The sequence below is a fragment of the Salarias fasciatus genome, chromosome 20 (genome assembly GCF_902148845.1).
Source record: "Salarias fasciatus chromosome 20, fSalaFa1.1, whole genome shotgun sequence".
Lineage (NCBI taxonomy): Eukaryota > Metazoa > Chordata > Actinopteri > Blenniiformes > Blenniidae > Salarias > Salarias fasciatus.
Genome location: NC_043764.1, coordinates 3,377,456 through 3,495,848, shown reverse-complemented (window position 1 = coordinate 3,495,848; position 118,393 = coordinate 3,377,456). Strand labels below are relative to the sequence as shown.

At 46.1% G+C, this 118,393-nt stretch overlaps 1 protein-coding gene across 2 annotated transcripts; it reads right to left on the bottom strand.

The window, feature by feature from the left end:
* Positions 1-11,246: 11,246 nt before the first annotated feature.
* On the bottom strand, positions 11,247-104,831 carry LOC115408177 (vitamin D3 receptor A). Of its 2 annotated transcripts, XR_003933741.1 has the most exons (11): positions 104,738-104,831; positions 103,587-103,778; positions 53,549-53,696; positions 52,849-52,979; positions 38,672-38,856; positions 36,771-36,870; positions 36,160-36,337; positions 33,245-33,396; positions 32,536-32,652; positions 29,238-30,398; positions 11,247-11,276 (listed from the first exon to the last, which is right to left on the bottom strand). XR_003933741.1 is itself a non-coding variant. In XM_030118790.1 (10 exons), the coding sequence occupies exons 3-10, from the start codon at positions 53,692-53,694 to the stop codon at positions 30,145-30,147; spliced, it is 1,263 nt and encodes a 420-aa protein (XP_029974650.1). In that variant the 5' UTR covers positions 53,695-53,696; positions 103,587-103,778; positions 104,738-104,831; the 3' UTR covers positions 22,606-30,144. The 2 variants fall into 2 exon arrangements, 1 of the variants encoding a protein (XP_029974650.1); XM_030118790.1 differs by lacking the exon at positions 11,247-11,276 and having other exon boundaries at positions 22,606-30,398.
* Between the last annotated feature and the right edge of the window lie 13,562 nt (positions 104,832-118,393).

Sequence of the window (118,393 nt, the reverse complement as noted above, 5' to 3'; positions counted from 1 at the left end):
GTGTGTCTGCAGTTTGAAGCAGCAACATTTTAGAAAAGGAATAGTAGTTTGTTGTCTGTTGTTTTTATAATGGTTTCTTCATTTCTACCTTGATTCTAGCAGGCATGAAATAATTCTGGTTCTAATTGTAGCTTATTGAGCAATTCTCTTGAATAGTTGGAAATAATGGAACTTCTTGAAAAATCTGCACACGCGTTAAAAACATATTCAGTCTTTTGAAAGATGACTAATTATAATATGTATGCTGATATTGTAGCAACAATAAATGTTCACAGCCTTCAACAGAGACACTACAGTCTTTTCTGCAGCTGGCTCACCTCAGCTTTTCTACACAGATTTTATTTTGTATACACACAGAGTCTAAAATGCTCATTTGAAAGCTCATGTATGTGTGTCATGATGTTTTTTTCAACCCACAGAACACATGCAAAATGAAAGTGCAGTCAACTTGCTAATGTGATTTAGCTCTCTGTATGCAGGATCTCAGTAAATCAGGCCTAGCGTATCTTAAACAGCACAACTGAAATGACCCACATCATCTGAAAAAACAAATTGTATCCATAAGGATGTAGAAAGCAGTGAAGATGAGAGCTGTGAGTAAACCTGAGTTATCTGAACAATCGGATTTAATAAGAAACCGGAGGGGCGTAGTCCTGTCATACTTCTGTGTGTTTGAACAGCTTGTTGTTAGGGCCGAACCTGAATAAATAAACCCGGGCGTTATCCAAACACGAGTGTGTACACCATGCTGCCAGCCCTGTATACAAGCTTCACGGAGGCAGAGTAAACACTTCATCCTCTCAGCTCGTTTCAGCTGTTTACAGCAGGCGAGGCGGGGCGAGGAGGAAATCACTGCATTAAAAATGATTCTGTTCAGCCGAGACGCGAACGGGGGGGAGAGGACAAACAGAAAACCCGCTCCGACGGTGACTATCAGCATCGGATCTGCAGCACCGCAATCAGGACGCGAACCAGCTGAGGGGTCGAAACCACAACGTCAGCCAAACACACGGTGTGTGTGCGAGCGCGTGTTTGTGTGTGTGTTGTGTGTGTGTGTGTGAATTCCACCTGGATGTGACGTGCACGCTCAGTACGGACGTTCACACCCTGTGGTTAAAGAGCAGCTCTGTGGCTGCAGCCTCTGCACCTGTTGGGCGAGCTCAACACAAACAGTTACGTTTCACTCGGCACAAAGCCAGGGTGGCAACATCTGACGACCACAGCGGCTTGATTTCCAGAAATGTTTCTCAGTGATTTGATTAACGACGATTCGGAACGCGATGCTGAGGCCCTGACATGTTTCCTACACCTAATTGAATTTTTAATATATTTTCGTTAGCAATAACATTCCTCGTCATGACCCGTTCTACTCAGCCTCTGATTGGCTCTTTGGCCATGACCGTGGTGCTCGTGCACAGGAGCAGCATCTCAAAAAAGTTGTTTTCTCCTCTGTTTCCAGAGCATTTCCAAAAAGTTGCACCTTGGAAGCTGTGGCACCGTTGTCATGCAAACAGAACTCCCACAATGCAACAGAAGTTTTCTGGCTTTACACGAAAAGGTTGCCTCAATATCATGCACCGTTTCCTCCAAGTTCTGGCAACTTGTAGGAAATCTGCCCGACTTTACTGACTGCTGTTTGTCTCTGAGAAGGAAACTGCAGCCTTGCTCTCCGGTTCCGCCTGCTCCTCCCAGAGCACATCTCCATGGCGGCAGAAGCCTTTGAGACTCTTTAACATACGTTTGGCGTGATCAGATCAGGAGGGGCCACGTCAGACCACACCCGAAGTGGCCTGACCACACGGGCTTCGCCGTGCGAACGTCTGGAAGGCGTTCCAGGACCGAGGAAAACATGTCACACGTAATACGTAAACGTCATCGGCTTTGATTTAAGGCATGCTCCGGCCTCAGTAACACGCCGTCCAACTTTCCAAAGAAACTGTGGAAAAGAACACGGGCGCCTGCGCCTGGGGGTCTGCAGAGACCCGGTGCCTCGCCGCGGCCCGGGCAGAGGACGGCGTCCAGAGCCAGCCGCTGACGCACGTCGCCACCGGCGCCGCTCAGCAGACGTGACGTCGAGGCAGAAATACAACCCAAACCCAACGCTTGATATGGATCAGTGTAAACACGTGTGATGTGATCACCTGCAGCGCATGGTAATGCTAAATCCACTGGACTGTCACAGGAGGGAACGCTGACCGTCAGCCGTTAGCTTCAGTGACAAATAGAAATACACTTGGTTTCACTTTACTGCCGCTCCTTTCCAAAACTCAAGTCATCATCTGAGCTCGCTTCTTCTCCGAGAGTCTGTCCTCAGCAGGATCTGCACAGGTGGACAGCCAGTGTTTGGCAGGATGACATAACGTCCCAGAGTCGCCTTTTTCCAGAAAAACATGTGGGAGTTTCAAAACGCAGCTCTAATTTCAGGCGCATAATTATAAACCCATCAGCGTTGGGATGAGACGACTGGAGGAGCTAAAAGCAGACCGGTTCCAGGTGTTGGACATGTGGCACATCGTGGTCACACAGCTGAAGTCAGTTCGTTCATTTAACTCTGAGTTTAAAGACTGACAAGGACTCAGGGATGATAAGAACCTGCACACTCCGATTTTCACCCTTTTGTTTCAAGATTTGTGAAACAGGAAGTTCAGCATTGAGCTGAAGACTTGTTGTTGTTGTTAAATCATGTTCAAAATAAATGCTTTAAGTTTCAGCAGCTCGCTTCATTAGAGGCGCTGGGAAAAGAGGAGGTGGAGTGAGCAGCAAAAATAAAAAAGTCCAGCAATCCAAACACAAAGCAAAGCCTGGAGCCAAAGGAATCATAGGAAGACAACCGTGGCTGGAAAACAGCCAGCAGGTGAGGACCGTCACACACTAAGGGTCATCAGGACTGGGATTACTATCAGTCATATCAATGGACGGTTTCCTTATGATGTTGGAAATTCACAAGAATTTCATGTCTGATGAAAAAAAAAAAACATCTGGTACAATAACACAGATCAGTGTTTTTGTTAATGTGTGTGGTGGAATTCCGCTGCGGTCTTTAAGAAGAAGTGCGAAATTCTTCTTCTGAGAACAGAATTCATGATCGAGGGAAAATGTGGAGAGAAAATTAAAGTCGCATGTGTAAATGAGACAAATTAAAATAACAGACTGCACTTACCAGACAGAATCTAATTAGCAATAAAAGAGTTTCTTTTATTGTGCATGCGGTCTGACGGCCATTAACATAATATCGTATAATGTGAAAAACATCATTTATTCTGGCGTTTAACCAGACTTTCCCACTTGGTGTGAGACAAAGCATGTGAGCCGTGCACAGAACTTTGAAGTAGGCCATTCTTTGAGGAGCCAAAACACATTTTGGAATGGATTTACTGAGATCCAGATGCTTCAGATAGGCATGAAGTCTAAACTGCACGTTCCCGAAACTGGATTTCAATTTCAGGTTCTGTGTGTTGATGGCGATCTGCTAAGAATAACATTTCGATACACATGCTAATAGGAGCATTTGATGATGGTTTTACATCCTTTCTACCCTGGCTGCATGAGGACCTTCAGGTGAAAGCTGCATTGTGTCCATATTGCTTCCAGCCACCATGGAGTGCAGTAAACGAAGCAGTCTACGAGATCTATTAAAACACTTTGAGACACGTCACATAAAATATCCTACGATAAAGCCTGCAAACAGCAGTTGTGTTGAAATACCTCTCAGAGGTACTGAATCACGGAGTGTTGCAGCATGATCCCCTCCCAGTAACTCAGGACATTCAGAGTTCAGTCAGTAGATGAGCTTCCACATGAATCTACTCCTGTTTTTATGGGCGCATCCCTTCAGTAGACACTAAATGTGTCCAGAGCACTACATTTCAGAGCTTCCTGCTACCTGCTACTGCAAACTGAGGACATGCTAACCCCCATTTACTGTAAACTATAACCCATAAACCAGGAGTTTCAAACATAAGGCCCCCGGGCCACAACCGGCCCACAAGATGCTCCAATCCGGTCCAGGAAGCCACCAAGTAAACTGTAAAAATTTCAAGGAAAACTGGTTTTGTGAATAAATTTGCGAAGAGCAGCGGACACAGCAGAACACTGAGACCCTGCTGAGATATCAGAGATGCTGTTATGACGCTACCTGCCTCGTTAGGGTTAGGGTTAGGGTTAGGGTTAGGAAAGTCATGCTGTAAGGCTGAGTTCTGAAAAACATTCAGAACGTAACAGCTAGGGATGTCCCGATCTCACATGATTACGGACTGCTCGGGATCGGAAGTTTCCTCCCGATTTGGACTCGGTTGGATACACATGTTTATTTTTTCTTTAATTTCCTTTTTGAAGCCGGACGCATTTATGGTCGTGGCGTTGTTGCGCAATTCTATCATTAAACCCGGAAGCGCTGTTGCACAGTTCTACCATTGATGTCGGGACTTTTCTTCTTCTTTGCGCTAATCAGCTGTTTCTTGGGCAATGAAATGCATCAAACTCGCGCACATGCATAACTGATCCTGTTTCCGGGTCCAGATGGTGTTGCTGCACTGTCTCCTAACTTTGTATTGAACGTTTCTGGCCGCTGCTGCACACTGAAGCATGCTTCAGCGGTAATGTGTGCCCGGCTTTAATGGGTTAAATGAGATGTATTTAGGTTTTCCGTGCTACAGAAAGATGTAATTACAGAGAAAATTGATTTATTTTCTTATTGTTATTTTAGTCACAGAAGCACTGTTCTAAGTGTTGTTTTGAATTGACGTTAAGAAAATAAAAAAGGAGAACTTTGCACAAGTTTTTAGTTTTTTTTTTTATAGATAATGAACATATTTTACTATATTAGAAAAGAATCGGATCGGACTCGGAATCGGCAGACACTCAAAATGACAGGACTCAGACTCAGACTCAGTGGCAAAAAAAACCTGATCGGGACATCCCTAGTAACAGCTATAGGAGGAGGGTTTTTTTTGGACATTAAACTTTTTTTGCACCAGAAAGTATCATTAAAATTAACTTTATGTTGAGATTGTATTCATTTGTGTTTGATTTGTATGAAAACAAAAAAAATTCATCATGTATTCTCTGCACAATCACAAAGAAAACCTTTAAGTTTTAGTTTGAATTTAAAGAAAACAGGATGAAATTGTATGACCTCTGAATTGAAATGACAGCCCTGCTATAAATATTGTTTCATTTACTGATTGCAGTCTGAGTGTTTTTGTCCTACGTGTCGTTCGAGGAGCACAGATCGCTCTGACGGCACCACCAGGGATTATTTTTACACAGATCTTGCCAAGCTACTGCAAAACCACTAAAGATAATGTGCAACTGTTTGCACAGACTGCATAGTTGTGCACAGACGCGACTTCAGACTGACAGGAACGATCAGCTGAGTTTTCCTTCAAAGAGCACAGTCGTGCAGAACGTGCACTGCAGCTCCTCATCTGCAGACAGTCTTTGTAAAAGTACAAAGTGGCCCAAACTGTGAATAAACTTCTTTTACCCTAATTTCTGAGTCAAGACTACTCTAGTGCAGCAACAACAACCTCCACTGCAACTTTGGTTCAGAAACAAATATGTTTTATCAGGTTGTTCAGTGGGAACAGGACTGACGTGGCCTCGGTCCAAACCGCAGCCGCCGCTCGGAGATGTAATACGCTGTTATATATTTAGCTATTATTCACACACTGCCAACTCTCCACTTGACATTCACGATGGAGCCAGATGTGGCTGATAGATTTGTGATATCCGAAAAGTAGAACCCCCGAGGATGTGGAGATGGATGGACGGAGGAAGGAGGTGAAGAGGGAACACAATGGGTCTGGAGAAAGGGAAGACGAGGGCTCTCTCAGGGGGAACTGGAGGGGAAAATTCCCCTCCGCCTCTCCAGCTCCCATCCTCTCATTCACAGCTCCCTCGCTCTCCCTGGCCCTCCTCCTTCACTCTGAATGTAGCTTTTCCAAACTCAACACACACACAAACACACACACACACACGGACACACATAGATGAGGTTTTGTCTGAGTAACAGCAACAGCTGCAGGGATTAGAGACAAGGGAGGGAAGGAAGAGAGAGAGAGAGAGAGAGATGTTTGTGTTAGTGAAAATATTGTAAATACTGCATACTACAAACAACAAAAAGATAAATTGCAGATGAAAATGAAGGCATGAATGATCAGATGCTCCTGTGTACTTCTGCTTCCCCCGTTTTTTTTTTTTTTTTTTTTGCTCTCACATACGATAAGGAGCTCAGTCGTTTTAACATTCCAACGCTCTCATTTCTCAGAAGGATATTCAGTGCTGGTTCGATCACCTCCCAGCCTTTCAACACCGCAAAGCTTCTACACGAACCGCAGTCAGTCTTCATTTGACTGTCTGAATCATTAGTGATGAGATACAAAATTCCAATTTCCACTTTCATCAAACTAAAAATGATAACCAGTTGAAAAGATAAAATGAAACAAAAAGGAGGCGGTTATAAAAGAGGACCTTGCCTGTGTCCCAGGGATGATTGTTCCAATGGCAAAGAACATTTTAAACTATGGGATAAAAGTTTAATATGAGCATAATTAGATGATATCAATCATTCTTTCAGTTAAAAAATCTAAAAAGACATTAAATTCGTTCAATCTTTTTTTTTTTGGGAATGAAAAAAAACCGTGGTTCAGAACAGTAGGCATTTACACAGACCACCACAGAAAGCCATTTCAGCCAGCAGGCCAGATGATGAGCTGGAGCTTTTAGATCAGACACAGAAACAATCCAGCACATACATTAATGGACAAGTCTGGACAAGTCTGGACAAGGGGTGGAAATAAGAAGAAGACTGATATTGGTGAACAGCAACAGGTGTTCCAGTCAGTACTGTGGCCGTGGTGCGGCAGCCCTGTTTTCAGCTACCGGGAGACGACGGGCGGTAAAAATTCTGAAAGTTCCTCTTTAGGAGCCATTTTCAAAAGGTTGCATTTACAGAGGTCCAAACACAGAAACAGACCCCAACGGAAGTTTTTCCACTTTCACTTGAAAACATTGTCGTATAAAAGAGGACCGAAGGTCGGTGCCAGTGTTTCTGAGATCTGAACCAATGGGAAGCCTTTTGCAACTGTCTTCCTGTGGAGATAATCCTGGCAGAATCTGTACCTTCGATCAAAAAACTCACTTTTGCAGTATTGCTTTGAGAGGATGGCATCTTTTAGAGACTGAAACCGCCCTTACAAACCCTGTTAATCCCTTCATAAATGTAATTTCTTCTTTTTAATGAATACCCATTTAAATCAGCTGCTCCATTAATGGGTTAGCTCCTCAAACATGTGCATCCCAGCTGTAAACATAAGGATTTGAGTCACTGAACTTCGCATTTCTTCTGAATGAGTCACTGGTCCAGCAGGGACGCTGTCGACACATTCAGCTGTTTTGCCTGATACAGTCGGCAGTATTTTTCTTTTCTGTTGACACAAGGGACCCACTTAGGTGCCCGGCGGAAATCTGACCAGTGGCCCGAGGTGGTGGTCTCAAGCTGTGGCTTCCAAAAAAAAAAAAAAGAAAACCCACAGGTTCTAAAAAAAAATCCCGGAGAAAGCGGCGTGAATATTTTCAGAACATCTGCTGGGAGGGACGGTCCTGGGATACACGACAACTGGAGCAGTGCTTTCAGCAGAGCCAAGCAGAGCGGAGAGATGCAAACACAAAGAGGATCTTATCGGCCAGCAGACCGCTGCAGAAGAAAACCCGAGCAGCGGACGACGATGACTGCTCGTCCACAGTTTATCCCCATACAAACACACAGGCTTCCCGTGTGCCGGGCCTTCATTATGTGGCACTGCGGGACTGTTTAGGCAGGAGAACAGCTCGGCGAGGGAGTCGTCAAAACAGGAAGTGTTTTATGAAGCTGAAACATTCCATTTTTAACTCTCACACTGGCCCGCTAAAAACAAATAACACACTCAGCACTTCGGCCTCCGAGGTGACGGGCCAGACGGTGTGTATTTAAAGCACCTCTACACGTGTTGCTGCACTGTGCCATTGTGCATTTGTGTGGAAAGCCTGTTGTGCATGCACGCTTGCGTGGGTTTGCAGGTGTGTGTGTGGTGTGTGTGTGTGTGTGTGTGTGTGTGTGTGTTGTCTGCCTGTGTGCATACCAGCCCCTCCCCAGGCGCTTCTAAAGCCGTGGAGTCTCTTGAAGTCATTTCCTCTTTGACGGGGGACCTTGACTCTCTGGCTGCAGCCCTGTAAGACCAGAGTGCATTGTGGGATCTGGGTACTTCCACTCATAAACAGACCAGACAGAGCTCAATGTGGAGTCTGCGCCTGCTCAGTGCTGCCACCTCTGAAATCAGTATCGACACATGATCGGCACTTTACTGGACGGCAGTAAGACCTGTACGACGTACCCTAGACTTCAGTCTGAGGCGAGGTGGTGTAACGTTGAAGAACTCACCTGAGCAAACATCCAGAATGTACAGGAAGGCGGTTCAGTTGGATGGTTCACATATCAATGCATCTCTTCACAGAGAGCATCTGGAGCAGAAACCAAGCCGGTCTGTTGTCTGGGAACAATGAAACATGGGTGACGGTGAAGGCAAACCTTTCTGGGGCCTGCCAGGATTATGGTTCTGACTGTCCTCTGACTGGGAGAAACCTCTGGACCCCCTGAATGTCTGGACTGGTCTGAGACTCTTAGGGGCTGATCTCCTCTGACTCGCTGTGTGTTTTGGACCATTGGCTCTGGTTCTGGTCTTGCTATGGCCGTGGGAGGGACTTCCCACTGGACTGGGGACCGAACCACCCCTCTGTTTGTGGCTGTTGCTCTGTCAGAGTCTGTCCTGTGTTTTCTCAACCTTTCCTGAAGGCTGAATGTGAGCATCGACACACTGACAGGTTGCAGGAAATAGAAAACTTTGATGTGAAAGACAGTGAGCGTGCATTCAGAAATCACATCGAGAATGAAAAGGCAAACAGAAGAAACATAACAATACATGACTCAGGTATCACTTACAAGCTCATAATTCACTCGTCTTCATTGATACACAGGATCCATGTGATTATCAGACACTGTTGGCATGAAAATCAGCGTTTGGCCTGATTTATTTTAAAAATATAATCTTATAAATGAAAACTTACAAACATGACTACATAATGCAATTTCTTCAGAGTAGTGGAGAACCTACATCTTTATTTTAGGTGTTTCACATCGTCAAAACGAAATACCAGTAATTCTTTGCTGAACTTTCCCCAGGGTCACAGATCGGTCACGTTCCAGGAGCCAGAAGGTTCAGAACAACAGAAACATTAGCTATAAAAGAAAAACATTCATTCAAAGGGATTTATGGCGCTGAGTGAGTTTTGAAGTCTGTCACTTCCTCTCATGAAGTCTGGGGTGAAAATGCTCTGGCCCCGTGAGGTCCCCGGTCCTCCTGCCAGCCCGGAGAGCAGGGTTCAGTCATCAGGTAGATTCACCCTGTCAGCCAGACTCCCTCCTGTTGAACACAACTTTGTTTGGCTCGGTTATATTTAGCCGTGGCTCTTATTTCCACTCTGGTATAAATAAACCTGTCAAACACAAACCGGTGATTTAAAACTCTCATTGTTCACTTTCTGAGCTGACTGGAAAAACATCACAGTTTAGAAGTGATCAGGAAACATTTTGATGACTTCCTCACTGGTCAATATTCTACAGTAAAAAAAAATAAAGTAAAATAAATAAAACTTCACACTGGCTAGCTTTTTCATCCTGTCTAGGTCTTTTGGTTCTATGTTCTCCGTGTTTCTGGTTATAATCAGAGCTGCAGCCCTCAAACAAACCCGTCTGAATATCAGACTGGATCCAAACTGCGTTCCCAAAACGAGTTTCTGCTGCAGAGCCTCGTGAGGATCCACTCAGAGACGCTCTGAGCTCGCCAGGCCGGGGTCCGGGTCCCCGGCCATACAGCTGTTTGCGTTTGTGTTCGTTCAGATGCTTCTGGTTAGTCTCGGTGACAGCGGGGCGGAGTCCTCGCCATCACCCAGAGTGACCCCGCTGTGTGACGAGAAACGTGGGACTGAGAAATGCCTCAGCTGCAACATTCGGGAGCTTTAAAAGTCCCGTTTCACCTGCAGTTATGAAAGTCAGCACACATAATACCACCAACACACAGAGCATTCAGCAGCAAAGAAACCTCAAAGGAAGTCAGCTATATTCAAAAAAATGACAGATTTTGGACAATTTTATCCCAAATCTTCACATTTTCTCGCCTAAACCTGCAGATCAAGTTGATCAAAAAGAGATTGGTGAGCAAAGTGTATTGAGATCACCACAAAAGTCCTGAGGGCGCGGCTACGCCACAACGTTTCGCCATGAACGGTGAGAGCAGAGTACAAGCCTGAACATGGTCCGATCAGTCCATTCCTGCTGACAACCTCATGAGGAGGTCGACACTCGTCCAGAGCGCCACCTGCTGGAAACAGGAAGTGGCGTCTATCTAACCTGTCCATTCAACCGATCGGCCTTAAATTTCACACATTAAACCAGACTCTGGCCCCGATGACCTCCATATGATGACCGACAGTCAGAGTCTCAGCGGCTCAGAGCGCGGCTGCTTGCAGCTTTAATTGTATGTTTCCTAAGAAAGCTTCTTTTCGAGTAGCGTTTCCCTGTTCGGAAAAGTGGGAGTGTCTGCAAGCGTTCGGCTTCTCTGCGATGTTTTGACGCTTCTCGGACTGTAAAGAGGGAAATGCATGACAGGAAAAAAAACGTGGAAATCTAAATTTAAAGTGTTTTTCACAATAAAGCTGCGGTGTTTTCCATCGTCACACAACGTTCAATCTGTCATGCATGCTGATGAAAATGGATCATCAACAACTCAAATATGTGAACCCGGCCGTGGTGCTCACGCAGCAGCGCTTCAGGAAAGCTGTGTGTTCCCCAGAAACAGAGTTCTATGTTCTCCGTGTCTCTGGTTCCAATCAGAGCTGCGGCCCTCACACATCAGCCTGGATCCAAACTGTGTTCCCAATATGAGTTTTTCAGTGGGTCTGAGAGCCGTTGTCACGTAAATGGACACCCAGACGTTTTCCTTTTGCTTGAAAAAGTTGTCAGGGCCGAAGTGTGTCATGTTTAGTATGTGCACACTTGCTCTGCGGCCACAGGAACTTTTCTTATATTCATAAATAAATATTAATTGTGTTATGCATGCTCAAACTGATTACACGTGCACACACACACAAATCCGTGAATTTGTACGTGACTCTCTCTAACGAGTCTCACAAATACGTTACACACCACACACACACACACACACACACACACACACACACAGCTCTCCACAGGCACGCTCAAGCCATTTTGCTACTATAATAAAAAGCTTGAGAAAAGCCTCATGAGTCATGTGTGTGCTATGAGCTGCCTGACTGTGTGAGGCCAGCGTTTCGCGGTGTTTGCAGCGCTGACACACTTCCAGCTGAACAGTTAAAAGAAGGAGCAGGAGCACGTGAAAGGATGCTTTCAGGGTTCAACACTTTCAAATATTCAATATTCAGCTGCTGGATTTTCATCAACACAGGATGTTTAACCTCCCCAGTGAGAGACTCGCAGTAGTAAAAATCCCTCTCGGCGTGCTGACAGCTTCATGGCGAGGCCGGCGCTCGGTCCGCGCTGGCTGGAAAACTCACATCGCAGCGTTTAGGTGAAGAATGAATTATCAAAGGTCAGAGGGTTTCCCGGGGAGGAGCCTCCGCCGTATCGACGACAGACGCTGACGGACGCCAACCAAAGCAGCACCAAAGGCTTCCGAGACGATTCGCATCGCCCACCACCGTCTCCCCGGGTCGGCCGGCCTCAGATGGATGAATCCAGCAGCAGCAGTTGTAGTAGTCGATGGGCAGAGCAGACGGCACGTTAAACACAGGTCAAGCCCAGGAGCTGGAGCGGAGGAGGGCTTTTTTTTTTCTTTTCCGAGGCCAGAATTCCTTCAACCCACACACACATCCTCCAGTGACGGCCGTGGAGTTCAGCGGAGAGAGAGAGACGGAGCGCTTCTGAACGTGAGGACAGAGATTAATGGTCTTAATGGAAAGCAGTGCTCGGATGTTTTCCTGCTAATTGCAAAGAAATAAAGAAATTCCAGTGATATTAGAGATGGAGCCTTTTCTATTGTGTCTGAGGAGCAGACTGAAAGTGTTGAAAGAGAGAAAATAGAGAAGGAAACAAAGAAATAAATGATGTCTGCCGTGTTTCAGAGTGTGTGTGTGTGTGTGTGGTGTGTGTGTGTGTGTGTGGGGGGGGGGGGGGGGGTTAGCGGGAGACCCTGGGGAGGCGCTCAATCCTTAATTCCATCTCCATGCATGAAGCAAAAAAGGACTCTCCTATTTTTACCGGGCCTGGATGATGCTCCCAGGAGGGGAAGGCAGCCGCTCCGGGCCGTTTGCTTTTCCCGCAGATATGTCGTCCCTCAAGAGAACCCAAAATAAACACGAGGAAAACCACCAGGATAAATTTGGCTGCTTGTGCGGAAAAGCTTGGAGTCTCCGTGATTGCGCTCTCACATGCTTCTAAAAAAGAAAAAAAAAAAAAAAAAAAGAGAGAGAAGATGAAGAGGAGGAAAAGATAGTCTGGAGGCAGAAATGAGCGAACAGAGGAGAGCAGGATGCTGGGAGACGATGGAGCCGGGCGGAAAAAGGAAAAAGAGGACGGGTTGAAGGAGTTCATGTCAAAAGTTTGTCACACTCCTGAAAAATACACACTTTTCAGAGTAACGTGAAGATACATCACGGCGTAAACACTGAAGAATGAGAGCTGAGCAGATCCCAGACGACAGGACGACCCAGAAAGTCCGTCTGCGATGTTGAAAAACACGCCGGCCGTGCCAGAGGTTACCTCGGGTCACCGGGAAATTTCCATCACTTATTTCTGGACAACAGAAAAGAACTGGAAGTCATCATATTTACACAAAAATAGCTGCAGTGTATTTTAAAGTCCTTGTTTATATGACCTCTGATCTGCGGCGTATCTGCCTTTGACAGGAAGTAAACCATGTGGTGCAATGCGAGGATACAAATAACATCTGCTGAGGCACCGCAGAAACTCTGGACGGCGTTCAGGAATCAGACGGTCGGGAGAGTGTTGTGCAAGTTACTGAAAATTAAATTCATGAAGGAAAAAAAAAAGAAAGGAAAAACAGGCCGGTTCAATAAAGTTCACGATGCCGTTGGTTTGTTTAGGAGTGTTTTTGAGCCACGCCTCTGACAGGTTTCCATGTTTTCTGTCACGTCACGTTTCGACGACGTCCTTCGGTCAAAACAGATCAAAAGAAAGAAGAAAGTCAAATCCTCAACTGCTCTATTAATTCAGCTCAGCCGCCTTCCCGGCTCAGCCAAGGAAAAAGTGAAGGAATAAATAAGAAAATGTGAGCAACAACATACCGTGGCCGTGAGTGTGGCAGGGCCTGGGCACAATCAGACCCCCGGAATCCAGAGCAGAGCGAAGGACGCTTCCTCCTCCGACCCCCACCGAGCAGCCGGACGTCTGAGGGAGCAGCAGGCTCAACTGGACCTCGGTTAACTTCATTAAAAACACTTTCAATTCAAGTCTTTTACACCAAACTTTGAAGGAGTTTTCCTTCCTCAACATGACGTTTGGTTCTCTTCAGGATCAAACCCGAAAACCATCAATCGCCTCAAGCTGGGTTCAGTTTTTCAAAAATATACAGCAAATTTCTCTGATTTTATAATGTTTTCAGCATTTCTGCCATTTCTGTACAAAGAGACGCCGTTTTTGAAACATCACCATGTAAACGCAAAACTTTTCTAAAACAAAAACGCAAAATGACAAGTTTTCAATGTTGCTGTGAAAACGGGGCTTAAAATCTGGAAGTTTTTCTCACACCAGACCACAGAGTCGGATAAATCTCTTCCTCTGACAGACTGAATCTTAAAAGACAGAAAACAGAAATATGTGGTGGATCATCAAAGAAAAACAATAATGTGAGCGAATAAAGTGGCATCCAGCAGGAATGTTTGTCGTTTATTGCTGAAGAGCCGCAGTGGCGGACGGAGGGGCTCCGCTCCGGCGAGGGGAAAAAATAATAATGAGTTCTGCATTTGGTAAGTCGAAAAAAATGTTTACTGTATGTTAGGAATCTTTCCATCTGTTCTGCTCCACCCAGGAGTTGAACTCAGATTTCTTACGATCGCAGAATAACAGAGCGCCGTGCCAGAACCGTGGAACTGGAGGGGGATAAAGCGAGAGAGCGAAGCAGCAGATGAGAAGAGCGGCTCTTCAAACAATGAGGGGGAGAAAAAAAACTACATTGTTGTGGCAGTTTTTCCATTCAGTTTTGTAAAACTACATTTGTGGAATATTCACATAAACAACTGGAGTCATTTTTTTTATATTCACAAGAAATCAGTAACGTTAATGTCATGAAACCACATTCTTTAACGTGATTGAATTATGAATAAGTTTCAGGGAACATGCACAGTCGGACAGGTTTTACCTGACATGTGAGGACCTAGAACCCAACTGACTGATGAAGGTTTGATGCTACTGCATCCTGTCAGCTGCCAAATCATCCCAGGAAGCTGATCCTCCACTGATGGGTGGACGGGCCTGAAGCAGCTCTGATCCTGTGAGAAGACGAGCCCGTCTCTCCCGTCCCGCCCTTGAAACTCACACCGTGGACCCGGGTCCCAGCCGGGAGGATCGGCCGGCGCTCCTATCAGTGTGAACGCCGCTCCGGCTCCCCCCTGTCCTCCCACTGTCTGTTTTCACGTCTGCTCTCTCCATCCAGCCGACTCCCACCGTGATTCACAGGAGCGCAGCTCGGAGCGCCTCCCATGATGCAATGCAGATGAATCAAACCTTCATCAGCAAAGTCAGACAAATGGGATGTTAGCTGCGCTGCCGGCGGGAGCGATTCACCGGGAAGGAACTTCATCAATGAGAAGACTTCCTGATGAGCTTCACATGAGCACGAACGTGAAAATGACAAAACCGAAACAGAATAACGGAAATAAAATGTGAAAAATGAAAGTTAGACATGAAACAAGTGAAGTGAAACATTAAGTGACCAAAACGAAAGAAAACAAACAGACAAGACACATTTAATGAAACACAACCAAACCGAAATGGAACGTAAAATGATCCGCTGAAGGTTTGAACATAAATAAAACAGATGATCTTCTCCTCTCTGGAAGCAGGAAACATGGGAACCAGTTAATGCACAGGGTGATTTCAAACTGCTTAATGCTATTTGTGCAAATTATTTTAAATCGGATTTCTCATATTTTAACAAGGGATGGAGAGTGTTGTGTTGCTGAATGAATGTGGTGTGTTGTTGGCTGGGTTCGACCCAACGGGGGACAGAGGGTGGAAATTAGCCTTGGCTACAATCCTGTGTTTTGTAAAATCTGTGCACAACATTGTACACTTGCTTTAATTATAAAATGCATTGTCCCCTTTCAAATAAATAAAATACAAATACAAATACAAACACCTGAGAATATTGTGTTGCTCCTGAGTGTGTATGTGTGTGAGAGTGTGTGTGAGTTTCCACTGTGTCTGAATCTCAGCTGGAAGCTTCTTCTCACGTGTTTTCTGTGTTGTGCTTCTTTTCCAGATTCAGACTCGTTTGCTGTGAGGTTTTCCATTTATTCGATACCTTCTTCCACCAACATGTCAAACTCCCCCTGATGACCACGAAGCAAAGCATCATGGGAGTGGCGGTGTTTTCATCAGTGTAAACAGGACCTTGAAGCGTCCAGTGCAGCGCCGTGAGGACGGACGCTGATCCTCCGCCGCTGCCGCTCGGGTTCCAGGCGGAGGTTCACCCTCTCACCCCGGCCTCGCTTCGTCTGACTTCTGAGACCTTCCGCCGCTCGGCTGTTCGGCTGTTTGGCCTCGTCCTCAAGTGTCGGATTTATTTAAACCGAGCCGCTTTTGGTTTCATTGTTATTTAAGGAGGGGGAGGAGGGGGAGGAAGAGGAGGGAAAGAGGGGCGAGGAAGAGCTGGAGGAGGAGTGTCTGGGGTTTGGTCCTGGTCCCTTGTGGTAATATTTAATAACAAACATTAAAAATACCACAGAAATCCTTCACCACATTCCCACGCTCTCACTGGCCAGAGCACGCACACACACACACACACACTCACACACGCGCGCGCGCGCGCACGTTATCAGAGAGCATCCGTGAAGCCCGGTGTGTGTGTGTGTGTGTGTGTGTGTGTGTGTGTGTGTGTGTGTGTGTGTGTGTGTGTGTGTGTGTGTGGATGATGTGAAGCAGCACAATAGTAGAGAAACTGTCAAACAGCGCCGCTCTAACAGAAAGCATGAATCACACTGGAGAATGTCTGAATGAATGTACACAGAAACACACACATGCACGCACGCACACATGCACGCACGCTCACACGCACGCACGCTCACACACACACACGCACACACACACACACACACACACACACACACACACACACACACACACACACACACAAGCAGGGCTGTTCCAGTGGGAAAAGAAGGGGGGAATGATTTCTTTGCAGAGGCAAAATGTGTGTGTGTGTGTGTGTGTGTGTGTGTGTGTGTGTGTGTGTGTGTGTGTGTGTGTGTGTGTGTGTGTGTGTGTGTGTGTGGTGTGTGAGTGAGAGAGAGAGAGAGAGAGAGAGAGAGAGAGAGAGAGAGAGAGAGAGAGAGAGAGATTTGGGTTCATCTCTCTGCTTCATTACACTCCATTGATGATTATCAGCCATTAAACTGCTATTAGAACTGTCTGTGTGTGTGTGTGTGTGTGTGTGTGTGTGTGTGTGTGTTCATCATGTCGCCAGTGGCTTTCTGACCTCGTCTCGAGGTTTGGTGATCCCAGCCAGAGATTCCTTTCCATCCCTCCCTCTCTCCTCTGCATGTTTCACATTTGCGTCAGCAATGTTACCGCAACGCCCCCCCCCCCCCACACACACACACACACACACACACTGCAAACCCCGTGATCCTTCTTGTTTTACACGCCCCACCCTCCTGTTTTCTCCTGACATCTCTGTGATTCCTGCACTCTTCCTCGCCTCTCGGTTTCTCCTTTTCACTATTAGTTCTCTCCATCAAACCGAATCAGCTGGTTCCAAACCCGCCGTGCAGTGAAGCCCCGAGACCTTCAGGCTCACATCCAGAACGTTTAGACCTGAGATCAGGGCTGGTGAGACGCAGTAGAGTCACCTTCAGCCATTCGTCTTGTCAAAGAGCCGATCAGGCAGCAGGGAGAATCCATCGCTGGAGCAGTTTCCCTTCAGAAAAGCTTCATTCTTGCAAAGCACAACTCAAGTTTTCTGTTTTCACTTGAATATATTGTAAAAGGAGCCTGAGTTACTGATTTACATGTTAAACAGTGAAAAAAGCCGCCAAACATCTGATGACAGCTGTTTCAGAGTGTTACCGGAGAGCCGAAGCTTGTTATTGATCCTCTGATTCGCTGAACCTGTTTGAAACCTCCGGAATGCCTGAAACACATGAAAACGGCATAATTAAACCACATGCTGCTCTCCAATCCTCCTCTAATCGGGTTTATAAACAGGCCGTGATGGCAGTGAATCACTTCCTCAGGTCGGGGCTCATGTGATTCTCTAAATATGACGGACACGTCCGATCGGCCACAAAACTCTAACTGGGTTGAAGGAAATATTTTTCTGGATTGGATCAAGACAGACAACTGAAAAAGCCACAAGTAAAGAGCAGTGAGGGTCACACACAGACGAAGAAAGGCTGACAAATTGAAAACACTCAGTAAATGCCAGTTCTGAGCAGCGGTTGCATCAGACATGCAGGCGAATAGATGTGTGGTTGAGACAATATTCAGTGATGCATGAAGAAGGAGTGGGAGTCGCTCGCTGAGAGGAGCTGTGCGTGAGTGGATTTGGGCGGTTTCTCCGTGTTGCACTATTTTACATTTATTGTGCAAAGATGACAGGCTGTGTGAGTTCAGGCCTGATTAACTGTGAGAAACTGGAAGCATAAATATAAAAGTAATACCGAGAGACTCAAGCTCTTCCACATTTGTCTGCTGCAACAGCTGCGGATGTCGGACACTTGGCCGGAGACACAAGAATTCAATTCGGTGCGGCGCTCGCTCCGGAGGGGGAAGCTGCACAGCGCCGTGCGAAAATGAGCCGAGTCAGAAACACCGGAGGAGACTCCCTTCTGGGGCCGGACTCAGAAACCAGGCCCAGCTCGTCCTCAGGTTTGGTTTTGCTGGTTGGTCCAGTTTGTGTCTAAAGGTCAAAACCTGCATCACTGTTGATTCGATTCATGCTGGACAGCTGTTCTGTGATGGAGACAGTTTGAAGCTCTATACTGGGTGAAAACTACCAACAATTAGCAGCAATTTGCAAAAAGATCACATGAGATTTGACTGAATGCATGTCGCACAAGTCGAGGCTGAAACGTCGTCTTGAGAGTCCTGCGCCTCCTGAACGCAGCGTCCGCCAGGCCAACATGACGTCAGTCGCTCTGGAGCTGCTGGATGAGGAGTCCCACCAGGCACATGCTGAAAGCTCATTTCTTACACTCTTTACTTGGTGGAGCTCAGAAGCGAGTGGATGTGTGAAGAGCGTTGAAAACCATGAGGAAGACGTCAGACGGGCCAGAACTCTTTACCAGAACGTCAGCGCTGCTTTGGCCCTGTCCCGCCCGCCAAACACTCAACCTCCAGGAAGCTGCTCCACCACTGACAGAACTGCTCAGAACTGTGTGTGAGATGAGCTGCAGCCTTTCTGGAAGACTGTCTTATATCTTTAAATGAGTCAGAAACTCATGAGCAGAAAGGAATACACACTGTGGTAAAGCACGGCGGAGGCACCATCATGCTTCAGGACTGTGTTTTTAGATCCTCCCACTTTGAAGAGTTGAACATATAAAATAATTGCCAGATGCTACAGAGCTCTGATCAAACACACAGAAACAGACACTTGAACTCTAGACTGTTTTAAAGAGGCCAGTAATTCATCTCAAAGTAAAACAAACTGAAAAGACAAAAACAGACAGTTTTGAAATTATGTCCAAAAGAATCATAACTGAGGAAGAAAATTCCAGGAAAGCTGAACATATTAAGAAATGTTCTATTAAACTGCCAAGAAGATCTGATCTGTTAAACCTGGAATCAGGAAATGACAGCAGAGGGCATTTCCAGGTTTTACGTGAAGGTCCCTGTTTACGTGAAGATTCATGAAAGTTTTTCTCCGTTTTTATTAGTTTGCACGAGGATGACACTGCTAGTCTGTAAAAACATCATTCTGAGAGATGATCTGCTCTCTGTTTCCATGGAAAGAGGATTTTCACGCTTCAGCAGCGTGTTTTAATTCACCATCACCTGCATACCAGCCTGCAGCAGTAATGAACATCTGAACCCTTCACCGTGAGCAGGATGTGACTCCGAACCCCACAGCAACAGTACCAGTGTGTGTGTGTGTGTGTGTGTGTGTGTGTGTGTGTGTGTGTGTTCAGGCCTTTTGTGTGTCACACAGCAGCTTCCCAGACACGGGCTGTAATTACGCTGGGAGAAACACCGTTCTTCACGTCATGTTGGCGCTTTTTTCCTGCGATCGACTGTCTTCTCTTCATCTCGATAACTGTTCCTCTTCTTTTCCTAAAAGTTTAACGCACACTGAAGTCTGTCCCTGCTGCACATTTTAAAATGTTTCCGTTTTCAGTGGTAACAGGGGTTTTTCCTTTGGTGCTGCAGCATCATTCTGCTGCCGCACAGCGACATCTAGTGGTCAAGGATGGGATAAACAGCTCTAACCAGAACAACTACCATGAAAAAATCTGATGTATGAAATGGAAAATACTGCATGTGAAGGGTTCATAATCTCTCTAAATGTGAGGCGATCTTAACAGTATTTTTAGATTTATTCGGTTATATTAGGAATTCAAGAATCACTTCTTAATCTGAGAGAAAAAGCTTTTGTTGTTCACTGAGGATCCAGGTAAAATAAATGATGATAATCTACATTATTAAAGCATAACTTTAATTTTCAGGGTCACATAAACCCAGAATTTCTCAAATTTGGCCTCTAAACTCAGGTTAAAGTCACAGCAGTCGAGGTTTCCTTGCCGTTAACGTCACGCCGGTCCGACCGGGTGGAGCTGAGTGAAACACTGACTGGTTTGAACGATTCCTGCTCCTCCAACTCTTCAGCTTCATTCCGTTTCTGCTTCACTCCTTTAATCAGACGGACGAGCTGAAGAAATCCACTGCCACAGAGGTCAAAGGTCAGTGAGAGGAGCAGCTCAGCTGTGTGTGTTCAGACAAAACGTCCGAATCCTCGACCAGAGAAAACACCAGGCTTCATGAGGGAGACAGAGATCAGAGGAGCTCCGTCAACTTTGACCTTTTTCTTCTCTTTAGACGTTTGACTGAAAACTTACTGAAGATGAAGACACAGTTTCATTTAGCTGACTTGAGATGTGGTTGAAGTTTGATGTCTGCTCAGGAAACACACACACACACACACACACACACACACACACACACCCTAAACTCTGCTTCACATGCTACAGCAGTTTGATGGCGCCACCTAGTGACGGCAGGTGAGAGCTTCTTTCCCCGAGAGGAAAACAGTCTGAAGTGACTCTTCTCTAGAGGAATGAAAACAGACATTACATCAGAAAAAACTAACAACTTGTCATTGCTTGAATAACTGTGTGATTTTCTTCGACATTTATTCACATTAGTTCCCATTAATTTAATTTAATATGTTCAAACTCAGCGGAGTCTGTTTTTAATGGCACTTTTTTGTAGAAAGAGGATTTACCCTCTCAAAGCATGTTGGGACCTGATATTATGAAGATCCATCATTTTTCAGGTAAAAAGTCTCCAAATGACGCATTTTACATGCTTGGTTCAAATTTAAATCAAAAATCAACCATCTGTTTATACATCTCAATAATTTTCTTGTTGTGTCCTTTTCTGTCAATCCTGTCTTTGATTCAAATTTCTCAGATATTTCTTTAACAAACAAAACTGACGGAAATTTGAAACATTAGAACAGAAAGTGTTTGGGGTAACTTTAAAATATAATCGGCTGGAAATCAATGCAAAAACCAGTTTTTGATTGTGAAAAAGAAAAGTTTGAGCTGAAGTGTTCTTGGAGCATCCCGGGTCTGAGTCTGAGGTGTGTGAGGAGGAGGGCGTACCTGGAACCCTGCACAGGGAGAACATGCAGACCTGACATAACGACAGTGCTGAACATGACCGACTGGCTCAGCTTCTGCAGAACCTGCACAATAACAGAAATAAATGGATTTTTTTTAGGTTGAATGTAAATTCTATCAACTGGAGGTCCAACAAGGTTTAATAAAACTATTTCTTTTATACTTACAGATTTTAGTTTAAAATCTGAAACATAACAAAAATGTGTTATTATTATTAGTCTTCTCAAAATATTACTTTGCCAAATACAGAGACGTGATCAGACTTGCGTGTATAAATTATATCTTTTAAAGTTTTGATCACAATTACTTTTATTTTTATGAAAATAATAAAAACTGCATCACAGTAGCTTTAGATGAGTTCAGGCTGTGAAAAAGTGACAGGCTGTCGCAGGTTCGGCTGCAGGTACGACGCCAGCTTTGCCACAGTTTCCATTCTTCTATTCTAAATCCAAAACACAAAATAAAACAGCCTGCTGCCTGGAGAGCCTCGACATCAGAAACCAAAACCCCGGACCGCCCGACAGTAAAAAACTCTGCAGACTGAGGCGCCTCATGAGCCTCTCTCTGGGTTCTCCTCTGGTTCTCCTCTGGTTCTCCCTCCTGGGAGAGGCAGGCGGGGGATTAACTACTCACACCTGAGATCAATCTTCCCCCCATCCTGCTCCTGCTCCTCCTCTCTCTGCCACGCCCCACAACCACAAACACATATTTACAGCCATAACCGATTGATTATTTACGCTCATGTGAGAAAGAAGCCGTCTGTCTAAAATCGCATTTTAACATCTATTAATTCACTCTGTGCAGCCAGAACAGAATCACTAACATCATGTAGGAATGTTTCATCTTCTTCACGTATTCATGTCACTGTTATTTTAGTTTTTAGTATGTCTTACTGATCACATCCCCTCATCTTGTTGTTTATGTATTGTTCCAATATCGGCTCCAGTTTTTAACATTTTTAACATATTTTTTGAAACGCTATGTTGATAAAATAACCAGCAAATTGTAAAATAAGTTCTGTAAAATCATGAAAATGCTGCTCCAGTCGATTACCGGCGTCACTGGAAGTGAAACAGGTGAAAGTGTCAACAGAAGCACGGCGGGACTCCAGCGGTGTTTTGCATCATTATGTACAGCTGTTTTATTTGTGATTTCCCCAAAAACATTATCAGTATTTTTTTTAACTACATACAATGCATGTAATCAAAGTACAATGGATCAACTTCAAAAAAGAAAAGAACGGAAAGAAAAGAAAATAAAACACAAAGAAAAGAAAAACGAAGAGGCGAAGAGAGACGTTGTGTTTGTTTAAACTAGTTTCCTTTTCAGTTGGTTTTGTGGGAGTTTCTGCTCTGAGGTCTGGTGAGTTTACTGCATGGCGGTGTGCGCGTGACGGAGGAAACACTACTTATCTTGGGACTCGGTTGATAATCAACTCTTCATTTTCTTTTTTTAAAAACAATCTTTAGGTTTTGATGATGATGAGGAGGAGGAAGAGGAGGGGAAGCTGCGGGAGTCACGGTCTGCTGGACATTCTCAAATCTTAAATTAAATTAAATTAAATTAAAAACAATTTCATTGGATTTTGCTAGATTATAATAGAAGGACTTAAAACGGGGGAGAATAAATAAAAGTAAATTAAGCACAACCAGCAGAAACGCTCCCACAAGCGAGCTACAGTTAGCTTCAGATCAACAAAGAGGACACGACCACGAAAATCAAAATTATAAAATCAAGAGAACAGCTACTGAAACTCCAAGGAACTGTGGTATACAGATCGTCCTGTATTCTGGTTTAAAACCCCTGATATTGTCCCAAAATAAGGCTGTGGGTTCTAGGCACACCAAGGTACAACTGAGCTGAGCAATATGTGCATTTATGTTATTTTAGCTTTTTTTTTTTTCTCCTTTCTTTACAAGACATGAAACTTTTTTCTAAATGTAACTGGATGAATTAAAAATCTGTTTGTTTCTAGATGACCTGGCTAATCCAGGTCTGGCTATCGAGATTAGAGGGTGGGAAAAAAAAGAAAGAAAGAAAGAAAGAAAGAAAAAGACAAACGAGAAAGAAAAAGAAGAAAACAGAAAGATGACAGATCGTTTTTGACGTCACACATTTTGCAGAGCATTGAGACACAAAAACACAAGTGCATCATTGGCAAAAAACTGCTGGTGAGGGAGAGAGAAGTGCACACAAGGGTGCCTGTTTGTCTGGCTGAGAGTGTGTGTGTGTTTGTGTGTGTGTGTGGTTCTAAGTGCGCGTGTGTGTGTGTATGAGCAAGCATGTCTTTAAAGAGGTAGCAGAGAAATGCGATCAGAGCGACGGACCGACTTCCTGTCCTGTGGCGTGTGAGCGGATTACATGAAGCGGCGTTAGAAGCTGAATGGCCGAGCTGCTGCGATCGGCGCGACGCTCACAGCTTTTATTTTGAAAAGGCTTATTTGAAGCTACAGAAGCCCGGAAGGGTCACCACGGCGTCAAAGCCACAACAGAAGCGTGTAGGTGTCAGGTCTGGAGGTGACGTTGGCGCGATCGGTCCAGAGCCGAACGGCAGTCCTGCTCCACCGAGTCCATTCAGTCTGCAGGGCCGCCGGCTGCTCGCTGTCGTGTCTTCTAGCATTTGTGTCGTCTCTTTGTGTTATTAGTGTGTCTTTTGGATTTGTGTTGTGTCTCTTTGTGTTGCTGTTGTGTCTCCTCCACAGTGGAGACCCTTGTCCGTCGAAAGCTGAGCGAGAGATTTAGCAGAAGGAGGCGGCGGAGCGCTGAGCCTCGACTCGCCGCTCGGACGAACAGAAAGAGAGTGAAGAAGAAACAGGAGACACCATCGGTACGGCGAAATCTAAACGGGGATCCCAATGTTCTGAGACGTCTCCGGAAAGGTGAAATGTTGCATTTTTGGATGTTAGAAGAGTCGACCTTCATCCCAGATCGGTGAAAGCTGCACTGAGAGGTTTGTTTTTCAAACTGTGGCACCGAGTCGGCAGTAGAACGGTTACAGAAAACAACACGATTAAAGAGAAACGTCTGCTGCTTCGCTCCGCCGAGACAAACACACGTCCGTTTAGTAGCATCTGAGTAGTTTAAAAGCAGCGTCCCCGACCGGGACCCGGTCTCCAGGCTGACCCCCGGTCTCCAGGCTGACCCCCGGTCTCCAGGCTGACCCCCGGTCTCCAGGCTGACCTCCGGTCGCTGCGGTTCAACGCCGCCGTCACACGGCGGGAAGACTCTCGGCTGTATTGTCAAGAAGTGCGGCGGCGCCGAACAGCTCGTGTTTCTGCTCTGAATCAGATTCAAATTGTCATCGTTCAACACGGCCGCACTCCTTCACAATAAAAGCCCCCCGATCAAATAAAAAGCTCACACTGAAAAGTCTGAATAAAATAAAGGAAGAAAATAAAAGGAGGAAGAAAACAAAGAATGGAATAATCAGGAGAAAATTAAAATAAAAGAGAAAAAGGTAAGATAAAGAAAAAAATTAAAATAAAAAATGAGATTGGGGAAAGAGCTTGAATAAAACGATCTTGTCTAACTCTTCCTTCAAATTCTGAACCACACTGAAATTCTCCTTTAACTGCTTTTAATCTGCCGGTGTGACTTTCGCCGCCGTGTGACCGCAGCCTTGAATCCACAGTGTTTAGAATTCCCACGGCTCGGTGAGCGAGCGGGACCGGAGAGGCCCGGACTGAACCGCCTTAAGATCTGTAGGCTTACACGAGAGATCTGAGGTAAAAAAGAAAAGAAGAAATCATCCAGCATCTGAAAAGAGATAAAAAGGAATATACTGTACATATCGACAAAAACCCTTCTGAATTAGTGTTAAAATAAAAATGGATGCTTTATATTAAAACACAATCAGGCTGCAACAAAAAAATAGATTTATATATGTGCAGAAGGGAGAGGTAGTATGTTTGGTTGAACGCGGCGCGTCGTCTGGGAAACCAGGCGGGAGATGAGGTGAGTGAAGCGGCGAAACGGAGGTTAATATTTGGGAAACATTGGGATCCGCTGGGATACTGACCGGTCGGCACGGCAACGGCGACGGCGATGGAGCTAACGGCGCCTCGACTCCACCGCCGTCCGCTTAATATGACTGTATACTGAACGTGAACTGAAACACTGCAGAGGTTGCTGAGGAGAGTTGTAGTGTGTGTGTGTGTGTGTGTGTGTGTGTGTGTGTGTGTGTGTGTGTGTGTGTGTGTGTGTGTGTGTGTGTCTGCGTCCCTTAAAGGCTGTTGTGAAGTCGTCCTGTGAGTGACTGAGGTATCTGTGGAAATGTCTTCCAGCTGAGCGAGGTTCTGTAAGTAAGGCTACTGAGGTGGAGCTGCTGCCGATGAGTGGGTGGGGGTGGGCGGGGCTTCAGGGAGGGGAGGGGCTCCGTCGTTACGCCTTCTGCTGCCCCCCCCCCGCCCCTCCGCCCCCCTCCACCCCCGCATCCCTTCTGAAGCAGAGGATGTCAGACGATGACGTTACAAAAGAAAGAGTCCTGTAACAGATGAGCGTTATCCGGAAACGAGAAGAGCGGCGGCGGCGGCGGGACGACAGGAGAGCGGTGAGAATCGCACAAATGTCTCGCTTTGGGTTTCAGAGGCGTCGCTGCCTTCCCCCGAGGTCCCCGTCCCGCTTCGGCGCTTTCACATTGAAGTGACGTGTCCCTTAGCACGAGAGACCCCCCCCCTCCCCCCACCCCCCCTCTCAGACTCCCATCAGCCCTTGGTGCGCCAGTCTGTCCGTTTGTTTGTTTCTGTGTTTTTTAGTCCGAAGCAGAGCTGGAGCGGCTGCTGAGTTAAAGCTATGAAGAGTAAAGATCCTGCCGCAGACTGACTGACGGTTCGATGGCGGCGGCGGCGACGGACGAAGAGCCACGCCCACCGCGCTGCTGCGACAGCTCGCCACTGGCTAAAAATCCTCTGTCAGTCACTTGAGGCAGTGTAAAAGTTTCTGATCACTTGAGTGTGTTTGACATCCTGCGTCTGGGAAAGAAAGAAAAAAAGAAAGAAAAAGGAGAAGAGTCTTTTCCGCCCCGCCGCGTTTCGTCCAAGCGAGGCCACAGTGTTCGTCAGAAAGGCCCTTTGGGGGGTTTCTGCTTGAAAGTCCGAAGAGCGGCGGCGAGCAAGCGTGTTTACATGCTCGGGAAAAACAAAAATACAGAAAGAAAAAGAAAGAAATAAAACACGACGCTCCAGCGCAGCAAAGCCAAGCGCCGGCGAGACAGCAAACTGACACGCTATTGGAAAAAAAAAATAAACTAAAGAAAACAGGACAGGAGAGAGAGAGAGAGAGAGAGAGAGAGAGAGAGAGAGAGAGAGAGAGAGAGAGAGAGAGAGAGAGAGAGGGGGGGGAAACAAATCTTATGTTCACCAAAAAATGAAAATATTATGGATATACTGTATAATTGTCAAAAGCTTATCGATTGACTTCAGAGAGAGAAAAGACATACATCCATAAGCCTGGAGGGGACGGACGGGACGCCGGGGTCGAGGCCGAGCCGCACAAAGGTCAAACTGACGGCGGCGCTCCGGGAACGTTCAGTCTTCACGTCCCGACGCGTCTCTGGAGGGAATCTGTTCTACTCACTCCTGCAGTTTGGAGTTTGATCGAAACAGCGTTCCGCTTCTCTTCATTTCATTCACGTCAGTTTTTACGACCTCGGCCGTAAAAACTGACGTGAATGAAAAGAAGACAAGCGAAAAAATGTTGAAAGTGCTTTTTTTTTTGTCAAAAATTTGTACCTTGCTCAAGTTTTTTTTCTTTTAAATATCTATAAATGTAAAGCTAATCTGTTTTAAATAAGCATTTTTAAGTATAAAATATTTGTAAAGGGGAGGAGGGGGGAATATTCCTGAGCAGTTCTAATAGATTCACAGTTACATTCATTCTCGACCCGTAAATCTTCACTTCTTCAGCGTCTTAAATATCAATAATATCAACATTTTCCCGTAAGGCTGGGAGGATTCAAACGGGAGAAACAACATCCGCCTGCCGAACGCTCGCAGGGCCGTAAAGTGCCTGAAAGACCAGTTTTTGCTGCTCATGATCGAATTGGTTTGATCCTCTGTTTCTGATCGGCTCGTCGGTTTAACTTTTTATTTCTTTGACATTTTTATGAGCTGTTCTCACTTTGAGTTTGAGAGAACATGAAGAGGCAGACGCTTGAAATAACTGTGCTTATCATTAAAATCTCTTTTTGTTGTGTGTTCGCTTTAAAGAACGTATTGATTTGCACAAAATAAGGGGAGCATTTGGATTTGTTGCCATTTGAACGTCATTATCCAATCATTTTTATTTTGAAATGGGCTTCATAATTCCCTTTTTTTTCTTTAACTCTGCCAGATTTGTAAGCAACGTGGCATTTGGGGGATGAGCGTAGTGAGACGCTGTAACCCAGAGGCTTCTCTCCACTGCTCATCCCACAAATGCACCGTCACAGCCACAGTGAGGCAGGTGTCAAATCACATGCAGCATCAGCGCCGTGCTTTAAAATGTTCAGTTTAAAACCGAACTTTGTCTTTAGTGCTTTCATTAAAACACACGTCCCTCCAAAAAACAAAAAAATAAATCAGGTTAATGTTGGGTTTTTCTAGTTTTTTTTAAATAAACAAAGCAGCCACTGACTGCAGACGTCTTATATATTCTAAGATAAGAGGTGTCTTAAACTCGTCCACAGATCCGTCGAACACGACCTTCTCCATACTGCATTAACGTCCGTCTGAACTCTGAATGCTTCTCTTGCTAATTTAGCCTCAGATTACTGTTCCTAAAAATGTCGGGGCGAAGTACCAATATGAGTGAAAATGGCCAAAGTCGGTGGGTTTCTGACCGAAACGCTACGACCCCCTCAGTCGGCTCGGTGCCTCCGCCAGCGGCGCCCCCTCTGTCCACTCCGGTTAACTACAACATAAGAGTTCGTCTCCTAATTGCATATAGCATCGTATTTCCAGAGCATGTTGCCGTCAACAGTTGAATCTTCTTAGTATTTTTACCTACATTAATCTCTAACTATGTACAGACTTAGCAAGTGGTATTTACAAAGTTTGTCCACAAGGGGGTGATCCAGGCCTGCGTGAGAGGGGGAGGGGGTGAGCATGCACCATGTCAACAGAAACGGTGAGAAGATATATGATATGTAGTGATGTCGGAAATGAACATCCTAAACCTCGCTTATGTGGCTGGTGTTGAAATGATATCGATGTGAGGAGAAGAAGGTGTGAGGCTTGTGTTTTCTCGATATTAAAAAAAAAAAGGTTCTTTCTCATGCTTGGTATGGCTGCCCTGCTTTTAGAGCGTCTGGAGGATTTCATTCCATCACCGCCACAGCCTCGCTGTTTTTCTTCTTTCTCTCTATATATATATTCATATTGCTACCGTCTGTAGAATACACACTTTGACCTGAAAAACTCCAAACTTAAGGCTGATGAGGATCAATGTTTGAGCACAGAAGAAGAGGCGTCCGGCTTTAACACCGGCCTCCTGCCGGATGGTACAATCACGCACGTTTTCAATTGATCAGATTAGGAATGAAGATCTTGTAGTAATTTCTAAAAAGTTTCTAGTTTAGCTTCCTTATGCTGTCATTTAGTAATGATTAGAAATCACAGTGATGCCTAGAGCGTCAAAAAACAATCTCTGTCTCATGATTGTAAGCTTACGCAACGCACACCCAAAACACAGAGTACACAATATTGTCAGACAAACTTTTCCCTGAGGCGACCGCCGGCGGCCGGCCGGCTTCCGTCCGGCCTCCGGCGCGAACTGTCTTAGCAGCAATCTAACCAGCCAGACGTTTTTTTTTTCTTTTCTTTTTCTTTTTTGGGGATAATTACTATCCACAGAACATGAAGTTGTGTGTGGGTGTGTGTGTGTGTGTGTGTGTGTCACTCGATAAACTTCACAGGTCCAAAAAACATGAAGCCGACAGAGAAGAGACCCCCGGTCAGAGCCTGAACACACACCCCCTTGTGGTCCATCCATACTCTCAACACACTGTACACATGTCGCAAAAAATACAAGGCCTCCTCGCACGCTTCTCTGTGTGTCTTTTATAACGGGACACACACACACACACAAACACACACTCGCACACATACAACTGAGGAGGGGCCTTCAGATCCTCTACATTATACAACACTCAGCTATTTGCTTCCATGGAAGCAACCATGTCTTGCTCTCTTAAATATATATATCTATATATATATATATACTGTGTGTGTATATATATCCATATATCTATCAGCTTATACGTATTATTTATATTTATATAGCATTATACATACATTCTTGTTTTTGTGAAAATCCCTTTTGTCGAGCGAACTGTGGGAATTCCAGCTGTAGCACCTCCTCCACATCCCAACGTTCCCAAAACGCCACTCCGTCACTATCCGACACCTAACACAGATAAACCGGGATCGGCAGGACACACACACACACACTCACACACACACACACAAATTCACGCACACACGCACGCACACACTCCTGCTCCACTCTCGTGTCCCGTCAAACCGCTGCAAAGCTGGGATGTGTGATCTGTTGACTGTAAACCGGTGCTGGAGAGACTCCAGAGGCTGTAGAAGATGTAAACCTGTGTGTCTGCTCCTGTTTTTCATGGCGATGTGGAGAAACACGGAGCGATGAGCGAGAAGGGATCCACCGAGGGGGGGGGGGGGGACAATGGCAGGAGTTCTCATACTTTCCAGGGAGAAAAATGGCGATGAGAGAAGATGTTTGGAGGCTTCCTGGGGGAGAATCTGGAGGATGGTGGTGAGTCTGTTTTGTTTTTTCTGCACCATGTGATGACAGGTAATGCCGATCCAAAAATAAAAATGGAACCAGAATCTGGTGATGCAGAGAAAGTGTAAATCCAGAGGTCCAGTCTTGTGTTTGAGCTCAGGAGGAGGAGGAGGAGGAGGACCTCCCGTCTTCCTCCCGGGTGGCGTCGGGGGTTCTCTGCGGGCGGGCGGGTCCTCCTGCGGCGCCCGGGCGCCTCCTCCCCCCCTGCTATGACACCTCGCTGCCGAACACCTCCAGCACCAGCGGGGTGAGCTGCATGCTGTGCTCCGGCTGGAAGGACAGCGAGCGGTACTGCTTGGAGTGCTCCTCGTTCAGGCTGCGCAGGTCGGCCAGCTTCTGGATCATCTTGGCGTAGAGCAGCCGCCCGCCCGGGTGGTTGACCCGGATGTAGGCCTGCAGCGCCTCCGACAGGCGGTCCTGGAGCTGCTCGATGCGGGCGTGGTCCTGGACGCCCGGGCGGTCTGCCGGGGAGGGGGAGGGGGGAGAGGGTGAGTGAGAACGCTCCGTTCTGTCAGAACATCGCAGCCAGCAGAGCCTCCTGCTTTTCTGCACATTAACACATTCACTGGCTTCACATGAATTATTCACTGGATCGCAAAGCTCTTTTTTTTTTTTTTTATTAATAAATCAGCTTTTCAGGTTGGAACATGAAGTTTCTGAGCTGAAATCAAAGATATTTTGAAGTTTTACTGCTTTTCTCACAGGCAGAGGTGGAAACAGCAGAACTCCAGCAGGAGTTTCAACTTTCGCTTCGACTCAAAGGAAGATTGGAAGACAAAACCTCAGTGTTCTCCTCACCGCATTCTTCACACCGTCTCACATGAACCTCTGAGGACGGTTCAGGTGAGGAGTTTGAAGAGTGGTTCAAGGATCAATAACATTCAAATGCTAATAGTTCCTGCTTCAGAAAGTTTTAATGAATCATTTCTTCTTGGACACAATAAGGCGGGAAGTCCCAGACGGTTTTATGACAGCAGTTCACTTCAGTGACACATTTTATGCTGCAGATTAAAACCTGTAGGAACCATCAGGACCCAATAGCGGAGCAGGTGGGAGGGGGGGCGGAGGGGGCGGAGGGGGCGGCTGCCCCGGGCCCACTGCTGCGTGGGGGCCCATCATGAAGGGAGGGGAAAAAAAAAGTTTTGCTGAAGAAAATGGTAAGGAAGGAAAGCTGGACTCTATAACAGTCGCGTTTTAAGGATGAAGTTGTTTAAAAAATAAAAATGAAAAAAACGCTCTGCCCATGTTGTCTGTTGTTTAGTTTTCCCGGAGCTGCAGCCTGTAATCCTCTCGTTTCACGTGTCGCTTGCCGAGTTCACTGCGGTCAAGCCAGCCGGCGCTCTGACAAACAGTCAAGTGAGCCGACACATTATATTAGCGGTGCGCACATATTTTACACATTACGGTAAAAGCGAAACCGAGAGGATTGCAAAACAAACATTGATCACAGCCTTATTCATAATTAATAGAAGACGCATGAATAATGTTGACAAAAAACTAAACTGAACAACAAAGTAAATTAAGGAAAGCTTGTGATAATGCTGCTTTTCAGTCCAGTCAATAGGTTAAATGAACTGGGAGATACTGAGCTCAAATACTGCATTTCTCTTACAAATATTAATATATATATATATATATATATATATATATATATATATATATATATATATATATATATATATATACACATATATATACACACACACACATACAATTTTTTTTTTTTTTTGTGCAATATTTAAAGCGAAAACAAAGAGGTGTGTCTAAAAGAGACACTATAGTAATGTGATTCACAAGTGATTTGGAGTCAATAGGTCAAATAACCTGGGAGCTATTGAGAAAAAAATCAATTTTTTTATAAAAATATTAATACAAATTGTTGAAAATGTTAAAAGCTAAAAGAAAGAGGTGTGTCTGAACCAGACAGTGTAGTACATTACGTACATTGCACATTACATTATCTGCAGCATTTTTTTTTCTTTTTTTTTTAATGTTTTAATGGGGATGTTTAGGCCACAAGGGCCCATAGAGAATTGCTTCGCCCCCCCCTGGGCTGGGACCCCTGCTCCGCCCCTGTCAGGACCACTTCAGGCATCTGCACTGACGCCTAGCATCTGAGCTGTAGAGTTCCAGGACCCGGGCGGTCTCCTCATTCCTCGCCTCCTCGGCGACCTTGCTGCTATCGCTCCAGCTCACCCTGCAGACAGCACCCTCCACTCACTCCTACGAACACCATTTTTAAAACTTGATGTGACCCGTGGATTTCTGAACAACCTGCTTGAGTTTTCATTGCTGTTGTCTTTCAACAGATTCTCAGCAGAAAGCTGTGAGAGCCGAGTCCTTGACGTGACTTGAGAACGAGGGAACAAGGTCTCCCGCTTCACTCGCTGCACTTGCTGAAGAGATAACGCTCTACAAAACCCAAGGTCCAACCGGAGACGTCCGAGATGTTTTCCCTCCTGTCTTTACGTGTCCTTGCTGCTGACGACTCACTCGCTGGTTTTCGGGACTGTTTACTGTTCAGACTCACTGATCCATCGAGCTGGAAGCTCAGTCCCACCACACACACACACACACACACACACACACTCGCCGTACCTGGGGACAGCAGGCAGATGGCCATGAGCAGCACGTGTTCCTCCTCGTGCAGGTTGAGTTTCTTCAGTCCCACTTGAAACTTCACCAGCGGCTCCAGCAGCTCCAGAGTGTGACCGGCTGCGGAGACACACACACACACACACACACCAGGAGTAAGTGGCACGCTAACGCACGCACAACCCCACACCCTAACATCTGCACACACCAACACCCTCACACACCCACATCTTCATGCGCCCGGCGCTCTGTTCACTTGTGTATCTATACCTCTCGTTCCAGCCTGAATGAGTGAATAACGCAGAGAGTGTGTGTGTGTGTGTGTGTGTGGCTGCTTTACTGCATCCATGAAAATACCTGGAATCAAAACCTTGCAGTAATGTGAAAGCGCCCATAGAAAAGCAAGCTTGCGTGTGGATTATAAAAAACTGGAGAGAAAAACACAACAGCTGTGTCATCAGCTCCAACAATAAACTCTGTCCTTGTTTGTGTGCGTGTATCTGTGTGTGTGTGTGTGTGTGTGTGTGTGTGTGTGTGTAAGGTCTCCTATTCATGCAGAGCTCATGTTGGCTTTCATTAAAACATCCTGAGTGCGAGAGAAAAGACGCCAGCGTTCAAGGTGTGATCGATAAAGGAGGTGTGTGTGTGTGTGTGTGTGTGTGTGTGTGTGTGTGTGTGTGTGCGCGTGCGTGCGTGTGTGTGGTGGGCCGACCTTTGGTGACGTCGTTGATGCAGTACTTGAAGTCGGGCCCTCCGCAGCTCCAGGACATGTCCTCCAGGCTGAAGGACTGGTTGGAGCGCAGCATGATGATCTCGATGGCGCTGGACTTCAGCAGAGCGATCTGGTCCTCGGCGGTCAGGTCTCTGCAGGACACACACACACACACACACACACATTGCCGTCAGACGAGAGACAGCGCTGTCTGTCAAACAAAAGCTGGGTGTGGTCTCAGCCGCAGCGTTCCCTCGAACAATCCTGAACAGACTGTTAGATGAACCGCCGCTTTAAAGATACCTGAAGGTTTTAACCTCAAAATAATACAGATTACATAAAGGAAACACTTCATTAACTGGAAATTTTATTTAAAACGAGGACACACACACAGTGCTTCAACAAGAAGACTTAACTTGAGACTTTTTGTTGTAAATTTCAGGTGTGTAATTTTGGACTACAAGATAAAAAAAAAAAAATCGATCAAAAGTACAGCGTAATCAGTGTTTTCTTTCATAATTCACAGTCTGGAAAGAAATCCAAAATAATGTCAGTACAAATTTCACCTTCATCATGTGTTTTACGTAAAGAAAAACTCTTGACATGTGAATGTTTGACTTTAACGTCACCTGAGGCTCGTTTACATGACGGCCTGCGAACGGTCAGTCTCAAAACCTTTCCGTGTAAATGCAAAACTTTTCTGAAATCAAAACGGTGAGTTTTCACTTGTAAGGAGGTCTGAACCTGCTGCAGACCTCCAGGCATTCAAACTACAGCTGCTTTGAGCTTATATGAGCTTCTAAAGGCTGATGACTGGAATAAAGAATCAGCTGTCCTCAGATATGACAGAGGAGGTCGCCGCCGCCATCAGCGCTTCAGACAGGCTGAAAGGTTCGTATCTGGGAAAAGGAAAAGACTGAAAAAGACTTGAAAAAAATCTACTGACGACATTAAACAGCAACTAGAAGATAGAAGATGCAAACTCATCCTGATTGGAGTTTACTGACGAACAATGTAAAAAGAATCTGGAGCAAAATCCACAAAACTTCTAAGATGCTCGCAGCAGATGCCTGAGCGAGAGAGAGAACTCCACTCATACTGACGTTACTGTAGCAACAGAACACACACGTGTCTTTCTACAGCACACAAAGTGAACACGCGGCATTTCAAAGAAGACACGGCCTTCGTGCTTCTGGGGAAAAAAGAAAAAAATTCTATAATTACAGTCGATAAGCTGAGCGACACGGTGGTGTAGCGGTTAGCACTTCCACCTCACGAGGGGCATGACAGAGGGAATCAGACCGCAGCAGGGGTCTGGTCCAAAGACGACGCAGTAAGACTGGCTGTGTTCCCACAGATTATGGATATTAGATTAGGAACCTAAAAACCTGAGGGCCTTTTGAATAAAAACTGAAAAGCAGGCTCTGTGAGTGTGTGTGTGTGTGTGTGTGTGTGTGTGTGTGTGTGTGTGTGTGTGTGTGTGTGTGTGTGTGTGTGTGTGTGTGTGTGTGTGTGTGTGTGTTTAGTGCTGATGCCAGTGGGATGAGCCTCCCTGCTTGTTTCTCGATGGTTTATTGGACTGAGTGAGCTGGGAGAGGCTGCTGGAGAACAGACAGGCCGGACATGTTAGTATCTTTATGACTGATGGGACTTTTTAAAAAATATATAAACAGCATTTATATAATTAAAGTGGAAATTGTAATTACACAGGTGGAGATGTATTAAAAAAAGGGGCACAGCTGAAGAGGAGGACTGGAGCTTTGGTTTAGGAGAGACTAGAAGACAGGGACCGGGAGGAAACCACCAGAGAGACACTGAAGAGACGGAACGACGCTCCGTCTCACTGAGAGGCTGGAAATCACCCAGAACAGAACGAGGAAGCAGTCCGTCTGAAGATTCAGCCACTGCTTCAGTGGAGGGATTACACTTACTGTCTCTGTTTAGAAATCAAACACAGGTGCAGATTGTTTTTACTCTTTTCTTGATAGTTTACTTTCTTTGCCATTTGTTCCAGAGATGTCTAGCAGTCCTGCATTTTCTCCACCACTTCTTCTGCATTCCGGAGAAGAAGCGTCATTTCTTCTGCTCTGGTTTAACAGATGTGGTTTTGTGCTACAGATGTGGTTTTGTGCTACACTGCCCCCTGCAGTCTGGGAGCACTGTATAAAAAACCACTCCGTTCTCTCGTTCTCATTTCAGCTTATCTCTTTCCTGTGAAAACCAAAATCCAGCCTGGAGGCCACGTTTACACGACATTTCAAGATAAAAAGCAATGTTTAGCTGAAATATTTAATGGCATTTAAATGCTTTTATGAGCTAAATTCATATAATTTGCAGAAAATAGCACCATTATATCTCAGTGGGGAGTTTATTTTATGTTTCATTATGATAATAAAAGATAAAGATCAGCAACAATGGATGGAATCTGTTCCTGGTATAATAAAAGTAATTTTCCCTTGAAGTGAACACAGAGTGAAATAATGGGGATTATTATTTTGAACCAGTGAACCTAAACTCCTCACTGCACACAGCTGAGGCACTGGAGCAGCCCTGACCGAGTGGAGGTGACGGCAAGGCCCATGTACACAAACTGCCTTCGCTGCATGCGGGCGCACGTACGTGCATCACGACTCCGGGCGCACGGCAGCCGCGGCGCCGCCGCTCTTTGATTACGCGGCGTCTGTATGTGCATACATTTAGAGAGTCGAGTCTCGGCCCAGCGTGCATTCATGAAAAAAACAAAGAACCTGCAGCTTGTTCTGTGTTTTCTTGGAAAAGCTGGTTTGCTTTTCTGGTTCGATGCGGAGACGTTTTACTGCTTCCTGAATCATTACGGTGCAGATTTCTGCTCCATGACTGAAGGATTATTTCCTTTTTGGAACATGTACTCGTCTGGCCGAGCGCAGGGTGTGTACCTGAAGCCGGGGATCATCTTGGCGAAGCCGATGACCTTCTGGATGCTGTAGGACACCAGGTCGGCCAGGTGGGGCAGCATGGAGAGCTTGGTGTCCTCCTCGCTGGAGTCCGGGCTGCTGGCGCCGTCCTGGTACATCATCAGCAGGTTGCTGAAGTTCATCTTGGTGTCGACCGACTCTGCTCCACACACAAGACGAGGGAGACGAGGAACTCCAATTAAAAGATGAAAGAAGAAAGAAACCTTTTCTCTTCGCGTTTATTAAACATCCACTCAAAGCAACTGTTGAGTTTCAGAAGTTCTAATGGGCAAAAACAGCAAAATGCAGCTTCTACTTCACGAGAAAAAAACTTTGTTCGGGAGAAAATATTCATAACTTGGAGGAACACACAGACCGCAGACGTTTCCAGGCCTTAAAAAGAAAACACATGGACTTGTAAATGTGTGCCAATCACCCGTATCCATGCCGGCCTCTTTACTGAAGATAAACACACAAACGTCCTGGAGCTGAACTCCAGATCCTCAGTTTATCAGGCGCATGTGCGAGTGTTTAGTTGTGTTTTGTTGTGTGTTGCGGTGCTGCCGGTGGATCCGGGGCAGAGCGGGACTCACCCGGTGAGTGGTTGAAGGAGTCGGAGGAGGCGTCGGACAGGGAGTGGAGGGAGGCGGCTCTGCTGGCGCTGCGGGTTACCGGGCCCTCGCGCACCGGGGGCTGCCAGACACGCCGGAGAAACACAAATATTAAGACCATCGCAGCGCCGAGAGCAAACAAACACCAGTCCGACACCAGCAGGCAGATTCACAGAGCAGCCAGTTACGGGAAAACACTCTGTTGTTTGGGGTTTTACTTGGAATTTAAAAGTAGAGAAGTGACCGAGCACGTAACCACGGAAACGTCCAGGCGGGCCGGGAGCGACAATCCAGCGTGTGTGCGTGTGTGCGTGTGTGTGTGTGTGTGTGTGTGTGTGTGTGTGTGTGGTTCACTGTCAGGACTACCTGACCACCCCATCTGCTGCGGTTCACGCGCAGGTCAGTGCGACGCCCACGGCTCCGTATCTGGAGAGTTCAGGTATTTGGAGCGAGAGTCACACTTTGCGATCACACCCTGCAGCCGCTCTGCGTTCTCCACCTCCTCAGCGACACGGAGACGGAGAACACGACACCGCCTGGGGGCCGAGCGACGCCTCGCCGCCGACTTGTGTGGAGGAAAGTAAAAACACACGTGTGTGACGGGAGCTGAAGGGCGTGTGAGGCGAAACGCTCCGCAGAAACTCTGAAGACAACGTCGCTTTCATGTGCGGCCACTAGCTGGTGCTGTTGATTGTTTTTGAAAGAAACCCACAAACAAACAGGCGTCCAAAGGACTCCACAATATAGAGTGCAACAATGGCGACTGAGCAGAGAGACTTGAGTAAACACTTTTCTGTTTTCTGAGCCTCAGATTTTTTTTTTCTGACTGCTGCTGCTGTTGTATTTCACCTGTTCTACTGAAGCACTGAATGATAATAGCAGTGCGAGAACTGCTCGTAATCATGCGCCAGAGAAGTGTTTCTAAAGACGCAGATTGTTGCTTCAGCGTCTCGATGAAAACCTGAACCCATCATGTCTGCATCGGCATCCAAGACTGACACAAACTTTGCGTTCTAACACAAACACCTCAGTCTGACTCCCGTCTGTCTCTGTGCTGCGTGTTGTTGTGCTGCGTAAATAAATCTGACATCAAATCATTTTGTTTTTCGCTTTTTAAGCCACGATCTTCAGCAAACCCAACGCAAAAATGCAGCAAAGTTTAATTTTGTCCGATGGTTTCTGACCAGAGGAAACCAGAATGTAGATGCGGTCGCTCCCCTCTGAAGATGTTACACAACACACTGGCATCCTTTCACCTCACACACACACACACACACACACACACACACACACACACACACGCACCCCACTGGTTTTATCCCTCTGTAGCACTGTGAGTGCAGAGGAAGGCGATTTCTGTGAACAGTCGGATAATGAAGCGAGGCGAACTCTTTTTATACCTGCTGTTTCAAACCAAACGTGCGGCTGAAAGAGAGAGGCGGGAATTCTGCAGCATCACGATGAAGATGAATTAAACGGACGACACAGCTATTGTTTGGTTTACAGTCTATTCTAATTCAGACTAAACTTTGCAGGAACCACTGACGGAAAAAAAAAAAGTTCTCACAGGGACAAAACCCTGAGCTCCAGGTATTTTCTTTAACCAGCCGCAATAAAAAGATTAAATCTATTCTGTGGTTCGATTCAGAGCAGATCTGCATCTTATCTTGTCTGAAGGGAAGTTCACAAACATGTTCAGCACTAGATCAGGGGTGTCAAACAAACTGTCGGGCAAGAGGCTCCAATCTGGTCCACAAACCAGCGAGCAAACTGTAAAAATTTCAGAGAAAAACCACCAAGGACCTCATGAACTCTGATCTCCGTCATGAATGGCCGACGGTAAAGTGGCGATGGAGGGAGAGCCGGGTTCAGAGCAGACTGACCCTGAAGCGGGAGAAGTCCGAGTAGGAGGCATCGTAGGTCTTGTGATGGGCTTCCACCAGGCAGGAGATCATGCGGGCCTGCTCCTCGTTCAGCCGGGGCCTCATCGCCTCCCGGGCCGCCTCTTCCTCCTTCCTCTTCAGGATCATCTCCTTCTTCCTCTGAACCTCCTCGTCCGTCAGGATAACTGCGAGAAAAGGACACGACAGGAGCACACATTAAAAAAAAACAAAACTCTGCAATGAAAGGATTCCAAGGAAAACGAAGAGGGAGATGTACTGTAGAATCCAGAATCTCCATCCCGTCTCCACAGGTTCTCACGCAGGATGCTCCCCTCACTTCCGGGTGTCGGATGTTTAAGTGCCTCCTGCTTTATTCATGCTGCAGGGGCGGCGCGGCGCCGCAGAGTGGGTTCGACCGACTGCTTATAGTCTCCGCTTCAGGTTTTTGACGAGATGAGAGGGTCCGCGGGGAGCGCCGGGGGGCTGGCACGCCACTTCCACACGTCTCGGGGCATTACGTTGCTTTAAAGTCTTATATTCTCCGCAGTAATTATTCATCGCAGTTCGCATCGGATTTACATCTTTCTGTGAGAACTCAGACACAACGAGACGCGAGGGGCGGACGCTGGGAGAGTTATCTGTGGGAGCGTTTTCAGGCGATGCCAGAGTCGTTTCATCAAAGCTTTAGAAACGATTGTTTCCATCTATACAGCCTGTTGACTCCCTCAGTCAAACTTCCATCTCGTTAATCTCTTCACTCCCCTTCATGCTCTCCTGAATCTCATTTCCCTGTTTCTTTGTAAAAACGAAGCATCATTCACCTGTAATTTGACACTGGCATCGTTTTGGTAGCTGCTTGTGTAGAAGTTTGAACATACAGTTAAAGTAGTATGAGAAATACTCACACTACTTACTAATGACTCTACTTTTAAGCTTTTCATTACAGTGACAGCTCGGGCTGGTTCCTGGACCGGTTTCTAATGAGGCTGCTTTATGTTCACGACACAGCCTTTCAAATGAAATAATTATTGGGTTTTTGTTTCAGAAAAACTTTGTGTTTACTTGGCAACATTTTGAAAATGGTGTAGTTTTCATGAACACATCCGTCTGGACCAGAGGACCAAGCTGGACTCACATCACTGGAGCGTGTAAAACTTCCCTCCTCTCTAAAGACGGCCAGGTTTTAACAGTCACAGAGAACTGGAGCTGCCGATTCACCGAAAAGACGGAGCTGAGGATTCTAACCTCATTCAATCAGACGCCAAAGGGGTCATTTCCCATCTTGAACTGAATTTATTGCAATATTAAAAAATAACTTATATTTGAAACGTGTTTAAAGAGTATTTCATTTCTTTTGCTCCCTTCTCCCTAAGATTGCCATTTTAGAAAGTGTGGAAGCAGCAGCAGGAAGGACAAAGCACCATTTTTTGTTTCTGCCCTCACCGACGGTCTTTGTGTTATTCTGTAAAAATGCAGACGTGCACAAGTTGGAATATAGAAATACACAAACAGTTCAAATCAATGTTAAGTTTAGGATCTGCATCAATGAGTTTATTCCTTTAACAGAGAAAATTCCTCCTTCCATTTCATTTATAGCTGAAGCAACTAATACTTGGAGCATTTTCAGTTTTTTTTTTTCAAATAGACTTTAACAACAGCAATGCTCAGTTTTCTTGTCATGTTGATTAATAGTATCATAAAAATATATGAGAACATTTTGTTACCAATCAAGTTTAACTGTTATTGACAGTTTTTGAGGCATGAAACTCCCACAGCAGTAAAACGTGGACTGAAATCAGTTTTTATGTGACGTTATTAAACCTGAGTGTTGCAACATGGAGACCGTTACGTAAAACAGGAAGATCGATCCTGTTAGAACGTGAAGACGTTCCACATCGTGTCAAGAAAGGTTTTCACAATTCAACAAGAAACGAGCTCTGATATTTATGTGTGGATTGAGAAACCGTATAAACATGCCCGGAAGATTAAATTGTTCTCACTGTAATCCCTGAGAGGGATCAAAAATGTCAGGATCTGTCAAAGTGCGAGTTGAAACGTACAATTTTAGTCTTTGGCAGAAAAGAAAAAGAAACAAAAAATCCCCTCACGGTAAGAAACTGGAAAACTCACAATACAAACTGAAGAGCCTGAAGAAGCTTTAAAATATGAAAAACTCGTGAGAGAAAGTTTTAAAATCCTCCAGCGATTCTTGTCTTCTTACAACATTTCTTCACATTAGCAGGTGAAGTTAGAACGCCGAGTCAAAACAAAGTATCTGCAGAGGAAGGACTCCAGCAACTGGAGTGAAAATATCCAATTCCGGAAGAAATTATTAAATACATCATGAAAACACGAACATTTTTAAGTGTCAAGGAGGAAAATTAAATTGAAAAATAAGCTGTAAATCCACTCCACGCGACATTACACCAGACTGTGTGACAGTAAACCTGGAATGAGTAAATTCACTGGGCTGGTGTCGTCAGAGTTAAGTAAAGTTGGGATGTAGGGATGACTACAAATTGATTTTTTTTAATGATAATTAATCACAGAATTAGGCTTTGGGCTTCTTTCAGTTTGAAAACTGTATTTTTAACATAGACATTGTATTAAGTTGGTCTAGATGGAACTTTATTTTGAAAAGAAACCCAACAAGGTCAAAAAGGAAATTCTTTCTCTGGGTTCGATTCTCCATCGAGATGCTCCGGTAAGAAATCAGTGGCTGCAGGAAGAAACTTCAACCGTGACTTCAAATTCAACTTGTGAGCTGATCATTTGGACTGATGAACGCGTTACGCTGAAAACTGCCTTCAAATGCAGTCGTATCATTTTCCGGAGCTTTCAGAGTTTGTGAAGCAGTGTTTGTCCTCTGCCGGGTCACCGCTGGAGCAGATCCCGACCCCTGAGCGCCTCGGTCCAGATCGCCCCGTCGACTCTGTGCAGCCAGACGGACAGACGTGCCTGCCAAAGAGGAGACAGGCTGCGACGGCTCGGCACCAGACCAGACACAACAGCCGCAAACACGGTGACAAGTTGGACTCACTGCCAGCAAATTAAAAAAAGAAGAAGAAGAGACGCTCTCACTATTTATTCCTCCAGAAATCATCAAACACAGTTTGTCTGGGTTTGCAGGGACGACAGGAGGCACGGCAGGCCTCGTCTAATGCAGGATGAAGCTCCTCTCACAGCTGACAGAGTCACAAATGATCATATTCATGTATTCATATCAGCACGTCTTCTCGGCTGCGTTCCACATTTCCAGGTTCATTATTTATACGGATTCATTATTAACATTATTTCAACGTGAGCTTTTAGCAGCATCTGTGTGACTGCTGCTGTAATCTACATCTGTTCATGTGTTTATCATGTCAGCCGGCAAACACACAAAGTTTACACACTTTGTCATTTGAATGAAACGTAGATTGATCTGGTGACGGATACTTTTTAAGCAAGTTCTAACTCACCTGCTCCTAAAATGAAGATATGATGACCTGCCGTGAGCCCGAGGTTATAAATACACCAGATAAAGATGTAATTTGCAGCAACTGCTAATTTGAGAAACCAGTGACATGACGTGGAGGGCGGCGAATGAAACGCTGCCCGGACGGACGGCTTCTAACTGGGCACTGCCTGTTCTCCCGGAGCCTGTAAACAACTATATTTGAAGTGGATTTTCAGTGATTGCGGCCGCAGAGGGACGTTACATAACCACGTAATGTGGCGGTAAAGACAACACCAGCATTAACAGCTACTACGACAAGCTTCAAAAAAAAAAAAGAAAAAGAAGAAGGAGAAGGAGAAGAAGGAGAAGCCAAGCGACTGAATGCCGCTGCTGACCAGGATTTACTTGGCCTTCATCTCTTTGAACCCGCTGTCATTAATTAGGCTTGGGCGGCGCTCCAGTGTCCGTCCGGTCCCGGGCCAGAGCCGCCTGCCCAGCACCACTCCTTGCGGTGAGCACATCCAAGCGCGCCGGCCATAACTCAGTCATGAATAGGCGCAGTTTGGTCAAAGTTTTTTGGCGCGAGCCGTCAAAGCAGCTATTCTGGGGGCCGGCGCATGATTGAAGCCGCCCGGCGGCTCCCCGGGCCAAGCCGGAGCTCTGAATGGCATCGTTAAAGCCGGAGTCCACAAACAACAACAAGAGACGGTCAAAGGGAGCATGGCGACCACCCCGCAGCGCTGGCCAGCGCCGCCGCCGGTGCTCAGGCAGCCACTGACTTTCTGTGGGGATGTGGTGCCTGGCGTGGCGAGGAGGGCGGCGGGGGGGGCGGCGGGTCCAGAGACGCTGGCAGACCGGGGCGGGCGGAGAGCCCCCTGCGGCGGAGGCCAGAGGTTCGCAGCGGGTCGACTCGTTAGCCGGTCCCACAATCCTCCCCGCCGTCCGCCGGGGCCGGCGATGCCCAGGAGGTGAAACCAGGTCAGGCAGGCGTCGGGGCGGCTTATCAGTCATGGAGGCGGAGACGCCGGCAGGAAGGTGTGGGGTGTAAACATGGCGCTCGGCGTCGACTCAGCACACTCAGCACCGGGCCTTTAACTCATGTGGGCTGTACGTTTCTTCATAACCACGTCTGCACCTGTTTCTTATCTGGAGCGGCTCATCGGCGCCCCGGAGCCTTTAAAAGCTGCTGCTGCGTTCCTGCTAATGCAAGGCGTGCTGCACTGTACCGCTTTAATGGAAAACGCTGACAGTTTATTTATAGGTGTGAATTTTTTTTTTGTTTCCCGAACATGAAAACACTCAGCAGGCAAGATCTGTTTGACGATGCTGAAATGGAAAGAGATAAAATAACCTGAATTATGAGCCCAATGCGACGCAGCAGGTTCGCTTGGTGGCTGGAAAGCTACACTGTTTTGGGTGCTTCTGACATTTCTGTGTAAATCGACATCGCCTTCAAAACTCTGCCATGTTTTCTCTGATATGACGACGCAAAAATGACAAGTTTTCACTTGAAAATTTGCAATGTAAAGGGGGACGAATTTAGCAATTGTTACAACATAAGATGTCTGAAAAGACTATCCTAGTTTAGTTCTCTGCTTTATTCATTTGTTTATTAGTGTTTTGGTCGCCACTTCTTCCTCCCTCAGGTACTCACTCTTCTTTTTCTAAGTGAGCAAAAGCTTTCAGATTTTGTACAAAAACAATATTTCACCTGCCGTTAAAGAACTGCTTACCAAACTAACCTTTCCTGTGTGACAGTTAACCTGACTAAAATCTGTTACTTATTCAAGCACTTTTGTTTTAGTCGATATTTATTATTTTCGCTTATATTTCATGAAAAGGCCGTATTTACCAGGATCAAATCCTAAACACTGCTTAAAACTTTGATTTGATTATATGATGTTACAGTGAATGATAATCTTTATTTATTTTTATTTTTTTTTTGAACAACGCACCAGAGCAGTCAGTGGTCACAGTACAGCGTCTGGAGACACCAGTGACTCCAGTGGTGAAAGAAAAGGCTCCAAAACTTCAGCTGTTTGTAATGTACATCTATTCTCGACACTGCCCCCTGTGGTCACCGCTGGGACTGCTGGAACCGCCTGTATGAACACACAGCCAGCTGCCATCAGTGTGTTTGTGTACATTAACGTGAACTTCATCAGATCAAAGGAGTCGGAATATTCTGGGAAACAAACCTTTGAACTGGAGGACAAGCCGAGCGCCTCCACCTGAAGTGAAGGAATGGTTTTACTCAGTCAAACAGACGGAGAGAAAAAAAAAAAACCCTGCATCTGCTTCACGTTTACGCTGCGAACACGGAGCATTCCTGAGAGCACCTGAGCTCATTCTGTCTGCTCACTTCTTGGCGAACTCCTCACAGCCCTGCAGCAGACGGCGCGCCCGTGAGTCTCTTCACACAACAACAGCACCGCGTGGAGATCAGGCCGGCAGCAGCGGGTCGACCAGCGTAACGCAGCGCGACGTGCTTCGCTCTGGAACTCAAGACTTCTTCTTCGATAAGGTGAGCATTTACTGCGGCATCACCTGGATCCCAGGAGGAGACACATTTTATCAACAATAGAAAACCTACTGAGACGACCGAGAGAGAGAGACAGTTTAAAAGAGTCTGAAGTTTATACAGCAAACTGTTCTCTGTCTCCAAACAGGTTTTATTAGCGAGAAACGGCGCCCACTGCTGGTCCCTCTTCAAAACTTCACCATTTTCAGTGTTTCTGCCACAGACGTGATTTTCAAAATGTTTCCATCTAAACGCAAATCATAAAAACGGTGCTTTCTATGACTTGAAAGGCCGTGTAAATGGGGATTTAGCCGAATACTAACAGAATAAAGACTGTCAAAATGAGATTAACTGATTACAAAACCCCCAATCATTGAACTGTTTCTTTTAAACTGTGTGAGACGTCTGGCAAGTGTGGTCAGCAAAGTGTAAAGGTGATCAGAGGGACACAACACAAAGCGGCGGCGGGGAGAAAGAGGAATCCGAGTGAAGGAGGGCGGCTTGGCTCCGGGCAGGACACCGAGGGCGGGAATTCAATCATCTGGAGGCCGAAACGTTTCAGGAGCTCTCCCGCCATTCTAATCCTGTTACAAATAAACACCCGCTCAAGCATAGCCACACACACCAACTGTGGCCGCATGAACACACACACGGGGAGGTCTCTTCCTGGCAGCGCTCTCACCTCTGTCAAATGAGGACAGCGCAGCGCAGGGGTGTTTACTACGGAGCGGGCTGGCGCCGCCCGCACAGGGCACACAAACAAACGCACACAGTTCCGAAGTGAATGGCGGTCAGTATAAAGAGAGGGCACAGCCACAGAAACCCACAGCAACAGATAGCTGCCGCATTGTGGCACTGAGAAAGACTTGTCCGTAAACATCTCGAGTTTTACAAAAAAAAATGGAGAGTCGGAGCGGATAAACAGCAGCTCCCTGAAACCGGAGCCCAGAACTCCAGAGTCAACAGATCCACGACGAACGGCCCGTTATTCCTGGTAGGAGCAACACGGAGGGGTCTCTCCAGATCCACGCCAGGGCGGAAGAAAAGAAACATAGCTTGGATATGAACATGAGAACCACACACACACACACACACACACACACACGCCAGCAGTCATGTGAGCGACAGGTCACAGGACAAACTAGTACAAACGTTCCCTCTCCTTTACGGGCTCCACATGCTGGGACTCAAACACACACCCATCGGCCATAACATTAGGACCGCCTGACCGGAATCGAGCAGGTTCCTGCTTCAGAACCGGCTCTGCTGGATCGCGCCACATGGAGGAGACTCTACTCCACACACACATCAAGGTTTATCATTAAAGCCCCCCGGAAGGGACACTCTGGTCCCACTGTCTAACGATCACAACTGAGTCAATACTCCATGTTTCAGTTTTCAAAAGTCTGAGGACAAAATGTTGGCTATGCTGCTTGATGTCGGCGTCACGATGAACTCGGTTATAATGTGATGACTGGTCAGTGCACACGCTGAACTATGTGTCTTTGTCGTGACCTTTTTATTTTTAGGGCAGTGGGGCTGAGTGGCTACAGTGCAAAGCCATCAATCAAAACAAGAGGACATAAATAACAGGCACAGAGACGCACGCCTGGAAACAGAAAAAGACGTACGACGGCGCCTCGAACTCACACAGTGACCTCCTCTTTCTCCAGTTCTCACTTCACTGCAGGCAGCGTACGTATGCAATCCCAGCACGGCCATGCCGGTATGTGTCTGTGAAGGATGCTCTTGCTTTTACTTCTGCTGCCTTTCCGAGCCGAGCTCAATGCCCACGTTTAGCTGATTAGTCACATGTGCAAAAGAGCAAAGAAGAATGTGTGGTTATTTTGAAGCCGCATGCTGGAGCTTGTGCAAGATTTAATCAAAGTAACCTGCAGATCTGTGGTGCAAAATCAACATCTGACTGTGTGTGTGTGTGTGTGTGTGTGTGTGTGTGAAACTGTAGTCTGTGCTGCACGTATGTTTCCTGAAGGTAGACGAGGCGCTGCTACCTGCTTTATCTTTCTCTCCTCTGATCAGGCAAATCTTTAAATGAGGCTTCAAGTGGCGTAATTCAATTTGTCTGAGTTGAACATAAACAATAAATCCTGTTCCAACGCTGGAAAACGTGCGGCAGGACAAGACATCCCCATAAACTGTGAAATCACTGAAACAGGAAGCAATAGTCTGCTCTGAATAATCTGCACAAGATCAAGACCAAATGAAATGAAGAATTCCTCCTCTCTGCATTCGTCACAGATTAGCTTAGCATTAGCTTGTTCTCGGGTCACGCACGTCTCTGGAGCGCCCACAGAGCAGTGCACGGCGACTTTAGTTCTGTTTACATCATGAAGAAAAACAGACATGATGCCTTCAAAAGAAAATGAAAAGAGAGAAAAAGAGAAGTCTGATTGTGGCTCGAGCTAAATTGAGATCGTCCGAAAGCCCAGCATGAGTCAGGGAACACGCCGTTCCCGCTGCTCATAACATCGGGGGTGATTTTCTGATTGAATTTCATCCGTGACACGACGAGGCGCCCTCTGTGATCACAAAGTGAGCTCAACCCCAGACTTCCCAAAAAAAACCGAGAGGAGCTGAGCGGGGGAGCGGGGCATCATGTCCAAACACAAATCATTAAAAAAAATACAGCCAGCTTCCTGAGCACACCGCCATGCCTCCTCCCAGTGGCACAATTCAAATGTCATAATTCGGTTCAGGTGTGGGAGTTTGCATGTTCTCCATGTGCAGGTTTTCTCCTCGGAGCCACTAAAAATGCTACTTTTTAAAAAAGCTCTCAAGGTGGAACTTTTGGAAAATGCTTGGACTCCGCTCTCTATGGAAATGGGGAAGACGCCAGTTTTCCGAAAGGCTGCTATTCATCTTATTCAGGAAGTGCTGCTGGGCGGCGCCATTATGTGTTGCAACTTCCGGTTTGCCGCTCTGCGCTGTGTTGACAGCGAGTTCGCCTGCTATGTTGCTCACGTTTATTAAGTCTAAAAGTGACCAGCCTCATCTGCTCCGCCCATGGACGCCACAACAACTTTAAGAAGATGAAGCTTTCGCTTTCTCAAAACTGTTTAGAGCACGGGAAGCCTGCGGGCCAGCGTTCAGCCGAGGCGAGTGCTTCAGAGACACACAGGCAAGTGGTTTTTGTACTATCTACTACTAGACGTTGGACAACATCATTCATAATCACAGTGAAATAAGCAATAATCAATTGATCGTATCGTGTTTTTATATATTCTTGTTGTACGAATTAATAAAATCAGCAACCTAACAGGCTTCAGACATGTTCTGTACACTGCGTGGTGCAGGGCAGTGCTGCTGCAGCTACTCTGGCAATTCCTGCTTCCTCAACAAATCTAACTATGTCTTCTGGGAGGTAAAACAAACATATATGTCTCTGTTGTGTTTAAAACTCAGGGTTTTAGGTTAACAGAAGCTCGCAGCCACCACAGGCTAACATGCTAAGCTATCGAACAGCTGCAGTGCACGGCAGAGGACTTCATTCATAAATAAAAACCTTACCTCGTTCTGAATTTTGCAAATTAGTCATTTTCAGAAAATACAGCAGTTACAGGCTCAACTTGTAGCTTTAGCATAGCTCCCATAGTGATTTAGCTGTTCTAAAAATAATGTCAATCACAAATATTTTTTTCATAACCGTTAGACAAACTGTCATTATCACTTTACAAACAACCATGCACTACATTACAAAATTCTTACACACATTTTTATACACCATTCACACATATCCCACCATATGCACATTCCACCACCAGACAAGACAGATAATGTAAATTGTTAACTGGTGGCCTGAATGATTTAGTTTTCTCAAAGTATAAAATGTAAAATGACTTATGACACATTGTTTGTCCTCAGATGCATCAACCAGTGATGTGGCCGGAAGTCCTGCTCCGCCTCTCGATGTGGACCTACCAGCTGAACCTCCTGCCTCCGTCTGCCTCAGTCTGATCACGACTCTGCTGAAAGCCCCGTCCTGGATCAGCCCCTCCAGGGTCATAAAGCCACACAGAGTTCAGGGCCATCAGTGCTGCTCCTACGCTCCGGCCGTCTCAGCCTCCTGTACACTGGTCTCCCGCTGGAGTCTTTTAATTTTTGGCTGATCAGCTTGATGTCTGAGATCAGGTCCTGACGACCCTCATGAAGCTCCGGCTGAACCTGCTGCAGGAAGCCCTGCTGAGAGGTTCAGTGTGTCCCAGTCTGGAGTCAGCAGGACCGTCACTACATGGCTGGACATCATGGAGGAGATCAGGTCTCACGTCCCGTGGCTGCCCAGAGAGGCCATTCTTGCTACGATGCCTCAGTGTTTTAAAGAGCGTCACCCGGCGACAACCTGTGTGACTGACTGATCTGACACCCCCTACAGAAACCACACAACCTGGACTCTAGGAGGGACTCCTACAGTCATTGTTATGGTCAAAATAACCAGATGTAACCAGAAATCACCAGATGAATGTTTTTTGAAGTATTGCATTTTAAAATTGACAGGTACATTAGATAATTTATAGGACCAAAATATTTCACTTTAGTTTCTCAGCATGAGTTTGATTTCAACATACAGCGTCTGGTGGAGCTCAAGAACGACTCCAATTGTTTGTTTACAGCTCCTATAACTTCTGAGTCTAGTACTTTTATCAATTCTATGCCTGGTGGAACTTCAAGGGAACTTCAAGGGTTTTTAAGTGCTACTTTTTATAAAAAGTTCTGGAATCACTGCCTTTAATACTGCAATCAAAATGCTGTCTAATGTGTTGTAAATTACCTTTTATATCTGAAATGTGCCACCTAGTGGACTTCAAAGGAGTAAAACATTTTCTGACAGAGCATTTTGTGATGTTTTGTCTGACTGTCTCACTAATCTCGTTACCACAGTACCAGGTCAGGATAGCAGAGGAAAATGTCAGTAAAAAAAAAATCAACAGGACACATATCTGAATCATTTGTTTCATTAAATTCCAGAAGAAAGGAACAACATCGACAAAAAGATCACGTGAAGCATTCACATTTCATTAGCAGATTACACATCCAAGTGCTTCATATCTGTAATGAGGGCGGACAACAATAAAAGTACAGAAGTAAAACTAAAGTTAACTGATTCAGTTACTTATAAAGCAAAAGTATCCACTTTTAAAAGTAGTTTATGAGTAAGAGGTAAATGTTATTTTACAAAGTCTGAAATGACAGGACTAAATCCAGGACTAAATGAAGATTAGACTTGGTCTAAATTGGGACTTAACTAAATCCATGTAACTTGGATGGGTCACTCAACCATCACATGACAATTCTGGCTAGAGGTGGTCATAACAAAGTAACTTTACTTTTACCGTACTTTTTTTTAGCGTGATTTTACTCCAGTAGATTTTCAAGACCGTCCCAACCCCGCGATACAAGAGCATCATGGTCTCTCTGTCACTGTCAGCTGTCACCAGCATCCGTGCTAAATGTGAAGAGGTCCTGGCCTGACTTGGGCGAACACTGGCTTCAAAAAACAAATAGCCCTTTGCTGATTAAAAAAATAAAACAGCAGACTTTCCCACTGTGAAGATATTTGGAAGCTTCTGTGCTCTTGCAGTTCCTCATGGCTGAACCGTCCACACACCCAGCGATAGCACAAAATGTTCTCGTTTGTTTACACCGCAGTTGTCGCTAACCGGAAGTGCAAACACAAAGCGGAAGTCCCGCCCCCAGAGAAATGGGCGGGCCTGATAAGGTGAATTGCGCACACACACTACGGCGGTGTTACGATGCACGATGAGATGGACAATAACGACGGGGGCTTCTGCAGCGAATTCTCCTGGACTTGGTAGCTTTAGAAATGCGAGTCACCTGTAATGTCTCACCTTCGTCACCTGTCCATACGAATGTCCACGTTCTCGCTGTTGTTCACGTTTAGAGTGTAACCCTAACCCTCCGAGCACGTGTGTCCTCCAACTATGTTTTCAGCGTTTCTGACGTTCCCATGTAAACACAAAACTTTTCTGAAACTTGAGCACATCAACGAAGCATTTTCACCTGAAATGTTGTGGAAACGACTCCAGGAGGTGAGATACAGCACAGCGGGCAAACATTTCACCATTTTCAGGAAATAAATGAAACTGAATCTGCGTTTCTGAACGTTCCAGACTGTCAACGTCGAGTTTAGAGATTGACTGTAAACGCAGCGAGGGCGGCTGTCATCACAGAGTCAAGCTTCCAGGCCGTGCGGCGTGAAGCCGGGCTGCAGCGGCGGGCGGCGGGAACACGGGGCGGCTCGCTCATGAATCTGACCAACAAAGAGGGCATTTTACCCGATAAGAGTCTCTCTCTGGCGCTGCCTCTCTGTTTCCCCCTGCTCCTTCCTCCTTCAGACAGACACTTCAGTGTAATGTGGCTATTTGTGGTGGAAGCTCTGGCTTTCGGCCCTCTGAACCCTGCCCCGCATCGTCCGCTTCACACAAACTAACAAACACGCTCAGTCCGGAGGTGAGCGAAGCGCCGCCTCCGCGATTGTGCGTCTCTTTGAAGGAAAAGGAGCCATTGTGAAGCCAGATCTTATCCCACGGCCCCTTCATGTCTTCCCCTGCTTGTTTCCTTCCTCGATTCCTTCCTTTGCTTTCACTCTCGTCCTCCTGCTGTCACCCGCTGCTTGTCATGGTTATGCTGATGCTCTGCAGACGCAGAAAGCAAAAACTGTCGGGCTTTCATATTCAAATGAGCGGTCCGCGGGACCAACACTGGATAATGTGATGGTGATTGTAAACACGCGGGACTCCGCGGTATATAATAGTCATCGTGGGACGGCGGCGACAAGGTGTCGCACCGCGTTAACAACGGTTGAGAAGGCGTCTTTTTTCACGGCGACTTCTACTTGTATAACACCCGACCTGCCACTGTATGCATAACCAGGAGGGCGAGGAGGCCGTCGCCGCCAAACGCCTCGAAAACACGCAACGCGGCGTCCCTTGGCGGAAGTTAAAATTAGCCACTACGCTCTCGTTTACTCCAGAGAAATTTCCCCCATGCTTGGTTCAACGTGTTGAACAAAAAGAAGGATTAAAATCACAATTATCCGCCGCCGCGGTGTGATCCCGGCTAAAGTTTGCCATATGCCACCCCGTCCTCATGCATATCCACCGCTGCCTCCCTCGCTGCAAATCAGGTCACTTTACAACAAACCATCGACTCCGTTGGCCGCGGCTCCCTCTGAATGTCCTTAAATATTAGATTACATCCTATTTACTGCGGCCACAAGCCAGCCTATTCAGCCAAAGCACTCCAACAGGAGTTGCAAAGGATTTCTTTTATGTGGTTTTTATTGAGATGATTTCATTTCACCGGCTTATATTGCAGCTGAAATGAAGGACTCGTCGTCCACCTGATCTTCAGGACACACTCTCCACACACTCTCTGTCAGTCCCAGGAAGCATCTGCTGTGCAGCAGTGGCTGTAGTTAAAAAAAAAAAAAAATCAATTGATATGGCATCGGAGGCTGGTCTGCAGCGTCTGAATGAAGATGACATCAAAGGAACACCAGGCAGAGTGAAAGAAGATGTTCCATCTTGAAATAATATCAATCTGAGCACTTCTGGTCTGTGCAGGAAGGCTCGCCTCTGCACTTCAGACACTCAGAACCGATCAACAAAGGAGAGCTGAGGGCCCCAGTGCAATAAGTACGGTGGCTCGGTGGGGTCACCTCAGCGGAGGCAGCAGCGCGGGCTTTGAGGCCGTGGCTCTCGTGTTTGTGGAGCAGATTGTGTGTTTGTTCTGTGGCTTCTTGTGTCTGTATCGCAGGCTCTTCTATTTATTCTGTGGCTCTCGTATTTACGGAGCTAGATTCTCCTTTTGTTTTGGAAGTTTCTTTGCTTCTATTTTGGGTTTTTTTTTTCCCCAACCTGCGACTCTGTAGCTACGCCGTGGTTTTCTGATCTGCTTTCATGAAACAGTAAAGAAAATCTTGGAATCTGGATTGCAGCTTCTCTTGTTTGCTTCTGTATTTAAACATTATGGAGTCCAAGGGAAGGAAGGAAGGGAAGGAGGAAGGAAGGAAGGAAGAGAGGGAGGAAGGAAGGAAGGAAGGAAGGGAGGAAGTTTGCTCTTGGGTTGAACCATTCTGGAGTTGCAGCTGAAGGCAGAAAACTAACAAATAAAAGTCTTGAGACTGTTGATATTTCCACCTCAGTGCAGCTGAAATGAGGGCAGAAAAAGTCGACTCACACTCCTTCATCATGCCGATGTCGATGCAGCGTTTGAGGCGGCAGGCCTGGCAGTGGCGCCGGTTGTCCTTGGTGATGGTGCAGCTCCCGTTGAACGGACACGTGAAGGAGGCTTTACGTTTCATGCTGCGCCTGCAGGAGACGAAGGGAATCAGAACTTTCCGTGGAGGATGCTCACCAACAACAGAGATGATCAAAAACAGCTCAGCTTCAAGACACCGCAAAGAAAGGTGATGTTCAAAATGAAAGAGCTGCTGGATGATGGGATAGATACAAGAAGGATGGAAATAAGGCAGGGAAGCAGGCAGAGAGGCAGAAAGGAAGGAGGGGAAGAAAGAATAGAGTGATGGGGTCGTCCACTGAATAATGGATATTGTCCCGAAAGCGAGGTTCTGCAGGCGGACAGAAAAAGACACGCTGTACTGGAGGTCAACAGAGCACAGTCGACAAACAGGAGGCCGCTGCTCTTTGAACACGCAGGCAGTGGAAGCATGGACAGCGGTCAGAAACACACACACACACACACACACACACACACACAGCTTTGTTTTGTGGATGTTCAACAAACTAGTTTTAAGAATTACTGAAGTAAAACTGAGAAAAATTTGAAAAATTAGAAAGACCAGGCTAAAACGTCTGGTCTCTGAGTGATTTTATCAGAACGGATTAATTAGCCAACACTGACCCCCCCCCCCCCGTACCTGAAGAAGCCCTTGCAGCCCTCGCAGGTCATGGCGTTGAAGTGGAAGCCGGTGGCTTTGTCGCCGCACACGCCGCAGATCCGCGGTGCATTGCGGTCAAACTCGTCCGGTCCGACCACTGACGTCGTCACCGTCATGGGCTCCATCACTGAGGAAGAGGAAGAGGAGGAGGAGGAAACGGTGAGCATCCACTCCACACCAGGAGCCGCAGACCTCTGGAATCAGCTGCCTTCCCGAGCGGCGGCGAGCGGCAGTTATACCGACGGGTGTTGGGTTATTAGCATATTAAGTAAAAGGCACTGACAGGCGCACTCTGCGCGCCGCGGCGATTGGCTGAACCGGGCAGCAGACACCACGCAGGTAAGAACACATCCAGAGCCGCTTTTTTTCACACAAATGCACCATCATCTGCAAACAAACTCAACCACACCCATGCAGTTCACATGTTTTCTACTGATTTCTTAGAAAGCAATGCCTAACAGTCTGCTTTTTAAAGTTGGATGCGTGGTTTTTTTTTTTTGTTCCGTGTGCAACAGGAAGTCGATCAATAGCTTTCTTTCTCCTGAGTGACACTGTGAAATGTGAAAAGTCTGAAATGCACTAATGTACCAACAATGACGGCGGAGCGTCATTTCAAGAATGCCAACCGTCTGAAAAGGCCTTGGACGTTTTAAAATTCTTTCTATTACTGAAGAAGTATTTTTCTTCCTTGGATTGTTTTGGAGCCGTTCAACAGTATTTGATCGAAAAGAAAAGCAGCATAGGTTAAAAATAAAATGAAAAATCATTTCAATATTCAACCCGATTTTTGAAATTAAAATTCATGCTTTTTTCATTTAAAGAAAAAAATATCAGTTTGATTGTTGGATATTTATTTCAAATGTGTAGTTAACAGAATTTTAAAAATACAACCAGGTAAAGTTGTTGAATTAAATGAATATATGTGTTTATTACTGTGATGCTTCATGAAGGATCTATGTGCTGCATTGAAACTTCGCTGGAAGCTTTTCACTGCAGGTCTGAGTGGGACTTAAAATCACACATCAACTATCCAGACAAAGAAAAAGTTGTCACATTCTCGAAAAAAAAGCAAAAACTTCTGACATCGGGTTTGTTTCTCATAATGCTCAGCGACAACATTAAATCCAGAGAAACAAAAAGACAGAAGAGAAACACATGGAGGTGGGACGGCCATGTGGCCGGCGGTTTCTGGGTGCAGCTTTGATTTTGTCAGGGTGAGAGTCTGTTGTTAGAGGAAGAGAGAGAGAGAGAGAGGGAGGGGGGGGGAGAGAGGAAGGTCATTTGAGGCGAAGACGACTAAATGAGGACAAAAAGAGGAGGGGGGCTCGTGCAATGAACTTGTGCACAGCGGGAGTCACGTGGCTGCAGAATATAGCCTGTGGGGAGAAGGAGGACCAGGAACACGTCAAACAAGGACAAAGAGATGGGAGGAAGTGGAATCGGGGCGTAATGGACGGAGGAGGAGGAGGAGGAGGAGGAGGAGGGGCAGAAGGAGGGGGAGGAGGAGGAGGAGGGGCAGAAGGAAGGGGAGGAGGAGGAGGAGGGCGCAGGTGAGAGGGATGGAGGTAAAGACTCAGGCTTCATCGGGCCTCATTACATCCTGCCCGGTCGGAGGAGGGTTACACTGTGGGAGGGTGGTGCATGTGCACAACAACAACAACAACAACAACAACAACAAAAAAGGGGGCGTGCTGCGTTAGTCACCGTGTCTGGAAAACAGTTCTGTTTACCGACGCGGCAGCAGGTGAATAATGGAGTAATTGGAGACGGAGCGTCAGACACGCCGACCTGCAGCCTCATTAGCGCTGCTGACTGATCACAGCGGCGTCGACAACACCGCTGCTGCCGCCGCTTCCCCTTTACTCTCTGCTCCGTGTCGCTCGTTTGTAACACCGTCTTATAATTAGTGGTTTTATTTATTCATGGAGGCTGTGATGTAGTGGTGGGGAGAAGAAAGCAGACTGGCTGATTTCAACTTTCTGTCTCTTCATTCATTCTTTCAATTTTTCACCATGTTTAAGTTTAATTAAGAAGAGAAAATGGCTTTGACAACATCATAATGAGGCTTTTTAGCTTTTCTTTTACAGGAAACAACAAATGAAGAGTAAATGAACTGCAGACAAATGACAAATCGAGCTAAATTTGTCATTTAAATGATTGTAACTGGCTTCCAGACTGTTTTTACTCAGTCAATACAGCAGCTGATTTGGCATCACCAGTCCCGGATCATGACTTTCCCCTCGTGTCTGAGTCATTTTCCTCTTTGTCCAGATGTTTACCAGGAACAAATTAATGCGACATTTATGGCCCAAAAAAGAAAAAGGGCCAAACTGCACTGGATCGGGTGAGACAAGTGGGACGGAGCAGACGTCAGCTGCAGCCAATGGATTCTTCATGGACTCATTTTTATAAAATCTACAGACTGCTTCACACTGGAGGATGGATTTATTAAGGAGTTACGCACAAATATGGCCGAAGCACCTCTGTGCTGGTGGAAGGCCACAGACACTGCAAGGACAGATTTATAAACAGGCACTTTTGCTGCAACTTCACCTCCTTTTAATAATCCTCTGAATGTCACCACGCAGCTGCTTGCGCCTCCGGTTTTCTAACTACTGTCTTGTTAAAACACAAGTAAAGTTTTATGAGTAAAAACAGAAAACATTTATTGACTGTGGTGTACAAAATCATTACGACCTGATGCAGCCAGAATGACACAGCAATCTTAGAATATCAGATCCCGGCCACTTTTAAATGGTTTATATTCAGCATTTTGGGTCCACTGTGGAAATAATGAACCGAGTGACAGGAAATTCACGGACAACATGTAGGAACTGTAAGAAAATAGTACTGAACACCGCGGCGAACAGGAGCTCTATGAACTCTGTACTGACGGAGCAGGACTCTGGTTAAGGATTTACAATTATTGTTTGCACTTAAAAGAAATAGTGATTTCTATTTGTGGAAATAGAAATCTGTGGAAATCTCGTCTCATCTCAAGTGATCAAACCCAATATCGTGCCTCGTCTCGTGAGCTGACTGTCTCGTCACACCCTTACCAGGGCTGAAACATTACTAAAATAGATGTTAACTAATTTAGTAATCGATTACTTGGTTCATGGCATTTTTTAGCTGAAGTGGCCAGTTTTTCCTTTTTATTTCAAAGCTTCAATTCATGTGTCCTAACAGCAGCCACCGTGTGGCAGTAATGAGCCGCCTGTGGCTGTCCTCTACCAGCACAGCAGGAGAAGAAGCCAGCAGCCAGTACCTGGCTTTCTGTCACTGCACTGTCCGCAGTGAAAGGTCCAAAAGAACAGGAGGAAATCGAAACATCATGAGAGGAAAGCCATCCACAGAAAACTTCACACTAAATCCACAAAAAGGAGACGTGAGCAGCGGAAAGGAGAAACGAGGAAAACATCGACATGTCCAACAGTCACTCATTAAACTCACTGTGTTCCTTTTGAGATGTGATTTATAGAAATTTATTAAATGAAATGCTATAAAATGCACTATTCTCTTGTGTTTTTTTTTTCTTCAAAAAGTTATTAATATTTTACAAAAAAATTAAAACAACCTTATTAATCAAATAATAGTAAAAAATAACCAACAGATCCAAGAACCAATAATCATTAGTTGCAGTCCGAAAGCCGTCTTTTTTTCCCCATATCTTTTATTTCACTGGTCTTTCTTGTAACCGGATGAAAAATGGCAGAGAAACATTTTGAGCCTTTTTCGTTTTCTGATTAGAGACGAAGGGAAAACAGAATAAATCTGAGGATCTGAATTATTCAAAGACTAACTGGGCGTTGTCATATCTTCCTTTTAAATAATCACATAATCTGGTATTTATTACTGTGGATGTGCAGTTTTGTGTGTGTGTGTGTGTGTGTGTCGTCTTGGGCATTAAAAACATCTTTGCAGAAAGGCATCAGCCTGCAGCTCCCCATTAATCAGCAGAAGAGTGAAGTATTGATCTGATATCTCGGCAGCTGGAGGCCTCGTCTGTCCGGCGGAGGCTGAGTTTAGTTGAAACGACAGCTGGCAGATTCCTCGCTGGTGAAATAAAACCATGACAGTGTGTTGTGGCGTTACAGGCTCAGTCGGAGGAGATCCTGCAGGTTGAGGAGTCAGTTTGCTGATGGAACACGGCTGAGCAGAGCCGTGTTGTTCACACTGCGGAGGTCACGCCCTGCTGACCTTGTATCTTCTGCTCCAGCCTTGTGACTCCGATCACTCGCTGTTCCCAAAGTCGCTGCTGGACGTGACACAATAACAGAATTCAATGCTACGCCAATAATGTTGCACAACGGTGAAGGCTGACAGGCGCGGGGGGGGGGGCCGATGTGCCTGACCACAGGAGTTTGGATCAGACCAACGTGGTCGAATGACTACAAAAACAACCGTGACATCTCCGTCCGTTTCCACGGCGTCGGCGCTCGGAGCCAGTGAAAACACACCTTTTTAAAAACAAGTTAGTCAGTTATCACAAAGCAAGCGGCCCTGCATGAACACCGCATGGTTTTCTGGGATTCTGCCACTGCCGTGGAAATGTTAAACTTTTCTGAAAAGAAAATGCAAAATCGATGCATTTCTACTGGAAACGCTGAAGCATGTCAAAACGGTGTCTTCATGCAGCTTTACTCTTCCTCCAGTGAGCAGGAGTTTACAAACAGCAGCGCTACAAATGAACTGCAACCAATTCTGTCCTGAGCAGCACTGAGTCAGTAACATGTTCAGTAAATATATCGAGAAGAGAAACAACATACAAATACGCATGTCCTTGGATTTCATTTCCAGGTAATATCAGCAGCAAAACTAACCAAAAGATGTATTTTTTTTAGAACAGAAAAGGAGAAAATTCTGCATTTCAGTTAGTAGACTAACCAGATGTATCAACCTGCCCAAATAGTTGCGATCCTGGAGGCAACATCAGTTGCATCTCTCTCTCTCTCTCTCTCTCTCTCTCGCTCGCTCTCTCTGCCGTGTTTTTTCACTCCTCTTCCTCAGCTGTAAACACATCTGTCCAGGAGTCCGACATCCACAGTCAACAGATGAAACATTTAGTGCGAGGGATAAGCGGGCTGGATTACATGCTGATGTGATGTTCCCTCCCCGCGCCGTCTCCTCATGTTAAAATGCATAAACACCCCCCCCCCCCCCACCACCACCACCACCACCTCCTCTATAGGACGCGAAAACGTGCAACTGGTGTCGGCTGCTGAGACCCCCACAGAAACATCTCCAGAAGGGTGTTCGTGTCTTTTCCTTTCCCCATTTCTTCTCCTGAACTCAAAACCTCTTGTTTGTTGTTCTGCTTCCCTCCGAACACTCAGGACTGAGCGAGCGCAGCTCTCCAGCATAATGACAGCCATTAGAGCGAGCGGGCGAGCGGCGATGGCGAGCGCCGCCGTGCACCTGGAGAGGTTACGGGGCGGCGGGGGGGGGGGGGTGTTTGTGTGCGGTGAAAACATGCTTTTGCTCATTAGGTATTCATCTGTGAATGATGCAACGCGCGGCGCTGAATGTGCCACGGATGAATTCGAGCCGATCACTTTTCATGTTGAATGAAAACAGAAAGCTGCCGCTTGGCTCTGATGACCGGTATCAGTTGTTGAGGAAGCGATTGGTTTTAATAAAGGTTTTCTTTGACGTGACAGCAGATCTATGGTCTCTCTGTGAGTTCTGCTGCCCCCTCCAGGGACTCCTCAGCCCTCGCTTGGAAACCTCGGGCACATAAGCCTGGTCAACAAACACCAGGCTGCTAAATATAACCGACACGCTCGGAGAGGAGGGAAAAACACCGGCTCCATTTGAAGATTTCCCAAAAATATTCATGCTAATGTCCAGTAGAAGCGATCTGGCTGGAGGAAGGAGGAGCGGCGGCAGGGCAGGACCGGCCTCGGAGCCGTCTGCTTTTCGTGTCTCCACGCCGGCCGCGGCCCCCGCGGCGCCCCTCGGAGGCCGGTCCAGAAGGACTGCGCCGCGCTTGTCTCTGTGCCGGCCTCCCGTCGTAAATCTGAGGTTCCTGTTGGAAAAACCCCGGACAGATGCTAAAAACAGCGAGACCACACGGGGCGGGGGGGGGGGGGGGGGGGGGGGGGGTCAGCCGCATGCTGAATAACGGGCTCAGGTAGGATCGCACAGTCAGCCCGCCGCTGAGCCGGGGGCTTTGGAACCCGTCGATGTATTGATCAACCCGGCCCTCAGATATCAGCACTGATGAAGCATTTTCTCACCGCAGTCGTGACAGGAGGCTGACCGTGAACGGAGGCCGGCGGCTTTTTCCTGCTTCTGGAGACATCCGGAGCTGAGAGCCGTCCTCAATACACCGTTCAGCTCCCTGATGCTTCACATTCACTGCTATTCTCAACCTCGAGCACCAACAAGGAATTTTTACACCAGAGGAAGAATAAAACTCAGCTTCCGGTTTCTTTCTTGGTGTTTTTTTTTGTCAACTAGGTCACGTGAAGCATGTTTACCAGAGCAGCAAAAAGCCCGAGAGCTTCCCGGAGGCCCCAGCGCCATTATTGCAGTTCTGGATGTAAAAGCAGAAAATAGACTTAATGCTCAGAACTAGGCTGTGAGATATGGGTTAATTAATGGAAGAGTCTGACGGCTAAAATTAGACCGATTTTCCTCTTATTGCTCATTTTGCTAGACAGGATTGTAAAAAAAGAAAAAAGAAAAGAAAAATAAATCTAATTTTCTTTCAAAAAAAACAAATCAATATCGCTCTAAAAATATATATAATCAAGTAAGAAGAGTTAAAATACTAAAAATTAAAACTGAACACAAACAGGAACTATGGTTACTAATCCTGAAACCTCATCCTGTTGAACTGTAACATCATATTAATTTATATTTCTTAAAATTATAACAATGCTAAAGATTATAAGAGACACGAGATACTGAATTGTGAACGACCGTTATGTGAAAGAATATCACATAACTTCATAACACATGGATAAAATGTTTTAGCAAATCGCTAAATAAAAAATGTGTCGTGCCACATCAGGAAACTTTATTATTATTATTATTATCAATTCTTTCTTTGTCACAATCTGTCACAACATGACTTCATACTTTTATTGTGTAATAATTCAAATAAAAATAAAATAAATCTGGAATGTGAAAAGCTTGGCATCATTTTGAGAAATAGATGAATTAGACATCCTGAATAGTCTAAAAAACAAGGGAAAATGTTCAGAAAGCATTTTTGCATGTTCTGCTTGAAAGCACAAACTTCCAACTGATTTGTTTTAAAGCTGTCGTCTGACGGCTCTGCAGCACCGACTAGTGGCAGGAGGCTGCATTACTGATAAAATAACACAATGATCGAATGTTTTTGAACAATAAGGGGGGATATTTCCTATTTGCCCTACTAGTGATACTGCCCTAATAAACACAAAACATAGAATCTTATTGGATGGTTGGAAAAAAAATGAAAACATTTTTTTTTACCTTTTGTTTATTTTGTTTTCTTTTGTAAAATGCCAGATACTGATTTTTCATATGAGAACTTAAAGTATCAGCGATTTTGCTCCTTTCCTTGAATTCATTAATTTAATAAAATTTGACTCTTTTGTGACATTGATTGTGAACTATTTTTGTTAGCAATAAAACTAAAACAAAGACAAAAAAAAACTGCTTCAGCAAGATGATAATCATTAGAGAAATCCCCTCCGGCTGAGTTTCAGGGCCCACCCTGCTGCTCCAGTTACACGGGGTAAAGAGGTTGTTCTTACAATGAAAACTTGAGTTTAAGCAGCAAACAAGTGAAAGAGGTGAACCCGAGCAGCTGCAGGGCTGCTGCTCTGCGGATGACCCTGACCTCCGACCTCCCGGCGGAGACGGCAGGAAAAAGAAGAGCCGCCCCTCCCCACGGGGATCAATAAAGCATGGCTCCATTGTTTGAAATAGGAGCCCTTTTGTTGGTTTCCCAAAGGAGGGGAAAAAAAAAAACTTGCAAGAGCGGGACGCCGACGGTGGAAATGGCGAAGACAGAAACGGCGACAGAAGAAGCCGAGCGCGAATTCAAACGGCTGTCACGTCTTTGTTGGAGACGTGTAAATTGTGTGCTACAGTGAGGAGATCTCCGGCGGCACCCGAGCCTCCAGCTTAATGAATCAGAGAATTTTAGGACCACCCACATCTGCTCTCATGATTTGAGACAACTAATCACTGATTTACTCTTTCATAACCCCGACGTGACACCGCCGCTGCGCGCCTGAAGCGCTCGCTCTCAGGTAATTCAGCTCTCTTCTTCCCCTCTCCTTTTTCAGGTAAGCTCATCCTGACAATGTCGGGCTGAATAGCTCGCCACAATATTTTCCCTTTTCAAGTCGAGCAGCTTAAAGGAAATGCTCCTGTGCAGTTTGAAAAGGCTCTTTCTGCTCCCACATAGTTTTCTCCTCAAAGCTCAGCGGTAACTCTGCACTGCTCGGCTGTGTGTGTGAGACTCGGTATAGAAGAGTCCCGTAGAGAAAGGGCCGCCCGGCCAATGGAGGGGCTTCGCTCTATAGGCGGCTCAACAGGGAGCCTGGCCTACTTTTACCACCAGCTGCCTCGCGGTGGGCCTCACCAACAGCGAGCCGCCATAAACTCCAGTCCACGACAATACAACAAACACTGGCTGCTGGGCCAGAGGCTTAGCGTGAACACACACACACACACTCTCTCCAACTCCCACCAAATGAAGGGCTGCTCCTCAGGTTTCCTCAGCCTGATGAGTCACCCAAACTTCAGGCTCCGTCACACTGCGCGTCCACCGCTTTGTTTACCGCGCCGGACAGTGGAAAGCCACAACTGGCCTGCGTTCGACCAGGTTACGGGTTGCTTTCCTCTGTAAACTCCAGAACATCAAAAGCAGGCGAGGAAACCGCAAAGAAGCAACTCAGACACGAACCCCGACAACCTATCCTGAGCGGCACGCTCCAGAGACTCCAGGACACGGAGGGCATTTCTTCTCTGGGTTGGTGCCCAAGTCGGGATGGCAGAGCGGTTCGTATAAGGTTTGGCCAATAACATGGTAATAAGGTTTCCCACCATATCTAAAAATAGCAACAATATCCATTTCATTGCATCATCAAAAAAAATCTGCTGCACATATAAATCTACAGAGACCCAATATATTGGTAGTTATAATTTCTTTTACGTCTAATTAATGTGTTTGTCCAGCACCTGTATGGATGTGTGGCTGAGTTTTCAATTTAATTCTACTAACATTTAAAACTAAGAGCAGGCTAGGAGCACGAGCGGAACATTTTGGTTCCGACAAGGAAAACCCGGCAAAACCCGGGGCGCCGTCGGACTGCGCTGGAATGCTGGAAGTGAGGAAAGCGGTGTGGACACAGAGACTGTCATGGAAAGAGTGTAAATGTCCATCAGAAGGACGCCGCTATGCACTCAAACACACTCACTCTGAGCGGGGCCTGTGTTGCATTCACACACATAAATAAGAAATTCCAACACTTGAACAGGACACGACACACAGTCACGGTAAAACAGTGTTGCTCCAGGAAAATGTTGGGAAGGTTTAACGGTATCAAAATGTGGATATTGAACGGCTCTACTCCCAAAACATCCTGGCAACGAAGGGCGTCGGCCAGAGACAGCAGCAAATCCCGATCTGGACCCAGTGCTGAAGGGCACTGTGGAAATGATGGACAAAAGAAAAAAAAGGACACAAGAAATCGTGGGGACATGGACACGATGCGACAAAACGGTGCTTGAAGAGATTCCAGTCGTAACGGCGTGTTTTCGCCGGGACACGGTGACGTAGCGCACGATCACAAGACGGACGCCCGGACATCCAGCACATCAACACAGAGCTGTTACAGGAAGGGTGGGGGGCTGGGGGGAGGGCGGTGGCCGTGTGGTGTGTGTGTGTGTGTGTGTGTGTGTGTGTGTGTGTGTGTGCGCATGCCAAGTCTGCTTGAAAGATTCTAATGGATTGTCCCAGTTGGCTGCAGCAGTGTGTGCTGCACAGGCCGGCTGATGTGATTGGCTGGTGTGTGACGCACCCCCCGACACATACCAGTGCACACAACACACACACACACACACACACACACACACACTCTACACAACTGAGCCGCCCTGGCTTTAACTGATTTGGATGTAAATCCCAAAAATCGCAGAACTTCCAGCACCGTGACAAGACAAACACTTCCACATCCTTGTGTCACCGAAGGCTTCGGCGTCTTTACGCCGAGTGTAATCCCGAGGCGCCGCTCGCTCGTCACAGAGCGTCTGTTCTGCTGCATGCACAGTTTGTACCTCAGAGTCAGGATTTATTTGTGGACGTCGTGACTCCGGCTTGACTCAACCGGTCAAACTCAAATGTTCAGGTGAGATTAGCGACTGGCGTGCGAGGCGGGATTTTGGTTTCATTTCATGCGTTGAAACCAAGTATAGAATATGAATGAGTAATACACACCCTGGCTGTTAAGAAGCAGCCATAAACACTCGACGCATATCAATGGATTGTGTACTGGGGTGGAGGGATATATAGTTTCAGCGCCATCACCGCGATGTGCACATGTGCAGCAGTGATATCGTACAATGTCAAGTCAGGCGAAATAGCTCTGCGGCGATCGCGTCTCTATTCCTCACACGCATCCACGATGCCGCAACCGTTACTTTAACTCCTGGTAGCTCAGTTTCTGCAGTCGAGAAGAGGATGCAGGTCTCTTCTCTGGTCCGTCCCACCACTGTCTTAAAGACCAAACGTGCAAATCCAATTGAGACAGGCTCAGAGCGGAGGAGGCCCGGCACGCCTGACGCCTGGGTCGGGTTATTGATCCTCACAGTCCGGATCCCCAGAATCACATCGTGTTTCCATCATTTCTAGGATTTTCCACCTCGTCTGGACCGAATCCTTCCAGGAAACTGGGCCTTATGGTGCAGGAAGCTCCATTCTGCTTCACCTGGAAGGGCCCCAACTTTTGGGACCATTTTAACTCTTTATGTAAGTGAAACAATGGATCATCTTTATAGTTTCTCGCTGCAGTTTTTGCTCTTTTTAAGGTTTTATATGGAATAAAATAGAAAACAGACTAAAAATTAAGGTCTCACTGACATGAAAACATTTTTTCGTTGTGTTTTGGGGTCTGTTTACATGACAACGCTGCTCAGAGGCACTGAAAACAACTTTTTGAAAACGCTTGGAAGGAGAAAATGCAACTTGTCTGAAAAGCTGCTCCTGCACATGCACGACCCGGCCGGAGTCAACAGTTCCTCTGCACCTGTAGATATGCTGACTGGTGACTGGTCTACCCCGCCATCACCAAAACCAATCCATGGATGGACGGATTAGCTCCATCTAAATAAAGCTGCTACGTAACGCAGACATGTCTCAATCCATTTTCTTCTGCTCGGCTCCAGAAATAAGGAGTGATGTGATTAACTGTGGTTTATTAGTTCACAGCGAGCGTAACGTCGCTCCGTACATTAGCTTGTTTTGTCAGCGCAGTGTACAGTTCAGGCGTCTCGCAGCCAAAAAGACAGCAGGTTTCTCCTCTCGTGCCGCCGCCCACGCGGCAGCGTGAAGGGTGTTGAAGACGCCGCTAATCGCCTGTGTGATGTGGCGCCGCGCAGGAGATGGTGGGAGGCTGTTTTCCACCCGCTCGCTAATGACAGGCTGGAGGAAGCCGAGCGCGGATAAATACAGGTGGGCACTTGGCTCCATCGTACTCTCTGGAAATGGAGAGAGACCAGGATGTTACACACACACACACACACACACACACACACGGTTCCACGGTGGAACAGGCCGGCTGCACAACTGAATGATAAGCAAATCAAATTAAAATGGCGCAGGTGCAGCGAGCGCCGGCAGGATGTGGGAACACTGGAACGACCGGCCAACCCAAACAGATTCCCCTCGTTCCCCCACATTCGAAGAGGCAATCGCAGCGCGACGAGGGAAAGAGGTCATATTTATGGAAGTTCACCAGAGTCCCCTTTTCTGAAGAACCAGGCCAGAAAAACATGTCAGACAAAGAAGACACGAGACGAGCCTCACATAAATAATCAGATCCAGTTTAGTTCCCGTCTCCATGCGAAACTTATGAAAATGAACTCGAAAGAGCCAAGTTTATCAAAACACGAAGGACATCACAAACACCGTTATGCTGCCTGCTCTTCCCGTATTCCTCCCATTGTGTCAAAGTCTGGGAAAATACACACAAAACTGACCTACAAAAGCCGGGCACGGAGCTAAAGACGTTACTCAGACCGTCAGCCAAGCAAGTTAACGCAGAACTTTTGTTGACGATTTAGATAAACAGAAAACAGCTCATGTTCTCCACAGAGGAGGGAACCGGGGCTTCAAACACACGGCACGCAGCTCCGGCGGCCGATTCAGAAAACCCCAAGAGCATCTGTAGAATTTTTCGGCTCCTTTTTGCAACGTTTCAAGTGAAAACACCTCATATTTGTATTTTCATTTCAGAAAACTTTTCTTCTTATGTGGAAACAGCAGAAAAGCTGAAAATCATGTAGTTTTCATATTGGGCCACTAGTGGGCGCTGCTGTTTGTTTCTGTAATAAAACAACACAAACATGTGATTGAAAGAGAAAATACATGGCACAAACAGATGTTTTAACACTGCAGTTTGTTTAATTTGTATATTCTTCAATTGCATCTTAAAAATATTCCTGTTGGTAAACGTGACTTCAAAATATAGCAGTAATTCTCACAGGCATTAGAAATAAACAGACATATCTATTCTTCTAACAATGTGTATTTCTTGTCTTGTGTCATTTTAAATAAACTGTAGAAATTATTTTGATTAGAAATTGTGAACGTGTGAAGCTGTTATTTCTATAGACTGACTGCAACTATTCTACTTTGTGGATCATGAAAGCGTTCATTTGATTACGCTGAGGACAAATCTGAAAACTTGGCTGGTTTATTCGGGAGTGATTTTGTGTCTTAAGATGGGAAAAGACGCCGGATTTGATTAAAACGCCGTCGATATTCTCCGATCTGTGTGTGACCTCTCCGTCTGCGTTCCCTCTCCCGCCGCCGCCAATCTGCACCACCAGCTCTGAACTTTAGACCCTGTTTTCTAGGCAGAGGATAAAAACGAGCAGGCCGTCGGGCTGTTGGCAGACCGACTGGGAGACAGACTGAGAGAGAGGGAGAGGGAGAGAGAGAGAGAGAGAGAGAGAGAGAGAGAGAGAGAGGGAGACAGAGAGGGAGAGAGAGGGAGACAGAGAGGGGCTTGTAAAGAAAGGAATGAAGTAATGAAAAAAAAATTAAGGCGGGAACTCAGCAATGAAAGGAGAAAGTGAAAGAGGAGCGAGAGCGTGGGGGCAGAGGAGGAAAGGAAGGGGGCGAGCGAGAGATGTGGAGGACGGTCAGAACGCAGGGTGGAGAAATGAAAGGCACAGCCTCACATCATGAGGAGACAGGCATGTGAGGATAAAGGGAAGGAAAGCGGGATTAACTCTTTCCATTACACGCTGTGGGAGCTTTCTTGTGGTGAAGTTTCACAGAAGTTTCCCACACAACCTATAGATTTTCAAAAGCGCCAGTCAGGAAATTGCCTCCATAGTTTACAGCTGTTTCTTCCAAATGTACACTTTTTTTTTGTTTTTTGTTTTTTTCTGGGCGGCCCGGGGCTGTTTCTGAGAAGAGACACTCCGCCACCAGTCCTCGCTTTGTTTCAGCGGCGTTGCGGGAGCATATGAGGACGGCGGCGGGGCACACCCAAGAGCGCCGGGCAGAGATCCAACCGCACGCTCGCAGTGATGACACACCACACGCAGTTTGTGCTTTCGGCGTGTTTACCCGGTCTTTACCCCGGCACAGCGTCACACTTCAGTCCCCTCACCTGCAGCCCGACTCGTCTCTGCTTGAACTGGACTGAACCACCAACTGATCAATGCCGTCGATTGCTCACTTGCAGCCGTTTCAGGGCAAAGATCTCACTGAAACCGAAGCAGAGCTGGAAGCAGACGGTCCGGGCTGGCCGATAACGATGAATCAAAGCTCGAGGAACACTTACGACACACTGGAAGCTGAAATTGTTGCGACGGTTGCTCTACTCATGCATGTGCAGGTGAGCTCTCAGAAACATTCCCCTGGACCCTCTTCTGTGGTTTCAAAGTCCAAGGACTCACAGAAAGCAGACAAGAAGAGCTTTGTGCCAATATTAAAGTCATAAGTGTGACCCCAGGACTTCGGCAGTGCAGCCATGCAGCCAAATGAGATTCCCCATCTGGCCCCACGTTCGCAGCGTGAGCCTCTCAGTACTGTCCAAAAAAAAAGGCCCAACAAAACCCAGTAACATCGAAACGCTTATTTTGGCAATAAAGTGACAGAAACAATCACTCACTGCACATTTCTGACAATTCTGCAGCTATAAAAATCAAATGAATCTCGTCATAAGAGGATTAATGACTGGTGCGTTCATCCCGTCGGTGGATATTAAGTTACACTGCTCCTCTGAAACAAACATGGCAGAATGTTTTTATTTCTATTCCAAAGAGTCGGAGCAAGAACAGCTCCAGGAGGAAGACTGGTTTTTAATCAGGCACCAGCGTTCAGTCCTAATAGATATTTTATTTGATTTCAGAGCAAACAGAGTCATTTCTTTCAGCATCAACGTCTCACCTTCATGCAATTAGAAAAAGAGAGAAAACAAATCATAAGGAATTATTAAGTCAAAACTTGTCTGAGGAACATTAATCCTTTCATTCCTGCTTGACAACATAAATCTGTTACACAAATATTGTCTTCCATCCCTTCAGAGATGATTAAAGCATTGATACAGTTGTTTTTTTTTTTTTATTTTTACAATATTTTCATCTCACAGTTGAGTGCCATTCTGAGAAGAGCTTAAAGGTGAGCCGAGCAAAACACACACGGCTCATTAACGTCGACCAGATCCCTGCTGACGTGAGCTGTGATCTGGCGGTGGGCAGGCGAGGCCGAGGCGAGGCCGAGGACAAGGCCAGTGTGCGTCCAGGGTACGTCCACCGTGCGAAAACATGTTCTTATAGATTCATTCTACACATGAACACTGAATTTAACTGCTTCATCCCCACAAAACAAAAAGCCTTTTCTCTGATTCCAGAAAGAAATCTGGTGAAAGTGATCTGAAAAATCTGTAAAACAACCAAATATGTCTGAACCATCAGAAGCTGGACCGTTCCTCGCTGGGGTTTTTTTTTCCTCTTTTTTGGACAAGCCTTCATTTCCATGGTCTTTGCCCAGACTTGTTACTGAGAAACGGGAACACCCTTCTCCCGCTCTGCTGCTTCGGATATTTCGGTCGGCTCGGTGATGCTGTTGATGCGTCTCTGTGCGTCTCTCTGTGCACGTGTGAAGAACTAAATGACTGCAAGTCGTCAGATTGTGTAAGAGGAATTACCCACAATGACACAAACGCTGTTAAAATGACAATAAAAAGGTTTACTCTCCACAATCTCCACACATTAAACACACTGATGTGAAAGGAAATGGCTATTTGTCAGGAGCGCGATAAGGGCAGCTGTGATCCTGATATGAGTAAATTGTGTTGGTCTGATACTGTGACAGCTAATCAAACCAGCAGTGTGCTGTTTCTCAACATAAATCATCCAATATTCACAGCACCTGTGAGAAAAAGCAAAACGCCGGCGCTGCACGCGGTGAATTTAAATACTGTTCATGCATCTGCGGTGTTTCCTGATGCGCACGTCTCCCGGGCCGACCAGCTGAAGGAGGCATTTCTTTCTCGTGCTGTTTATTTTTGGCATCAGGAGATTGATTTATTGCTTAACGACAAAGTCCAAAGCTGAGAATGCCGCTGATGAAAGACTGCGAGTCTCACACCTGTTAGACCTGCAGAGCGAAACCGACTTCAGAGCCACGGCGACAGAAAAAGCCCACCGAGGTCCTCCTGACTGCCGCAGCCAATCGGGACGCTGCCGCCGAGTGAGGCCGAGCTTTCTGGAAGGGCTGCATCTGCAGCTTTGACACAAAGATGAAGTTACGCCTGGATCACGGCGGATCGCAGCATGTGGCTCTGATGAGTCTGCCAGAGCCGATCCAGGCCAACCCTCATGGTGCGCTCGCCGTTCCACCAGATGCGTCGCGCCGCATTTCTGCGCCGTCCCAAGAGCCACGTGTCTAAAAATACACACCTGCTCTAATTTGGACGGAAGCCGCTTCAAGGCGAGCCGGAGGCTCAAGATCTGGTGACCGGTCAGAATAAAGTATTGGCTGCAGCCCGACTTCACGAAAACAAACAACGTCCAGACTCCTCTGATGAGTCCTGCTGCAAGATGACAAAGGTCTGCTAAAGAGTTTCAATAAGCTTCAAGTATTTCTTGTTCTAGAACTAATGCATGATGTTAGCTTTACCCACAATACCCCACAGCGTACACACTGCTATATTTGTGCATGTGCACCACGGTAGGGCTGCACGATTATGGCCAAAATGATAATCACGATTATTTTTGTCAATATTGTAATCACGATTATTCATCACGATTATTCATTATGTTATGTAAAACATACCTTTTTATTGCACTTTTTTTTTTTAAACAAACAAGTGTCAAATTGAAGATGTGCGTCTTCAGCACTTCAGCGAAGTCTGGTGTGCATGCGCACATAATTGAAGATGTTTTAATTAGAATCTAAACAACTATTTAGAACCATGTCAATGTTGTGAACGATCGCTTTCCCTTAGAAACGAACATATAGACGCACCGACTGTGAGTTTTTACAAACGTTTGACCAGACCTCTGTTCTGAAAAGAGCCGGATTATGACTTTGGAACCTGAACGCCTCACAGCTGAGCGACCGTCACTTGCTGCATTCTAACCCCTGAGAGCAACACGATGATCACTGAACAACAAGATGAAGATAAAACAACAAGAGAACAGTAAACAGCCACGCTAAACCCAGAAATGAAACCTACCAGAACAATGATTCCCTCTTTCTCTCCAAGCCGCTGCTACGCCGCTGACATCCTGAACTGTCCGTCAATAACAGCTTTTCCCGTTCTGTCCGAGACGCTCAGCGTTTACATCTTCTTTCCACCGGTACAGAAGTTGAGATGCGTTCCATCGACTGATGTTTGAGCATGAAGGAATCGTTCAAAGCCAGCTAGTTCATCGGTGGCTAACAGCTAAGCTAACAGCTGACTGAGACACCGCAGTGGCGTCCATCAGCAGCTACTTTTACGGAGTGTCCCTGAAGGCAGCAGGAGCTACACGGCTCAGGTCGCCCCCTGGTGGTTGGCTGATTGTTGGATTAAAAAAGTGCTTGATTTGACGCAACAGAGCCCGTTTTTTCAATTTAAAAATCGCGACGATCATCTAAATTTAATCGCAGCAGCCAAAATCGTGATCATGATCAAAATTCGATTAATTGTGCAGCCCTACACCACGGTCGTAGTAACTAGTTCTTCTGCATATATTTAATCTTCATAGTGTATTCTATGCTAACTACACTGTTTCCAGCGTTTCTGCTATTTCAGGGTTTTTTAACATGCTGCAGTAGAAACGCCAAACGTCTCTTAAATGATGTGTTTTCACTCGAAACGTCTTGAGAACGGGGCCTTACAAGAAAGCCAGGGGACGTGGGACAGAGCAGGGAGAACATGGAAACTCCACACAGGGAACAGCCTGGAACTTCATCTTTCTATCTGGACGTGCACTGGCCTATTGTGCACTGGCCTATTGTGCACTTTATTGACTCGGTACTTGCACTATATTTTTTGTGTGTGTTTACCTATGTATATGTACATTTGTACATTCTTTGTGTGTGTGTGTGTGTTTGTGTGCGTGTGTGTGTGCGTGTGTGTGTGTGTGCGTACTGCTGACAGCACTGTGAATTTCTCCACTGTGAGATAAACGAAGGGCTATCTTATCGGCCGACAGCGACGTGCAGGAGTGAGCCCACAGAATCACGCAGCCACCCAGAACTCATGCAGCACAGCTCGCTTTCTCCCCGGCTGACATTTAATCCGAACAAAGAATGAGAGAAAACAGACAAACACAAGAGTGGGAAGTCTATGTCCAATGACTCCTAAAGGTCACACTGATCTGAAACTCACTTTACAAACACTGGACAGGTTAAATGTTTTCCATTACCGTGCATCACAGGCGTGTCCACTGTCCGGCTGTCAGTTGTGCCTCTGGTTCCTCCAGCAGTGGATCTGTGCTCTCAGCTGAGGCTGTACCAGCGTGTCGGACTGAATAACGTCCACTGGAGATAAACGCTGCTTTTCTCTGTGCTTGGTTGTTACGGTTTATTCCCATTCAGCCTCTGAAATGTCATCTGGGTTTAATATCAAACCGTCGTAAGTTTAGTGAGAAGGAATCAAAGCTCCTGTTTTACTGCTGTCGTAAGAATGTTTCAGTGGAATAAATGACTTTTAATTGTGGTGTAAAACACTGAGAGAAGACGCTCAGAGTGCAGCCGAAATGTCGCCATGTGTATTCATGTTCAACATCTTTCATTCACATCCTATAAAGCATCTCTGGCGATGAAGAGGAACGTCAGCTTACGGTGTCTCTGGCTAAACAATGTCAAATTAGCCCGAAAGCAACAGATTCAGTACATTTCAAGTCCAAATACTTGAGTAAAATTAGGCTGCATTGCTTCTGGAAAACATTGAAAAATGCCCTTTTTTTCAGCGTTTTTATTGCACTCTTGATGAAAGCATTGGCAACATGCGCCGGCCATTTTTTTCCCTTTCCAGAAAAGGACAAATCCGACTTTCAAAACATACATATTTAATCCACACGTGACTAAAATATACCTGAATCAGAGTGCTTCAGTCACTATTGACATTTGCTTACAATCCATCCAAACATACCAGCAGATTAAATCTTCTGGGAACAGAAGGTATGAATCCCACTTAATGTGTTTACTCTGCCGTCCTCATCGGCCTAATTCAGCTATTTATTCCACTATTATTACTTATTTTCGATCAAATACTACGTTGGTCTGTTTTCTCCCGGTATGTTTGACGCAGTAAAACAACTGAACTTAGCCCCTAGCCGTGTAAACGGTGTCAAATAGAGAGGGCAAAGGGCCAGCCAGGTGATTAACGCGATAACTGGAGTTGGCCTGGCGAGAGTAAACCTCAGAAAGACAAGCGGTGTGAACGGGGAAAGAGCGGAGCGAGGCAGAGGAAGAAGAAAAAGGCATAAAAGCAAATGGTGGAAATAAAAAACAAAAGCTAAGTAACCGAAGGAATTAGTGCAAGTCAAGAAGTGTGTAAGAGAAGAGAAAAACAAGGACAGGAAGGAGCAACGGGAGGAAGCAGAGAGACAACAAAAACAAGCAAAGGAAGGATTCCCTGAACTCAGCAGGGAAGAAAAAAATAAAAAATAAAAAAACCTAACCTCTGGCCAAACAGGCCAGCGCCGTAATCTCAGGGAACAGATCATACTGGGACAGGGATAAAGGGTTTGATGGATAACTTCGTTTCACAACCCAGAACAAGCTTTGTTTGAAAGCTGCAGTGCCAGTCACATAACAAACATACCAGCGGATTCAAGTTGTTTTGAAGAAGCAGAAGGTAGTCTTTACGATCAGGTAGTGCTGTGAACTATAACCTGATCTACTGTGACTGTAACGGAGCTCAGCGGGTCAAAAGTGCACCTTGTGTTTATTCGCTCAGGTCAGAACCGCCAGGGGAAAGAAAGAAGAACAAAAAGAGCACGATAACGCGAGAAGGACTTCCCATGAGTCGACCAGATGAATTAAAGCAGCGGTAATAGATTGTTTGGGTCCTGGGGCAACAGAAGTACATGCAGACACTATTACCACCTTATAAAACTTTAACGGTTGAACAGATGCCGACAACATTCACACGTTATCATTCATTCTCTCAGCTCCTGACCTGTTGAGCCGACAGGAAGTCACATCCACGCCTCATTTCACTCCGGTTGAACCATTACGTTCGACACATTTCCATATATGACTCATCTCACTCACTCATTTATGTGCAATGTTGTCCGTGGGTTTTGTAAAGGTACGCAGGACAAACATCCCGAAGACCGTCGACTTCCTTCATGAAGTAAATAAAGAATCGAGCCGTCCGATCACATTTAGGTGCAGGAAAAACCAAAGTTTGGTTTGGAAATAGAAAGAGCGTTTATGTGGTGCAGCGTTTCACCTCCTCTGGAATCTGAAAACTATTGTTTCAGTGCAGCTTTGACCATAATTCCTACTGCATAATTCCTACTGTGAGATTTATGGTTAGAAAATAATCTGGGGCCGTCTGTGGCTGCACATCGACTTTCTAACAGATTTTCAGCCACAATCAAAGATTTTGTCACGATAGTTGGTCTTCTTCCTGAGAAAGGTCAACTCAAACAGTGAAAACTCATTTTCAAGTGTGCTTGAAGCGTCTTTCCATCCCTCCCACCATGCTGACCTGCTATCAGTCTAATCCCAGCAAAGCCAGTCAACAACATGCCGTTACCTCCTCCACCAAAAAATACTGGCTTCAAGCAAAGTTTATTTGAAAATTTACTGACCACAGTGCAGAAAGTCAGCTGTTGTTTCAAGTGATTCTGAGGTTTAGATGGGATTTAATGGCTTATTTGAAAGAACGTCGAGGGCAAGACGTCTTCAGTGCTGTTTTACTGAGCCAGAGGTGAAGGCTCAGCCAACTGCGCCCGAGAGTTCGGTCTGGCTTTGAAAATCTTTTTATTTTTTTTTGAGCGAACCAAGTATCTAGCTTTGTGGAAGTCAGGAGCACAGTATACGTTTCCTTTACAGACTGAAGTGATTGGCAGGCGCTCATTACAAACAGGGATCATCACTTTCATCAGTTGGACGCATGCTATTCACGCCCTCCATTAGAAATCCATCACCGGAGTACATCGGTGACAGTATTCTAAGTAAGCAATACTTAAGCAGGTGAGCAACATTTTGTTCTGAAAAGATCGGCATATCGGGTATCGGCACACATCCAATATCATGCATCCTTAATAGATTCTATTCAGTATTTTTTGTTCTTTCTTTTTTTAATGTGCAAATCCCGTTCAATACCTTCAGACTGGGACCCACTAGTCTGGAGATCAAGGGCCTAAAGGGGAAGACAGTGAGTTTGCTGAGTTTCCTTTACATTAAGAGACTGACCCGGTCATGTGACCCAGGAGTGCCTTATGGCAGCAAAGTTCAGGGGTCGGGAATTTTCTGAGGCCCAAATATCCTGAGGAAGTGTCTGAACCATCACACCGAGGCAGGATGGGACACTTGTGGATGAGCATGACTCCAACGGGAAAATTCTACCAAAACGCTCCAGAACTATTTTTTTATATTTAATGAAAAATTATTCTACATATTCATTTTCAATTTTTTTTTTTTTGCTCATCACAACAAAGAGCACATGAGATATGCTTCCTCTGAGCACACGGCGCCCAGTTTGGACTATTTTTACACTCCTTCTGCAAAATGTTCAATGAGCAGGCAGAGAAACCAGAACTTCCCGTCTCCAAAGGCCGACTGAATAAGTGAAAGCACAGTAGAAACAGAAGGCTGGTGCTTCCTCTTTTAAAACAGTTTGATGTGCTGTACGTCACCGGTGAACGTGGCATCAGACAGAAACGGCGAGCCAGGTCTGAGGACTGACACTGCTTAAAAAATCCAAACATAACTGATGACTTCCCACCTTCACCTCGAGAGGCATGGCTGGCAGCTGCTATTCACCAGTGGATCAAATTTCCCTTGAGTTGTTACATATATATTATAGTTGTTATATTTAAACAAAGGAAAAAAAGAAGCAACCGGCTGAAACTAACAGATGAAGTCAGAGAAGAGCAAGGTGCAGACACTCGGAGGGTGCTCTCCTCTGGCTTTACCGGCACAGCAACATTCTTTTAAGCCTCCAAAACAAACCCGCTGGAAAATAGTTTCCTTTTAAAAACACCAAAAAGTTAGTGAGGGATTGTTCCGTTAGCTGCAGCCTGTGTGGCACAGCCGAGACATTTGAGGAGGGTTTTCTGCTGCCATGCGACACTCGGCGTTCAGTGAGCGAGACTGAACGGAAGTTATTTTTCATTCTGCTCAGAATGAAGCCTTTTCTTACGCTCTTGTCACCTTTAGCAGGATTTGGCACGCGGGCGTCTGATAGCTGGGTTGAATTATTCTGAGTTGTTTCCGCTTGTTCTAGATTACTCCAAGATTTTCTTTTATGGTTTTTTTCTTGTTGGGACCTCCGACTCTGTTATGTCTTGTGATAAAACTTTATTTCGTGTGCAGAGGGGTCACATGTGGAAGAATGATGAATTCAGAGCGGAGGTTAAGCTCGCTCGGTATGCAACGCCAGGTCGACGCCGCTTTGCTTTTCTCCCAAGGCGAAAAAGGTGAATTCCTGTGTGTATTATTCCCACATGGAGGCGGAGGCGGGCGGGCGCTCCGACTGAGGAGAAACTGATACCGCCACACCATGCACGTCACTGTCAGGGTTTCCCAAGACTCCTGTGAAGGTTCATACAATTTGACTTTTATTTTTTAACATGAAAAGCTCCAAACAGCCAGGCTCCAACGAGGTGTTCGTCAAATATCACGCTCCATCTTTCCAGTGGGTGCTGAAGCACCGGAGCCCCCATGGGATCGGCATCTGCGAGACTCCAAGTAAAAGAGTTTGTTTTCCTTCTTTCCAATGTCTCCACTGAGCGTAATATCGTTCAGTTCATCTTCTGTATTTTTAAGGAAGTGAAAGTATCCATGGGAGGCCGTGTTGTCACGGGAACTAAATATATAACACTGAACTGAATCATTACCAAAAAAAAAGAGAGAGAAAGGCAAAAACAGGCAGGTATGCTTGTACCAATAAAACCCTCACATCCCGAGGGTCTTGTCATCCTGGGACTTGACACAGTGAGCACGGGGAGGGCCCTGTGTAGCGCTGCCAGCCCCTTTGTTCAGCTCGTAATAATAGTTATAATGGCAGAATAAAGCCAGAGTATCAGTTTGTCTTCCACTGCGGTGCAGCGAGGGGACTCCTCCCCGCTCGTCTAGACTGCCAAGTATGCAGGTGTAAATCAATACACCCCCCCCCCCCCCCCCCCCCCCCCCCCCCACTCGCACCACGCTGCACTCAAAGGTGGCATTTAAACCGCACTCCGATCTGAAGTGTATTCACCAGCGGGCTTTACGGCCCGAGAACAAACAAGGCGGTTCCACAAGAAAATAAACAAGCGGACAGCACAAGGTCGACTCAGACCCATCAGATATGAGGCGCGCCGCTTCATAAAAGTGAGGTGACCGCGGCGGCGGGCAGGGTTCAGGGTCAGATTATAAAGCGAAGCTGGAAAGCAGGTGCTCTGATGTGGCTTGGCTCGCTGTTAAAAGAAGAGGAGCTCAGAAGGAGGAGGACCTGGCACCCGCCTCGTGCTGACAGAGGAGGACCTGACGTTTACAAGCTAATCGAGAGGGTTTTAAAAATCCACCCACTCGTCTACTAAATTCCCTCCATTTTGGCTGTTTTGTGAGTTTTTGCTCATAAGTGACAAAACTGGTGTGTAATAGGCAATAAATGCCAACTTCGATGGAAATGATGCACTTAAGCTCCAGGTCAGGATGCAAGAGGAAAAACAAAAGGAGCGCTGACCCCCCCGTTCAGGGACACTTCTCTAAGTTCTGACGCTTTAGGTTTAGAAAGGGAAGCTTCTCTGCTGAGGTGCAGAAATGAAAGACAAAGTCAAGCTTCACTTTCACATTTCCAACAACAATCCGGAAATCTTTACACCGAGGCCTCAATTTTTAATGCCTCTAATCCTGGCAAGGTATCACGGGGAAGCACATGGATACCTGATCACTAACACACACACACACACACACACACCCTCAGACACGCACATATGGGCTCTGTGGGGACGACGCATCCAGCAAGCGCTGGGAGACTGTCGATGGAATAAGAAACACAAACGTGTGAGAACACAGAGTTTTCTCTGAGAACAGCTCGTGCATCTGAATGAGCTGAATTTATGTGAAGACGTGTTTTCTTCTCTTTAATCTGGAGAGTCAGACAGGAGGAAAAATACACTGTTTCTTAAAAGTCATGTTGCAAATGTAACCAGAAATGGCTTCAGTGGAAGATAAACAGAAAAAATATATTTTCTGGCTGAATGACTTGTAAGCTGAAGGGCGAATGAGAAAAAAAATGTAAGCGACATTGTAATGAAATGACTGGTTTCTGGTTTCACCAGCTCAACCTAGAGCGGCCGCGGAATAATCCCTGAAGGACTTCTGTAGTAATCATGTACTAAACGGCGCTGTGTGTATACAGACGCTCCGTGGTGAAATCCACGATGACCTTCAGGCACAATAAGACGGAATCAAAGGGGACCTTCCCGCTCACCAGCTAATGAAATCCAGACAAACGTTCCAACATAAAGTGACAGGAACATGCAAAGTCTAATGGATAGATGTGGAGCCCTGAGTAACAGGAATAACAGTGAGAAAGAAGAGATTAATGCCGACGTGAAGATGATTGATGAAGAATCTGATTTATGCCGTCTCTCAGCAGAAATGGTGAGATACAGTATTATTTTTTTCTCCCCCCCTCGGGAGTATTATTTACCCAGCCCGGGGTTACAGCCATGGCAAAAGAGGAGCTGGCATGTAGCTTAATGGAGGTGCAAATGGTCTCTTGAAAGAGATCCTTCAAACACAAACAGAGGCATCAGCTTCCATTCAGACGCCCCTGATCCACTTTAATTCCACTTCTTTCTGATTGAGATCAACGCATTGTGAGGTGATTTAGTGCTTCAGCATTTTCCACGTGTGGTTGACAAAGCAGAAACCGTCTACTGAAGGATATGAAAGAAAGAAAAACCATCTGTGGAATCTTCTGCGATTACTGGAGAACCTCTGAAGATCTCAAGAGGCGAACCAGTCGTTCGCACCGGCGGCCGCCTACGCCGCGGCTTCCAGCGTCCTCCAGAGGCCGTGTGGGCGTCTGATTGATGTCTTCCTCACTCGCCTGCGATTGTGAAGCACCTGTTGTGCAGGACAGCTTGTTCCAGGATCACTCCTTGCATCTGGCTGCACAGCAGGAGGCCTCACACCTTCTTAATGACCGTGCGCCGCTTCAGCTGATCCACGCTGACGACACCAATCGAATCCGAACGCTGTTAAACTGTATTATCAATAGCACTGAACGTGTCAAGGCTTAACTCTCAAATTACACCCCTCCAGTTGTTTTGTGCCACACAACAGTGAAGGGAAAAGCAGAAAGAGGATTCACACGTTATTTTTAATGATCGCGTTGTCTGAAATCACATTTTCGATCAAGAAACGATAACTTGTTCAGCCCTAATAGAAACTCTAAACTGAAGGACGGACACTGAAGACACTCAGCCCCAAACCGTGCGGGATTAAAGTGAAATTGAGTGACCAGAGTGCTGTCCGTGGATATTATCTGAAAAATCGATATTGTGTAATCAATATCTCATAAAGTTACGCAGTAACGGACTCGGCGGTTTCCTGCCAGCGCTCCTTCCGGGCTTCGCTGCTGTAACAGAGCTTCTTTTGGCCTTGACGATGGGTCAGAATTCTTCATCTTTCCATTAAGCTGCTCTGCAGGTTTTCTGATTGGTCAGATGCTACAGACTCCGCCTCTTTCATGTGCATGAACACCGATCAAGACTGGAAATTCCTCGGTTGAATTACTGACGGGTTAACCTGCTGACCAGGAATGTGGATGTCCGGGTAAGTCAGCACGGTTAACAGAGAGGCATCCTGGGTATGTTCACCCAGGGCCGGTTTTAGCTATGGGCAATGTGGGCGAGCGCCCAGGGCGCAATCTATGTGAGGATTCACTGGCGCCGTGCGCACGAGAAAAAAAAAAAAAACAAACTCGCCAGTTTTCCAGACTTGCACTCATTTCCATGTCAAGTTAGTGGCATGAGCGCTGGAGCGCCCTCATTTGTCAGCTTGTGTGTCCGTTTGGGCTGTCCAAAGAGAGGGGGGGGGGGGGGTCAACGTGCGACTGCAGCGGTTGGCAAGGGAGGCGGTGAAAAACTGGGATATGTGAAAAAGAAAAATGGAAAAAAAATCTTCGCAAATTTGTTTGCATCTCGTGACTCCGGACTCCGGTTGATTTACGGTGAACCGTGACCGGAAGGTGCTGGCGAAAGGTAATGTTTTGATCATGGATCCAAGTAAAAGACCAAAGAAGCTATCAGGTGCCCATTTAGAAAAAGAAGAAGCAGAGAAACGGGCAAAAGATAAAGGTATGCACTTTTTTATGAGTGATGTGTTATTGGCCATTTATTAGCCTTTTGCTAATATGTTGCCAAGCCACAGAATTGAACTCAGACACAGAAATGACCCTTCCGGTGACAGTAGCTAAAGCAGAGAGGAGTTTTTCCAAGCTGAGGCTTATTAAAACATACTTGAGGTCCACTATGTATTGCTATATATTGTTGCTTTGGTGATGGGGTTTGGCGGTAAGTTTTTGTTGGGCGTGGGGTGGGGCTGGGGCTGGGGGGTGTGGGGTGGGGGGCGGTTTGGATGGTTCTGGCCCAGGGCGCAATTGTAGCCAGAACCGCCTCTGTGTTCACCCGCCCTCCAGTCTCTCTGGCGTTGCTGCGCTGTGACGAGACGCACGCTGGCAAGACGCAGCAAACTCCAGACTGAGCTCGACGTCGAACGGCCACAATGACTCAACTCACTAACCTGCTGCAGTGTTTGTTTTTCTTTGACTCCTCATTATAAGGAACGATTCCTCTTGTTCCAACAGCTAAAAGACGCTAAAAGACGATCTACTGAGCTTAATTTAACAGTCAGCAGATGTTGCTTTTTCTCATACGCAACAACAATGTCCTTGATTTTGCACTTCTATTACTAATATCCTTTATTCAACTGGGAATTTATTGCATTTGTGGTTGCTACAATGGCGAGTAACATGACACCTGCTGATAATGTGATAATTACAGCTTTTATCCTGTGTAATAAAACAGTGATGTTCCAATAGTGTCATAAGATATTCCAACTATTTTGCCAATAAGCCACTGAGGTTTCATTGGAAAAAGTGTGTATCTGCAGTCAACATACGGGAATACGACTGCATCATTTCTATGACATTATTTGCAAGTTATTGGCTTTATCACATTCACAGTGGCCAAAATGATCACATTATTGATTGTTGGTGTCTTAGATTATTGGCTGTCAGCGAAGAACAGCAAAGAACAAAACACAGAATCCCTTTTTCCAGCCTATCTACTTGTGATAAGACAAAAAAACCCAACCCCAGTTTTGAGCAGATCTGTGTTCCAGCAACATGCAGTAAGAAGTGATGTAATTTGACATCGGACTCACTGTCTTTCAAACCAAGTTGACGTCAACTGAGTCTCAACTGAAAACTAATTTATTGTTCTATTGGGTGTTGGGTGTAAAAACACGACTCTAACTCTGTAGAAGTAACGGAGGGAATTTTCTGACCCCTTTCATGTTGGTATAATCAACAACACCATAAGTCATGCGGGGACACACCGAGCTCACGCTGTTCTGGTTTTAAGCCTGACTACCGTTGTTGGACCCACCTTGCTGAGGTTATATTGTTTCAGTAATATAACAAAACCCGGGGCAGGTCTGAGCACGAGTCACGGAAATTATATTCATTAACTTCAAGAACACACTTAAATGAGTTCTTCCAGGGAAGTACTGGTTTGATTGTCCGTCAATAATATATGTTTATGTCTACATCCAAGGTGAAAGCAAGGCTACATCAGGACACGTCCATGCAAATGTTTTAACTTCAACCACGGTTGGCCGCATTATAAAATTACACCAAATGTGAAAACAAAAAAAAAAAAGAAGCGAGACACTTTTTCCACCCACTACCTGGCATCCATTTATGAGCGAAAATAACAGGGCTTGGTGGAAAACAACAGTGTCTGACAGAGAAAATGACTCATCTCTCGCTCCATCCCTCCATCTCTCGCTCCCTGCTTTCCTCTTTTCTAGTTACCGGCACATCCTGTACATAAAAACATAGCTCAACTTGAATGGGAACATGGACACCAATACCTCGTACAGCACGCTCTCGCCCGGTTCCCAGAACGGACAAAATTTAACGAAATAATACACCGTCCACATCACAGACGACATCCGGCACACGTAGCGGCAGAAAACAAGCACATTCACCCCATGTGAGTGCATTAATCTTCTTTAATGCCTGCATTAAAGTTGTCTACTGATTTATTCAGACATCAATAATGGATGATGAAGGGACAAGTGGAAGACTTGGACAGAGAAAAGACTCATTTTCTCCCCGCTCGTCTCCGTCCGAGCCGTGGGGCCGGACAGCGGAGAGGAAACATGCATGACTTGATTGCCACATAATGCCGACAAAGACAGGCAGAGGTTTGGACTGGAGCCAGCGCGCAAAGATGAGCTTCTGCTTTTCCCGTATTTCACTGTTGACGGGTGAAATGAGGCCTGTCCTCCTGACGCCGCCCGGATGCTTCTGGAAAAACACACAGCGGCCCTAAAGAGGCTCAGAAGTTTGGTGTGTTTCAGACTAGAAAGGGGAGAAATTCTACTGTTCTTATACTTTGTTGCAGGTTTAAAGTTAAACGGATTATCTTTATGGACTTGAGGGTCTGAAAGGGTTTTACTGTGTTTTAAGATCAAATGAAGCATGAGTGACAGAATGTAACTGAGAAACCCTGGGGTAAGGGCTGGGACTCACTCTGCAACAACATATACTGACTGAAGGAGTTTGGATGTTCTCCCTATACAAAGGTTTTCCTTCAGGCTCTGGTTTAATCCATTTGAGGCTGATTGGTGACTTTAAGTTGCTTCTAGTCGTGTGTGTGTGTGGGTGTGTGTGTGTGTGTGTGTGTGTGTGTGTGTGAGACTGTGATTGACTTGTGACTGTTGACTTGTCGTGAGTTGCTATCAGTTCCAGCACGATAGTCCAAGTTGGATAAAACCATTTAATAGATGGTGGGATGATAGACACTATGGGAGACTGCTGCTTTACCCTGTGACCTCTGACCTCAATGATGGTCATTTCAAATACTTGAAAAGAAGTATACCATAAACCAAACCAAACATTAACCACACAGCAAACTTTCCAAAACAGACCATTAGGGGGGAAAACCGCTATAAACGTGTTTGGCAGTTGGGCTTCAAACAGACTGAGGATTGTATAACCGAGCAACGAGTTTACCGAGACAAAGGTGAAGAGTTCGGTCAATACTTTGAACTCCGTCACCTCCCGGCTGACATCAGTGGAACGAGGCAAACCAGAACAACAGCGGCCACACACAATGCGGCTCCTCAGCATTACAAAGCGTTGACCAGCTCTCTCCAGGGGCGAGGGACAAGCAACGCTTCTTTCCCAAGTACACAAGTGCATGCTGGGTCCTGACCGTTCATCTGTCCCCGACTCGAGGACAAATCAGGCTGTCAATGGGTCGCGCAAACACTAAGTCTGAAAGTAAAAAAAAATCAAACAGCTGAAACAAAAAGTAACACTGGCATCGACTCAAAAACCAAAGGAATGACAGGAAGCGTGAAGAGATAACAGGATCCGCCGGGGCGAAGGAGACGGCGGCGGGTCGAGAGGTATCCGTCTGCGGGTGAGCTGCCGAGGGCTCATGTCAAGATCACTTAGGAGATGTTTGTTTCTCCTGATGCAGCACTCAGATTAGAGCCGTTCCAGATTGCAAACAGCGGGACATCACTTACTGTGTGTGTGTGTGTGTGTGTGTGTGTGTGTGTGTGTGTGTGTGTGTGTGTGTGTGTGTGTGTGTGTTTGTTTACTCACACATGTCCTGTATGTGTGACAGGGCTCCTGCAGAGAAAGCTGCTCGGCAGCACGACTCCTGCTCCTCTCGGCCTGATAACTAACTTCGACCGTGTCAAGACCCCCCCCCCCCCCCCCCCCCCCCCCCCCCCCCCCCGCCCGGTCTGCCGCCATGCTAACGTCTTGCTTTATACAGGGAGACGAACGACGGAGAGCATTACAATACTGAAGGAATAGAATCAAGAGTTAATACGTGTGTGATGCTGGCCTGAAAGCGTCAGGTTTCCTCTTCAACAGGCTGCACAACTGATGGTCTTCTAGCTTCCTTTCGCCGCTGGGCTACAGAGACTCTCACTACTCAGCAGCTAAACCACTAATAAATGCCTCCATCCATTGATGCTGCCTGTGGAAGGCCTCTGAATGAATTTTCCCTGTGAAGTGGTGAGCAATCCAATCATGTATCCACAAGATTTATCAATGAAAGGCAAGGTGGCGCCGCCGCCGCCGCCGCCAGCCTCTGAACTGAGGTTCAGCAGTGTGTGCGGGTGATTGTGAAGGAGCGCCTACACACACACACCCCACACTGGAGGCTTGACTCCAAGCCCTCGGCGGAGCAGCTGATCAGCTGAGCCGCTAGCCGCCCGGCTGAGGACGAGGAAAAACGACGGCGCGGGGATTTCAGAAGATAAACAACAGCGACAGAAGTAAAGCTGGCTGCAAATTACGCTCTGCAGGCGTCTGCCACCGGGTGATCCGAAGGAAGTCGTTCTCTTTAACAACACTATCAGAGATATGATAAGGATACTCCACGGCACGGCTGCACAGCTGAACACAAAATCAACATGAGCAATATGAAATCAGACTACAATCACAATTGGCAAGAACCCAAAAACAAGTTCCCCGATGAAGCGAGAGAGAAAAAAAAAAAGGTCGGTCAGATGTTTCCTTTGACTGTGGAAATCTGTTCTATCGTCTAAACAACCGAAAAGTGGCCCGCTCATTATGTCGGCATCTTGATGAATTAGCATTTCTCTCCCTGATGTCTCGCCCTGTGCTGCAGCAGCTTTTATGTTCATCTGACAGCATCCGATTCAGTTCAATTCAAGCAGAGCCGCGTTGAAAGCGATCCGTTAATGCTGCCGTCATGGTTTGTGTAAAAGTGACAAGAGGCTTATTCAAAGGAGAAAGCGAACACACTGACAATCTGACATCTCCCGGTAGCAAATAATCCCACACAATTGTTGGCGTGCAGCTTCTGATATGAGCTGGTATTCATTAGGAACCGGCGTTATCGATGCAGGCAGACAAAGCTAATGACGAAGACGTCGTGTCACTGATTTAATATCTTGTGCAACTTGACATGAAAACCGTATCATTGAGTATTGATAAAGAGCACTTCACAGCTCTGTATGTGTAAACCAAAATACGACTGGTTAAGTCAGGTTGTTTGGATTAAGTTCTTGGACTGTGATTGAAACTTTTTGGTGGGATCGATAAAGTTTGGCTTGTTTAGAAAAACCAAGCATGCAAACAGGAAGAATGGAAGTACAGCAAGTACCTCAGAGCTGAACGTGCACGCGTCACCTCCACTCTCCTGCTGTCCGTTTGGGCGGGGCAGAGCGTCATTAACCTGTCAATGAGTGGATCCACCTGAACCCAGTGTGCTGGAACTCGCTGTTTCACACACCTTTTGGTTGTTACTTGTTTTGCTGGAGCAAACAAAAAAAAAAAAAAAAAGACGATGCCATTTAAGTCTGTGCTGACACAACAACCATTGCTGATGTCCTTCAGGTTACTCAAGGTTTTCTTGTTAGTTTGGCTAAACAATGCATCAACAATATGACTTAGAGAACACGTATTGTTCCTTTGACCAAACACACCTGCCACTTGAAGTACTCTGGAGAAGGCAATTTTGACAAATCTCACAATGTTTACCACTTCGACACCAGTTTGTAGTTGTATTTATAGCATGGTGGTACAGGAAGCGACACAGAAACTCTACTGTATCCAGAAATGTACTTTTCACAATGGAGGAAAAGAAGAAGGATAACACTGTTGTTTTAAAACCAAAGGTTTTACAGAGAAACAAACATTCAGCTGGAAGTGGGAACAAGGTATTTCAGTGTATACACTGAGGTAATCTGGTAAAACTGCAGCCAATTTTGTACGATCATCTACTGACAATTTATACGAGAATGCTCGTTCTGCCATTTCTGTCATGAGTCTCATGAAACACTTTCGTGTATTAACGGAGAGTGTGAGAGAAGCTGCTGATGTTCCTGTGGAGAGCTCACTGAGGTTAAGACCCTGTTCACATGTTTTCAACATGATGTCCGTTCACATCGCAACGCTAGAAATCTTGAAATAAAAGCAGTGACCATGTTGGGCCACTAGTGGGTGTGTTTGGTTTTACTTCATTTCCATGGAGAGAGAGTTTTCTACATGTTCCACCTTGGGGTCGGTTTTGAAAAAGTTGGCTTTTCAGTGGCTCAGAGCTCCGTTGATGCTGTAAAAGGGGCTTTAATATGTCCGGGATTTGTTTCTCCACAGATTTTAATTCTGATAGTTATCATCTACAGACCATACCGACTGATGGAAAGATAGCTGCTGACATTAGGAGAGATTTTGAGTGTTTGATACTTCAAGTGATCAGGCATGCTTTTTAAATTCTTAAAGGGTAAAATTAAATCAGATTTTATCTGTGATTAATCCTCCTTGCACCTCTTTTTCACTCTTTCTGAAGATTCATTGAGTTCTATTTGATCTCCTTGTGGCATTTCCTTCCACTAAAAATGCCGCCCCTCTCTTTAAAAAGAAGCTCTGCTATCTGCCACTGCTTTTATGGATTATTTTCCTTGACATTTCTGCCAGACTTGAAAGCAAGGAGAGGAGTGAGGGGGGGGAGAGAGACAAGAAAAAGGAACAAAAGAGTGGAGAAAAAAAAAAGACGCCATTGTAGACAATGGCACACCCTTAAAGTCACTCAGCGACCGCAGCGCTGGTGCGCTTAACTATTAGATCACGAGCACATCATCAGGACTGCGAGCAGTTGTCATAATAGGATTTGTGAATTGAGTCTCTGGTGAAAGCATAAAGCGCGTCTGTCAAACAGCGCGGCTGCTTTCACCAAACAGGCTGTCGAAATCACCACATGTGAAAGTGCAATCTGATTGTGAGTGACAGCGCCGACTCCACGGTGACCGGCGCTCGCGTAAACAAGCGGGAAGAGGGAGGGATTAAGGCCGAGTGCAGAGAAACAGAGCGAGCGAGCGAGAGAGAGAGTCATTTTCTCCTGCTGAAAACACATGTAAATCAATCGATCTTTGTGGGCTGGTATATTCAAACATCCATGCGGTGGAGTACGTAACAAAGAGGCTGAGGACTGCGTGTCAGTCAGCCGGGCTCCTCCGCAAACCATTACAACCACGCTGAACAGCAGGACGCGGAAACCACAAGCAACCGGTGGCATATGGAGAGAGTCAGGAGAGGAGAGCAGGGGGGCGGGGGGGCCGCTGGACGACAAATCATTACCCCTGTTTAGACTCGCTGTGGCTGTTTGCTGCTTGTTTGTTTTCCCTCGCAGAGGAACCATAATGCATCAGACAGAACCGATCGCTCTCCTCCTTCAAACGGCCGTGTGCACAAGCCAGTGTGAGAAAGACTGTGTGCACGAGAGTAAAGCTGCACAATGTCAACGTAAAGAGCAAGAGACCATTAAGCCAATTTCATGAGTTAATCAAAAAGCTTATTATTTTGGCAGCTGAGTTTCAAGCATTATTTTAATCCCCAAAATTCGAGAATAAAGATCAGATCCCAAAAGATTTTTGATTCACTTATAAGCTGAAAAAATAAACCTGAGAGTGCTTCAGTTTCTATGTTACAAACCACAAATGAATGGAGGTTTCCCAAACGTCTCCATCGAGTGCCGGTGCAGATAATGTGGTTACGGCTCAGGAGGCGTCATCGTGCATGCATCTGGACAGTCAAATGTTTTGGATGGAAATATGTGAATGTCTGAGAAAATTATTCACTTTTTACAACAAACTTGACAGCAGCTGGTGTCGGATTTAAACAAAAACTACTGTTTCATCTCCCGTCAAATCACTCTTTATTCATGGATAAGTTTTGTTCCATTTTAGCAGATCTCACTGCATCTGTCAGGACACGACAGCGCCGGCGTTTCCACGCTGACTGCTGACCTCCTTCCAAAACGTTCCCTCTAATGACAGCAGATGTTAAAAACAGGTGTGAAAACATGTAATAATCCTGTTTTCTGCTGATAAATTATGGAGACGTTAACAGCTGATGTCTCCAACGGGAAAGCACAGAGTTACAGAGTCTGTTCCATTAGTCTTGTTTCAGTACGTCCAAAGCCTGCCTGTTTCATGTCTGTGTTGTTTTGGACGTAAACATGAGCCCCAGTGATTCTGAGAAATTTGAAAACATTTCCTTTTTAATTTAAAAGTAGCGTGATGATGTGCTCTGAGGTCAAGGGCTGCATGATAACAACTAAACATAAGAATTTTATTGTGCACTACGATTAACGATGTGATCTGTGATAAATACAAATACTTTTCTATGAGTTTCTGCATTTGTTCCTTTCGTTCCATTCGTTCCATTCTGCCCTTCAGCCAACAGGTATGAAGTACTTGTGCAGGTCTCTTCTCCTTTGAGCCTGGTTCTGCAGGTTTCTTCCTTTCCACAGCCTCCTCTTCTTGCTCACGTGGATCTGTTGGGTGTTTTCTGTGAAAGTGTCGAGAAATGACTGTGTTGTAATTTGCACTATGTAAATAAAGCTGAGCTGAATTAAATCATTTGCAGATAAAATACGCGGTGTGACTTTGTCCTCCTTGGAAGGCCTTGGTTTCCTTTGGCCGGCGACACCTGCGTGCCTCACCAGGCATCCGATAGCTGCGTTGGACCGGAGTGCCGGTGTTAATTACTCACACCGCCTATGGAGACTCGCAGAGCGTTCACAGCGGCCCGGAATGTGGACGGACCGATGCAAATAAGACCTGGCCGTACGGCACCGGCGTTCTCGTGCCGGGCGGCTTCATAGTTTGACCTTTCAGCTGAGAGCTTCTTATCGTATCGCAGCCCCGCAGAAAAAAAGTGTGAATATGCAAACAATGCACGGCGACAACAACCCAGAATGCCACGGGGTCAGGCTGATTGTGAGGAAGAAGGCGATGATGACTGAGGCAATCTGTAATTTGAAAACATGTAGCCGCAGACCACAATTACCTTCAATCAAAGAGGACAAATTCATTTGTAAGTTTTTTTTTTTTCCTCGCCGCAGAGCGACGCCGGCATCACCTCGATCTGATTTTAAAGACCGCTGCGCCGGAGGAACTTCGGCTAAGTTACAAGGTATTTGAGGAATGGCGGTGTTATGTAATCCAGCCGAAGCTGCCATCAGGGAGGCCATTCGGGATCGAAGTGAAGCATGAGGCTGAGCGAGGCCTGGACCCTTCACATGTTTGCTTTTAAAATGTCTGTTTATTTCATTTCTCGCCGCGGCTGAAAACTGATTTCAACCATCAGCGCCGTGCGCGGACTCACGGAGCGCACGTGCTGCAGCCTTTCCCAGCTGTGCTCGCTCTGCTCAGTGGAATAAAGGATAATACTGTTGTCTTCCTCCTTAAATAATGCTGTTAAGATGGAAAATGATGACTAACCTTCGACCTTGCTGCTTGTTTCAGCAGCCTCCGTAAAAATTCACAAAGTGTTTTAAACAGGCAACGTGAAGCCAAAGCTTTAACTGATGTTTGAAATATGAGCAGCTCGTCACACTTTAAAATGTTTCTGGTGTGGAAACACAAAAAAAAACATTAAAAACACTCATTTTTCACGTCTCTCTGCAAAACTACCGAGACGTCTGCAGAAGAGTGCGATAAGACTAAATCCTCCACGAATTTTTCATCCCCGATTCATCGGAGAGGCATGTCCAACAAGGATGAACGTATTAAAACATGCAGCTAAACTCTACAGCTTTTGTTTACACGAATAGCAAAAAACAAATAATACTCTGAGTATTCAAACTTTAGGCACAAAGGCAGCATGTCCCATCACCTCCTCAAGTCTTCAGGTTGAGCATATTACTGCAATTTTTCTTTCTTTTATTTAAGAAATTGCACAGGAGAGTTGCTCTAAGTCTGAATAATAAGTAACATCCACAGCTTGGTAACTGAAGGTGCTTGGATTTTAAACGTAAAGCTGGTGATGAATACATCTGTAATAACACAGTGGACTCGACAAGCGAACAGAAAGGCCCCAGCCTGGAAGAGAACCAAGTTCTTTTCGCTGAGAGGCAAGTGTGCTCACCACTACACCGCCATGTTGTCCCAGTCCATTTATACATCAATGTTTGTGTGTATTAGTCTGCAGTTAAATCACAAACCGGGCACACGTGCACAGCGCGGCGTCCCGGCAGAGACGAAAGCCACACAGACTGAGAGCTCTGGTCTGCCTGCATCCTCATCCAGAACCACTGTTAATGGTTTAAACGAGGCCGGAGGGGCAGAACAAACGCTGCGGTATTCATGTCGGACCGAGAGGCCAGAAGCTGACCGACCCTCGCAGATAAAGTTCTGAGTGTTTCGGGGAAAAGATGGCCCCTAAAGGCGGGTTGATAAATGATCGAAACGCTGGTTACTCCCACTTCTGTCAACATCGAGATTCCTTTTTCTAATGCCACATTTTTGTGGTGCCACTAAACTTACTTCCCTTCTGCGTCTCACTGTGGTGAAAGTAATTTCCTGTCCCGTGGAAGGTGAATGAAAACAGCTCACCTCCCTGCCGGCCCTGGCCCCCGGCCAGCGGAGGGGCCTCTCAGCGTGGACGATGGGGGCTAAAAGCCTCTTAATCAACCCAAACTGAGTGTCACTGGGTTTCCTTATGAGGATCTTTGCACAATTTATGGTGCATTATGGGGAAAAGAAACTCAAATATTGAAATCCTGTCAAAGCTCAAGCGATAATTTGCCTATTCTTACTCAAACTGTGTCTATCTCCGAGTCAATAAAGAGCCATTTGTGGAGTGAAGTGGCGATGTGGAGTGGTCTGTGTAATACATCCTCTCAGAAATGTGTTAATCCGTCCAGGTGACGCTCTGCCAGCCCACTCTGCTCCCCGCTCGCCTTCAGGACTTGCTGTTCGCTCTGGTTTCCAGCGAAGGAGGGGGGAACATGTTCAGTTGGACCGAGGTCAGGCGACCTAACTTGACCACTCGGAGCATTCCACAGTTTAGCCACAACACAACACACACACACACACACACACACACACACACACACACAGTCGGCTGTTTTCCTTTCCTTCGTACACTTCAAACTGCGCTGCGGTCATTGTTCAGACAGAGTGGAACATGAAAAGTTTCAGTTTTCAACTGGAAGCCAATTCAAGGGCCAAACCAGTGTTTACAAGATGATAAACAATCAATAACTGGAGGTGATGGAAACCGGATCTCAGGTATGCGCTTCAGAAGCTGAATCCCACCTGGAATATCGCAGGTTCGATCCTCCATCTGTCTTGTTGACCAAGACTCTGAACCCCTAAGAGGGTTAGGAAAAGGTCCTTTGAAAGGTTTTATTGTATAAATCAGTGGAAGAGAGTGTATATAAGAGAAATCAATTCACTATTTCAGTCAGGACTAGATTTCTTTAGCAGTATTCATTTTTTTCTCCTATTCACTCCTTTGTCATCTACAGAAATCAAGTGTATTTTTTTCCTTTTAGAAGACCCAATAAATCCGACTGGTGAGTATACATGCACATAGACAGTGTTTGGTGTGTTATTTTCTCCCATCATTAATGGGTGAACAATAGGCCTTCTCATTTATGTGAAGGTCTACATCTAAAGCTTCTGGAAAACCATCTGATTCTACGACATTTCCTCATATTTTAAATGGTTGAAGCCTGAAACATGAATGGCTTCTGATTTCGTGTGTAAGAAAACAGAGAAAGGCAGTGTTTACTACTCTGTATAAATACAGAAAAACAACAGTTTATTCCTCTGGTTTCCACTTTGCTGACAGAACATTTCAAAAGAAGAAAGAAAGAAAGAGATCATGCTGCAGCTTCAGACTCAACGGGACAAAAATACTGTCTCCTCGCTGAGACAAGAAAAAGACGGGACCTTTCAGAGTATTTATTTTTCCTCCGCTGCTCGTCGCTGTGACGGTCAGTCTGTTGAGTCCAGTTCGACCAGCGCACTGCGCCTACTGCAGTGAGATCAAATCAGGAATCAGAGTATTTTTACCTTCCACAGACTGGACTGTCGCGTTTTGAGTCATTCTTTAAAACAGGGGCGTCTGACTTTGAAGCAGAAGAAGGACGTCCCGTCCCGGGCTGAGCTGCCATGTGTTTCACAGGAAAACTGGACACCGAATGAGAAAGCAGCGATAAAAGAGAAAGTTAAAAACCCTCTTCCCCTCGGGCCCCTGGAGGACATACTTTGTTTTCGCCACGTTCAGCTCTCACATCTACAAGAATTTTGGATGGAAACACAATAAAAAAAAGCCCTTTTGTTCCCGTTTTTTCATCCCCAAAAACCAAAAACATTTACTGAAAACAAAACAAGCAGCCTCTGCCAACAATGACGATGATTTATAAAGCACGAGACATTTGCTTTTCTACTGCGCTCATTTGCAAAGCGCCACCCGCCGGCGCTCCATTCACCAGCTCCGTGAAGCTGCAGCGATCATCAGCGAACACCTGAAGTGGCGTCAGGGAGGCCGTTCCCCCAAAACAAGAAGAAAAACAAACCCCGAGACAAACTGAGAGCAAAATCAGACCGGAGCGCAGAAAGCACTCGCTCAGGAAGCCGCTCTGCAAAACAGAGGCGCGGGAAAATGTGAGAGGGAGCGAGAGGGAGAGAGAGGGAGAGAGAGCGGCGGCGGCGGCAGAGGCGGCGGCGGAGGGGAAGTGGCGGGAGCGGAGGAAAACCAGCCGGTGAAACTATAGCCGGTGTGGAGAAACTGTGCGGTTAACGTGGAACAGCTGTGTCAGCGGACACCTCCCGCACGCCAAATACCAGGCGCACGTGCTCCGCCGCGACGGCCCGCCGGGAAACACGCCGCGTCTCGCAGCACAAAGGCACGGGCGCCATCGACGTGCGCGACCATCTGACGACGTCCACTTTCAAGAAAAAGGCCAGACGGCACGATGTATTCTTTCTCCTGTCTAAAACACTGAGGAGGGGCAGATGGCGGCCGGGCGGACGCGACGGCGCCATCTGCGCCACTCAGGTGCAAAAACAACCAATTTGGACCTAATTTTGAATCAAACAGTCTGATTTCAACACGAGAATATCACAAATTCAGTCTGACAGACACCAAGAACAAACTCCCCCAACGGGCCAGGTGTTTGGAGTCGTCTTGGGTTTAATGCTCTAATTAAGCTGCTATACTGAATTCCTCTCTTCTTCTTTTTTCCGCCTGGACACACACCCCGAGGCGGGGATTTCAGCACAGAGCCGATTCTTCTTCATTCAGTGCACAACACTGAAACTCAGCCGGGCTGTGAGCGAATAAGAAGAAGAAGAAGAAGAAGAAAAAAATTCTGACAGCCAACGATCAATATTGACTCAAAATATCAGTAAAAATATGAACGCTGCGAACAAACAGGCTGTCAAAGCTACCGAACTCCCAACACTGGCTTCTTAGTGCTAAAATGGGAATAAAGAAGAGAAATTACTCACTATTCATGCTGCTCGGCTAATTTGGTACAACAGACACTAAAAAAAGCCAAAAACATGGGCATTGGTATGGAGAGATGTGGCACTGCTGTTAAAGCGACTGTCAACGACCAAACCGCCGAGTCCAGGAGACGGTGGACCGGGAGTCAGGACACTCTGGAGGAAAACCTTGTTCCTGTCCAGCTACATTGCAGAAAACTTGTGTTTTCTCTCACTTCTACACAAACGGAGGGTTTTTGAAAAGTTCCACCTTGGGAGCTGTTTTCAGAAAGTTTCACTTTCGGTGACTCCAAGCACCGCGGCCGTGTGAACGGACACCCAAAACGCAGCGGGAGTTTTCCACTTTCATTTGAAAACATTGTGTAAAAGTAGCCTTAATCAAACACGCGGACTTCCTCTGTTCCATCTGCCAAAACCACACAGCGAGGCCGAACGCTCTGAGAAACACACACTTTGTTAAACCGAGCACACACCTTTCCAAACCCCCCCCCCCCCCCCCCCCCCCCCCCCCCCACATCGCTGCTCTGTGGCCCCAGAGCCAAACCAGCAAAGCAGCCGTTCCCGCCAGAGATCCAAAACCGATACCGTGGGCCGGGACAGAGCGGGGCCGGTGCCTCCGCCTGAAGGGGGCGCACACGGGCACAAACACACAAACCCTGGACTCTCTGCACGTCGAGGGGTCGTTTAGTTGTTTGTGTGGCTGAAAGCAGGGTTGGGAGCCCCAGCTGCAAGTAGTAAATAATTAGGAAGGATGACGGATCATTTCCGTCCGACAGGCTTCAAGTCACAAGACTGACGCGCACACACACACACACACACACACACACACACACACCCACACACACACACACACGCAACAATAAAGAACGGGAGGATTGCAGTGAGTGCCCCAACGACCAACGAGTACAAGTTTTACTTGGTGACTCCTTTAGTCTTTGCAGTGTGTGTGTGTGTGTGTGTGTGTGTGTGTGTGTGTGTGTGTGTGTGTGTGTGTGTGTGTGTGTGTGTGTGTGTGTGTGTGTCTGAGGCCTCCGGCTTCATCTTTGTGACTTGCTCTAAATAGCTTAAGAAGAAAAACAACTATGAAATTCTCGTGTGTGTGTGTGTTAAGATTCTATCTGCATTCACTAAAAAAATACTCTCAACTTCCATTAATTTCTAAAAGCTTCCTTGTAAAGATTTTTTTTAAATTACTCTCTAAAGTAACAAAAAAATTGTAGCATAATTATTTCTTTGGAAATCTTCAAAATATGTTTGGGTTTTTTTTTTGTCAATTTGGGATGACGGTTATTAATTTTCAGGCTTTTTATTTGTGTAATTACTTTCATTGTTTGGAAGTGTCCTGGCAGCAGGCGACATATAAACAAGGTTTTCATGTTTTTAAATTATGTAAATCAGTGAACCAGAAAACAGACATTTATTAAATAAGTTCCACTTCTTTCCCCCGGTGTGTACACATGCAAATTTAATGCTATAAATAACCAGACGGCATTATACTGGAGCTCAGGGCAAATAGTTGTGTAATATTTGAAACTACCTTGATGTGTGGGCTGAAGCTAAACACACACACACACACACACACATACAGAGGAGTGTGTGAACGAGCTGCGATGCAGCATACGCAGCCGGGGCAGGGGTAAAAAGAAAAATACAGAGCGAGAGAGAGAGAGGATAAGAAGCAGTAAACGCTGGCAGCAGGAGATGGGAAGGGCGGCAAATGACAACAGAGGGAAATGAGACTGTAAGAAGCAGAAGACGGAGACACTTTCAGGGCAAATTAAGACTTTACGGCTACCAGGAATCCCATTTAAGACCCGATCCAGAAACCAAAACAAAAACAGGAACAGAAAGCTGTGTTGAATTAAAGCTATCCTTTAAAAAAACAAGTCTTTGTGGATTTCCATAAAGGCAAAGAAAATAATAGTAAGCACAATTTAAAACCAGGAGATTCTCGTTTTATTCCATTTCTGCCTGAAGAGGTTTAAAGTTCTCCAATAAGAGCCTGACAGAACGGATCAATGTTACAGGGAACTTATCAGGAAGGAAAAATCTGATTCCTCGTGTTTCCCTTCATCTGTGGAAACGTTCGAACGTCTGCTTATCACGGCTCATTAGTCTGGTATTACTGACATGTGGATGTATGGACTCACATTAGAGATTTGTGGAGATTTGTTAAGAAAACTAAATTTAAGCTGAAAACCACGCATGAGCGACTGGAAAAAAAAAAAAAAAATCCTACAATCTGGCACTACATCTACTGAATTTCCACTGCAGATCTGCTCGCTTCTGACTGAAACGCTCCCATATTTACCCAGCGTGTGGAGTCGGGCGTCAGCGGGCCAGAGGCCGGACAGTGAAGGGAGTGTTCGGGCGTCGGTAATAAAACCGTGTCACAGCGGCAGGATCGGTTACGTCCTCAAATGAAATCCATAAAAATCAGGAAACGAGACACGGAGACTAAGTGGGGCCGTCTCCCCCGGTTTAATGGACTCACAGACGATCCACCGAGCACGTCCGGGGACTCGGGGAGAACGTTTCTGTTGCTACAGGGAGCCGAATTTAAAAGGATTTATAAATCCATAAACTTGTCAAATGCAGCTTGTCAACAGTTGGGGATGAAACTATAAATGCTGTTAGCAGAGCCTTGAGTCTCAGTTTAAAGCTTCTCATTGCTTAAAAATTCAACAGTGACAATTAAAAAACAGGAATTTATGAACATATATGAAATATGAGAAATGTGAGAGAGAGAGAGAGAGAGAGAGAGAGAGAGAGTGTGTCCACGTGTCAAAAAAACAGAAAAAAAAGAAGCACTAAAGGAAAAGACAGCGAGGCATGAAACATCGGTGTCAATAGTAATAAAGGCTATTGACTTTCGCCGTGCTTCCAGCATGTGTGTGCCTGCATGCTGCTGCAGCCTGGCATTCAGGGAGGTGTCGGGTGGGAGTGGGGACGGGCGGGTGGGGGTGGGGGGGTGGGGGGGGGGGGGGGATTGTTGCGAGGACAGGACAGGGTGGGCGGAGCCTGCTGCGGGGGGCCCGTTGAGCTGCGACCAATCGCCCTCTCGGTGGGCTTGTCTCTCTCTCTCTCTCTCCCCTCTGAGAGCGAGCAGCATCGGGAAAGTGAAAATAAGGAATGGAGGGTGGAAAAAAAAAAGAAGAAGAAGAAGAAGGAGGGTTGAGAAAAGAGCCCCTTATAGTGGGCCTCCAAAGACAGACAGAGAAGGACTGAGCGAGGGGAAAGCAGACAGAAGCTCGCAGAGTTTCCTCCTCCGAAGTCAATCAACACCTCGCTGATGAGCAGCAACACCGTCCGGCGGCAGTTACGTAATCACGTTTCCTTCTTTTCTTCAGGCGGGCGAAAGTTTGGGGGAATAGAAACAACATGTGAGGTAAACCTCAGTGCCCATGGAAACAGGAGCTTGTTAAAAAGTGAAACGAAACAAACTCAGAAAAACAATAAGAAGCAAATTAGCAGCTATTAGATCAAGATGTCAGAGAGACAGAGGGAAACAACAAGACGTCCCAATGAGCTGACACACCAGGTCAAATGGAGACAATAAACTGCCTGGAAGGTGTGTGTGGATGTTTGTTTTTCTGTCTGGGCGAGCCGTTCGGATCGAGGACGTGTCCAGGGTGTCTCCTGCCGTTTACCTTAAATGAACTGAAGAAGGCTCGGAGGACAGATGATCAGAAAATCAGGACACAGACAAAAGAAAAGCTTAATGAAAGGCTCAATAATGTGTTTTAGCTGTGTTTTCATTAAGCACTATAATTAAAGCACAATAATGGCGCCTTCATCTTCTTCTTTTATCTCTGATTCGTTTCCTCCAGCAGAAACGGGACCCGGCCGTATCGTCAGCTGTTTTCTCGTCATACTGGAGGCGGTAGCTTTACGGAGTCAGGTGACCATCCTCCAGAGCGCCATCAACACACCGGGGCCGCCTGCTCACAGTCGCCCAGCGCTATGAAGAAATGTGCCGTGCCGAGTCTCCTGCTGGCCGATTTGAGCTCGCAAGCCTTATGTTTGACACTCCTCCGTTAAACCAGCAACTTCTCACAGAGACGACGGCTCTGAGGTGAGTGCAATGTGCAGCTCTTCCTACAGTCAGTCCACTTATGCATGTCCTCATGCACACACACTCACACACACACACACTCACGGGTTTAATGAGTGGCTACAGTAATGAGCCAGCCGTGCTTTTAGTGCGGCAATAAAACACGTCCAACTGAACTCTCGCATCAGTCTAATTAAAAAGCCTAAGTTTAAATCAATGGAAAGTGAGTCTAATCATCCACACAGGAGGCACTGATGGTTCCTGAAAGGCTGTGGGTTGCTTAACGAAAATAACCCCGGCGCGGAGGTTCGGGCAGCACCGTTCCTAATTAAGGCGAAATCAAAGTGGCACAGTTCAGGAAACAACAGGCTGGCTTTGAATTGCTCGGATTAAGAGTGTGTGTTGGTGTGACACGGGGAACAGGCTGGATTTCAACAGTAAAATTTCAAGGCTGTTTCCCATGACTATCCCATCCTGTCACACCGAGCAAACGGCGGGAGTAAAATGTGACTCGGCACAGAGGTGACGGGAAAGAAACATACATGTTGTACTGAAAGAACCGTCCTTTGGGGCAAAGGTAGGCAATATGAAAAGCTAATTAGCAACAGGGTGAATCCTTAGCTCGCAGGCTAGACTCCTGACAACCCTAATAACATATACATTTGTCACCAGAATGGGAATTTAAACCAGAAGCTCTGTTGCTATTAATAAACCTCTTCAGGCGCTTATAAGAAATAAACCTCAAGCAGCCAAATGTTAAAGCCACGTATGAAAAAAGCAGGTTATATGTCTGCGTCTGCACGGTATTAAAACAGGTCTTCTGGATCAGGTTCTTGGTTTCATCGTGATTAGACGCTGGCATACTTTTCCATCACCTGAACACCGATCCAGACGTTTTCCTGTGGGAAGACGTACCGATGGTGAAATCACTCTGCTGGACAGACACCTCCATCACCAGGATTAATGCAGCCTCTTCAATTTGCACAGATCAAGCTGGATTCATTGTGGAAAGTAAGAAATCTCCATATTTTAAAATTCTGCTTCGGTGTGCATAAAGCAGGATTCATAATTAGAGGCCTGATGGATTATCTTTTAATCCAGAGACCATGAATAAACCAAATAGTTTGTTTCTTAAAGAGTTAAAGCTTTTTAGTCCAAAACAATCTCAAAATAATCAACAGAAATCCATCGACGTTAGCCAGTTAGCATCAGGCTTTGTCTTGTTGTACCACTTTGTACCACAAGGTGGTGCAGTGAGTCATTCTGCGGGAAGAGAAGCAGCAGCAGCTTCTGGCTCTGACACAAACAGGAATGAGAAAATAAACAAGTTCTCAGGTTTTCAGAACAATAAACTGCTGTGAGAACCATGGGCTGCACAATATATCCAAGCAAACGTAAACACCTTCAACATCGATATTTCAAAAGTGTTAGGAGCTACGCGTCTGTGCACAGCGGCTTTATGTTCTGCAAATTCTGTGACAAAGAAAGACTAGCGTGATTAATCACAACTGACTGACCAAAACTGTAGTAAATTAGGGGAAAGAAAAGAATCTTAACGCACAGAGAATCGTTTGTCTCCTGTTGTTTGACAGAAAGGACTGAAATTTGAGGTATTGGTCTCAGACTGTTGAGCTGCAGCTGGTTAACAGCCAGGCAGAAACTACCTGCAGACCACAGAAACGCTGCGCTGCATCTTGATGGACGCCTCTTTTATCCCCGCAGCCTTTCACTTCCACTGCTGAATGCATTTTTTTTTCCCCTTGTGGGAATCGAACCTCTAACCCCGGCAGTGTTATGCTAAGCTGTCCCCGACCACAACACGGTGCTGGAACCCTGGGCTCTGCGGCCGCTCATTCAGAATTTGAGTAACGGGACGTTAGCCTGTGACCCTGGGCTGCGAGGCGAGCCGCCGTTGACGTCGATCTGGAGAACTTCAAACGGGTCCCGATCGCAGCGGCCGCAACGCCAGCGCCTCGGCCACTTCTATTTTGTAGCTCCCTAATTACCTCTCATAAGGAATCCATTAGCGCCTGTCCAGCCCGCTCACATGAGCGAGAGACAAGGACGGAAGAAGACAGCATCGACGGGAATAAAGGCGATTACAGTTAGAGAGAATTTTCTTTTTACATTTGGCCGACACAAAAACCTGGTGACTGTCAGAAGTTTCCCATGGGAACAGTTTAAAAAAACAAAAAAAACAAATGTAAGGGCAGATCATAACTGCATCTGAATGATGGGGAAATAGTTAAAGAAGTGTTCAGAGAGCAGCGCTCAACAGGCCACGAGGAATAAATGTGTCAAGCTGAGAGCCGATCTCCTCTGCGATCTCACTGCTGTGAGCATTTTGCTGTGAGTGTGTGAATGCAGAGAAAATGATTTGGTCACAGCAGCGAACAACTCAGCTCTTATTATCACGGAGGAACAGACGCAGAGCAAAGTGGCTGCTCAGTTTTTCATCAGTCAGGAGGAAAGTCGGCGGCACGCATCTGTTCGTCAATGTCTAGTAATTAAATTAGCACGGCCAAGTAAAAGTTTCCGCTGCAACCAAACCTGGTCTCTCCAGCGCCGCTGTGGAATCTGATCGAATTCATCATGTCGTAATAAACTGTGCAGGCGCACTGATTATCGTCTCGTAACGCGAGGAAATATAGAATCAATACAGCAGAAGGATCCGATGGGAAACTCCTCAGATCGAGGGTTCATTCATGAAGAAACCTGAAAGTACAATAAAACCCAAACCTGGAACAACATCTCGTCTAACGGCCATCATCTGCACACACTCACGTCATCCCCGTCACCATCTCCATTTGTTTTTCAGATTCATTAATACACTCTAAAACAAGATGATCTGCACGACTGCAGTATCATGGCTACGAGATAAAATGAACAGTTTGCAAACGTTCTGTCATCCTTGGAAAGTACAGATATCTTCTTCAATGGAAACTTTGTTGTTTTTTTGGGACAGACATTTCGGTTTTCTTCTTTTACTTTGAAAGCTGTCAAACTGGATTTCTTTCACCTTTTTTCACCTGTTTACTGAACAACACTGTCGCTCATCGGTCTATGGAAGCCTTCTCAGGTCAAGCAGAGCTCAGGACATCCTCGCTTCACTGAAGCTGAAATCTCAACTAGTTTGACATAAAGACTCCCAGAATGTAAGATTTTTCAAATTCTGAGTGAATCTCCTCGACCTTTAACTGTCTCTCTCTCACACACACACAAACAAACACACACACACACACAGAGAAAACCTCAAATAATTCATGTTCACTGGAAATAACTGGAGCAGTATGAATGAACAACATAACAGGGGTCGATCTAAGCTTATCGTTTTGACACAAACTGAATATGTTCTAAATTAAAAAAGCTGGCATTAACCTGGACGGGCATGAAATAACACATCTTGTCATTCAACTATTATTGAATCATCAACTTCTTCAGTTACCTTCAGCTGAACCACCTTCATAGAGGTTAAAACAAGAAATGATGCAGTTTGAAGAACATCAGAAGAGAAAGTGCAGGCTCTTTTGTTTAAAAATATAAGTGGTAAAACACGATCACACATTTGAAAGTAAAGGCAACCTTTAGCCTCAAAAGTCTTCTTCTTAACTCACTGAACACATGAAAAGATGGAAAGTTAGTTTAAGGAGTGTTTTGTGTGCACTGATGAGATCTCAGCACAAATCAGCTCATAAAGAAACAAGAAGCAGAACGAAGCGTACACTCTGTGAACTGCACAAAGTCACTGGAAACTCCAATACCCTGTAGGTACTTAAACAACCTGTGTGTGTGTGCGTGCGCGCGCGTGCATTCCATATTGCCGGGAATTCGCTTACATTTAAAAAGAAGAAGAAAAAAAAAGGAAAAAGCGCCGCTGCACCTTGAAAACGCCGTGCATCTGTTATCATTTTACAACCTGCCTGTAACTCAGCAGAGTACAAACCTCTCCAGCACAATGTGCTCCAGCTAAGCACCTCATTACAGAAAAGGGCCCTCTGTTTCCCACTGAGGTAACTGGAGGGGCTGAGCGAGGAGGAAGAACGGGGAGGGGGGGGGGGGGTTTACACGATAGACCCAACACTGCAAATTTGAGCAAAAATTGTCCCGTTAACGCCGGTAAGGCTCTACAGTCAGCTTTCTCCAAACGCAGAGAAACGGGAGAAAACGCAGCGCGTGATGCACAAACAGAGGGGAGAAGGAAAGGAGAGAAAAGCCCCGCTGGCAGCGGGAGCGAGTCTCACACTCACTCTTCAGGAGTGAGTATGGGTGGGATCCAACAATGTAAGGAGAGCGGCAGCCGGGTAAGATCACGATGTGCCAGAATGAGGCGAGCGCGGGGGAAACGTGCACAACGGTGCAACAAAAGCATCGTCTGACAACCCCACGCACCGCATGTTCCCCGCAGACTCCTGCCGGCTAATATTGTGGTTGCCTTGGCATCGCATGTCCCTCGCGTGTCCACGCTCGGCATTGAAACACAAAGCGGGGCGGGTTTTTTTTTTTTTTTTTTCCACAAATGACCACACAGAAACTGCAGACAAAAGGCAAACATGACATGGAAACGCCGCCGCTGTTTTCTCCGCCATCCAGTGGAAACATGACTGGGAATCCATCATGCGAGCTGTCAGAAATAAGAGGATGCAGAAATATCTCTGCATATTATTAGGCCTTCGCTGTGCATCGGGACGCGTCGGTTCTCCGGCCACACCAGGATAAATTATGTGCTGTGTCTTCTAAATAACAAACCAGGAGACAGGACTGACTGGTCCAGGATCAGAGGTGGGCAAGCAACTCTTCCCACGGGGCCACATGAAAAACTCAGACGACTACGAAGGGCTGAGCTTTCAGTTCAACTCCCACAACCCTGAACCACGTGCACTCAAAGAACTCCGGTCCAACAGAACATCCATCACAGCAGTCATTTCTGTACTGTAAAGCCAAAAGCAGTCTGAGGTGTCAGGTGATCACGCGCCTGCATTTTCATTCAATAAACAGGAAATTAGCGGCTCCAGTCCTCGTACATTATTAAACAGCCCGTTACAACCGGGCCCGTTGGGAAAGAGGATTAAATTCGTGTGTGTGAGGCCCCTCCCTGATGTAGTCATTTGATTTTTAATTTGCCATTTCCCTGTGGAGGGACAGTCCCAGACCACCTGGTGGACTCATGCAGTGTGTTACCACTGATCTCATTTCCAATCCGGCACCAAACAACCGAGCCAGAATCCCCGATAACGATACTCTGGACAGTTTGTGAGGACATACCTAAATGTACATGAAGCCGTAATAGCATCAATCACAAATGAAACAAAAGGAATTTATATCAGCAGCAATAAATATGAGATTAAAGCAAATAACTTTTGAATTTGATGAAACAGGAAGCTCTGATACTTTGGTATCAACCTACACATTATACCTTAAAAACACCATTATATTAAACAAGCAAATATAAAGAGGGAAGTCAACACCAAGGATCCAAACAAAGGCAAAACATTATTACTCTGAATAAATCCAAGGTTTATTTTCTCATATTTCAACAGAGAAAATAGAAATGCCAACAAATAATGTTCACATGAACTGATCAAGAACAAGAACCTAGAATTTATAAAACTTACAAACAACATCCCAAAACAACAAAACCAACAATAAAGGAGAAAAAACATAAGAAATGTGACATTCCTTCTCTTCAATCAGCCCTATTATTTTGTAGTTTAAAGCTTTCTTGAAAGTTGACATTTCAGTTCCTCACTGAGCTTCTCGTTGGTTCTTCAAGTTAATGTCTGACGCATCTGAATCTGCAGGAGATCCACTCACTGCTCGGAACCAGTGTGTTGTGTCTGCAGCCTGGGCCGTCACACCAGAGGGGGAGGCTGCTGCTGGAAATACTTTATAGCTGCAATTATGGGAGATGAAATGCGCTGGCCGCGCTGGGTCTGAGCAGACCAACTTTTGCTGCTCCATGCTGCTCTGTCCCTTTGTCTTCCCCTGCAGTCTCCTCCACATCACACTGACAACCTCCAGGAAGGAAGGCAGGAGGAGGGGGGGGCATGCAATGCATCTAACATCCATGCATCTGCAGCAAAACGCATGTTCACGAACAAGTCCCGCTGTGCCTGCAGTAGTCTGTAGTTGGTGAGGACGTGCAGGCGGGGTGTTTTGCGCACCGGCGGCCCTGCTGGCCGCTGCAGACCGAGCCGAGCCGAGCCGGGCCGGGGCGGACATGGACATGTGGAATGTGGAGGGAAGCAGGAGCAGCCGCCTGCAACAATAACAGCTCGCACAAAAGACACGGGGGAGGGGGCTGGAGGGGGACCGGGAACGAGAAGTTGTGGTTGAAATGCGGCATGGACCGTTCGGTCCCATGAGGTCCGTGCAAAGACGGTACGGAGGAGACAAAGAGCGGAGCAGCGCGGCGGCGCGGCGTGGCGCGGCGCGGCGCGCTCTGCAGCCGTGCGCCTCCCGGTACCGGCGGCGGCTAACATGCTAACCCGGGCTGGGCTGGAGGGGCAGAGAGAAAGGAGTGAGTGGAGTCGCCCTCTTACCTGATGTGGCATATCAACCTTCACTGGAGAGCGGAGAGGGGCCCGAATGCAGCAGAGCCAGGTCGCCCGACGAACAGCTTCCCGGCCGGGAGGAGAGCGAGGCGGCGCGCTCCTCTCACGGAATAAAACCAATCCGATGGAAAAGCAAAACAAAACAAAAAAGTTTCTCCCCCACTCTCGTGTAAAACAAAACTGTCAAGAGAAGGAGAAGGAGGAGAAGAAAGGAGGGTGAGGGTCAGTAGTCCGGTAGGAGGGAACCGTTCCAGCCCCGCCGCCGCTGACGTCCCCGTTATTCCTCCCGCGACGCACGAACCCAGCCAATAAATCTGGATATTTACTCAAAACACTGAGACACGTCTGAGTGTGGAGTGAGTTACACACTTCACCCGAGCCTAAACTTTCCAGTTTTTTCTTTCTTTCTTTTTTTAGCCCTTCGCCCACTGCGCATTTAGTAAAACGGTAACCAGAAGCGCTTGATTACGGAGCCAATTGAGCTTCAATAACACGACTTAAGTCCTGCTACAAGGCTGCACACATGTGCCAGCACGCCGCACTCAATTGCCACATGTGTTGCTTTCGTTTCTTGTTATTTTAAATCTTGTAAACGGAGTAGTTCGGCTCCTTCGGTCCACACACGGGCGCCAACGGGGGGGTCGGACACATGCTAGCCGGGGGAAAAGGCGGCGGCGGCGGCGGGGCCACAATGCCGGCACGTCCTGTACACACCACGCACACACCGAGCGCGTTGTTGTGAATAATGTGCGAAACAAAACCGCCTCTCTCACAATGACATTACGCCCGGGCTGAGTGGCCGCATTGTTGGTGCGAGCGGCGCGTCAGAACGCAGCAGCCCGCAGGGGAGCGACGACAGGCGGCGGGCCCGGGGCTCCGGGGACGGGGCAGTCTTTACTGGCCTGGAATAAAAAACGTGTGTGTGTGTGTGTGTGTGTGTGTGTGTGTGTGTGTGTGTGTGTGTGTGTGTGTGTGTGTGTGTGTGCGCGCGCGCGCGCGCACAGCTCGGCCCCGAGAGGAGCACTTCTCAGCAAAAACGAAGCGAGGAAAAAGAGCGTGAAGTACGCAGCCTGAACACAGCGGCGCCGCGACGCCTCCGGCGCCCGGAAAGCGAGAAGAAAGTGCAAAAGATAACTTACATTAGTCCAACGCGAAGAGCTACGTCGGCGCACGCACGGTTAGTCCAGTTTTTTAGATCTGTATCAACATAGATGGACAAGCGCTTCTCCATAAGTCCCGCCCCCCACGGCTCGCCAGGCAGGCATATCTATACATATATAATCTCGCCAGTGGCCAATCACAGCGCTCCACTCCGGAGCACCGCGTCCTCCCATTGGTCGAGCAGGCTGTCAGTCACGCCCCGACGTTCCAGCTGTCTCCCCACCATATAGGGGTGTGTCGTGACGTAGCAGCCCTGCTCCGAGGTAGTAAACAATTATGGAAATTACAAATAATCATTTCAAGTGATTGGTAGAGACCATCACAAATTAAACCATCGGTAAAATACATACATAGATACACAGATCACATTAGTTGATTAAACTGAGTTGCCCTTTTCTCTAATACATTAAATTCCCGAGCATGACTCCACACACTGCATCGAAATATAGCCATTAAAAAAAGGTGCAAAATCCAATTAATTGCTACAAGTCAATATATTTATTTAAGCACAAAAATGCACCAGGACATTTCTACGTTATTTATATTTAATTCACCCTCTCCATTATTCTTTTTATAAGGAGGTTAGGTGGAATAGAATAGAACTGAAAAGAATAGAATATGTCAAAGAAGTCTTTGGATTTTAATTTTCTCTATTCTCCTACTTCTCAGGAAAGTATTTTTTCAACACACTGTTGAGAATAAAATAGAATAGAATAGAATAGAACAGAGTAGAATAGCATAGTCTTCATTATTCCCTTTATGAGGCCATATTGGACACTTCGACACGTTAGTTTTACCTCACATGCTTGACACCTTTGCGTTGAAGTAAAAACTTCAAGAAATTAATATATCCAGAGGGAGTGATCGCCATTTCAAATCGTTTCAATCTGCATGCAGGAATAAGATATTGTACTAAATGAAGTATACAAAAGTAATACATATTGACATGAATACATACTATATGGAAGGCAACTTTACCCCATAGATTAATCTTGGTAATTTATGCACAGCACAAACAGAGAGACCCTGATGACTTGAACCTTCAACTGAAACGAGGAAATGTATGTTTCAGCAATGCTGTATTCTCTGCCTAAATGCACTTTGTAACTCCACATATCTCATCTTTAAATATTTATGATTTACCTATACATAATATATGAAAGTTCCAGCATCCTCTTCGCTCCGTCTGATTTCCGTCCGAAGGGCTGCTGGTAAGTGATAGTACACACAAACCAGAGGAGGCTGACTGAGGCCCCGCCACTAACCCACAGAGCAGCCGTGCTGGGTCCGCCTCGCATGCAGTGTGAGGACACATCCCGGCTAATCTGTCGACTCGGTGGAGGAATTCAGAGAGAATAACGGGGCCTCTGCAGCGTCTCCCCTGGGAGGTATCATTATAGCACTGTAGTCACCACATTAGCCGTCCTGTAATTAGCAGTGATTCTCCTCTTATAGCCATTTCTAGCTGTGGCCCCTGGCAAGGCGCTGGCCGGGAGGTGCTGGTGCAGGGTGAGCTCTTTTAATGACCCACACAACAGCTGGACTTCAGGCCTTGGCTGTTTTAAAAAAAGCCAACCTGTGATCTTTCCCTAACAATAAGAGGTCCACGCTGGCAGCACGCCAGGAAAATCCACAAGTTCCTGTACATTTCAGGCTGAAAGCTCGAGACTCCCTTCTGAGAGAATAAAAGAAAACACAAAAACTTTAAGACTACTAATTGGTGCCTTTAAATGCTCACTAAAAGTCTTTAAATAGCGTTCTGTTTTTGTGGAATGAAGCTTTTAAAGGACCTATATATGGTGCACATATGGTGCACTGTAATTACATTATTAAGAAACTAGTATGTCATCAAGTCTATTGAAGGTGCGTTCCCACAGACACTCAACGGCTTCTCAGCTGTAGCTGCATGTCTAGGAAGACCTCTTAGTCAGTTCCTCTGTGTGGACAGTGCTGCTTTAAAGAGACGCTGTGTAAACTTGAAACCAAGTTAGCCTTGTACATTGGGTACTTTCACACCAGGCCTGGTCTTCAGTCCTCACGCCTCCTTTTGGTTAATCAGTTGCAGCTAAACTGGTGCAGATTGGGTCCAGTTTGTAAATGTTGTGTACCTGTTGATCAACTCAAGCACTCAAGCAATAGCAGTTTTTTAGCTATTCAACTCTCAATACATCATCTTGTGATTCAAACTGGTTTTGCAAAACTAAATGGCTGGGGAAGTTTTAAAACTGCAAATTAACTCAGGTTACACTGATTTCATTTATTGAACAAACATATGTCATTAAAATTTCAATGCTGGAAATGTGTATCCTATGCCAGATCAGGTGATGCTGTGGGTCTCTGAAATTTGCAGGTTTTGACAAAAAACATTTTCAGAAGGTGTAATATAAAATATCTACAATTCCCATTTATAAAAAAATAAAGAAAAAATATTTAAAAAAAAATAATCAGTTCATTTATTTTGTGAAGAAATGTAGCAAGAACTGGCATGAACATAAATGACAGAACTGGCTGAGAATACTCCGTAACACGCCCCCATTGCATGTTCTCATCTGCAGATATATTCAACTTCCATTACACACCCAGCAGTAAAGCTTACACTATACTGTATCAAACTGTAACTTCATCATGCTCTATTTATTTACAGTATATTTAGCTCACATGCTGCTTCACAAGACTGTTCTCGATGCAGGACTATATCACATTTACATCACTTTACTTCAGTGTCGTGGTGGTACTGAGTTCCATCTTCTTGCTCTGCTGTCCAAAGTATGAGGACGGTTAGCTGATATTAAATAACAAATTAGTGTTTTGTAACTAAAAAAATGAATGATATTAAAGAAGTACACTTTGGGTTTGTAAGTGTCTGTGTCTGTGTGGAAGCCAAGGTGTGTCACTTACTATAAATGAGTCTTTGTGAAGTTGTTCCTTACTGGAAGTCAGTGAAACTCTCCCACCGTGCTGCAGCCCGTCGCTGTAGCACAGTGTGAAACGGATCAACCCAGTTTTTAAAGTTACAAAGTAGTTTTGTGTATTCCGTTCGCCCAGATGCTATTGTGCAGTTGTCTTCTGTTCCCTCTTGATTTCAGCTTGTGATTCACTGACATTCGCAAAATATATCTAAATAAAACTATATTTCACTTAAAAGTGAAAAATCTGTTTATTTCACTGTCCTCACCACAGTGGATCTCACCGTCCCTGCACCCATTTCTCCAGAAAACCATGGAAGTACTGATTCACGTCCCGACCACAGACTGTTCCCGTGCTTCCTGGAGACGCTCATGGTTCAGTCAAAAGGACAACATCGTCTGCAAAAAGCAGAGTTGTCCACACACGGCGCCCTCCTGACCTCGGCTCTCCATGGAAACCATGAAGACAACACGCAGCCTCACCTTTTAAAAAAACCTGACTCGATCCCAAACATAGGACGCAGTTTTCACACCAGTCACACAGTGTCCTTGCAGAAGTGATTGATTTTTCCGTATCCCAGGACAAAGCTCTCTCCCGGGACGCTTCTACAAGTTTGAAACACTGAGGAAGGTAAACTGGAACAAACAGACCTCGATCCCACCCATGGGGATGTGGGAGATACTTTTGGGTGAAATAACCTTACAACTTTCTTTTTTCTCTTCAACTTCTTTCAATACAAGAATGTCGTCCGGGCTCTTCGGCTCCCCGAGGCTAATCTGAGCGCTGCAGTCATTATGATACCAACCTCACAGAGCCGTTCGCTAAATGCCAAAACATGAATGTTAATCTGGAGATGTGCGGAGTTATATAACCCCAACAATGTAACAATCTGTTCAATTCTTCCTCTTCAACAACATCAAGCACAGTAATTTAACCGGGGTGTATAAATCAGATTGGACTCAGTGGAATAACATACAGAACCGCTCCTGTGCGTGCACGTACACATTTCACATTTACATATGTGTGTGTGCGTATGTGTGTGTGTGGGATACTTCTCCCTGCAGCCTGCCTGTGTGTGCATGTGCAGGAATCTAGGCCATCCCTTGTGGCTTTGTGTCTGAGAGGCGGATCAGGCTATACGAGGGGCAGCCCGGCATATGGGCGTGTTTAAGTTGAGGGCATGCGCACACGCCACTTCGACTTCTTACGTGTGTGTGTGTGTGTGTGTGTGTGTGTGTGTGTGTGAAAGTGAGAGGGAGAGAGCACATACTCTATGGGCTGTCCAGAGGTGTTTCCACTGAGCAAACACACTGCAGTGTTGTAGGCACAGGAGACTCTCTGACTCTATGTCACACACACACACACACACACACACACACACACACACACGTTCCTCCCCTCTATCTTCCTCCCTAGAACTTGGAATCTCTCCTCCTCACTTAAATGACCAAAGCACCAAACCAACACACACACACACACACACACACACACACACACACACACACAGAGACACACACATCCCCTTCTCTCCGTCTCGCAGGGTGAGTCTCGGAAACAGCTGGAAAAGCAAACAGTCGCAGGCAGGCAGGCCGGCCGGCCGGCCGAGCCCCGGCCCGTTGGCTCTCATACATGACTGGACCTCTGCTCGGATGAATGCAGCCCTCACACTGATTTTTCAGCTGCAGTCGAAAAGGCCCAAGGAGTGGTGCGATTGCACAGCCCTGAAGGAATGCCGCGAGCGCTCGGCAAACAGCCTTTGATCAACTTCACAGCGTGCGGGCAGAAGACTGGCTGCAGCGTCACCGGCGTGTGCCGCCGCTTTCTCAGGGGACGCCGCGGCTGCTCCGGGCGGCACAAAGGGATCGCACAGGGAGGAGGCGTCTCACTGAACAAGCCAGCCTTTCCTCTCTTCCCCCTGTCCCGAGTGCTTCTCGCACCGCTCTGTCTCGTCCTGCGAGTCCTCCACAATGTCATCATCGGTTTCCAACGTCAATAAACCGGGCCCATGCTCACAACAACTTTGCAGCATTCTTTCCTATCAGACGTGGAGAAATCTGATAGCCGAGCCAAACCGGAGCAGGGGGTCAGTAAGTCAGCCAGCAGCTCTCGCTCTGCAGCGTCTACCAGAGACACTTTGAGTCGAACTCACAGGGGCGGCCAGCGGTTCAATATCATGGATTACACACATGTTCATTGCAGAAGTGAAGCTCGATCGAGCGGCAGCCAAGAGGGACGCTGCGGCGGTCAGGCTGCAATTACACCGTGACAACAGTCATAGGACAAGCACAAAAAGGACAACTGGAGCACAGAAGGAAAAACACAAATGCTGAAGTCAGAACACAAAGTCAAAAGTCACAGTTTGAATGCAAAAAACACAACTTAAAAACATGGCCGCAGCATTTTATCTTTTTATTTAAAAAGGCACAAGTCACAACACAAACACGAAATCTGCCATATGAATACAAAAGATTCAACATACATTAAAAAAAATCCATAACTTATAAAAAAATTAAAACATGAAGACGAAAGCCACAATATAAGTGTGAAAGTCACAGAGAGTGATGAGTGAGCCACAGCAGTGTCTGAGTGAACCAGACAAGCTCTGCAGCATTTCTCAGACAGTTCAGTAAGTTGCTCCTCAGTCCCTTCCACGTTTTTCTTGCCAGAGTTTAAACATATACAGTAATCGTTCATATTTGCAGCATTTTGGTGTTTTGTCACAACCTGGCCACTGATGCTGTTCGTATGTAAAATGTGTTCATTGTCTCAATCCGTCCTGAAATGAATCCATATTTACTGGTCTGAGTGCTAAACGTCAAAACCACTGTGCTCCTGTCATTCCTGTGGGGATTTTTATTTTTTCTTGGGACACATGCATGCCCGGTATCTCCTGACTTATTGACACGCAAATAATGCGTCGCCTGTGCAGAAAACACGCCAACCCTCGAGCCTGCTCCCATGCTTCTGGAGCCTCTTTTATTCGTACGCGATCATATCCGATGCCACATGAAATCCCATTCTCCACTGATCCAGGCTAACAAGAAAAAAAAAACAACACATAGTGTGCAATATCCACTTGGCCGAGAGGGGAAATATATTTGATGGATTATTTCCACTCATTTGAGTTCCTCAGGAAGCGTTTAATGTGAAGTGGCTGGATTGGAGAGAGGATATGGAGCCAGGACAGACACTTCCAGCCAGACCAAAGGCAGCCCTCCACACACACTGACAGTCGTGTATATCAGCTCTGTCGTAACACACCGCCTGTGAATAGGAGGGAGTCAGCAGAAAGCAGTTTACCCCAGCGTCCCCTGCCAGAAAAGAAGAATCGTTATGATGAAAAGTAGAAGCGATCACCTCCCGTTTCAGTGTTTAACAGCGGTGTGGTTAAAGGATTTTGCGATGCTGTTATTAGCATGAAAACAACGTAGTTAGCATGTCGGAGATTGATATTCTGAGTGACTGTCTACTGTAAAACTATCACGACCCAGGAAAATAAAGAATGGGAGTCATGACGTTCTGGAGGAAAACGCTGTTGTTGATCTTGTGTTTTTGTGCATGAGCAGAAGTATTTAGTGTTGTGTGTGTGGATGAAGTCCAGGCGTTTTGAGAAAGTGTCGTTTTCACCCATCTGAACAATGAAGCCAGTCGGAGCGTTCTGGAAAAGTTCCACCCTCTCACCATTCTCAAAAATCAGCGTTTTCATTCACACAGAGCATCACTGTCACACGAACAAAAGGTTTTGAGTTTTGACTTGGAATCTTCAGCACGTAAGCAGACCTTTACTTTAGTCAAACTGGTTTTAAAATACAGTGAGACAGGATGAACGATGACAGTTTTCCTGGAACCAGCTGATGAATTGGGTCACTACGCACTGAAGGAAGAAGGAAGTGGAGGTGGATTTCACCACAAACGTGCCCGATGCACATTTTTAGTGTGTGAAAGCTTCTTCCTTCCATGTCTCCTTCCAAAACCTTCGCCCTGTACCAATGAACCCGCCTGTTTACTCACGATTCCTTCACAAACATCATTCAGACGATGGTTTCGGAAAGCATGCAACGAAAAGCGGACGTGACTATTTTTAAAAGGTGCTGCACACCAGAAAAAAGTCACCGAAAACCACAGAAGCATGGACGGGTAATATTAGGAGGGCGTTACACCCTTTTCCTTTTAACCTGACCCCTTAAGCCTGAAACTGACCCTCTGGTCACCATAGCATGTAGGAGGAGAACAACAGAGGAAATGGATCAGGAGTGGAAAAAGTCCACAGGTGATGGGGGCGGGATAGATAACACCACAGACCTTCAACTTTTGTTGTGCTTCTTGTTGTTACCATGACAAAAAATAAAAACCTCCGGCAGGATGGTCGTTAGTGCCTTGAAATGTTAATAGGAAACATATTTTTGGGTCAAAATCATCAGGAGTTGACCTACTCTGGGTCGACAGAGTTGAACATGGCTCTTTTTTTTCCCCTAAACATTGTGGTGAACAAGAAAAGGAAATGCAAATACCTGTCTGAACGCCTGTCTTTTAAAAAGCACAAAACACATCGAATTATGATGAGAAATTCTCTCAATGAAATCTGAAACAAATGGATGGACTCCTGATAAAAGAGACACAACTGGAAAAGTAGAGCTTCAAATTCAGATTTCATTTTTAAATTATTCCAAGCATAATACAGAAATATTAAAACTACATTATAAGCATCAGTTACAACTGTTTAGCCTGCACACAAAGATTTAACGAGAAATGTCGAATCAAAAGCAAAGTTCCAAACAGTTCCTCTTGGATGTAAATAAATTTGACTTTTAATGGTCTTGTAGACACACATACATGTTTACCAACAAGTGCCACCTTTCAGCCGATTCCTTTTTATTGCACTGTTTCATGAAAATTCCTACTTACTGAAAACTCAGTCATCAGTAGCAGCTTCTGCACGGTACTGAGGATAGAATAGAATAGAATAGAATAGAAGAGAATAAACAGAAGGCCATCGGGACAATGAAAAATAACTACAGCATTAAAAAACATTTACCTTAGATTTTTCAATAAAAGTGTAACATCAGAAAGGGCCTGAGTAGGGATTACATTGTCTTAGTAAGGACAGCAGATAAAACAACACTAACAATGAGAAAACACATCTGTGACGTAGCAGCGCACGCTAGCTCAGCTGCATTAGGATTGAAAATTGGAAAATAAGCTGAATGAGAACATCCCCCCGAATCTCACTGTGTTTTGCAGCATGAGGCATTTTTGGGTACGACCCACTGACGATCGGACTGGACTATGTGGAGTAGCCGGACGCCTCTGGATTAGTCTTGAGCTGCCACAGTTTCAGCTACCAGTAGTGAATCAGGTTCCTCTGGTGGTTTTGTGTTTTTTTCTTCTTGTTGTTGTTCTTGCGACTTGCACTTGAAAACCTGTGTGGTATGGAATGAGGCCTTCAGCAGGTGGGTTTGACGACAGAAAGAGAGAGCGAGAGAAAAGAGAGGGAGGGAGGGGGTCGAGCTGCAGAGAGACGGCACAAAGGACCGCCGCGTCATCGTTCGACGGCCCTGATCAATGTCAAGCTGTTGCACAACAGCAGCGACCCCCTTCACCCACCGCCCCCGTCCTTCGTCCTCCTCAGGCTCTCTGCCGGTCCGTCCTGAAGCCGAAAGAAGTCGTGGCAGAAAGCCGTCGGGTCTGAAGCTCAGGCGTGAAGCGAGCGGAGCTGTCACAGCAGCTCCATGGGAATCGAGTCTCAGTCGTGTCACGTCGTGACGAGTTTGTTGACTTGTTGAGACGTCGTCTCCAAATGTGAAAATCCCTTTCTGATCACGCTGAGCAACATTGTTTTTTTCGTGAAGTGAAGCTTTACCCGACTCCCTCCTCAAAGACAACAACAATAAAGACAAAGCGTTGTGTCTTGTTCTTATTCCTCCAACCCCTCCCTCGCTCCGCGGCCCCTCATGACCTCTGCCCCACTGGGAAGATTTCGGCGAGAAAGCTTCAGATGAAGCCGTCTGTGTTTGGAAACACAGAGAATCTCCTCCCACGCCACCCTGCCCCCTTTCCCCACCCCCAGCGCAACAAACCCTCCAGCTCTGGTGACTTCTGAAGAGGGGCGGGTTGAGATTCCAGCCCTAATTGATGCACGCCGTCTCAGCTTTCCTCTTTCATCCCCACAGGTCTGTGTTTCCCGGTGATGCTGCGATGCGCCGGCAGGCACCTGCGACTCACCGCCACGTGACGGCAGCGCCAGTCCCGAGCCCCGTCTGCAGCCGGCGCGCTGCTCCGTGAGCCTCCCCGGCCAGAACAAGCTCTGCTATCATATAAATGTCATGTATAAAACATGAGAGCCGCCTTTTTATAACTCAGAGCGAGCAGCGCTGCCTGCCAGGGTTCAGACCGTCTTTATTTTTCGCCCTGTGATTTAGATTTCTCTTGAAATTCTTTCGATTTGATCCCCATCAACAATGAAATACACTTTGTTGCATACTGGCAATTTCCGACCGCTGAGATTCCTGTTATTTATGTAGGATGCCGCACTGCCCACACTTGTTCACCGCGGCCGGAAACTGGCAGCAGCATGGCACCGAGAGGACGGTGCCATGCCGCCTCGGACCAGTCTGATTTCAGCCTACACTTGTTGGTTGTTCTCAGTTGTCATTTGCTCCAAGCCGGTTCCCGCTGCCTCCTGTGGCACCAGCTGTTGCTTTATTCGTTTGATTCCTCGTTGTCTCTTCTGTCTTCTCACTCTTCTCTGGAAAACATCAGTCGTCTCCTTCACGTCTCTCACATTTTCCATGATTGTTTGTTTTTTTTTCTAATATTCACCCTGCATGTTGGATTTCTATCCATCTGTCAACACCTGGCCTCAGACACACACTTCTCCTCAAACTCCACCCATCGAGCCACGGATTCCCGTCGCTCGCTTTCCCAGACGCCGGCTCGAGGAGCGGCTTCTTGTGGGATTTCGATGTCTTCTGCGGCTACGTGTGACGGCTCGATGCACACATTTCCTCCGGTCATCACGCACAGCGCTTGTTTTCTAGCATGAGCGTTCATGAGGAGACGCATGTGACACACATCGCAACATCCTGCAGCACGTGTTCAGCTCCGGGGGGCTTTTCAGGCAGCGTGGAGCATGTGACTGCAGCTACATGTATGAAGACAGGAGAGCAAAGGTGATGGGATGGTGAGTTTAGTGCACCTGGTAGTTTTAAAGAAAAAAAAGAAACCTTAGCATGGCTGCAAATGTAAAGTAGACTAAGTTGAACTGGGTTGAACCCAGGATTGGTTTGAATTTAAGCTGCATCTTTGAAGTGAATCGACTCTTCATTTATCAGCTCCTGAAGAAAACTGCTTTGCTGCAATCAAAATAATCAATGCAACTTGAAAAATAAAAACTCCTGAATATTTGTAGGGTGCTTGCAGACTTTTTTTTTCAGCTCTAGTAAATCCAAAATTTCCAGAAACGTTATTTCAATGGATCTCACACTGTAACATATGCAGCAGATTTAATGATATTCAACAGTACAGACAAACACAAGGAAAGGGTATTGGCTTTCACTGGACTTATGGTTTTTCTCCCTGTCAAAACTGAAATAGTATAGAATGAAATAAATCGAAATATATCAAGAAAATCACCAATAATAATAACGAAGTGTGGAACACAGGACATTCAGAGAACTAATGTAGCAATGAAGCTTTCTTCATCCAGCCTTAGTCTATCCATTCATCCATTTATGTATTGATAGATACACCCATCTAACCATCCATCCATCCATCCATCACCTGATTGCCATAGTGAGTGTGTTTTTGGGCTTTTCTTCAAGCCCAGAGAAGATAGACATTCGACTGAGGTGTGCCAGAGCAGCATGCAGGACGGGGGCATTTGAGGACCGGAGCTGGAGACCCTCTTCATCCTGGATTAGGGTCACGAGAGGCTAAAGAGCCTATCTCACAGAGTACACTCTGCACAGGTCAGCATTCATTATCTACTCAAGTGATTACATCCAGAGGCAGATGTTTGTTAAAAAAAACCCTGAAACTTTTGCCTTTACTTTTAGCATTAAAGAGTTCAAGTAAACTTACTGAAACTTTGATCAGCATTTTAGAATACATTGTTTTGGAACACTATGTTTGCTCTAATATTAGATAAGAACTTTTAATCCTGCAGGTTTTCTTTACAGCATTGGAAAAACACTTGAGTTGGTGTCACCTTTGACAATAACATCAATTTGTGGGGTGAGCAAGAGATATATATTGTGCCTATGAAATCTCGATTATGAAAAAAATAAATGCTCCCATGAATTTAGAACACATATTAGTTATTGAGGTTGTGTTTCCAATATTGTGGAGACCCGATTCGCATCAGTGAGAAAGAGGCTTAATATGCGAAACACCTTTCAACCTAATGAAGTCCCACCTCAGCATCGCCATCAACCACCGACAGCCACGCTGGACCCCCATTATAAATTAGAATGAAACTTATTTCAAAATTCCATTGTCATTTTAAATGTATAATGTCGGCATTGCTCCAAAGTTTAGACATTCAACAACAGCTAAAATGCTAAAACAACTGATATGGTTAAATAGTTAATGGAGCTAAAATGAAAAAAAAAAGTTTGAAATAGAAAGCGCAGCTAAAGCAACTTAAATAATTAAAGCAGCTAAAATGATTTTTTAAAAAATGCCAGTTTTGTCAAACGGCCAAAGGAGCTAAAAGATGTTAAACAGCGGTCAGCACAGCTAATGCAGCGAAAGAAAATAAGTCTTATCCTCATGTTGATGTGTGGAAATACGTTTCGTTGTTCAAATGACTCTTATTTGGTAGAAAGTGGGTCATTGGGGTTACACACCTTCACATGATGAGGTTCATTACTGTTGTGCATTTCATCAAAACACACACACACACACAAAACAATCAATCAACATGATTTATCTTCTCAGATTAGAAGTTGAACTTGATGACTTTTGGTGGCAGCCTCTCGTGTTCTCAGCATGAGTGCAAATGAACGACTGCTGCCGACGGATTGGAGCAACCAAGGCCTGTTTTCATGTGCCTGCTGATGTATATGCAGGGATGATGTGTGTGTGTGTGTGTGTGTGTGTGTGTGTGTGTGTGTGGTTGGTCCTGTAAACATGGATATTCTATTCTCCTTCCAAGACAACAGGTGCGAATGTGGATAAGCTCAACTGCCTCCTCCATGATCCTGCATAATTTCCCCAGAGGGAAAGACCGAGAGACACAGAAAGGACGGATTCGTACGCGAGTCAAGTTTTTGTTGAGCTGCACAGCGAGATGGAAAGGTAGATATCCACGAGACGTGAGTGGCGTGCGCCCGTGCATTATTTTTAGAGTTTGTGTGAACCTGTGTGTTCACCCGCTGTGTGTGTGGTGTTGTGTGTTTATCTCATCAAAAAGAATGAAGTCAGTCATAAACCAGCAAAGCCCCCAACTGTAATGCCTGGAAGCCGAGGTTATTCATAGCAAATTACACATTGGTGTGCCAACGCCGCCTGACTCGAGTCTGCACATGCAAACACAGAACCGCTACACACACATGCATACATTACATAAAAGCAGAAACATGAAATAGCATAAACATATGGCGGCCCACATGGACTGCAGCCCATTGTCGCAGCGTCCTTGGGTTTTCTTTCTCTCGCTGAAGTCGTGGAGAACATGTGTCCTTCCCATCCCGGCTTCGCATTCACGCCGCTGCTGAAGTTGCTGCTGCTGCTATGCAACGTTACGCAACCAAGACGGCTCGGTTTTTTAATTTTTTAAAGGCGCACTTTTTAAAAGCCACGAGGTAAAAGCAGGAGAAGCGGCATTGTCGGAGCTCTCCGGGCAAAGCAATGAGCTCCCTGACAAGCCGCGGTTTAATCTTTCATGCGAGGGGGGAATTGTTTGTGCGTGCATCCAGGAGCGGCGGGGAGGGCAGAGTCAAACAAGCTCGGTCAGTCTGTGAATAAATGTTTAAGGTGCGGTCTTTAAAACTGTCAACTTTACGCCATTGTTGATGTGTGACGGGTTCAGCATGCACGGCGAAACCAGGACCCCCCCCTCCCCCATCTCCACGGCCACTCCTGGGTAAATGTTTGACCAAGAGCGTCCCTTTTCATCTTATTTGTTGCACGCTAGTGTGAGGCCAGGGCAGGATCGAGGGGGGGGGGGATCTCTGGAAATCCAGAGAGCAGCGCATCTGCGCACGCACGCACACTATTAACCTAAAGTGAACCTCTTTCTTTACACATGGGCCTGTAATTCTTTCAACTGGCGCTCCTCTGGTCTGGGCCTGCTTCTCCTGTTTCCTCACTTCACGTCTGTGTACTCATGTGGTCTCTCTCGTCTGTACCGACCCACGGCCTCACTGCACAGATACTCTTTTATGTATTTGTTTACTTACTTGTGCACTTAATGTATTGCTCACTTACTGTATGTACTTAGCTACGGAGACTGTGTACTCAAGGCCCGTGTTCACTTACATACTTACATTATGTACTTAGTCAACACACTCAATGACTCATATCAATTCAAATCGCTTTTTGCGGTTTATTGACCACTTACTGATCCAACTCATCAATGATTAACACAAGTCTTGACAGCAGCAGCACACCGCGTGATTTATTTTCTCGTGCTTGTGTAACTTTGGTGTTATTTACCCGGTTCCACGTTGTTCAACCAGCTGAATGACTGTTTCTTTCTTTTTTTTTTTTTTTCTTTTTTTTCCAGT

Excerpts from the sequence above, each read along its gene's own strand:
- LOC115408177 (XM_030118790.1), bottom strand. The coding sequence starts at position 53,694 with ATGGAGCCCATGACGGTGACGACGTCAGTGGTCGGACCGGACGAGTTT. Across the intron at positions 52,980-53,548 it reads GGCTGCAAGGGCTTCTTCAG|GCGCAGCATGAAACGTAAAG; the intron begins GTACGGGGGGGG and ends CGTCTCCTGCAG. Across the intron at positions 30,399-32,535 it reads CATCTGCCTGCTGTCCCCAG|ACCGCCCGGGCGTCCAGGAC; the intron begins GTACGGCGAGTG and ends CCTCCCCGGCAG.